General features: G+C 53.3%; 5 protein-coding genes and 1 long non-coding RNA gene across 14 annotated transcripts; 3 read left to right on the forward strand and 3 right to left on the reverse strand.

The window, feature by feature from the left end:
• Nucleotides 1–3545: 3545 nt before the first annotated feature.
• GFRA2 (GDNF family receptor alpha 2) lies at nucleotides 3546–31372 on the reverse strand. The gene is given in 10 exon segments (XM_055696398.1): nucleotides 3546–4613; nucleotides 4815–4868; nucleotides 5456–5631; nucleotides 5714–5854; nucleotides 5939–6048; nucleotides 16524–16872; nucleotides 21333–21416; nucleotides 24991–25174; nucleotides 25177–25307; nucleotides 31063–31372. Coding segments are annotated over 10 exon segments (1398 nt in total). The 5' UTR covers nucleotides 31103–31372; the 3' UTR covers nucleotides 3546–4484.
• Nucleotides 31373–58500: 27128 nt separating this feature from the next.
• On the reverse strand, nucleotides 58501–63665 carry DOK2 (docking protein 2). Of its 2 annotated transcripts, none has more exons than XM_055696355.1 (5): nucleotides 63444–63665; nucleotides 61930–62226; nucleotides 61688–61796; nucleotides 61093–61274; nucleotides 58501–61003 (listed from the first exon to the last, which is right to left on the reverse strand). In XM_055696355.1, exons 1-5 carry the CDS (start codon nucleotides 63504–63506, stop codon nucleotides 60119–60121), a joined length of 1536 nt encoding a protein of 511 aa, XP_055552330.1. In that variant the 5' UTR covers nucleotides 63507–63665; the 3' UTR covers nucleotides 58501–60118. The 2 variants fall into 2 exon arrangements, with proteins under 2 accessions (XP_055552330.1, XP_014134557.1); XM_014279082.3 differs by having other exon boundaries at nucleotides 58501–61021; nucleotides 63444–63663.
• A 1643-nt stretch (nucleotides 63666–65308) lies between these two features.
• XPO7 (exportin 7) lies at nucleotides 65309–113708 on the forward strand. Of its 4 annotated transcripts, none has more exons than XM_055696237.1 (28): nucleotides 65309–65411; nucleotides 82331–82477; nucleotides 84142–84235; nucleotides 85057–85223; nucleotides 87303–87395; nucleotides 90632–90736; nucleotides 93182–93347; nucleotides 93904–93977; nucleotides 95355–95474; nucleotides 95711–95857; nucleotides 96649–96821; nucleotides 97887–98080; nucleotides 99172–99277; nucleotides 100606–100741; nucleotides 101676–101749; nucleotides 102838–102918; nucleotides 103421–103484; nucleotides 104688–104796; nucleotides 105273–105379; nucleotides 105853–105941; nucleotides 106659–106766; nucleotides 107890–107972; nucleotides 108542–108756; nucleotides 109935–110073; nucleotides 110399–110559; nucleotides 112210–112308; nucleotides 112627–112754; nucleotides 112908–113708. In XM_055696237.1, exons 1-28 carry the CDS (start codon nucleotides 65394–65396, stop codon nucleotides 112999–113001), a joined length of 3291 nt encoding a protein of 1096 aa, XP_055552212.1. In that variant the 5' UTR covers nucleotides 65309–65393; the 3' UTR covers nucleotides 113002–113708. The 4 variants fall into 4 exon arrangements, with proteins under 4 accessions (XP_055552212.1, XP_055552213.1, XP_055552210.1 ...); XM_055696238.1 differs by having other exon boundaries at nucleotides 87303–87368; XM_055696235.1 differs by lacking the exon at nucleotides 65309–65411 and adding an exon at nucleotides 78899–79073.
• Nucleotides 79094–80005, forward strand: LOC129734172 (uncharacterized). Its single transcript, XR_008729820.1, has 2 exons — nucleotides 79094–79565; nucleotides 79860–80005. It is a non-coding gene; the product is annotated as an uncharacterized LOC129734172 (long non-coding RNA).
• Nucleotides 113709–115384: 1676 nt separating the features above from the next.
• Nucleotides 115385–117828, reverse strand: PBDC1 (polysaccharide biosynthesis domain containing 1). 2 transcript variants are annotated; one of them, XM_055696263.1, is made up of 7 exons: nucleotides 117769–117828; nucleotides 117620–117685; nucleotides 116316–116375; nucleotides 116083–116223; nucleotides 115860–115971; nucleotides 115568–115697; nucleotides 115385–115537 (listed from the first exon to the last, which is right to left on the reverse strand). In XM_055696263.1, the coding sequence occupies exons 1-6, from the start codon at nucleotides 117784–117786 to the stop codon at nucleotides 115585–115587; spliced, it is 510 nt and encodes a 169-aa protein (XP_055552238.1). In that variant the 5' UTR covers nucleotides 117787–117828; the 3' UTR covers nucleotides 115385–115537; nucleotides 115568–115584. The 2 variants fall into 2 exon arrangements, with proteins under 2 accessions (XP_055552238.1, XP_055552237.1); XM_055696262.1 differs by having other exon boundaries at nucleotides 115385–115697.
• A 548-nt stretch (nucleotides 117829–118376) lies between these two features.
• NPM2 (nucleophosmin/nucleoplasmin 2) lies at nucleotides 118377–121650 on the forward strand. Of its 4 annotated transcripts, none has more exons than XM_055696261.1 (10): nucleotides 118377–118946; nucleotides 119853–119935; nucleotides 120030–120115; nucleotides 120224–120343; nucleotides 120429–120522; nucleotides 120593–120720; nucleotides 120993–121018; nucleotides 121132–121168; nucleotides 121377–121447; nucleotides 121585–121650. In XM_055696261.1, exons 2-9 carry the CDS (start codon nucleotides 119872–119874, stop codon nucleotides 121419–121421), a joined length of 600 nt encoding a protein of 199 aa, XP_055552236.1. In that variant the 5' UTR covers nucleotides 118377–118946; nucleotides 119853–119871; the 3' UTR covers nucleotides 121422–121447; nucleotides 121585–121650. The 4 variants fall into 4 exon arrangements, with proteins under 4 accessions (XP_055552236.1, XP_055552233.1, XP_055552234.1 ...); XM_055696258.1 differs by having other exon boundaries at nucleotides 118378–118946; nucleotides 120990–121018; XM_055696259.1 differs by having other exon boundaries at nucleotides 118378–118751; nucleotides 120990–121018.
• Nucleotides 121651–121896: the final 246 nt, after the last annotated feature.

Here is a 121896-nt window from a genome sequence, read left to right on the forward strand (position 1 = left end):
CTGGCATCCCACTCCCTCTAATCCTTTATATCTCTGAGGTCCCAGGAACGGTGAGAGTCTCCAGAGCTTCACTTAGAATAGTGAAGACCAGAAAATAAATCAATTCTGGTTTCCTCTCCTTGCCAGACAGCTCACCAAGCCTCCTGCCAGCTTCCTCCTCTGGTGAGATTACCCCAGGTAATGATGGGGGATTTGAGGACCTCACTGGAATTGTTCCTATTTAACAAAAGGAACCAGGTTCCTACATTTTCCTCTTTCTTTCCCTGCTGAAACAGCATCAAGAGAACTTCTGGGCTTGAGGATCAAGAGGTTTCTAAACTGGAGCATCCCAGCTCCGTGCAAAACCCCATCCCTGACCCGCAGCTCCGCTCATCACCATGTGGCCAGCAAGAAGTTATTTTTATGCCTTTAAAATTAAACACAGCACAATGGGGGGGGGGGGGGAAGTATTTCTTGTGAAGTGAAGCAGCTCGGGAAAGTTAATAAGGTAAAAGTTTCTGGCCATGGGAAATGTGGAGGTGTCAGGAGTGCCCCAAAATGATAACTTATTTAGTGGAGGGTTAAGTAAGAGGGAGGAGGAAGACACTTGCCCAACCATGCTGGCCCAGGGGCTTATTAAAGCCTAAAGGAGAACATCAAATTAATTACAGAGGGCAAAGGCACCATCACATCCTTTTTAAATCACCTCTCATGTTGGAAAAGTCTTTCCACGCCACTGCAGCAGCACTTGTTGTGAGAGACGAGCCAAAATCCAAGTGGGTTGTACCGCAAGTGACCAAACTCCAAACCGGCACACCAGAAAACTTGCTTTTACAGAAATGAGCTGCCTTTAATCCCTTTTTTTTTTTTTTCCCTTTTTTTTGCTTCTGTAAGCAAGTCAGAGTGAAGGGAAAACCATGGAGGACGGGCACGGGTGATGGGTCCTGCAGAATCAGGCAGGGAAGGGGTCAGTGCTCACTGGGTTGTGCACCTGATGCGTGGCTTAGGGTAGTTCCCAGGATTCGGGAAGCCGTGGCAGACACCTCCTTGCAACATCTTGCTTGTTTATCTGGGCTAGCAGAGGAAAAAGAGAAGGAAAATCTTGTTTGCAGGCAGTCCAGGTCCCACACGCTTTACAGCCCTCAGGTAGGTGCAAGTCCCAGAGCTGCTGGACCTCACGCTCGGCTGGGACATCTGGAAGGCGCCAGGTCCATAGAGCTTCTCAGGGCTGTGCCCACGGGTGAATTTTGCATGCTGGTTTCCGTTCCTCTGCTCACGCTGAAGCTGCAGCGAGCCAAAAACCACCAGAGCATCTCTGCTGCCCACACGCCTGTGGCCGGCACACGGGATCCACAGTTTGCATGGATGAGGGTCGCAGGGTCGCACCGGTTGGGAACGGAGCTGCCCACGTGGCCCTGGGAGAATCTGCGCAAGGTCTCCAAACATCCCTGCGGCACATGGGGTCTCTCCAAATCCAGATGAGATGAAGCTTGGCTCCGGCTGAGAGGGGCCAGAGACCCCCAGACCCACAGGGCTCCATTTGCGCTGCTCCCTCAAAAAGGAGCATTCCCAAAACAACGCCATGCAAATGAAATCCTCGTCTACATCACGTAGCTTCTGCCAGCAGGAAGGCAGCAATTTAGCACGCTGCATTAGCTCTGCCGCATCCTCCAGAACAATTTCCCACAGCCTCCTTCCGCCGCTTCACAAGCAGATAGCGTCTCGTCCCCTTGCCCTCCTTCCAGGAAAGGCTTTGTGTTTGGAGAGAAAGACTTAGCAAGGCTTTGGGAGGATAACTCACCAGGATTTTGCATCTCAGACTCGGCATCCCCAGCCCCAGGATCAGCACTTCCACTTTGAAGAGCTTTGCTTTCAGCAGCTCGAGGTACAAGGCACCTGGATGAAGGCGGCATGCTTATCAGCACAGCTAATGCCTTCATCCCGAACATATGAATATTCAGCAGCTCCAGCACAATCTCTGTGCCTAAGGACCCAGCCGGGGTGGGTACAGCTGGGATTCGGGGGCTCCAGGCACGGCAGCTCCCCATCCCCACTGCAGCCAGCAGCTCCAGGTGCTGCCCAGCCTGTCCCCCCACGGGTGCTCGGCGAGGGCACAGTACTGCCAAAACAGCCACGAGGCGAGGGGGCAGCTCTTTAACTCGGGCTCATCCAAAAGCTCCTTGCTCTCTGCTGATGCCTCCTTAGCTGGAAACATGAGGAGCTCCAGGGAGCAGGATGGACACCTCCTGCAGATGGGGTGCGGGTACCCAGTGAGCAGCAGATGTGGCATCAGCTGCTGGATGGAGACGTTTCTCCCTCACCTTTCCTAGCAAAGGAGCTCATACTCCTCTAAGAAAAGCCTCAAGTGTTTCGAACCTTCTCAGGGAAGAAGGAAATCGAACCACCACTGAGAAGGACAAACCTGCACTGTATTTTACAGCCTCTTTCCCAAAGAAGCACAGTCCCAGTGCTCAGGGGGTCCGTGCACCTCTGCTGACATTTCAAGCCCATGGCTGAAGCAGAAGGATGGCTGGGAGCACCCAGGGCAGGGCAGCTGGGATTTTGGCTCACCCCACGCACAAAGGACCCCAAAGCTGGCTGGAGAGCCCCTTGAACGCCACCCTCCATGCCTAGATGCTTTTTTCAGTGCCAAACTGCTCAGCACATCTGGCTCTCTATTTCAGAGCTGTCATTTTCCTGGCTGTTAGAGGAGAGAATATGGTAAAGAGCAGCCTGGGTTTGCAACGCGACTCCTGCGAGAGACGTGACATGTTTATTTTCCCCGCGCCAACTTCCACATCAACTGTGTTTTCTTTTTTCCACGCTGCAAAAGGGAATATTCATCCATTCCTCCCCGATCTACCAGCACCCGCCTGCCTGCGAGCAGCCCAGCCAATCCTTCAGCTCAGCCTTCAGCATCTCCAGGTCCCCGAGATGCCCCTGAGGTCCCCGAGATGCCCCCGACATCCCCTTTTTCATGGGCAGAGCTGGGTGGGTGTCAGCATTTCCACCCCCTGGCACAAGCAGTAAAGCGGAAAAAGGAAAAAAAAATAATAATTTGAGAAACTTGATGCTTTGTGTGACCCAAATTTCAGTGTTTCTGTTTGGTTTTAAGCACTGGCAGGTTGCTGGGGGGATGGGGAAAGTCATTAGGAAGGGGATGGTATTTTCTAAAACAAAGTGATTGCATATTAGAAAAAAACCAAACCTGCCACACGGGAACGTGTCAGCTCCTTTGAAATGTTTGCTTGTTTGCCTGTCTCCCGGAGCAAAACAGCCAGGGAATTGTTCTCAGCATTGCAGAATATTTAGGCTGACCCAAATCCCTGTGTTTTTGCAGCTGAAGGGCCCCTGCCCCACCCCCCAGGCTCAGGATGCTTGGCCAGACACGCACCCAGGCACAGGTGGATGCTCGGCGGAGCTTGGCTTTCGGTGCTGCTTCGTTCCTTGGTTGGTTGTTCTTGATTTATTTTTTTTTCCATTATAGACATTATTAAAAAAAATAAACTTTACAATAATACATTTTTAATTTGTTGCTGCCATTTCAGCAAATTTTTTTAAAAATAAAGGAAAAAAAGGAAATTAAAAAAGCCACACTGTAGATGTATATGGTTATGTATATACATACATATATGTAGGTATAGGTGAACAGTATATACATACACTATATATGTATATATAAAAGAAAGAAAACTGAGAGGAACATATAGAGGGTTCTGACCACTGACGGGCCAGATCCCATCCCAATCCAAATTCAACTGGACAAGGATTTTTAAAAAATCAACCAAAAAAAAAAGAAAAACCTCCCTCTCAAAGTGACAGATTGAAAACATCAGGACAACCTCACAACGTTTGAACAGTAGTTTCTTTTCTCTTCCATTTTAAAACTCTCGCTGACCACGGGAAAGAAAAAAAACCCCAAACCCCCAATAACAACATCAAGAGCTCCAGTGAGTTCCCTTGGAGGATGCAGAAGAGCCTCCCGACGGTGCTCCATCCCCTAGGATGCTCCGATGCGGAAACCTCACCGTCCCCACGGCCACCCCAGCGCACCCGGGCCGATGGGTGCTGCAAAGAACCTTCGCCAAAGCTCTGCTCGACATTTATTTTCCCTCCCCGGTGCCACTCTGGATCGCCTCTTGCAGGGCACATGGGGAGGTTTTGCCATGGGCCATGGGCTCCTGCTTTAGAAAAGAAACCCAACACACCGTAAAAGACAAAAAAAAAAAAAAAAAAAAAAAAGGAAAAAAAAAAATGAAAATAGGAAGAAAACCACCAAAGTTTCCCAGCATGATGAGGGTCCTCCTGCCGCCCGGTGTGCTGAGGCTCAGCATCCCCAGAGGTTGTGAGCATTTCAGTCTCCAACACGAGGCAATCCTTCCCTTCCCCGTTGCTGCCGCAGGAACCAAAGCGAGAGCGAGCATGCCAGTGGGCGCTCCCCGTGCACACTTGTGCACGCTTGTGCAAGCGTCCTCATCCCGCCAGCCGCTGCCTTTCTCGCCCCTCTATAACGCCAGCATCAGCAGGAGGATGGGCACAATGGGCAGGGTCCGGCCCGCCCAGTGTTGGCTGCCGCCTGCCTTCTGGTCCACAAACGTCTTCTGGTCTGGCATGATGTCTGTGGTCAGCTGGGTCTGCGGGCAAGGGGACAGTGGGGTTTCACCAGGGCTTTTTTTTGGGAAAAGCATCCAACCTTGGAAAATGCCTGTCATCACCCTTCAGGCAGTGAAGCCAGCGGTTCCCAGTCTGGCACATCCTTCCCGAGCCGTTTGCAGTGGGAAACAGCTCTGGCACCAGGACCCCCCTCCCCGTGCTCCCCCCTGCCCCAGACGTACCTCTGAGTAGCACAGGCTCTGCTCTTTGGACTTGTTTAGCTTCAGTCCATGCTCCTGGAGAGGAGAAAAGGGAAAGGCTTAGGGCAGGGATGTGCACCCGGGGCTGCTCCTGCCTGGAGTCGCACCCCAAGGTTTGGGGTCCCCAAGTTCCCCTGGGGGCTGCAGAGCTGCCCTGCGAGGGCGCGGGGCGATGCCTGCCTTACCACCCGAGGAGCAAAGAGTGAGCCCACAAGCCCAGCACAATGCAAGAAAATATGTGGGGTTTAGGTTTCCCAAAACATCATAGAATTCAATCTGTTTTCACCCCAAGTGAGCCAGAGGCAGGAGAAGCTGGGCTTGGGGCAGCTACACCGGCTCACCTTGCCCTGGGCACAGTGCTGTGCCAGGCAGGGGACGATGCCCCAAGCGAGGGAAGGGCACAGATCCCTCCCCACGCCAGACCCCTGGGCAGTGCCCAGACCCCCAGTTACCAGGGAAGGCCAGATCCTGCCGGGCACCTGGGTACCCGCACTGCATCCTGACCAAGTTGCACACACTGAGCAGGACTTTTTGCTACCCATGGGCTGCAACCGACCAACAGACCCATTGAGGGTCCAGGCCAGTGCCCCCAGTTTGCAGCAGTGCCCCGGTGTGGGTCCTACCTGGACGGAGGTGCAGGTGGTGATGACACTCGTGTCATACATGGTGTTGCTGTCGTTGATGTCATCCGGCAAGGCAGGGCTCTTCTCTGTCTTCGGTGGCAGGGTGATGGGTGGCGAGGGGTTCTTGGGGGATAGGTTCACATCGGTGCCGTTGCCGAAGGCTTGGATGGCATTTCCTGGGAGCAGGAGATGTTTATGGGGGGTTGCACCCCAGCGGTGATGGGGCAGGGTGAGGAGGGGGACGGGGATGCGCCTTACGGAGACAAGGGTTTTCCGTGAAGTCTCGGAGGAACTTCTCACACTCCTCCTCCATGTTGCCGCTGCCTTTACAGGAGCACCAGGGTGAGATGGTGATGCTGGTGGTGCTGGCGTCAACGTAGTTGGGCGTCATGTCGAAGCCTGCTCTCGGGCAAGGAGAAGGAAGAGGGATGAGGGGCCGGGATGGGGGAGACCCTTCAGCATCCCGACCCCCCCGGCACTCACCAATGAGCCCTGCATAGGAGCCCAGGCATGCCTGGTAGTTGTCCCCGGGGCAGCTGGTCAGGGACTGGAAGGAAGCTTGGCAGTTGGTGTGGAAATCAGCCAGCCGGGACCTGGGAGCAAACAGCAAGAGGGAGAGGGACAGGTTTTCACCTCTGCTCCCGGCACGGAGCAACTCAGCGGCAAGGAGCAACGTTTGAAAAAAATAAAGGCGAGAAAAGAAGATAAACAGGGTAGAGAGCAGAGATCTAAATGAAATCTAGACTCAGGAGGTGCAACTTCTTGCCTTGCCTCCCCAGCCCGCCGGAGGGTCACGGGTGCCATCCCACTGGGATGAGTCCCCAAGCCTGGGACCCTTGTTCCTCCATCGTTCACTGCTCCCCACCCCCCCAGCCCTCCCCAAGTGCTGCTCGCCTGGCGGAGCACACCGTAAACTTCACAACCTCATTTGGCCGCCCTGCTCCCAGCGTCATTACATGACTGTAAAATTTCACTGCTTGTTTTTATCTCCCCCCTGAAATGTTAAAGCTTAGAGCGCAATTAAAATGCCTGAGGTTGGGGTTTACATTTTTCCTTTCTTCCTTTGAAGCTGAGAAGGGAAGAAAAAAAACCAAAAGGAAGGCTCGCCGAGACCCCGGGGGCTGAGATTCTCGTGCCCTGCCTGCCAGACTCAGTTCTGGGGGCAGAGCAAAGGCAGAAAGAGCAGAGATGGAGAGAACCAGAAGGACCAGGAGGAATAAAGAAGGGACAAGAGGAGCAGAGGAGCTGATTTCCACTCCTAACACGATTACTGGCTTGGTTACCCCTTCTCATCTTCTCTTCACTGCTCAGCGTAATGCACAGAAGCAGCGCAGGGAGCGATGGAAGCACCGTTATTTCCAGGTGTATCAGTAATCTGGCTCCACAGAGACAAACCCACGCTTTCCCTGTGATGCTCTGGGGATTTTTCTTGGGATGAATTGAATCACCAAGGTGGAAGGATAAAGAAATGGGAAGGATGTAGAAGGGGATGGGCAGATGGACCAGGTGGACAGATGGATGGGCTGCAGTTTTCCAAATTGACTCAGTCATTAGATGAGTAGACACGAGGCTGAATTGTGGCCCACACTGGATCTCAATCACAGGGAGGAAACGCCGCAAAGCAGCCAAGTTGCTGACACTGTAGATGAGACCTTGCACTTCACAACAGAAAATCTCCTCAGCTCTTTTTTTCCACACTTCATATAGAAAGAAGAATGCATACATTATTTTCTGTAGCTTCCTTTTCCTTCCTTCTTAATTAAATGTCATCTTTGTCCAACCAGTGATTGAATCATCCAACAGTACCTGCCTAAAGCCATAAAAACTGATGAAAATAAAGGATAGAAATTGTCTTTTTTTTTTTTTTTAAATAGGAATGATTTGTTTTCAGAAGGTTTTGATCAAATTAGACAGAGGAACAAATGAAGCAGCGATTGAATGAAGTAGAAGGGATCTGCGGCCATACCTTACATCCACCCAGCACTTTTCATCACACCAGACCTCGAGTGCACGAAGGGAGTGGGGTGCAGGTACCACCACAACGCAGCCAGCACCGGGGAGGAGCAGTGATGCTGCTGCTGAGCCCACGGCGGTTTTGTAGGCTACGTACTGGGGAAAGGACGTAAGAGGGAATAAAGCACAGCTGCTCAGGACTGGACCCAAGCACTGGATGCTCCATGCGGGAATGCAGTGGTTTCCTGGAGATTTTCACTGTTTCCAGCCATCTGCGACTGGGGCTTTTTCCAGGTCATGGGGTTTCACAGCCACCGATGCAGTCACCTTCTGCGGAGCGGCTGAGCCTCCTCTGGGGACCCCTCGGTCCTCTGGGGACCCCAGCATCACCCCACAGCGAGCATCCCAGCCGAGCTAGGGGTTGGCAAGAGCCACCCATGCCCTTAGTACCTTCTTTCTGCTGTTTCCTGCAGTTGGGTGTGCAGGTCGCACTCTGGTTTCGCCTGCTGATGGGCTGCCAGTGGCATGAACTGGATTATTTTCCCACTTATACCAGCTGCCTGACCCACTTACAGCCTCCCAAGAGGCTGCACATTTCCAGGGCAAGGTCAGCCTCTTCATCTGGGTTATTCAAGCACTCCTGATGAGAAGACAGGACTCCTGGGCACCGCTGTGTTCTTCTACACATTGGATGCTAATAAATAGCAATAACGCAACTGGCATCGCCTCAGGGAGAGATGTAGCTGAGGGGTGTGTGGGGCGGCTGCTCCGTGACACGGGCAGGGAGGATGGGCTTGGGCTAAAGTGCTGATTTCAGGGACAAAAGGGGATTCTGCAGCTCTTCCTGCGGCATGTGTGAGACAAGGAGCAAACTTGCTCTGTCTCCTTCCTGAAAAAACCCTCACCCATCCCAGGAGCATGTTATTTTCACCAGCCCCACGTTTCTTTCCCTCCCTAGTGATTTAGTACATGAGGAAGGACACACACACCCTCAGTGCCCACAGCACAGAGAGGGAGGCCAGGGGCTCCAATCCTGCACTCACTCCCAGGATCGATGCTCAGCTTGCAGCACACTGTCTCCCTCGCTGGAGCTGTGCACGAAGCCCAGCGCGTGCACAAAAGCTTTGCCAGGGGACATCTGCAGTGCTCAGCAGCCAAAGCAGCTCAAGGTCAGGGGTGCTGCTCCCCATTCGCAAGGTGGGAGCAGAAGGGAGAGCCTGGGGGGGAGGGGGTATGGCAGAGCAGCAGAGCTCCAGCTCCACTCCCTTCACACATTCCCCATCGCAGGAAGGTATTTGGACTCCCTCCTCCTCCCCTCCACGGGAGATAAATAAAGTTTGCGACAGCATTTCCCCTCTCCCCAAATCAGAGGTGAAGGCACGTCAATTGTCTTAAAGAACTGTGGCAAGTTCATCACCGAGCGCCACGAAAATTTGTCACGCTGCTCCCCGGAGCTCTGCTCCTGGCTTGTAGCATCCTCTAAGGCAAATGTTATTCTTTTCATAATACATGACAAGCCAGCTGGTAATCTTTCCAGAATATCCAAGCCAGATGTCACTCTTTCCGTTGTATACAATGAGTTTGCAGTCGCTGGATGAAACTAACTGCCAGGAATAAACCTTACTGGAGCTGGCCCATAGCTTCTCAGATTTCTGCTTTTAAGTGCCCCGGCAAAAAAAAAAAAGAGAGGGTGCCAAGTCCATCTTAGCAGAAACAGGAGGAATTGGTGCCAAACGGCTGGCTGGCAGCTCGAGGCAGCAGGTGGGTCTGGCTGGTCTCTGCCTGCAAAGGCCAGACCCAGACTGGGAAGAGCTGGGCTGGCAGCTGGGTCAGGGATGGAGGGATGGGGAAGGAGGACGGCAGCACGGGGAGCTGCAGAGTGCAGCCTTGGCCAGCACATTATTTTCCTGAAAGGCCTCCAAGGGGGGAAAAAAGGAAAAAGAAAAAAAAAGGGTGAAAGAGGGATTAACAAAAATTAATTCTATATATACACGTATATATCATATCCCAAACCTGCTCCAAGTGCTGCTTTTCAAAGTTAGGCATTTCCAAGCTGTTTCTCTTTGATGCATCTAGAAAAGGAGTTTGATTTTTGCTGAAAATGGGTTTGATTTGGGGTGAACAAGACCAAGGGGAGGCAGCCCCAGGGTACTGGGGGTTTTAGTATTTCTCTTTCTCCCTGCCCAACTCCAGGCACCTCCCAGGGTACCTGCAGTGCACCCATATGTACATCCCCGGTGCATATACCTCGTGTTTAGGGGACGTCGTGCATCGCTGGAGGGAGCATCCCACCAGCTCCCAGCTGATACCTCATCTCCCAGCCTTGTTATCGCACAGGAATTCAGAATCACCTTGCCAGCACCAGCGAGACCCCCTCACTCTGACATTAAAGTTACCTGCACAGCAAAGGCTTTTTGTTTTGTGGGTTTTTTTGCCCCCCCCGCTTGTTGGTGCGTTGCAATTTATAAGCAGAAAAATCCCCAGAACAGATGCAAGGTGCCTAATTGGGTGCTAATTGTTCCCATCACCACACGCCTATGAGAAGTCCAAGCCCGGCGCTGGTAATAACTCACTACCCATCAAAGCGAACTGTATCAGGCTCCTGAATATTTCATGCAGAAAATGTCCAAGATGCGGAGATTACTCAAGACATGTTTTTCACAGGCAATTTACAGGGACCAAGGAAAAATGGTTTTAATAGACACGAGCATTGAGAAGCGGCTCAGAAACGCGCCTCTCCCCCCCTGCAGAGCAGTGGATGTTCAAGAAGCTGTGACAACATGCAAAAACTCAGCAAGACATAAAAAACCCACGGGCCCGCTGGGCATCCTCCTCCCTACACTCGCTCTGCCAGCTCGTCCTGCTGGAGATGAATGCTTTCGAAGTCAGGAGATGCAGAGATAAAAAAATTAGCCTCAAACACCAAGAACAGTGGCCAGGTAATTCAAAGAGCCCTGGGGATGGGGATCAGCTAAAAAAAAAGCAGAGAGAAGCTGAGGCAGAGCTCCACTTTTCTGGATGACCCTCTACCAAAGCTAGTAAACAATTCACAGAGGGGAAAAAAAAGATCAATGGAAATACCTGTTTGATCCAGGAAAAGTTATCTGCCTCCTCTGCAGACCAAGTGACCTATTCTGGTATAAGCCAGGAGGGTTTTATTCCTGCTTTTAGTGAAAACTGTATCCCTGCTGTAGCACAGCATCTCTCTGTGGGATGGGCACCGGTCCCCATCCCAAAGCTGCCCCCCACCCCGGGAGGCGGGGGCAGCAGGAAAGAGGAAAAAACAGAATGAGCCAGAGAGAAGCAGAAGAAAAATCCCCAAATTAGAGTAAGCAGAGCTAAGCCAGCAAGAGGAAAAAAACCATGAGGACAAACAGACAACGGACCAACTGGTAAGTTAGTAAGTTGATTAAGAACTTTAGTTATCCATATGTATTTTTAGGACATCACATTTTGATCCATCACAGATAAAAGCAGTTAAAAGACTTTTTTTTTTTTTTTTTTTCTATCCTCTTGCCTATGCTCAAACCCTATCATTACCCGGTAAGAGAAGGGAAGAATTAAACGCACGCATCATTTGATTTTAATTGAAGGACTGTTCTATTTCATTGAACTGCTAACTAAGCTGAACAGGAGATTGTGTTTACATAAGCAAACCCCGAGTCAGTATAGACTTGCTGTCACATTAAGTCAATACTTATGAAGGCTCTCTATTTAATTATTCAGTGTGAATTGACTTATTACTGTGTTAAGAGTGCGGCTAGCCCTGAGCAAGGTGGCCACAGAGCTCAGCGGTCCCTTCCAGCTGCCTTTGCATATGGGTGCCCACAGGGTCCTGGGGGACAGGTACTCGGGGGGTGCTGCCCCACTGGCCCTCTCCCTCTGTGCCCCCGTAACGGGAAGCCAAAGCCACCATCCTTTGCAGATTTGCTAACTTCAGGTCGGATTTGGAGGCTTCCCTCAGCACGTTATTGCAGCCCCAGTCGCCCAGCCTTGGTGCAGCCACCCACCCTGGGCACCTATCAGGTGCCCTGTCCCCCTCCAGCCTCAAGCACTGCTCCTCTCTACCAGCACCCACAGCGTCTGTTAAATCCACGAGCATTTTTTCCTCCTCCTTCTTCTTCCCAGACAGCTATCTGGACAGCCGAGCAGCACTTCAGAGCCTCTCTCATTACACGATGTAATGAGAAAGTTGAGCTGCTGCTCCGCTGTTTATCAAGGAAACATCCATTATAGATGGCATTTTTGTCTGTGCTAAACAAAAGGCGTGAAGACGAGGACGTGGGTTAAAAAAAAGTTTTGTTCCTGTGTTTGGTGTTTGATCAGTAATCCAGCTTGGATCCGTTCCTTCCCTTGCACGCACCCCGAGCCAAGCCTCACTGGTGGGTCCCTGAGTAATGAAGCAAGCCTTCCCCTCCCCCAGGTATCGCTCCTGAATTAGCATCCCAACCCCAGCCGAAGAGAGCTGGTTTCTGCTGTGCAGAACGGCATCTCACCAATGCACGCAGGCACAGGGGTCCTGCGAGGGGCTGGGCAGTGTCCGTCCCCCTCCCAGCCGTAAACGTGCTGAAAACGGGGAGAACAGTCAGGCAAATGAAACATCACCCTGCTTTTGGATGCTGAGGAGCTACAGCCAGTGGAGGCTGGGAAATTCTTCAGCACCAGCATCACTGAAGCATATAAGACCAGATTATTTGTGTTCCTGACTTGCTGATGCAAGATGAAAAATACAGCAAACTGCAGCTGCTGAAATCAGCTCTTTTCTCCCCTTTCCTTCCCTTTCCCCTTAGCTGAGGTTAGTGTTTTGCAAAAGGTTTTTATATTCTTGGAGCTAAAACCTGTCCATTGCAATCAGACACAAAGCTCGGGGAGTTTGTCAGGCTCCTCTGTTGTGCCGGGAAAAGCTTCCTGGCACGAAAATCTTCACAAATTGCAGCGATCTGAGCCCGATTGCTCCTGCTCTCACAGCCGGGAGCTGGAGAAGGGGCTTGGAGCTGGAGCATCACACCAGGGATTTTTAGCAGCCTCACAGGTCAAGACCATTTGAACTGCTTCGTCTAGAGCAAAATGCAGGATTTTAGCCCAGAATAACCCAGATTCTGCACCCCACTCCCGGCAAGGGAAAGGCACAGGCTGAGCGCTTGCCCCCACCAGGAGGTGAGCCCACGCAGGGATGCACAGGAGCTCGGGGGCCACATGGGCTGTGGGGACCCCCAGGTGATCCAGCCCCTGCTCTATGCCAGGATGGTGCCCACTGGTTAAAACACCCCAGCCCAAAGCATTCAGGAACCAGCCACCTGCAGAGCGCTCTTGGCCACAACAGAAGAGCTGGTGGCTTTTATCTCCCCACCTTTGTGACCACTGAGGGGACAGGGGCTGGTGTTCAACGTCCATTTAACCATCAGCCCTATGCAGCTGGAAAGCAGCTGCAGAAAGCTGTGAAAGCTTCCAGAATTTTCATCAGTTTGCCATGCTGGACCATTAATTTGCCCTCTCCTCCAACTCTTCTGCTTTTGGGAAGGAAGCCATGCGACCTCAGGGTGGGCCGCATCCTGCAGGAGCAGCAGCCCCTATGAGGGGCAGCCCCCTGCACCCAGCTCAGCACCGACCACAGCGAGATGGCAGCAAATATCTCCCAGCAAAGTCCTATCTGGGTAGAGAGGGCTTTGCCGTTCATTAAGCGTTCAGCCAGGAGGCTTAATTACGCTCGCAGCCCGTGCGGGAGCATTATCTCATCTCCTGTCACCGCTGGGTTTCGGAGCAGCTTGCCGATCTGCTTCGGAGTTCAATGCCCTTGCCAGTCCCGCGTGCAGATAAGGAGGACGAGCATCCATCTGCGATGCCGGTGCGATAAGCATAAGCACCGGCACGGACGGGAAATCCCACGGCAGACCCCAGCCTTGCCTTGCCTGCAGGCAGGGGCTGGGGATGACAGGACCAGGACGTGGAGGGGTTTGATGCTCAGTTGCACCTGGGGGGAGGCTGGTGGGTGCAGATGCCACGGGAAGGAGGACAAAGCCTGCACTCTCTATTTATACCCATTCCCGGCACCTGGTGATGATCTTGGCAGAGGCTGCCTGTCAATGCTTTGTTATTTATAAACACAGAGGGCCTTGGAGAGGCTGGAGAGAGAGGAGATGCCCCTCCCCTCCCCCAGCACCAGGCAGCCCTGCAGATCACCCCGTACCTGCAAAACAAGGCCAGAACCGCTCAGCAACGGGGATGTCAGACCACCAAGCCCACCCTGCCCGCACATGGATGCCAACCTCAGCAGGCTTTACAGGAGAGTGGCACGAGCTGCTCCCCCCGAGCTGGGCCAGCAGCATCCCAAGGGGTCCTGGAGTGATGTACTAGAGTCTGATGATGCTCCACACCCTACCTGCTCTAGGGGAACCTGCTTTAGCAGGGGGTTGGACTAGATGCTCTCCAGAGAGCCCTTCCAACCCCGAGCGTCCTGTGGCTCTGTGGGTGCAGCGCTGTCTGCACAGTGGCTCCAAGCACCGAGGCCGCAGCAGGGGCCTCTGCATCACCACTGAATGAGACCCCCTTTCACCAAGCCAAATCCACTCTAAATACCTCTGGCACCTCTGCATTGGTCAAAAGCCTCTGATGAAGAACAAACAGCAGCTGCTGGTGGAGTCTGCATCACCCACGGGGTGGTTAGCCTAGATTTCATCCAGCTCCCGAGCCTGTGCTTTCCAGGCTCACTAGGAGTTCTCAGCCTGGAGCAGCTGGGAAATGCCAAGAAGGTGCATGGAAGAGGAGATGAGGCTGTGGGAGAAGGGTTCAGCTGGCAGGTAAGTCCATGCCCACCTCTAAGCTGGGAAACTGGACCCGAAGCAGTGGGAGCTACAACTCCCTGCCCGTGCCTGGGGCCACTGGGCAGCCAGGCAGCTGATGTCGAGTAGACAGGACAGCCAGCACTCAGCCAAGACTCTTGACAACGACGGTTTTCCTTGACCAGCTCTCCTCCGCATCCTTCCCCCATGGGCCAGGGGACATGACGCCCATGTGTGCATCAGGCACAGGGTGAAGGGCCATTCCTTCATCCCCAGGGAAGAGGTACCAGCAGGAGATCTCCAGATGGAGATGGGGATGGGGGGAACAGCAGCAAGGAGCATAAACTGCAGCCAGCATGTGTGTCCAGGGACAGCACAGTGCACACACCGCCCCTGCTAGAAGGCTCTGCCAGAGCCCTCTCCATCCCAAAAGCCAGGGAGAAAAAAGCCAGACCCTCTCTCACTTGCAAGGCAACATCAATAGAGAAAAAAAATCTTATTTTTTCCCCCCTCAGCTCAGGTGCCGGGCACGGCTTACCCCAGGTAGGTCACCACTTCGAGACACTTTTGCAGCTGCAAACACAAGGAGATCAAGTGAGCTGCTGGAGCACAGCAGCATCTCGGAGTATCCCCGGGTGCGGGCTCCCCACCGCAGGCTTGTACCCCAGTGCCACAGCCTGGTTAATGTGACTGGTTTTAACAGGGGGTTTGGAGCAAACCTGCCTGCCCGAGCCTTGGGGAACGCTGCTAGAGCTCCCCAGGGCAGAGCTGTAGGAAGCAGATGGGATGGGACCTTTTGCAAGCCCAGATCCAAGGAGTGCATCCATGCACAGCCCTGCAACGCTGCACCACGGGGAGGAAACAGCCGAGGTTAAGGCAAAACTCTGCAAGCCAATGCCCACAGCTGGATGCTTCAAAAAATGCTGGATTTGGGCACTTTGCAGAGCCCCCAGCTGGGGCTGCCTCTCCCCAGCCAGTCAGCATCCACGCTGCTGCCAGAAAAACACATTTCCAACTTGGAGCAAACACCCAAAGCAGCTGCCACATGCTTCCCCCTTTGCTGCTTCACCTCTTTCTGGCAGAATTTCATTTCATGCAGGAATAGGCTTATAATTAATTCTCGGCAGCTCCGTGGCCTCTCTGGCCCTTCCCAACATGCTGCTAATGCAGGTTATTCCCCTCCACGAGCGGATGCATCCGCAGCATCTAATGTCTGAGCAAGCATCAGGCCTGCCGACGGAGAGGTGCTACCATTAATTTGGCCGCGACTCGGCGCAGCTCTGGTATCTTTTATTCATAGACATTGGCTTATTGTATTACTTTTTGATAAAAAGCCACATTCCTACGTTTCAAACACATTTGCTTGCAGCCAGAGGAAGACCTGAAGCGGTGTTATTTATTTATTTCGCCACCAGGCTCTGGGAAACTCCATCACCTTGATGGCAAAAGGACCCTCCTTCTCGTGGGAAACATATTCTTTATGAGGCTGATCCAGCCCCTGGAGGGTGACAGGAGTTTTTTTGCCGTATGAATAATGAGTTTCATAACGGAACAAAAGCCTGCTCTCCCGACTTTGCTTCGCAACGGGGAAAAGAGTGGGTTTCACCAGCCATGGAGTTTCGCTGGGGATGGTGAAGGCATGCTGAGGGATTTTGCTGTTTGCAGGGCACGGGTGCCCCCACCGCCGCAGCACCTTTTGCACATTCACCCCACACACACAGCTTGGGGAGACGGAGCAGTCCTGGGTGGGCAACAGAGCCAGCATGGTCCCCAGGGACTCAGCTCCACTGTTCACAGCAGAGAGGCAGCTCCGTCCCCACTGCTCTGATTCTGCCCCACGTCTCTATCCCACACCGAGCACTGCTGGAAGGTATCACCCCACCGCAGCCTCCCTGGCCAAGCACGGGGAAAGGCAGAGCGCTGGTTTTGCACTGGGGGTTTCAGAGCAGATCAGACCTCAGGATGGGGTGGGGGTCTTGGCTGGCAGCCCCAGTGCTTGCAAACCACACGCAGCCCTGCACAAAGCCACAGGTTCACTCCAGAGCAAGGGAGACTGACCTCGAGGCCACGTCCTACCCCACAAACCTCTCCAAGAGTAGCCAAAACCCGCTCACTCGGCCCCATTCCACGCACAGAATACAGCTGTTACTGGAGAAGACCAGCCGGTGGGTGCCATGCGGCACTGGGAAGATGCAACCACTAAACTTGGAATAGGGTCATGCAACAAAAGCACGCTACAATCCCGGCCATGGCCCCACACAAATCCCCGTCTACAGTCTGCAGGTCATCCCCACGGCACTGGGAAGCGCTGGGAGAAGCCCACACAGAGCCCTTACCGGCAGAGGTGATCCGTCCGGCACGTGTTGCGCAGATCCAGGCAGTTGGGCTTCTCCTTGTCCTCGTAGGAGCAGGAGGGGACGATGGTTTGCCGCCGGCGCTCGGCACAAGCCTGGTCCTTGCAGGAGCAGAAGAGGAGACGGTAGGTGTATTCACTGGGGACACGGTCGAAGAACTGGCGCAGAGCCTTGTGGCATTTCCTCCGGCTGCAGTGCTCGGTGGCCGAGATCTCCTTGCTGCAAGTGGAGATGTAGCCTGAGCGCAGGCGCTTGCAGTTGTCATTCAGGTTACAGGCTTTGGCCGCGTCGAGGCAGTGGTTGCTTTTGGAGTTGGTGGCAGGGTCCATTCCTGCCCGGAACGCAAGAGGGAGAAGGGGTGAGCGTGGCATTGAGGGATGGGGAGATGCCCTCAACCTAGGGAGGTGCTGTGGGGAAGGGGGTTGGCATCGGCATCACCTCCTGGCATCTCCAGCACAACCTGTCCCTGCTGGCAGTGGGGAGGGGGCTGGATGCACCTGTGCAGTTGCCTCCCACTTCATCCCCATCCCCTTGCACAATTTGGAGGTTCTCCAGCACAGAAAGAGTTAATGCACACCGATTGCAGCCATGGGGGGAAGGGACAGGACACGGTCAAACAGTCTTCAGTGCATAATTTATGCCATGAATTTGCAATATTTTTTTTTCCTTGTCAATTATTCAAAGAATAATTGTTAATTATTCAGCCTGCTCCAAAGCAGAATAATCTGCTGAGCTGCACAGGGCACCGTGGCCCCCACATCCAAAACTGGGGCTCCCCAAAACTGGATCACCCCCCCAGCTATCCTCCCCAGGGCTGAGCACTATCCAGGCAGGGACAAGGCTGCCACCGGAGCCAGGTGTGGGTGGGATCCCACCCCCGCCCTGGGAATCCCAGCTGCCAGCAAACAAACAGGAAGAGGATGGACAAAGCCAAACCAACACACAGGACCAGATGCTGAATTTTGTTGCTTTTCTGTTTTGGGTTTGGGTTTTTTGGTTGTTTTTTTTTTTGTCAAAATGATGGATCACCCTCCACAGCCCAGGTGCTATTTTAGAAGCCACCTGACTGGACCAGCCACCTAATCCCTAAATTCCTCCCCAGCCTGTGGATTCCTCCATTGTGTCCCAGCTTCCACCAGCAAAGATGAACAGCAGCATCAAGGAGGGCTTCCTAACAGGGGTATTTGTAGGGCCCTGCTAATTAGCAAATGGCAAGCAGCTGCCTGGGTGAGCATCCTCCTCCGCCTCCCCCTGCCTCCCCAGCTGCCCAGGGGCTGAGCAGTGTTTTGGGGTGCTGTTCGCAGCACAGGACCTGACTTTGTCTCGTTTTCCCACAATCTTAAACAACTCAGCGTGAGCCTCGGAGCTGGGAGCTGCCAGCACAGCTCTGCCTATGTTCAGGGATCCTGCTTAAAAAGTAAAGCTGGAAGCCCATGTCCCACTGCCCTTGGGGGGTGTTTGGAGCTACTGGGGGCTGGCTGCCCCCAGTCCTGACATGTGCTGTGATGACCGTGGGGTCCCTGCAGCTCCCTTCGCCCAGGGCCAGGACCCCCAGCTGGGCTGTGGTGCCATAAGACCCCAGAGCCAGGGGGGTAAAACTGTTTGGAGAGAGCCCTTGAAATGCCAAATGTGTCATCCCAGTGATGAACGCCCACCGTGGAGATCTACCAGGGAGAGGGAAGTTTAGTAAGACATATGTAAAGTGAGTAGTTCTTATGATATATGATATATAAGTAGATCTGCCTTGAAAAATAGCACGAGAGGCCAGAAGGTCGCCTGAGCTAACGTTGGAGCCGGCGGATGGTCGGAGTGTGACCTGGTGCTGTGCTGGGGGGGAATCCTCCTCCCTGCTCCTCCTGCGAACGGGCTGTGAGCCCTGTTAGGAACAAAGCCATGAGAGGAGGGAAAAGAGGTGAAGACAAATCCTTTGAAACTTCACACCCTCCTTGTGCAGCCAAGCCCCAAAGACAGGATGGGGCAGGGATTGTCATTTTGCTGCCCAGGTCCCTCCAGCTGAGGGCTGAGGATGGAGACAGCTCATGACACTGATGTCCAAGGAGCAGGAGGGGAAAAAGATGCTCGGAGGAGTTGGGGGACACATGGCTCTCTTTCCTCCTTGCCCAGGCCAGCTCCCAGTTTTGGGGGGATGCACCAAGCACTCTTTGCACCCAAGTGTGCTGGTGGCTGCCCCAGCTCCGAGCCCTGCAGGCAGTTAACAGCCAGCGCAGCAGCTCTCCAGCACCAGCTGGGATCTGCACAAAGTGTCGGCTTATTTTCTAATCCCCCTGAGCATCGCTCCTGCCCTGCCCGAGACCTGCAGGGACCTGGATGCATTTTAATAGAGCCGATGCTTGGAAGTGCAGGGTTTCTGGGGAGCTCATTAATAAAGCACAAGCATGAAAATTTCATGAGGCGAGAAGGAAATGGGGGCCAAGGAGCTGGGGAGGGGACAAAGCCAGGAGACTTGGTGCCACCAGCCGTCCCCTCAACAGGCACTGCATGGCTTTTCAGTGCAGGAAGGGGTCAGGGGCAGAGGAGGAGGAGGGTGATGAGGAAGGCAGTGCTGCTGCAAGCCGATGCTGTGTTGTGCAGCGTGGGCTGAGGCTGGGGGTCTGCCACCCACCCACCTCTTGGATGCTGCTGGCTCACGTTGGTGCCCACATGGGCAGAAACACAACATGGGGCTGCTTTCCCAACCGGAGCCTCTTCCTTCTTCCCTGCAGGCTGTGGTTTCCACAGGGCAGGCGCCAGCTCCTCTTGGCACCACAGAGCATCCTCACTGTGGGCCGGGGATGCTCTGCTCCATGAGGGGGGTGGGGGGGGACACCGGGAGCGCAAAGCCCCCTGTGTGGGGAGGGCTGCGGTGGTGCTCGTTTGCGATACTCGCTCATGGTGCCTGCAGCTCTCCCCCGGTCCCGGCAGGCTGCCCATCGAGGGTGCAAGGAATCAGAGCACGGTGGCATGCATCTGGCATGCATCGCTGCCCTCCTCGCTTGCACAGCCCCTTCTTTCTAGAAAGGTAAGGTAATCCCGCCGCTAGCCCCACAGGCAATTAGCCCGGCTCTGCCTCAGCCTTGTTATCAAGAAACAACACTAACAGCTCATTTGCTTCAATTGCTTTGGCTCCAGGTCGGGGCTGGGGGTCCTGGGGGGCAGCTGCTCACTGCTCACACTGCTCCAGCCCCGTGTGTGGGGACGGAGAAGGGGTGGAAGAAGCATCAAGGCCACCCTGCTGGCCACAGCACATCTCCGGAGCATAGCAACAGCCAGTTCCCCCCTTCCCCCAGCCCCAAAATTGCCAGACAGGCTTCCTTCTCCTCTCATTTTGCTTTTATGAATAAATCAACCCATGAGCGTTTAATCCCCCACTCCAGACACTTTGCTTTTCATACTTTCCAGCAGCTAAAATATTTCCTTGACGCTAATGTAATCCAAAAAGGCGTGCGGGAGACGGGAGGGGGTGGCATCGTCATCCTGAACCGGTGCTAAGCTCCCCGGAGGGAGCCTGGCAAATTCACTTTGGGAGCTAAAACCCAGAAGGTGACGGCAGCGAGGGGATGGGACGTCACAGCCCTTCTCCGAGGTGTCCCCAGGTGAGCCAGGGCGGCTGCAGACAGGGCTGCACGGGGTGGGGTGGGGGGGGGGGCACAGCATCACTGTGGGGTCCCCAGGGTGCTGCCACCCTCTGCCCATGTGCACCCCATAAGGTCTGGGGACACAGAGGCCCCCAAAACCCTGGTGGGTGGCTTTTGGGGAGAGGGTTAAGGGGAGAAAGAGCAAGGAGAAGCCAAGGCATTGCTGACCTAATTTGAAAAGGGGGGGTGGGGGGGTGGGGGGCGGGTCGCAGCACGGAGGGGTTGTCATGGAAATAGACGTCTATGGAAATAGACGGCAAAAAAAAGTTCCTGAGGATGGTGGTGGAGTTTGGGCTCCCGAGAGGAGGATGTGGAGGCAGAGATGCTCCGAAGGGCGCGGCATCCTTCTCCCAGCAGTATCCCATCGCTCAGCGCAAGGCCAGCTGCCCCAGGGAGAGACAGCAGATAGGGCCCCCCCTTGGCTTCCCCACATATGGGGTGTCCTGCCAGTCCCAAATCTTCCAGAAGACAGAACACGTTACATGGAGCGATGGATGGGCAGCGGGAGGGTCTGGTCCCCCTCAGAGCCTGGGCTGTGCCTGTGCCTCCCCCTCCTCCCCTGCCTAATGCTGCGACACTCAGCTGCACGAAGGGAGGCATCAGCAAGAGAAATGAGGGAATTACAGGCTCTCCAGCCCACCTCGGCTATTTTATATAAGCCCACGGCTGGAGGCAGCTGGGTCTAGAAAGTAAAAACCTAAATCACAGCCCGGGGCGGGGAATAGGAAGCCCGAGGAGAAGGATGCTGCCCATGGCTCTGCCATCACTGCCGGGCAGGGGCTCAAACCAGGGCGAGCTCACCTTCTCCCAGCAACGTCTGATCCTGCTAGGGAGGTCTGGACAGACAGGATCTGTCCCAAAGTGCATCAGACCCTGGCAGCACTCAGGAACCAGCCCCTACATCGCACCCCTCCACCAGGTTCCAGCATCCCAGCCGGCTGTGGGGGCCACATGTCATCCCTGAGTGATGCTCAGGGCATCAAGTCTGGGGCGGTGGGGGAAAAGACGGGCAGGAGCGTGGCCATAGGAGCTGGAGGAGCAAAGAACTAAACCACAGGGAAGGAGCTGCAGGTTTTCCTTGCCAGGGAGCTCAGTAGCAGGTCTATGTTCATGGGCAAGAGAAGATAAAACAGCAGAAGCATGTTGCTTTTATTACCTGAGAAAATTGAAGCAAGTCTGAATATATCAGAGAGACGAGAGGTGACCGGCTCGTAGGGGGAAGCTTCATAAAATTCTTCTCCTAGAGTGGGAGGGAAGAAACACAAGGGGGAGAAAAAGCAAATTAAAACCCACAACGAATAACCCCAGCTGCCACTGAGGCTATGGCGGGGTGCTGGCACCCCCCACCCCCACCCCTGCCCAGCGTGGCAATCTGCAATTTGGGAAGGGAAAAGCAAAAAGCCTTTAAAGCACCGCCCTGCAACGAAAGGAAAAGCTTGTTTTGGACCAGCTCAGCTTAATTCTTGCTGGCTGGGAGGTTGTGGCCGGGCAGGCAGGTCTGCACTGCTGCCTGCAGCTGCCTGACGGCTGGGTCCTGCCACAACCTCGGCTCCTTATGCAAGGCAGGTCTGGCAGAGGCCGCATTCAAACTGACCTCAGGAGTCGAGGGAATTTGGATTTGAAAGGTCAATGTTTCCCGACTGTGGCTGCAGAGTCTGGGCCAGCTGCAAGCTGAAAGTTTTAGGGTCTATACTCAACGCTGGGTTGTTTTCTTGTTGTTGCAAAAAAAAAAAAAAAAAAAAAAAAGCGTTTGCCTAAATAAATACTGGAAAGAACGTTTTCCACTCTGCCTCTGGTACACTTTGGGAAAATGGAAATATTTTGGTGGGGTGATACAGACCCAACCGGAGAGCCTCGTCATTTGAACACCAGAGCATCCCCACCACCGATCCACCCACGCTGCACTCCAGGGGCTCATCCACTGCAATCCACACTTTCCGGAGGGAACCTGAGCGCGGTCCAGCTGTTCCCAGGCTAGGAGCAAACCCGCTCTCTCCCATCTTTGATTTCAGTGCAAATTTTGCTGCCTGCCTTTTGTGTAACTCCAGAAAAGGCTGATTTCAGGAGAGCCAGCCACGGCTCTCAGGAGAGGAAACGCTTTCTTCAAACCCCAGCAGCCACAGGGAAAAAAAAAATATATATATTTTTATGCATATATATATTAAAAAAAAAAAAATATCAATGGCTGGACTTTGAAAGCTCCAGCCAGAGGCTGACCAGCAGCCCAAAGCATCGATCCCTGCCCGCAGTGGGTGCCCTCGCTGCCGGTGAGCCGGGTCTGCCCCCGGGATGGACCCCGGCAGCCCCGACCACGCCAGCCTACGCGTGCTCTGCCGAGTTATTATTAGCCCAAGGCAGCGGCACTTATCCTGTGTAATTAAGGAGCCACTTGAAACCCTGTGCTGGAAAACAAGCTCATTAAGAGGCGGGGAGCAATGCGGGAGGGCTTGCTCCAAGCCCAGCGCTGTTCCTTGGGAATCTGGGAGGGCAGAGCTGGGTGGCTGGCCAGTGAGATCCTGCTGGGATGCCACCTTGGGCTTTTCTCAACAGCTCTGGGGTTTCAGCCCATCACCCTGACCCTGGCCTTGCCACCACCCTCAGGGTGATGCTGGGTGATGCTACATGGGTGCAACAGCCCCTGCCAGGGCCAAGGGCAGCTCCTGCTGCTGCTGCTCGTCATGAGGAAGGAGACAAGCACCAAGCAGTTTGCTTCAGGCCAGCCCCCTTCGCCTTGCTGGGTTTCCTAATGCTCCGATGACAAATAGCACCTTTATTAAAGTGCATTTAGGAAACACTGTAACCTCCCGGTATATTGCTTTGCCAATGCAATAAATAATTAAATACTAAGCGAATCCTGCTGCTTGCTAGGAAAATTACTGAGCATTAAAAGGGCAGTGGACTTTTCTTGAGCTCACTGAGATGCAATTAACCTCCAGGAATGAGGCTGGAGTGAGAGCAGTCCTCCTTAATGGTAGGGACCGGTTAGCTCCCACAGCCGAGAGGCTGGACTGGAGGCCACCAGGCACAGCAGCTTTGCTAAACGGCAGAAGATCAGGGTCTACCTTGGGCTCCTCATTGCTTTTACATTCACTGGTTTATCCATGTTAAAGCTATGAGCTGCTGGATCTCCCCAAAGCTTCAGCCTCTCCTGAAGACTCAGTATAATCACTTTTCTTCCTACCTCCTCCTCCTCCCCCTCCCCTTACAGGTCTTGGAGTAGCCATCAAGCAGTAAAGCATCCTTCATTCATGTTTGCAAAGCCCTCTGAAACTGCTGAATGAGGGTTGCTAATGAGGGGTAGAAAACAATTAAGCAATAATTCCTGCTCTGGCTGGTTTTGGGGCTCCTAGTCCCTGTGCTGACCCAGATTTGAAGGCAATTTCAGCCAGGGGAAAGCTGCATACTCGGATACAGCTCCCCACATCCTCCCCACTGCCACCAAAGACCTCCCAGCACCATCATCACCTCCTCTGGCTTCAGTCCCAGCTCGGGAGGGAGGTCAGAGAGCTGTGCCCACTGCAGGAACGTGCCTGCCGAGGACCGAGGCTCCTTCAAATGAACCCCTTCAGCTCAAGCCACTACAGGAGGTGGCTTTCAGCCAAGGTGATGCAACGGCAGAGGAACAGGCATTTTTACAGGCTCAAATCATTGGTGGAAGCGGGGCCGAGCTCCCAGCCCCCTCGGGTGGCCGAGGGTCCTTCTGCTCGCAAGCTGCCACGGGCCAGGCGGACACATGCCCTTGCAAGGACAGTGCCACAACTTGGGGGCTCTGGCACTGGTAGTTTTGCACAAGTTGAAGCTGGATTTAAGAGCTTCCATGTGCAGAGCCAGTGTTAAACCCATTAAAGAGATCTAGATTGTTAAACCGATGCTAGCTCTGCTCCTCCCCAGTCTGGGTGCTGGGAGAGCCACACAGGGGTGGCAGGAGTGGGTAGAGCCCACAGGACAGAAAAGCAAACCCCACCAGCACGAGCAGCAGCCCCAGCTGAGCCCCTCAAGGCCAGTTCCTTCCTCTGAGCCCAGTAAACTGCCCCTCTGCATCCCTGGACCAGCAGCATGAACCCCCAGGGCAGCCCCAGCCCCGGTGATGCCTCTGCAGAGGGGCGAGGGGCAGCGGGTGAAGCCCACTGCCTTCCCCTGCCTTCAGGCAGCAGATAATCCTGACTTCAATGCATAAACCAACCCCCGGCTAGCAAAATCCAATTTCAATTACCTGCACTGCTCCAGCCTCTGATTTACTCCTTCACCAGGCTGCAATTACAGCAGGCTCTGGTGCATCACCTCTCTGCAAGGCACGACCCCAGCCAGCCCTCCCTGCTGCTCCCCAGCCCCCCAAACCCCACCAGAGCAAGGGCTAATGGGGGGCTGGGGGAGCCAAGGAGGCAGCAACAGCTTCTGCACCCCAAGAGATCCCCACAGCATGTATCGAGGTGCAAAGCCATGCCCCAGCCTTGCTTCCCTCTGCACCCCATGGGCATATACCAGCTTGCAGGTGCCCAGATGCCCAGGCACAACAGCTCTGCCACGATAGCCATCAGCTTCTGCTGCAAATGTAGCCCTCAGCCTGCTTCTCCCTTGCCCCATGGCCACGTTGGGCAGGCCAGCTCTTGGCACAGCCCCCATCAGCCCCTCCTGAGAAAGGGGGGACCATCTGCCTTGCCTGGGGTGCCCATGCAGCCCAGGGCGCTGCTCAGCCCCATTTTTCTAGAGCAGCAAGGTGCTCTCAGAGCTTCCCAACCTTGAGGTGGGTCAGGACCACCTCTCCTCCAGCACCCTCCACCCCAACGCAACCCCCACAGAGCCCTGCCCCGTACCTTCGGTCAGCCCCAGGTGTATACTCCAGTAGATCTGAAGGCACTGAAGCTCCTTCTTCATCCCTCGCTTGCAGCGGCAGTCGTAGAGGGGGCTCTCCTGCAGCACCTCCAGGGCCGCCTGGCATTCCTTGTTGGCCAACATGGTGTTCCTGTCGCGGCCGGCCAGGCACTGCCGCAGCGTTCGGCTACCCGGGAGCTGCAGCTGGGCTCCGCCGCGCACAGCTCGTTGGCTCGCACGCAGTCCACGGGCACCCGCCAGCCATGGGGGTCCTGCCCCGGGGGGGACGGGGGGCCAGCCAGCGAGCGGAGGATCTCGTCTGGGCGAGGGGCAGGGGAAGGAGACACGAGGGCAGAGAGAGGTGAGGGAGGGTGGCCCAGTGGGGCAAACCCCTTGTGACCCCTCCCCAGGACCCCCACACAGCCCCCGCCCCAGCCACAGTCCCCCAACCGGTCCCCTGGCGTTAGATCCACCTTCAGGCTGCTCCAGAGGGGGAGAGCATCCTTCCATCATGCCTAAACCGGGCCTGGATGTGTCCCCAGCCATAACCCCACCGGGGGCTGTCACACATGGCAAAATTCAGCCGGTGGCCTGAAAAACCGAGCAGGATGTCACTGGGCACCCCTGGCAGCGGTGACGTGCCCCGAGGCGTGGGATGGGGACGGTGGAGGGTTAACCCAACGCCTTGGGCAGCCACATGATGCCACAGGACTCTGTTTCGTATTAAAACCAAACAGGCAAATAAACAAACACAGCATGTTTCCAGCCCCGGTGCTTGGGGACACGAACCTCCACGCATGACCTCTCAAGAGCCCAGGGAAGCAGAAAGCCCGTCCAAACTCTCTGCGCACGTTGCTGTTTGGTTTGGATTTTGCAGCTCATCGTTTTCAGGCCCGTCACAGGATTTTTAGGGCATCTGACTCATGGGTTTTTGAGCGCTCGGGGTTGGCAGGGCTGCAGATTGGCCGTAGCAGCTCGGTACAAACTCTTCCCCTCGGGGATGGCCTCCTGCGTGCCTCTGTGCTAGCCACCCCTCGGGGTGGCAACCACCCAGCCCGCCCGGCTCCTGCCCCTGCACAGCCACTGCTGCCCCTTGGACCCTGCCTCAGCAGGCGGCTCTGTACATGCCTCTTCCCACCCGGCACTCCCTCAGCCCTCGCACTATTTCTATGATTTTCTCATTTTCTTTTGCTTTTTGAAACAGATTCTTGCCAAGTCAAGCCCAGGCAAGGCCACTGGCCCATCCCATCACGGGTGCATGGGGGAGGGGGACAGGCCGCACTGGCATGGCTGGTCCCCCCATGCCTGCACCAGCCAGGGGATGAGGATGGGGTGGGCAGGACCCCCTGCCACTCCTGACCCCCTGCATCCACCGGCTTACATCTGCAGCCAGAGAAAGCCCTGGAGCAGGCAAAGATGGACACGACAGGACCCAGAAGGCATCCTCGGCTGTCCTGGAGGGTGACACAGAGGGAGACCCCACCTCGTGCAACACCTACACCCATGGGGAGTAGCTTCCCCTTCCCCTTGCTGCCACACGCAAGGCACCACGTGGGCGCAGCAAACCTCAGCCTCCAGCTGCCATCCCCTTTCCAACCTGTGGCCACTCAGCTGGGTATGGCAGGGGGACAGTGACACCTACAGGCATGTGACAAGGGCCACCCCTGTCCCCCCGTCCCCGTCCCCCGCCCAGGACAGACAAGCTCTCAGGCTTGGCAGGCGCTCAGCCCCAGCAGCAGCTACTCCACGCAGGCAGGGCTTGTCCCCTGCCACCACCCTGGGGTGGCCACCTGTCCCCTGCCTCCTGTGGTGCCACGGGAGCATGCAGCCATGCATGCCTCTGCCCACCTCGCCGAGTCGGGACACGCTCCTCGGGCCGTGGGGATGCTCGAGGGGGGGAGTCTGCGGGAGGGATGGGGCGATGTCTGGGGTGAACGAGCAGGACGGGCAGCAGCCCTGGGTCTGGAAACCCTTCCACTGTCGGTGGGTCAAGCCAAGGAACAGATCCCGTCCTCCTGGTCTTCAGCCGATGCCCCCAAACAAACATCGTTGGGTTCAGAGAGGTCTGAAGGGTGTTCGGGTACCAGGAGCAGGTGTAGAGCCCCTGCACCCATGTTAGAACCAATTCTAGGTGGCAGATACCCCTCAGGAAGGCCCTTCTTGGCCTTTCAGGATTATATTCCACATGGGAGGCAGGCAGGATCCATGAGCGGTGGAGGCACACTCCTGACACACAGCCCGGACTGGTGGAGGAGAAACTGGCATCTCCCAAACACTCCTCAGGGCAGAGATGCCAGGTCTTCACCATGAGATGGAGGATGTTTTGGTAGACGCTTTGAGTAGAAACGGGCCAGCTCTGCACCTTTACACAGCAGGAAAACACAGCCCGAGGCACCCTGCACAGCAGCCGGGACAACCTGCTCCTGCTGCAGCCGTCGGGATTGCTCCAGGCATGGAGAGCCATCCCGCAGCGTGGAGAGCCATCCCACAGCGTGGAGAGCCATCCCACAGCGTGGAGAGCCATCCCGCAGCATGGAGAGCCATCCCGCAGCATGGAGAGCCATCCCGCAGCGTGGAGAGCCATCCCGCAGCGTGGAGAGCCATCCCACAGCATGGAGAGCCATCCCACAGCGTGGAGAGCCATCCCACAGCGTGGAGAGCCATCCCGCAGCGTGGAGAGCCATCCCACAGCATGGAGAGCCATCCCACAGCATGGAGAGCCATCCCGCAGCGTGGAGAGCCATCCCACAGCATGGAGAGCCATCCCGCAGCGTGGAGAGCCATCCCACAGCATGGAGAGCCATCCCACAGCGTGGAGAGCCATCCCGCAGCGTGGAGAGCCATCCCACAGCATGGAGAGCCATCCCGCAGCGTGGAGAGCCATCCCGCAGCGTGGAGAGCCATCCCGCAGCGTGGAGAGCCATCCCGCAGCTCCACCATGTTCCACCACCGTTGCCCTTGCCCAGCTCAGCTGCAGATCTAGTGCTCGCTCTGAGCCCTCTGCCCGGAGCAACCCAGCTCTCAGCTCCAATTTGGTCTTCTCCAGCTGATGCCATGAAGCTTCTTCCCAAAACACCATCCGAAGCCTCTCCTCTGGCTGCACTGCTGTCTCCCCGCTGGCTCCATGGGCCTCCCAGGCAGGGACAGCAGGGCTGGCAGGCAGGCAAGGAAGGGACATAGCCCTGCCCCGGTGTAAAAGGCGCTGGACCACATGGAGCATCCTTGCAAGGGGCTCCGGCACCCTCAGCAGCACGCTCGGATGGGCACTGGCTCTTGCCAGGATGGGATGCCCAACAGTAAATCCACCTGCTGGGGAGCTGGCAGGGATGCGTGGCGGTGAGTTGGCCTCAGCCTCCTGGCTTTTGCCACCTTGCTTCCACGACCTCACAGGGAGCAGGGCAGCCCCGATAAGGTGCCTGCAGCATCCCGCACCGCGTCCAAGCCGGGAGTGCCAGCAGACCCCAAAGCACAGCACAAAGCCATCCCGCTGGAGGAGGAAGGGCAGAAGCAGCCCTTCCCCATGGTTCGCAGCCTGCACAGGACAGCTTGGTCCCCCTAAATCCAGCAGCATGCTCAGCCCTGGCTGCCAGGTTGGTGGTTTTTCCTGGGGCCCTCCTCTCCTCCCGGTCCACAGCACTGCCAAGCCAGGTAAAGCTCTGCAGACCCCCGCAGAGGCGCAAGGTGGGGAGTCTGGATGGAGGGGCAGGCCGGGGGGTGGTGGTGAATGTCTCTCCAAAAGAAATCGTTTCACAGATACACACCCGCTAAACTCGTATCAATAAAACATCTGCAGAGAATTTAAACCTAATCCTCAGCAGTCTCTGGGGTGTCAGAGCACAGCAAGGATTTGCAGGCAGATGCACAAGCCTCCGCCAGCCAGCCAGCCAGCAAACAACGCGATGGCCCGCTTTCCTCTCGCTCCCACGGCTTCCCCCAGCAGCAGCAGGCTGTGTTGCCTCTTTTCTAGCTGTAACACACGTTTCCTTTTACTGGTCCTGCCAGAGACCTTTGGACACAGGCAGCTTTAGAGGTAAATATTTGCCCTCATAACTGGACTCAAAAAAAAAAAAAAAAAAAAAAATTGCTCAGGAACGTGCGCCCTGGCAGACTGGGTGCTGTGGCAGAGGTGGCTTTCTCCCAGTCAAAGGGGTTTTTTGGCTCATCAGGAAGAAAAGCCCAGATGTGAAGAGCTGTGCTCCCCCGTGCCAGGCCCTGCTCTCCTGGGGTGCTCACCGTGAGGTCATGCTATGGGGGGCTGCTTTGGAAAGCAGCAGGATGGGGACCCCCTGGTCACCCCATCCCTCACGCTCAGTCGGGAGGCACATTTTCCCTGCAATCACCACTCGGAGTGTTGCAGGTCCTCTGGTGGGCGGGGGGGCAGCCTCCCCACCCCAGCACTCATGTAACCTTTGGGGAAGCCCGGAAGGGGGGCAGAGGGTCTCGCTTTCATGCAACCTCCCCTGCGAGGGCAAACGGAGCACGCTTTGGCTGCCTTAGGTGGGGCATGCTGGAGGTCCTTGTCCTCCAGAATCTCGCTCATGAGATGTCCAGCGGCGAATTGGACATGCGTACAAATGGCCAGTGGCCAGCTGCCCCCCCAGCCAGCGCTGGAGAGCCCTTCCTCTCCCCATTTGTGCCCCCCACCTCGCCCCCAGAGCATCCCTCCTTGCTTTCTCTGGCTCAGAAGGCAGGGATCGTGCTCTCTCTGCCCCAACACTCCCCGGGCACACTGTCCCACTGACAGATCATGGGGAAGGGCACCCCCAAATGGGGGCTCAGCCCCCAAATGCTCAGGCCTGTTTCCCATCCCACACAAAGGCACATGAGGCACCAGCTTCCCGCCCCCCCCCCCCACTCCCAGCACATCACCCATTCCCCTCGCCAGCCAGAGATCATGCTGGGGAGCAGGGGAGAGCAAAAGCCTGTCACCCCCATTTCACCCAGGATGCAGAGAGCTCCCCAGCGATGCCGAGCACCCCATGCATGGTGGTCCCTCTGCCTGCACCCCCAGCCCCGCACCATGGGACGCTCTGGAAGGTTTGCTCTGCCAACCTTCAAGTCTCCCTCAGCAGCTGCCCATCACCCTGTCCTCGCCGGCAGGGTGATGCTCCTCCAGCCCAGGCGAGCTCAGCAGAGTTTTTGTGGGCGCTCGCTGCTGCAGTGTGCTGGGGATCACACACGCAGGCACCCGCCGAGAGGCAGCGGGATGCGGGTGCTGCCGGCACGGCACAGGGAGCACGACCAAGTCACGGTCCTGCGTGGCGCCCAGCCTCGCAGAAGGCAAAACAAATGGACCTTTCTCATTTGCTTCCTTTTCACCCAGACCCACCACAGCCTCTGCCTTCCCCCCTTTTTTAGCTGCACCTTCCCTGTCTCCGTGGGAGGCTGCCCTAGAAATGCAAAGCTTTCTTCCTGGCGGAGACAAAGCTCCGAAATAACTCACACATGATCTAAAGCAACACGCACGAATTGCAACGGAGGGGACAGCAATTCCCCACGCACACACACATGCAATTAGCTCAACTTTCCGAACCGATTCTCCACGCCGAGTTCCCAGGCACAGGCAGGGACGGGGCGGGGGGGGGGGGGGGGGGGGGGGGGGGGGCAAGGCGGCAGCGGCTGGAGGGCACTGGGAGAGGGGCTGGGGAGGGGGTAGATACCCTCCGAAATGCAAATCCATAAATGCAAATCCACGTAGGCTGCAAGGAGAGAGTGGATCAAAACCGAGGAGGGCTTTGCTGCGATCGCTGCCCGCTCCCTCGGATCGCGATCGGTGCCAGAGGCGGCGGCTGCCCCGATGGGGCGGCTGGAGGGAGGTGTGTGGGGGGGTGCGTGTCCTCGGGTTTATTTTTAAGGAAAATAAAGTTGCTCCTACTTATAATCTTTGTGTCGCCTTGTCCCTCTCCTGCTGCAGACCTGGAGCCGGGCAGTGCCCGTCTCGCAGGGGCGCGGGTCCCTCTCCAGCCCCCGCAGACCCTCACCCGGGGGAAGGACACGCCACCTCTGCCATCCTACCCGGCCAGGCGACAGCAGCCCCCCCCCGGCCCGCGGGCACCCCCGCCGGGGCCACTCACCTACGAAGAGGACGATGCAGAAGGCGTTTGCCAAGATCATGTTAGTAAATCCACGCGTTCCTCCACGTGTGCAAAAAAATGTAAGGGGAAAAAAAAAAAGAAAAAAAAAAAGGAAGGGAAGCAAAAAAAAAAAAAAAAAAAGATAATTCCCAAGGTAGATCCCAAATCCGGGAGAGGAATGTGGGGTGCAGGGGAGAGGGGGTGCGCTCCGCCCGGCGCGGAGCCGGGGCCCTCAGCCGCTGCGCCGGGCAGCGCCCCTCGCCGCCTCCCGCATCCCCGCCCGGCTCCGCGCTCCGGGGCTCCGCGCTCCGCGGGCTCCCGCGGCTTGTGCCGAGCTCTGGCTGCCGGGGCGGGGAGCGGGGGCGCGGCGAGGGGCGGCTGCGCTCCCCGAGCCCCGGCGGCGGAGAGGGGGCAGAGCCGGCGGTACCGCCCGGCCCCTCCCCGCCCCTGCCCTCCCCGCCCCTCCGCCGGGCCCCGGAGCCGCGCACCGCGGAGGGCAGCGCAGCCGCGGGCGCCCTTCCACCGCCCTTCCGCAGGGGCAGGGGACCGGGACGGGGGGCTGTTTGTGGACCCCCGGGTCCCCAGCGCGCCCTCCCTCCATCCATCCATCCATCTCTCCCTCCCTCCATCCCTCCTTCCATCCCTCCATTCTTCCGTCCCTCCATCCATCCCTCCATCCTTCCCTCCCTCCATTCATCCCACCGTGGGGATGCACCTGCCCAGGGGGGTCTTTGTGCAGACCTCCAGCTTCTCATCCCTTCCTCCATCCCTCCTTCCTCCATCCCTCCATCCCTCTTTCCATCCCTCCATCCATCCCTCCAGCCTTCCCTCCCTCCCTCCATGGGGATGCACCTGCCTGGGGGGGTCTTTGTGCAGACCCCCAGCTCCTCATCCCTTCCTCCATCCCTCTTTCCATCCCTCCCTCTGCCAGGATGCACCTGCCTGCATGCAACAGGGGACCCCCAGGATGCCCCACTGCTGCAGAGCCAAAGGCGAGACGCCCATGCGTGCCCCCCACCCCACCTAGGACCAGCCCCAGGCCCCCACTCTGCTCCAACCGTGAGGATTAGAGACCTGCCGTGGCACAGGGACGTGGGTGCCTCGTCCCTGTATCAGGGAAATGCCACCAGCTGCAGGGGGGGGGGGGGGGGAGGGGAGAGGAGGGGGCAGGGGACCCCACCCAAATGGGGACCTACCGCTGCTCTGCGCTCCCCACTGCCGGGGTGTGTGGGAGGAATTGCACACGCACATGTGCACACACACATCCAGACGTGGGAATTACTCATTCACGTCTGAGGCTCTGCAGGCAGCCTGGCTTCCCAGGCAGCAGCACCTTGCTCAGCCCTTCCTGGCACCCAGCCCCTCTGCCCCTCACCCCCAGCAGGGCTGGGAATGGGGGTCATCACCTCCCCAACCCCTCTGCCGCTCCCTGGCCCTTGGAAGCATCCTCACTGCAGAGGCATGGTGCAGCTCTCCCGGCCGCAGCCTCCTCCTCCTCCTCCTCCTCCCAGCCCTGCGTGAGGTGGTGGAGACCCTTGCGCCTCTCTCTGTCCCTGACTTGGAGTCAGGACCCTACAAGTGCCAGCGATAGGGGGTCCTGACCTGGGACCCACAAAGGTCCTGAGTGGCAACGGGGAGGATGCTCTGCTTTGTTCACCTCTGAAATAACAGGCCTCAGGAGCACAGGGGGAGCCGGGGGGAGCACCCTGCTTTGTAAGCCCCGTAGGCAGCATGTGTTCTGCACCACGGGGTCGGGGGGGACACACCACTGAGCCTCCCCCTATTCACAGAGCCTTCACTCTGGAGCAAGGGGCTCTGAGAAATCAGCTGGCACATTGCCTTGGCAAATAGCACACAGGATCACGCTGCTCTTTGAGTCAAGATTCAGCCAGAAAGAAAGGGGGGGGGGACAACAAACAACAGATCAGAGCAATACGCATTAGTGAGACTTCCCATTTAACAACATCCTTTCCTGTCCTATTCTTTTCCTGCTCTTTGCTCTCCTTGGCTTGCCTTCTCTTTTATATGTATGAAAAAAACCAACACAGAGACTCTGACTTAGCAGGATGCCACTGTGCTTTCACAGAGCCTAAATGGAGACAGCAGTGAAAAGGAGCGTCCTTAGCTGCCCAGCACCACTTTCATTTTGTCAGGTCGCGGAGTGGCTCGTTCCACCGGGTGTTACACTTGTCTTTCTGCAGTAAGATTACCCGAAAGTCCCAGTGCCATTGCAAAGAAGCCACTGTTCCTCTCTCCCCTTTGTGCCTCTGCTTATCCCCTGCGTTCGCCGGAGATGGGATCCCAGCAGCAGGAACAACAATAGCGGCTTCAACCCATCACCGGGCACCTCTGCCTCTTCCTCGGGAAGGCAAATACCTGCTTTAATACCTGCTTTAATGCCATCTCAGAGCTGAGCAGAGGGAAAGCGTTTTCTTGGCCAGGAGAGGGATCTGCTCTCCTCTCTTCTCTCCACTCTTCGGCCTCACCGCTGTCTCCCTCTCCTGCCTTCCCAAGCTCAAGGCTGGGCTGTGTCGGAGGAGAAGGATCGCTCAGCCTTCACAGAGGTGACATCTGAGGACTTTTGTCCCCACAGCTGCTCCCAGGAGGAGAGGCACAGCTCAAACCTGGCATTTCCCTGCATTTTGTTTCCTTACAAAGGGACAGAGACCCTCAGTCCCCCACCCCAGAGGCTGCTGCTGGTTTTAGCAGAGGTGGCTTTGGGTTTCCCAGCCCATTTTGGCTCTGGGTGGTGCAGGAGCCCTACAGGATGGGTATCCCCACTTGCTCTGATGGGTGACATCCAGCCAACCCCATCCCAAACCTTCCAGGAGTCTGCATGTCCTGTTCCTGTCCCCAAGCAGGGTGGAGGGGCTCTGGAAGCGTGTTAACACACCCAGCCATGGCTCATCCTCCATGTGAGCACCCAGCCAGTGCTGGGGACCATGGGATCTGACCGGAAAACACCCGCCTCTAATTGCCTGAGCATATTCATTAGCTTGGCCACAGCAGCCCACCTGACAAGGGTCTGGGCAGGGGCTGTGAGCATCGCATCCCGCAGGGTTAATCCCAGCAGCATTCCTGCTGAAGGCATTGATTGCAGTGCATCCCTGCTCCAGCGTTATCAGGAGCAACCAGGTACCAAGCCTCTCATTTAGAATTTATTCCAGGGGAATTTATACCCCGCGTCACTGGGAGGCAGGGGAAGCATCACGCCGACCAGCTTCCCGCCTCAGCCAGTGTTTTGGGGGCAGGGCAGGTTGTGGTCTCCTTTAGGAGAAGGGGGGTTGTGCGGGATGGCGGAGGCAGCTTTTCCAGCTTTGTGGGGGCACACACGGGGCTTTCCCTTCCGCCGCCCTGGCAGCACAAAGGGGGCTCTGTCCAGGGTGAAGCTGTGTGGCCATTGACAAGGTCTTGGTCGGAGGGAGAAGGGGAGCACAGAGGGAGGAGGATGGGAGGCAAAGGTCTTAGGGGCCAAGGGAGACCTGCAAGGAACCATCGTGCCAGGGAGGAGGGGTGAGCACCAATACAACCCTGCAAGTATTTCTGTTGGGGGTGGGAAAAAAAAGAAGAAAAAAAAAAAAAAACCCACCACATAACGAAACGAACAACTTTATTATGCCACAGCACTGGGCAAATTCAGACCCTTTGTGAAATGACAACGCTAATCGCCAAAGCCGATTACAGAAACACAGCGGCTGGGCTGGCGCCGGCTGCCTGTGCTGCTGCCAGTCGCCCTGGTGCTTTCTGCTGCCTTCAGAGGGGCTGGACAAATTTGGGGTGAGGGGCAGTGGATGGCAGTCACGGGGTGCTGCTCCCCTCCCCAAATTGTCTTCTGCTTCCAGAGGATCCCACCCAAGCATCCCCTTGGCAGCGGTGGGGACGAGATCCCTGCGTGGGGCTGGGACAGCCCTTCTCCAGCTGGGCTTTGTTTCTGCATAGAAATTGATAAATGTGACCGGAGGATTTCTCCCCTCCTTCCGTTTAAGTCCCATTAATATGAGTTGGATTTGCTTACCCTCCTGACTTTAGGCTTTAATTCTGCAAAGCGTTATCACATTAATGGGAGTCAAGGTTGTTAAAGTGATGGATTATGCATTAACAGTGTAATCCATGGGGGGCAGAACCAGCCTTGGAGCTCTCCCCTACACTCCTTGTCTTCTTCTAGTCCTGGCAGCTATGAGAAGAGCATGAGCACCTCCCCAGGCAGCCAGAGGGTGACCCAGGGTCCTCAGGTTTCTGCCCTCAGGTGGTGCACGGGCAGGGCAGGAGTCAAGCAGGGGGTGCCTGGCTGGAGGGGATGAGGGCACAATCCTGCCTGGATGTCTGTGGCTCACAGGGATGCTCTTTTCCCCGCCTCTGGTACCCTGGCTCTGCTTTCCAAGCGATGCTGTATATCAGGCACCTGTAGCAAACTGAGTCCCACACAGGATTTTTCGCACCACTGGGGGTTTGCAGAGTCCCAAGTGGCTCCCAGGGACGGCTGGGAACCAGCTCCCAGGACTCTGCTCCCAGTCCTGGGGGGGGTCCTGAGCCCAGGTACAGAGCAGGACCAGCACATCACCTCCCCGAGCTGCAGCTCAGTTTGCAGAGCCCAGATGAGGCTGCGAGTTCCCAGGTGAGGGCTTTGCCTTCCCGGGCTGCGCAGCACACTGCATTCCCAGCAGCACAGCACCAGCTGCCCGCACCACCCGCGACCCCCAGCCCACACTCAGCAGCCCCCGCAGCACTGGCTGGAGGGTTTCCACAGGGGCTGTGAGTGATGGGAGCCAGGCCCTGTGCCGAAGTGCCCCATAACTCAGCCACGCTGCAAGCAGCACTAAGTTACGGCAGGGCGGCCGCACAGGTGCCGCCAGCCCATAACTTCCCAGACACCGCAGGCATGCTCCATTTGTTTAGTGTCTTTTAGCTCCAAAGCCCCAGGATTTTGCCCATTTGTTTCCCCCCTCCTTGCAGATGAGACTCTCTTTCATATTATTTTTTTAAAAAGAAACTCGTGCGAAGGGCTGCCTGAGTCCTGGCTGTGGAGAGGACATGGCTGGGTCACTGTGGGCACATTTGCTGTGCGCGGCGACAATTTGCTCGTGCAAAACCATGCCCGTAGCACTGGGCATCCATGGGGAAAGGCTGCATTGCTCCTCACCATGCAGAACGCCCACCTGCAGCTGGCTGCATGCCTGCTGCTGCTGGGGAAGCCCTGCATCTCCCTGCTCCTTCAACCGCTGCATCTTAGCAGGGTTTTCCACTCAGGGGTGCCCTCAAAAAGCCAGTCCCCAGGGGCCGAATCTGCTGATGCCGTCAGGGCTCACCCTGGCACAGACAGTCACACTTTTGCTCCCTCCGGGTGTCTCCTTGGGCATCATGTTTACAGGACTACTGCCAGCAGCCAGCTCATAGCCACTGGCTACGGGAGTCCTTACAACACCCCGACACTGATGGACCCCGACAGCTACACGCAAAGCAGAGGCTATTTTTTCCCTTGCTGCTGTTTTCTGAACTGATTCTCCCTCTTTAACCTCTGCTGAAGAAAGCAGCTCCTTCCACTGCCTGCTTCCCCATCGCCTGATGTCTCGGGGGTCATGGGGAAAGAAGTGGCACCTGCAGAGGCATTGAAGAAAAGGAGCCCAGCCGATACCAAATCACAATTTGACCCTGCCAAATAAAACACAGGGCTGGTTGCCAGGTCCCAAACCTGCCAGAGTGGAGAGTGTCACTGGCCAGGTCAGCCAGCAGCTCCTCCTCTATCCCATCCTCGACTCGTTTTGCGGCTCTCGCTAATGAGAGCGCCTCGGTGACAGCCATCAGCCCTATCGATCCCGTTCCCTGCTCTGTCCTGCCGGAGAGAAAGCGATAGTTCAGGGAGGACATGATTCTCCCTGCTAATTGAATGCTCCAGCACGGGGCTCCATCTGGCACGTTGACAGCACCGATCGATGCTGGGAGCTGCCGTGCAGGCAGTGGATCTGCCTACGTGCCCCGCGCCCAGCACACGGGCAGGGGGAAGCAGCGGGTCCCACCCCGCCAAGGATTTCCAAGCCGGAGCCAGGTTATCCCTAAAATACAGCCTCTCCATTGAGGGGACTGGGTTGGCAGCATGTTTGGGGACAGGGGACAAGTCCCACAGGTCCTGAGGTATCCAAGTTTTGGGAAGCCAAACTGGGGAAGGCGCCCTCAGGGATGCTGGATTGTCACAGCTCACGGTCTGCTCAGGGGATGCTGCAGCCGTTCCTCTCCTCTCGGTGAGTTTGTCGGAGTTTGCAGTGACCTGCACATGGCAGAGCAGTTCAGCTGGTGGCACTCGGAGGGACGGAGCAGCCCAGCCAGCTCCATTCGGGATGCGTGGAGCTGAGCTGTCAGGTCTTATGCTCACACACTCGTCAGCCTCCGCAGCCCCAAATTACAGCTGACATTTAAATAAAACCCCACGGCACCTGAGCGAGACGCCGAGCTGAAAGGGAAGCAGTTGGGGATTTTCTTGCAAAGGAACATATTTGCTTTACTCCTCTCTCTCCTTAGTGTCTGAGCACAGGCTCCCAGCCCCAGAGCCCCACTGTGTAGCTTTGCTGGGCACATCAGCCCAGGGACACCCCGGATTTTAGGTCAGGACCCTGCTGGGACAGAGTGACGGACCCTTCCACGTGCAAGCAGTTCCATCAGATGAAGGGCATGGGGCTGGAGGCAAAGGCAGAGAGGAGAAAAGGGGCTTTTCAGATGCTTTGGTAATGATGTGGGAAAAAGCAGGCTAATGAGGGCTGGTTCCAGTGTTCACGCACTCAGCCCTAATCAGGCAATGAAGCAAATTAAGTTTTACTAAAAGCTCAGGAGCCTGGGCTGGGCAGCCCTCTCCCACCCCCATGCTGCCTGGGCCTGGCGAATGAGATTTCCATCCACTCCCTGGATGTTAAATGAGTCATTGCCGTGGTCTGCGCTGGGGCAGGGAGTGCTGGTGTGGGTACGGCATCCTCGGCTGATGCTTCCCATGCCTTTGCTGCTCAAGTGGATTAACAGGACTGGGGCCCACATCATTAAACAACATTAAATTCCTATATATCAGCGTGCTGGCAGTGCAGGCAGTGGAGATGTGCTCTGGAAGGGGTCCCGGCCGCAAGCTGGGCAGGGGTCCCTGCAGCACGTGCCTATGCATCGTTGGAGGATGCGGGGAGCTGCTGCCGGGCTGGGCTCAGCCTCAGGCGCAGTGTGGGTCCCCTTCCCTCCTCTGCCTGGCACCGCGCTGGCGGCCGGCATGCTGGCAGCCAGCCCTCTTGGCCACCTGGCAGGCGAGCAGGTGGTCCCACATCAGCCCCAGCATGAAGGGCGAGCTAAGCATGTGGTGCCATCCTCCTGTGCTGCAAGCAGGGTCCCAGGAGGTGTCACATCCCCCCCAGAGCCCCCTTTCCTGGAGTGGGGATGCTCTCCATGCATCCCCCTCCAAAGGTGCCAAGGCTTGAAGGCAGGATGGGTAGTGAAGGGGTGGGAAGGGGGCATGGGGAGCATGGCTGGTTTCTGCCAGAGAAGGGGCCAGCATGCAGCGGAGCTGGGGATGGAGCCTGGAGCCCAGGGCTGGCCACCCAACACCCCGGTGAAGCTGCTGATAACCACAACCCAGCAGCGCTGAGGGCAGAGGAGCAAGGTGGCTGGGTCCGGGGGCTCTGTGCTGTGAGCCATTGGAAATTTTGGGAATGGCAGCTCTTCCCTGTCCCCTCCTGTGATTTCTGGGGACAGAGTGGCTTTGCTGAAGAGCAAATGGTGCTCAGTGCATCTCTGCAGGCATGAGCCCAGAATGTGGTGTCATTTAAAAGGGTATTGCATCCTCATCCCCAAACAGACCCTTCTCTAAAGCAGCACTGCCTGCTCCTCCTTCCACCCAAGACGAACCTCTGCGAGGTTCAGCTGGGCACTGGAAGCTTGAAGGAGCGGCTGGGTGGCTTTATGAACTGTTAGGATAATTTGAATTTTGGGAAAGAAGCAGAAATGGGGACAAAAGCAACCGAAGGGATGGCAAGGAGGAAACCAGAGACACGGCGCACGGGATGCCTCCCTCCCTCTGCGGTGCGAGGGAGGGCAGGGGAGCAGAAATGGTCTGACTGGGGTGGGGGGAGGGGCAACTGGGAGGAAAATCAAAGCAACGGGTGGGAAGGGCAACGAAATCCCAGCAAGCCCGCTGCCACCACCAGATCTTTGTAACTGCCGGCACAGTGCAACTCTGCCGAAATTCCTGCAGCAGGAAAGGAGAAACTGCTCTGTGAGGAAAGCTGGGGAAGGCAGGGGGTGTCGGGGGGACGCTGCCTTCTTCAGAGGTGCAGAGGCTGTGGGATGCTCCCCTTGTCACAGCGATGCAATTCGGGTGGGATGCACAGTCCTTTGCTGCCAGTGCGGGGTGACGGGGAAGGATGGGAGAGGACAGGCTTTGCTGCAGATGTGTGCCAGAAGTTTCTGCATCCTCTGGAGAGCGGTTGCTGGGTGCCAGGTGAGGTTCCCCCATCCCGTGCAGGCATGGATGCCTGCCCCCCACCAGTGCCTGGCAGCCCTCCCACCTCCCCGGCAGCTGGCACTGACCCTTGCCTGGGCTGTCGGGCTGGGAAGATGGTGAAGAAACCCCAGGGTTTGTAAAACGGGCCGGGGAATGGACAGGAGAGCTGGGATTGGCATCCCTGCCGTGGGCAAGGCTGCGGCAGAATGTGCAACCCGGGTGTCAGACATTGGAGCGTGCACCGGGGACAGACCCCCGGGAAAACATGGCAGGAGATGTCCAAAGCCATTCCCTGCTCCGCTGTCATGACTTGCCCCTCAGTCCCTGGCAATATCCCCAAGTCCCTTGATTATTTTTATTGTGTCTCTCTTCCACTCCGAGCCCTGCCTGCTGTGTCAGCAGGCGTATTTATAGCATCGCTCTCCTCCCAGACTGATGTCAGGAGCATCTTTTCCCAGGCTGATCACTACCTGTCACTCCAGGCTTTTTGACACTGGCCGAGGCACTTGCTGTCACTTTTTCTCTGCAGCTGACTTTTGCTCCGCAGGAGCACGATGTTTCATATGCAAACACCTTCCATCTGTCTGCAGGCAGCTCTGGGTGATGGGGAGCCCCAGGGGACATCCCCAAGGGGCTGTCCATCCCCTGGGGGGGCCATGCCATGGGTAGGGGTGAGTGGCAGCAACCCTGAGCACGGCTCCAGCCAGCCACCTCCCCCTCCTCCTGCCTGGGATTTGCTGCTTTCGTTTGCCTTGGCACTGGAAGGTGAGCTTAATTATGGATGCTTTTATCCGCATTAATAACATTTGCACTGCTGCAAGCCAGGACAGCAGGGCGAGGGAAGTGAGGACCCCTGCTCTGGGTGGGAGCTGGGGGGCTGTGGGGGCAAGGCAGCCCCCCCAGCCCCATGCAGCGTGCTCTTTCATTGAAATACTCTTAGTGCTGGATGCTGCCCGGGCCAGCACCGGTTGGGTTATGGCTCTCCAGGTCCTGGAGGGGTGAGCAGTGTTTATTGAAGGCGATCTTTTCCTAAACGGAGGCAGGAGAGATGTGTGCTGGCCCAGGGACCACCAGGGGCTATTGCTGGTCTCAGCTGTCCCTTTCCTCCATGGGACAGATCCCTGGTGTTGCCACTTGGCTGCTGCGAGCTGCTTCTCCTGCTCCTTGGGGTTGCTCTCGAGGGTGGTTGCAGGGGAAAATAATCCCCACGCAATCCCTGGGGAGAGCCAGCACAGCAAGGGAGAGCTCGGCCGAGCACCGAGGAGCTCCAGCTCCAGGCTCCCACCCTGGGGAAGAGCCGGAGGCACCCATCCCCATCTCCAGCTGAGTGGGGCACCCTGGCCCAGCATCACCAAGAGGCACTGGGCTGGGGATCCATTTTAGAGAAAACCCTGGAGAAATGCTTCCCTTTTAGTGGAGCAATGCCTCTGTGCCCCGGAGCTCATGTGCGTGGGCACAGACGCGCACCGCATTTGCAAACCAGACTGAGTACATGTTTCACTGTCATTTACTCCTCGGTTCCTCTGAGGAACGTCAAGGAGGATAAGAGGGTGCAAAGAACAATGATAATACTCCAAATAATCAAAACCCTCTCTGAAAAGCAGATCCTGCCAGCTGGAAGGAAGCCTCCCTTGGGAAAACTGTTTCAAGCATCATCCAAAAAAAAAAATAAATAAAAAAAAAATCCTCTTCCAGGAACCTCTCTACCTCTCTGCAAAGGAGAGCATGCATTTTTTATTTATAAGCCAAATAATAATAACAAAATACTAATAAGCTGTGAAGGTAGGGAAATGCAGCCGCCTCCGGCGGAGTGTCGCTGCCTGCCCTGGCAGACGCAAAGGAAAGCCCTCATGCTCAGCACGGGGAGAGCTGGGGGGGGTGGGGGGGGGCTGGGCAGGCAGATGCAAACTTCTTGTTGAAACCAAAGCGTATAAACCTGGGGGATTTAGCGTACCTCTCTGGAGCAGGTAGGATTAGCTTGTGGTTTTTATTTGGGTTGCTACAGGGGCAGCGTTCCAGCCTGCTGGATAACCAGGGCATGGCAGCACACCTGGCTCTGCGGGGGAATCATCCTGCACCCATGGTGGCCGGGAGAAATCCCCAGGGATGCTGCAAGCCCCCGCTGAATGGGGATGCAGGGGTGAGGGGAGGTGGCTGCCCACCACCCGGCAGGTAAGCCCACCCCGGGAGGGTTATAAGGCTTTGGTGGGGCAGATCAGCTTAGCAGTGCCCAGCACCTCGCTGGGCTGGTCCCCCGGCAGGGACCCGTGTTTCTGAGCAGAGCAAATCCCCCCTGAACCTGGCACAGAGCAGCAGAGCCTCCTCCATCACCCATCACCCCTGCGTGGCAGGTAGAGCTGGCACCTCCCTGCCACCACAGCAGGATGGTCAGTTACCGAGATGGATGGAGGTTCTCAAACGGCCGCGAAGCTGACGATGCTGCCGGGTCAGGGTCTATTAACCAGCACCGTGCATCTGCTGCTCCCCATTAAGCTCATGGTGGGGAGGCAGGCAAGTGCTGCACGGCCGGGCGGCACACACGTGGCCCCCCGAAATGCCTTTCTCTCCATGAACAGAGCGCTTTGGTCCCGGTGGCAGCTCCTTGGAGGTGCTGGATTCCAGGCTGAGCCTCTGCTGTTTCCTTGGGGCTTGCAGACCCCGCAGTGTGGGCACGGGAGCTGGCTGAGCATCCCCAGGCTCGGCTCTGCATCCCAGCCTCTCCATGGAGGGCTGCAGAAGCGTGTCCCTGCACATGTGCTGGAGGAAAAGGTTTGGGCTCAGGCACCTCGGAGGGGCTCCTGCGTCCTTTTCTGCCTTGGGAAGGGGCGGGGGTGACTTGCAGGGGGGCTGAAAGCAGGGAGAGGGGCTGAGGGTCCCTGGAGCCACAGAGCTGGGTATTTCAGGAGCCAGGCAAGTTCTTACATGGGGTCTGCTGGGGTCAAACCAGCTCAGCGAAGCATCAATCTGCCCTGGCTCCCTGGGGAGGTGCAGGGCGCGCTCCCACGATGGCATCTCCATCCTGCTGCCAGAGCCAGCGCCCAGGCATGGCCCCGCTGCCTGCGCTGCCTGCGCTGCCTGCACCACCCTCGCCAGCCCCGTGGGGAGGCAGAGGTGGGTTTGATTAGAAAAGCCAGAGACGGCTTAATTGAGCTTCCCAAGGCTGCTGCAGGCACAAATTGAATGTGCCCAGCTCCAAAAACAGGCCATTCCCCAGCTCCTTCTGCGCATACTGAATCTTCATTTAGGCAACCGCTCCTGCCAATTAACTCAGGGCCTCTCGTTAGTGGCCTGGCATTGATTGGCCTGCCAGGGCTCCCCCCGGAGTTGCTGTGGCTGAAACAAGCCTGGAAGTGGATTCGGCTCCTCCAGCTCCAAGCCCTGTGAGGGGGCTTTGGCTGGGGAGAGCCAGCAGCTCCCCTCTCCCATCCAAGGAAACGGCCTCCAGTTGCACCAGGGAGGTTTATATTAGATACTAAGAAGAATTTCTTCACTGGAAGGGTGGTCAAGCACTGGAACCGGCTGCCCAGGGAGGTGGTGGAATCACCATCCCTGGAAGTATTTTAAAAATGCATAGATGTGGTGCTTAAGGACATGGTTTAGTGGTGGACTTGGACTTACTGGGTGAACGGCTGGACTCAATGATCTTAAACTTGATGATCCAACCTAAATGGTTTTATGATTCTGTCCCCTCCATGCTTCAGCCTCTTCCCTCTCCCCTTGGCTTGCCCTTGGTCCTCCTTCCATGGGCATCCAACCCTTCCACCTGCCCCAAGAACTGTTGCAACGGGCCAGATGGGAGCAACTGTGCAGCAGCCTCCCTGCAGCCCAGCTCCCACTCAGCTCCAGGACTTTGGTGCCCAAACCCTCCAGTTTGGCATGAAATTGAGGCATCAGCATCCTCCAGAGCAAGCTCTGGGTGCCTTCACCTCAGGCATGGGCTAGCACCTCGCTGGAGGGTGGCTCTGGCAAGTGGGGAACTGAACATTTAGTGAAACACCTTCAGAAGACGATTATAAGTAGGGCCATGACAAAGATTATCAGATCCATTAGAGGGAGGTGTGAAACATGCCTTAGAAACAACTCAAATACTACTACTAAGTTGATCAGTGGTGTGACTAAGGTAGGAAACTCTCCTGGAGATTATTGGCAAACAGATTTGGCTGAATTACCCAGAAAAGAAGGATATCGATACATTTTGGGTTGGGTCGATGCCTTCACTGGTACCTTCCACCTGGCTCGGGGCCAGCGGGTGCCTGGGCAAAACCTGCTGCAAATGGGTCATTACACAAACGACCTGTGAGCTTAGCGGGTAGGGAATGCACGCTGGGCAAGGCTGGTGGGCTGGGGGCAGCGGGGCTCTCCTCTCAGCCTGCTGCTTTGTTTCTGGACAGGTGCAAGGGCAGAGGTGAGGACCTGCGTAGCCACGGGGAGCCAACAAGTTCTTTTTCCCCTGTGCGAACCCAGGGCCAGGCTGGTCCTGCCCTACCAACATACAGCAGATGCCAACGCAGCGGCTGCTTCATCCAGCCCAACGTCCCGAGCAGCAGGAGGGGACAAGCCCTGGGGGACACCTTGCAGCATGCCAGGAGCGGCTGGCTTTGGTGAAGGCAGAGGGCTGTGGCGGGACAGACAGCCAGGGGACAGGCAGGGGCTCATGTCTAGCCACAGAGAGTCCTTGCCCTTGGCACTGAGCAGAGCAGCGATGGGCACTGGGGCTGTCCCCAATGTCCCCAAGCAAGGGCAGGCGGAGAGCCCCACGGGGAGAGAAGCAGCTGGAAACGTGGATCCAGTTGACTTGCTCTGGGTAATATCTCCTGATTATTTCACTGCAGCATGCTGAGGCTGCAGAGTAATCGAATTAGGCAAATATTATGGGGAAGAAAATGGGCAGATAAGTAGCTTAAAGTGATCGAAATGACCTGAAGGTGGCCATGCAAATGGTCTGTATAATATCCTGTAATAACCCTGTCCAGGCAGCTCCGAGGAGGCTGAATTCCAGTAACAGGGTGTCCGACCAGGCTCAGTCACAGTGGCAGGTGAGGGCTGGGTGCTGTGGGGGGCAGAAGCTCACCAGTCCTGGTCTCCTGGGACGGGGCTCAGCCCTGGACCCCACTCCTCCCCAGAACCTGGGCAAGGGGAACCTCCGGCCAGCTCTGGGAGATGCCTTGGGGTGCGGGTGTTTTGCTGCTGGGCAAGGGTATGTCCCCCCATAGCACGGAAGCCACTCTTGCTCCACACAGCATCCCCAGGGATGCTAAAGAGGGTCAGGCTCAGCAAGAGACACCATATTCCCATCTCCAAACCAGCTTGATAAATCACCGGGACAGAGGGACTCAGACAGGGACAGGAGGGATCGATACGGGATGGCGCGCGCTGAGAGCTGCAGAGCCCCGAGACATTCCCAGGCAGAACGGCCGCAGTCCCTGGGGTGCAAGCACCAGGCATGCAGCCGGGACAGGGGAAAAACAGGGGAAAAGGATTCAAAGCACATCCAAGGATCAAGATAAAAGCTCTGTTTAAAACCCCTCCAGTCCCTTCACACAGGTAAGGAAGCTGGGAACAGTGAAAGGAGATGATAAAAATAGTTCTTCTCCCGGCATCGAGCAATGAAAGGAGACGGAGCCGTCAATCCAGCTGCCTCTCCCCAGGGAGGCTGACACCACCGGTGCTGGCTGGGGAGCAGAGCCGACCCCCCTGGGATGCAGGACTGGCAGGCAGGCACAAAGGAGACTTTTTTCCCCCATGCTTTGCTGGATGCATTGAAGGAGATTAAGAGAAAATGCCCCTGCATCACTGGAATTGAGAGGGGAGCAAAAATAGTCGTGGTTGGAGACATGCACGCAACAAAGTCTCCTGTCACCCATCCGCTGTGTGCACGGCGGGTAATGAGACTCTGCCGTCAGTGCCAGCCCTTGCTGTGATCAATTAAACTGGCAGCATCCACTGGTCCGTACTTCTTTGTATCGCTGGAGCATCCAGAAGGCGAGGGAGAGGCTGGCACGTCCCCCAGGTGGGAGCTTGTAGCTTTGCCTGCATCCCAAGCCAGCAACGCCAAAATCCCTCTGGAGCAAGGTGGGGTGCAGACACAGTGGGGGCACCAGCACCCTTCCATACCCCTACCTTCAGGATGTCCCATTCCCAGCACAGCCCAGAGCATCCCAGTCTGCATCCCCTCCCTTGCCAGCTAGCTGGCTCCCCAGTTACCCAGGAAAGCCCCCCGTCTCTGTGCTGCTTGGGTCTGCACCCCACCCCCCTCTCCCGGGTACGAGGAAGCCCTGGTCTTTGCTCCAGGTTTCTGTGCATAGCAATAATGTTAATTAATCAGAAATCGCTTTCCTGAAATGGGATCAGTTTGTGCCACTGGGTTTCTTTCCTGTTAGGAGAAACAAACCAAGATGTAAACCAAAACAACCCACCCAAAACTGGGTGCCCCAGTAGAAAAGGCATCAATGATACATAATTCGATGTGCTTGGGGAAGCAGCTCTTGAAAGAGATTGACTTTGACAGCCTAATAAATGTTGGCTTCTGATGGACCCCAGCTCCAAGATGAATCCCCCAAACTTTAATTGGAGACATGATGCTCCCATTACCCGGAACAGAAAATCCCACCTCCTCGCCTCGGATTTCTCCATTGATAATTTTTTTTTTTTTTATGCCTCTAATTGATTGCAATGTTGCTCTTCCCCTGGAGAATTTGCTCGTGCAGCCTGGCAGGGCTGGAAAGGAGCCTCGGAGATGGTTGGAAGGGTCTCTGCACCATGTGGAGAGGGGATGGGGGGCACAGGGAGACCCCCAAGACCCATAGCATCCTTGGCGAGCCCATCTGCTTCCTCAGAGGAGGAGGAGACAGTGACTGCCAGGGAGGGATGGAAAGTGAACTGAGGGAGGGAAAAAGGGAAGGGCATCACAAAAATTAGCTGATAGGCATCTCCCTACCTGATTTTAATTATCCTGTCGGATTTAGCAGGCAGATTTCAGCACCGCTCGCCGGCAGCTGACAGAGCCTCACCGGCGCTGACAAGCAAAGATTAGCGGGGCTAAGCCGTGGACGAGGCTCCCACCTCGGCTCCATCTGCCCGCCAGCAGGTCCAGGGAGCAAGGAAAAGGGTTTTTTTCTTCTGAAATGGAGCGGGAAGAGGGGTCCTTGCCACCCTGAGGGACACAAGGCGCCCATGGCCACCTCCACCCCCCCTCAGGGGCACAGTGGGCACTGGGGCATGGCGGCGTAATGCAGCCCCTCTTCTCTGCTATCTCCTTCCCAAGCAATGCAAGGGAACCCCCCATCAGCCACCAACTAGCTACACCAGCCATTAGGAGGGGAAAAACGGCCGCTATTACTACAGGCTAATGGTCCATATTTTGTTTACACTTTCCACTTTCCCATCTAATAGCTGCTCCCGGGCTCACTGTCATTTTTCTCTCCTTGCTGCTACTGCCAGCAATTACTCCCCAGCATTTGCATTTAATGATAAGGCCAGGGTCAGGTGTTTTGAATAGATGTCACACGATCAGTGCTTTAACAGTGACACTGCTCCCTGCCTTGGGGCTGGCAGAGAGGGAGGGGAAAGAGGGGCAGAGAGGAAGGGGGAGCAGGAATCTGAGGTGGCAGGACCAGCATGCACGGGACCTTTGCAGGCAGCTAAACCAGTGCCACATCCTTCCCCAGTGCTACCGGCACAGAGCAGGGCAAGGGCAGCATTTGGAGGAGCCAACCTGGAGCTTAGCCCTCCCCTTGCCAGCAAGGCAGGGCTCATCATTAATGGTTTATTCTTAATTAGGCTGTTCTGGCCATTGCAACCATGCTCTGGCATCTTCGGCACCGAGGTGTCTGGGAATAATACACATATTGGCAAGAGAATGAATTCCCTGCCTATCGCTTAGGTAGTGTGGAAATAATTACATAGCAACTAGGTGAGCTCAGATTTCATGAAGCTTTTGTTCACCGGGTGCCTGATCCCAAATGTTGCCGGTAACGGATATGGCAAACACACGGCCACGCGCGCACGGCTACACGGAGAGGGATTAAGGGGGAACAACGAGACACAAGCCCCAGCGAAGGCTTCTGCCCCGAGCAGCTCCTCTGCGGGAACCGTACAGGTTTGGCATCACCCGAGATGGAGCATGTGGGCTGGGATCTCGCGGGGGAAGGTTTAAACTCAGGACACTTGAAAACGGGGGGCAAAAAAACCAACCCCGGCTGCGAGAGAAATCCAAGGCACCTCATTTTAATTGTCTGCCGCTCTCAGCTCACCAGCTAGTGCCTGGCAAGAGGCATTTGCCAGCTGATGAGCAGCGGTTGTCTTCATTTACAAATAGCTCCTCTGATTAATTGCAGGGAGGCGACACTTTCTGCTGGCATGGCTGATGAGCCCTTGGGGGACTAGGGTCACATTGCCAGCTCTGCTCCTGCCCCAGGAAGGGCTGAAGCCAGGCAGGGGGGTTCTGCAGCCATGAGGCAGGAGTGGGACCCCTGGAACTGCGTGATGTGACACCAGGTCACTCAGCACAGCCATCATCCTCCCAGGACCCCCACACCAACATGATGGGGTGCACGGGGATGTGGAAGCGGCTTTTGACTTTGCAGAAGGAGATGCGGGGAGGGCATGCCAGCAGCTTCGCAGGGACAGATTGTCACCCTGCTGCTTTTACACGGCAGAATGGCCCTGCGACCGGGTGTACATTACTGCATCCAGCTTAAATCCCATGGGCAAGCCACCAGGGCTGGGGGACAGGTCCTGCTCCATGTGAGACCCAGCAACACTCAATCGCGCTCTCAAAGGCTCTGTGCCTGCGCCGCAGCCCCCAGGATGCTGCATCTGCAAAGCAAGGATGAGCAGGAATGAAGAGAGCTGGGAAAACCCTCCTTGTGCCCTCCCTTTACAGCAGCAGGGTGGGGAGGGAGCTTTGCATCCACAGCGCGGGGTGCAAGGCCAGCAGTGCCACCGGTGCCACCGGTGCCCACGCAGGGCAAGCCAAGCCGAAGCGGTGCGGCAGAGCTCGGGAGCCACCGTGCTGCTGGAGGCAGCAGCTCTGCCATGAGCCAGGCACAAAACACCCACCCGGCCACCAGCAAACAGAGAGCTCCTGCCTGTTTGGGGCCATTAATGAACCCACAGCTCTTTCTGAAAGAGTCCCCGTGCTCACCGCAAAGCTCTGGCCCGGCTCCAGCCACGGTAATTACATTCTGCCTCCTAAGATATCCCTTGCCTGTGCAATTAGAACGGGCGAGAGCATTAGCGTGTGGCTCAGCACGCCCTGTCCCCAGCCCCGCTGGGGCTCTTGTTGGAGCGGGTTGTGTTTCACTACAGAAGCCCCTCCATCCATGGCTCTCCAGCAAACCTGGGATGCTGGGGAGCTCTGGGGATCCTTTCACCCCTCCCACACCTGTGCCATGCCCCTGAAAGATGCTCCCCAGCGTAACCAGTCTGCCAGCCCAGAGCACCCAGTGCACGGTGCAGGAACAGGCTGCTTCAGAGGAAGAAAAACCTTGGAAGGACCTGAGCCGGGAGGGATGCTCAGCGGTGCGGGGATGCAGGGGCCCGGCAGCATCCGTCCCCCCTCGGCCACCCCTCATCAGCATGCACCGGGGCTGAGCGGCGGAGCAGCTCCTGCTGGTGACAGGTTTATGCAAGATGAGTTATATAAGCCGTGCAGAACCGGAGTCAGCGGTAATGAGACGCTTGTGAAATCTTGCACCGATCTGTGTCAGTGCCCTAATCGCAGGCGACAGCTGGGCTCTGCGGCTGGTTGGAGATGATAATATTAATGTCAGGAAGCATCAAGCGGAGGATGCGCCTTTCAAAGGGGGGATTACACTCCTTGCGGAAGAAAAGGAAACAGCCCTAATCTTTGCTGTTGGATCCCGGGTGTTGGCAGGGGCCTGGGGAAGCATCTCTGAGTGACCTGGGCTGGGTTGGCTCTGTGCGTGCCGTGGAGGCAGGCGGCAACGTATGTGCCACCTATGGGCACAAGGTATAGCCAGGCCGTTTGTGGCGTGAACACCGTTATAACAATCCAAGTCCCGTCACTCTGATTCTCTTTCATCCCGCTCCCTCCATCCCACCTCCTGCCTTCCCTGCCCATCCCCTGCCTCTGCCCTAGCCACAGTGGCCCCAGGGCACAGCATCACTGCCCCAAGAGAAGAAACTTGGGCTGAGAGGCAAATCCAGGTGTAGGAGCAAAGCTCTCTTTGTAATGCAAGCAGCTTTTCCCTGTCTCTGGATGCGGCTGCCAATCCAGAATTTATTAGCATGCAATCTGCTCTCACCTGGGATGCTGGTGGAAGGGGAGCTGACAGGCAAGCACAAACAAACAAACAAACTACAAAAGCAAAGGGCCGGGGATGCTGCGGATCCTGACGGATGCAAGGCACCTGGGTACCACGGCTGGGTGGAGATGGGTACCACAAAGGCTCCGGCAGGAAAAAGCCCTTAAGGATCATATCTTTCCTAGTTATCACCATGAGTAGTCTTCACTTTGAGCTCTCAAGCTTCAAAAAGGCTGGCGATGCCTTTTTGGTCAGCAGAGTTTTTCTCCTGTCCTAGAACTCCTTGCACTTATGAAAGGATGACTACAAAATCCTGGAGTCATTAATATGTATCTCTGCTGTAGGTACATCAGCTCAGAGCTGCTTTTGGTCTGGGTGTGCTCAGTAAGAGCAGCCAAATCCCAGCTCTGGGAAAACAGCTGCCCCCCAGCTGGGACCGATGGGGAGGCAATAAAAGCCCGGTGGGTGGAAGGGGGTGGCTTTCAGCTTTGCTAGGGCATGGCAAGGTGGGTTGTGGGGGTTTGGGTTGGGGTTTTTTTCCTCTTTTTGCAAGGGAAAAAGCACTTCTTGCTTTTCTCTCAGGACTGGGCTGAAGCAGAAGCTCCAAGTGCTGCACCGTACAGGTAAAATGCTGCTTGCTCCCTGCCTAGAAGTGCTTGTTTTTAAGCTGTCCCTCCTCGGCAGCTTTGTGCTTTGCTCTTTGCTGTTCAGTTTGCTCTCAAAAGCCTGGTGTTCCCAGGCCTGGCCCCTGGTGTGATGCATGCTCCTGCCTTTGGTGCAGTGGAGACGGGAGCAGCGTGGGATTGCTGGGGCACGGGGGGCTGCAAAGAAGCTGTAACAGCAGCTGGGGGGTGTGTGTGTGTGTGTGGAAAAACCCTGAAGTAATAGGAAAACAGGTCCCTCATGGTGGGGAATAAGGGATCAATAACCCAGGAGGCAGAGAGTGCAGCAGCCCTGAGATTCCCTGATGAGAGTGAGCCAGGGGAGCAGCGAGCCCAAGGAAGCAAAGGTCATAAAGCGGAGGGGCCTGGAGCTGGTGGCTAACGGGGCTTTGGGGGACAGTAAAGAGATGATGGCTGCGATAATGCGCTCGAGGTTACAGCATGTGCAGGAGGGGCTGCAGGGGGAGCTGGGGGGAACACTGTACTTACCGGGGCGGAAAGGCAATCAGGTCCTCGGTAACGGGTCTGCAAGGGGAAAAGCTGATGGCCTTGGGGTGCTGTGCATTGTTTCAGTGCCGGGATGCCAGATGTCTGCTCCCTGACACTGTGGAGCCTGAGGGTGAAGGTGTCGGGGCAGGAGGCAGCAGCTCCACTGCCTCCGTGCCTGTGCAGAAGCATCCCAGTGTAAATGGGAACCGGCATTGCACGGCCAGGTCACTCTGCTCCCTTTCCTGGGCACTCCTTGTCCCCACGGAGCAAGAAGGGCTCTGCCCATGGGTTATTCGTGCCTTGGTCATGGTATTTCACATTTCCCCTTAGTTGCAATGCTGCTGGGGGAGGGAAGCCAAGGGGCAGCAGCTCTGGGTGCTGGTGGCAGCTGGAGCAGGGCAGGATCAGGTCCTATGCATCAGCTGGGGTCTGCAGCCAGGTGTGTGTTTAGGGGATGGGATGAAGATGTGGTCTCACTGAGCAGCTGAGAAAACAGATGATATTAGCAGCAGGGCTGGAAAAGCCGGGTAATCCGAAGCAAAAGTAAGGCTGGAGCGTTCACGAGAGCCCAACTTGTGGAAAAGTGGATCTGCAGCTTAGTGATTAGTGATCGATTGACTTTTTAACTCATTTATGCTCGAGGCTGTTGCACAGACTCACCTTAACACCACCCCAGCTCTCTCCTGAGCAGATCGCTGCTGTTCAGCAAAGATGGATCTGGTGCTGCTCTGCCGGGCTCCTCCATCTCCCCGTGGCGCTGGGGATGGGGATGTGCCCTGGGTGGCACCTTCCCGGCACAGCCGTGTGCCAGGGCTGGGGAGAGGTTGGTGCTGAGCCCTGCGGGATGTGGGGGAGAGCCCACAAGGTCAGGCGAGCCGGCTGCACTCCATAAATCTTGCCAAGCGCTGGCGGAGAGGACGGCTTTGCTTCGTCTCCGTTATTACTTCCTTATGCATAAATACACAGTATCGATGGGGCCATGAATCACACTCCCCCAGCTGGGTCAGCAGGAACAGGAGCTGCCATCAGCTCTGCCTGCACCACGGCTGATCCTGCCTCATGCCCTCAGTCCCCCAGGGCTGGGAATGGGCTCTGGGGTCTTGGGGCACTGGAAATCTGCTACAATGAATGTCCTCCAGTGCTTAGCCCAGCTCTGCAACAGGGTGAGGAGCAGAGCCCCAGACCCCTCAGCCTTTGCCCGCTCTGAGCATCCCTGCTGCCTCCCGGGATCCCTCTCCAGAGGGCAGGGAAGGGGAGGAGGTGGGGACCCCGCTGCTGGGGAAAGGGCTCTGCCGCTGCCATCTCTTAACCAGCTGCAGCAGCAGCTTCTGCTGTCTTTTAATGCACCAATATTTCTTCGAGACTGTGCTCAGTTGCTTCTCGCTCCATTATCACTCAAATGTGTATTTTATGTGACTGCAACAAAGGCAGGTCATGCCTGTTACATGCCGAGGTGGGGGGGCTTTGCTGGCACGATGCCAGGGTGAGGGGCAGGAGGCAGCTGGGGCTGCCCCATAGATCTTCCCCTCTTGCCTGTCCTTTCCATAGGCACCAGCCCCACACGCTGCCTCTTCGCAAGCTCTCTTCTCCCTCCTGGTGCTTTATTCCTGTTCTTGCTCCTTCCTCCTCTCACCATCCTTCACCCTCCTCGTTGGAGCAGCCCCGAGGGGAAACCCCCAGGTCTTGGCACTCCCCAGGCTGCAGCAGGCAGCCTGTCTGGGGGGCTGACCAGGGGGGTACAGGGGGCACGAGAGCTGGCTTTTGTCAAGGGAAGATCCTCCCTAGCAGAGCCCTTGCCCACCATTGCCAATGCAGAAAGCTCAGGCAGCTGTGGCCACAGGTTTTAATTAAAATTAACTGTTGCCCGCAGCTCCTGGACACAATTACTCAGTCACCAGGTATCAAGTCCACTGACAGGGAATGTAATTAAGATGTGAAGGTTTCTCCTTCCCCAGCCACCACCTCCGCCCTGGCACGAAGCAGCCGTCCTCCCTGCGATGCTCCTGCCCTCCCAGGCATCACCGCATCCCCCAGGACCTGCAGCAATGGCACGTCTTCCTTCCCAGGGCTCCTTCGCTCCCGTTGGGCTTTGGGCCATGGTACGAATCTCTCCTGACCCCCTGCTGGGAAGCATCCTGTGATCACAGCGCTGGTGTCAGCCCAACCCCTCATTAAGTGCTATGCCCCCAGTCGAGTAATTACTCCTATTTATAACCGAGCGTTCGCAACCTGCCCTCAATAAAACCCCCGGCTGCTCCACCTCCCATGCTCCTGTCGCTGACACAGAGCAGCATCTATTTTTACCCCTCTCCCCTGGAGATGCTTTGCTCCCGATTCCGGTTGTGGGATTTAAAGAAACTCTGCCGCTCCTGCCACCTGCTTCCGGGGGTCCCTGGGGGCTGAGGCAGTGATGCTGCAGCCTCCCACCAGGGCAAAGGCTCCACGGATCCCCCCAGGTATGGGACCAAGAGCCTCTGGGAGTGATCTCTTGTTATCCTTCTTCAGGCATCAGGAGGTGCTCCATGCTGGTGGATGTGGGATAGTGTTAATCCAGCGGGATCTCTGGAGCCCTCCAAGGACCTTGATCTATTGGTCTTACCAAAGGGTGGAGAAAAGCATGATGTGGAGGGACCCGTGGGAGCAGTTTTGCAAACCAGCTCTTCCCAAGGACCAGGGTCTCACTGGAAGCTGAGGCCAGACAGACCCAAAGGAGAAACCCCTTTGGGGAGGTTCCATGTCCAAGTGAGTCCCTGTTGCTGTGAACAGACCTTTTCCCCTTGAATATCTGCTCCTGCCCATGCTCTCCAGGGGCAGAGCGCCGGGCTGAGCCCACCGGGGTCAACAGCATCAAGCAGCAGCTCTGTGCAAAGGCAACCCGTGGCACCGGCTCCCACTGCCCGGTAAAAATAGAAGCTGTTCTTTGTTTTCACACCAGCTTTTTCAGATGCAATCGCTGTGTTTTGAAGAGGAAACGCTGCTCTGAACTCTGCATTAACACCTATCAGTGTAATTTCCCACGGCAAGTTAAGAAAGCAAAGCAGCACTTAATGTGCTCCAGCGCTCTGGGGTGCTGGGAGCCAAAGCGCTCGCAGATGGCCCAGGCCTTCGCAAACCCTTGAGCCGAGCTGGAAAATGCCTTCCCGTCTGTGCGCAGGCCAGCCTAGGGAGAGAAAGGAAAATGATTCATCTTCTACTCCAGTGTAAATCCAGCGTGGGTGTCTGCTCGTGGGCAGCTGGGTCTGGGCAGGGAGAGCAGCAGCCTTCAGCATCCCACGGAGCCGAGCAGCAGGAGCTGCTTCACCTCTGTCTGTTGGGACAGCAAGTCTCTTGCCAGCCTGGGAGCCGAAACTTCCTTAATACACTCCTATTAGTATACTTAGAGTTCCTTAATATATGTATATCATGCCTGGGGGAGCTTGCTGCCAGACCTGCGGCTCTCCGGAGCTGCCAGCATCCCTGCTCCCTTGCCCTGCGTGTGTGGACCCCAGGAGGACATTATTTCCAAGGTGCAGGGTTTTGCTTTGATTATAAGCCATGATAGATGCTGCTTGTGACCCCGTGCCGGGCTCCTGCTGCCGGCTCACCCCGTGCCGGGCACGGTGGGCACCGTGGCACAGCCGCTGCCCTCCGTCCCCACGTCCCTCCCGGCGAGGCGGCGGAGCTGTGCATTAATCATTCCCACTGCACGTTGAGCCATCTGGATGGTATTGGCCCTTCTGCCACACCACGGAGGATTGTTAACACAAAGCATATGCTTTGTTTGAAATTAATAATAATTTTAGGCTCTCACCAGCTGCTGGTAATTGGCTCCCCTTTCGCAGAGATAACTGAGAGCAGCAGGGTGGAAATTCAGCAGCTTCCTTGCTCCTTTTCTAATGAGATGAGTCCCTGGGAAAGGTAGCCGTTCTGCAGGGGACAGCGTGACACTGGCCGGGTAATGGCTTTTAATAACCGGCTACACGTGCCCCATGCCACGGTGATGGTAACGCACAAGCCCCAGGGCTGCGCGGGGACCCTGGTGTCCCCTCGGCAAAGCCACGCAGCAGCCACAGAGAGCTTGCACCTTTCCTGGGCACTGACCCAGTGGGGAAGGGCAGGTTTTAGCAGCCTCCTTTGCTGCTTAATTGTTGCCAGAAGCAGCAAATTAGCGCAGAGGGTATATTTTTACATTTTCTTGCTTAAGCATCAGTCTGGGCAGATGGGTGTTCAGAGGCTGGTAGGGATATTTATATTGCAGTCCTGACAAAAATCTGCGTGCGGAGGAGCTCTGTAAAATATACAGAGCATTATTTTTGTTCAAACAGCGCGTATTAAGGCAAAGGGAACGTGCTAAACGCATCCACTGCTGCAGAGACATATAGGAGCTGAGGGCTTTTAAAAATCTCCAGATTCAATCTAGGCTTTTAAATGCAACCTGCCCTGTGATGGCTCTTGCTGCTGCAGCAGGGTGAGCAGGCAGGGTCACGGCAGCAGCCGGCAGAACTCTGAAATTAGGGCTCTGGCTGCATCCCCCGCTTCACTCTCATTAGGGTCCAGCCGATAACTTTTAATGGGATTCCTGTAATGAAAGTGTAGGAGTAGCATGCAATATCCAAAGAGCTAAAATGTTCTCCCGGGCGCCATGCAGCGCTGCTGTAATACAGCTTATTGGTATTTTAGCCTTTGTCAAATATTCAGCGCTGGAAAAGGACATGGAGGGATTTCTGGCGGGGTGTAGGAACCCTTCCCCTTGCTCCCATCACCCTCCGCAGCCCAGCGAGACCACCGGCACTGCGGAGATCACTGTCCCGTAAAAGCAGCGATGCCCTGGACCAAACCCAGCAGCAAATTGTCTTTCCAGAAGGCATTTGCCTTCCCACACCCTTGGCCACCAGCCCTCCTCATCTCCTCTGGGCCCAAGCAGCAAATTCAGCTGCTCCTTTGGTCCAGGCTTTGCACGCTCACTCCCACTGGAGCATCAACCCCTCCAGTCTCATGGGGCATCACATTGGCTGCAGCATATCCCGACGGGAGAGTCCAGCCAAGTCCTCCTGCATCCCTCCATCCCACAGTAGGTTGCTCCCCAAGCCCCACCTCCAGCCAGGCATCCCTCGGTGCCCTACGCCGGGGGCGTTTGGGTGCTGGGAGGATTGCTGATGCTGTGATGTGCCCCTTGCAGCTGCAGAGGTTTGGGGTTGTTGGTTTGTTTGGGTTTTTTTTTTTTCCCACAGCAGTCATCATTATAAATATTGCCAGATGGGTGGGAAGGAGAGGGAGGACAAGTGACTCTGCTACGGGCTGGCACCAGCCCAGGAGTTTGCACCCAGCGATGCTCCTGGCTGTAGGGAGGCGCGGGCTGGCCGAGGTCCCCGGGATCGATGCAGGTGGGTCTGTGGGGGCTGAGCACGTTGCCCCACAGCTCGGCTGTGGCCAGCAGAGGCCACGGGATCAATGAGGAGTGAAGGAAATACAGCTGCGGACATGCGGCTTTTACAGCTTCCTTCCCCAAGAAGGGCTGGTTTTTACGGACTTTGGGTAATTGCCAATTAATTTTACTGAAGCCGAGGAAAGCAGACCAGCTCCTGAAGGGCACCCCTGCAGTGGGGAACAACCCCCTTTTTCCCGTCTCTTTTCCCACACAATCTGGCCTGATGCAGCCCCTTGGCAATGACCAGTCCCGCACTTCTCAAGCCACCAAAAGGGAACTAAAATGTGGGATGCACGGAGTTAGGAGCTGGCCGTACCTCTGCCGTACCATCTCCCTGCTCCTCGTCTTGCACCTTGTCATCAGCTCCGCTTATCTTCCATCCAGAGAAGGCAGCCGGGAGCTCCAGAGTTCCAGAAACAAGACAGGCGGAGAGAATCCAGACCCTCCCAATTAAGCAATTTTTCTGAATGAAGGGCTCTGCGCTGCCCTGTGCAGGGAAGGTGATTGACATAAATCCCGGGGCTGATTAGGGGTTTGTCATTTAGCACCTATAATGCCTCCCTCCTAATAGTATTAGGGCCTCCTCGGCGAGACGCTAATGCAGTTTGCAGCTGCACTGTGGCGCCTGGGATTCGGCCGCCGAGCAGCGAACACGCTGCAAAATGAGCACATCTCTAATCCGAGGAGACAGTAATGAAAAAAGGAGCTGCTTTGACAAGGTGCGTGGAGCAGGGGGGAGAAATGCTGCCGGTATGCCCGGCCCCGGGAGCATCGTCTCCTGGCCACAGGCATCCCGGTTGCTCGGTGAGCAGCTCGCTCCTTATTTCCCATCCTGGAGATGCCCAAAGCCCTCTTTCCTCGCTCTGCCCTTCCAAGCCCAACCCAGCCTTCCCCCGGGATCCTCCCTGCTCTCTCCACAGGGGCTGCATCCCTGGTCCATGCCCCTCGGCTGGGGATGCAGCTCTGCCTCCACTCCTGGGGAGAAGGGCAGGAGTGTTTGTTGGCTGTAGTGACCCTTAAAGCTCTGAAGAAATCTCTGTTTTGATTAGTTGTGCTCCTAAATTATTTATAATCACCGTAATACAATAACGACAGTAACTCCCTAACCAGATTAAAGCGCTCTCCATTTGTCCGGGGCTTTGCACTGTAACATCTTCCTCCTCTCTCTGCCACGGATTTTGTTTCCTCAGCCCAGCCCCACACTGAGCCCTGGCCAAGGGTTTTTCCAGCCTTTGCATTACGTGGATTTGATATTCCAGGGCAGGTCCCCTTTTCCACCCTAAAACCCCATCCATGCATTCAGGCAAGGGATGCCGTGAGCAATTTATTCTGGCAGCAAAACCCCCCAGCGCTTCGCCCAGCCCGTGCTGCTGCCTCTGTGAAATGTGATTAGTGCTGTTCGCAGGGACTCCCTCGTTAGCCTGCCTGGCCCGGTGCAAATCTCGTTAGACCCGTAGGATCTTTAAGTGAAGTCCAGAAGGTGTTTCCATTTCTTTGGTTAATGAAGAAAAATAGTAGTGGAGGCAGCTGGAAGGAGCGGGGATTGCAGCGGGGAGCTGGGCTGGAGGACAGTGAGAAGAGAGGACTGTGTTAACACTGATTAATAATAAATAACCACTATAATGAGCACTAATTAATAATAGCACATGTTTAAGCAATTGATTCCCAGTGAATGGCATCACGCTGTCAGGAATCCCCATCGCTCCAGCTAACCGAGCCGGCAGCACTGCCGGATGCCCCAGGCCATGCCCAGGTTTCCAGGATCTGGAGATGGGAACCAGCCTGGTTGTGGACAGGGATCATTCCTCGCCACTGTAGGAACAGACCTGGGAAAGGATGGGGAGCCACGGGCTACGGAGCATCTCCTGTCCCTCAATGCACCCTGCTGCCTCCTAAACCACTGCCTGCTGGGTCCCAGGGCACAGCAAGATCTGCCTTGCCCCGTGCTCTCCCTTGGTCTGATGTTCATCACTGGAAAAATCTCCCAGAAACTTGATTTTTTTTTTTTTCTGACCAATTTTAGGTGTTTCTGATCAGGGTCCATCCCTGCACCCTGCATGATGCCAGCTGGGGCAGGCGGCGGAGCCCACGGCTGCCGGGGACCTGTTTGTTTCCTGGTCCCTTCAATTCAGCGCATGAGAGAGAGACTGATACAGAGCTTTAATCAGCGTAATATATAAAGCACTTAATTTGCCTTATTAAAAGTCTGCACTTTGGATTTTCAGGATCCGGGAAATTAACTCAAGCACCTAAGCATTTATTTGATTGAAAGAGATTATAAATAATTCATGCCTTTTCTTTGCCTTCGGTAGAACCTGCCAGGTAGGGGGGGACCAGCATCGGCTCCCGAGGTCCCTCCGTCATGGTGATGGAGCCGGAGATGGCTCGTGATGGCACTGGTGGAGCACAGGGAACCCCTGGGAGATGGTTCTGTGCCAGGGGACCAGCAGGTGACAGGGAATTGGGGCCGGTGCTGCTCACCGTGCCCAGCTGAGGGGCTGGGTGTCCTCGAGCAAGGGCTGTGCAGGGCTGGAGGTGGCGAGGAGGAGGAGGAGGAGGAAGAACAGGCTGACCTGGAGCAAGTCAGGCTGCGTACTGGTCTCACTGTACTGGGAGGAGAGGAGCCAGCCACTAAAATCACCATGACAATAAAGCTGAATATTTCATCTATAATTCAGAGGAGCTGGAAAGTGGTTTTATGAAAAAAAATATTAAAACTAGAAACGTGGCTGAGACAGTAGAAATTTATGCCACTGTTCCTGCAGAGCGAGGATGTGGCGTGACCTTCGGACAGGCACAGTGCCCAGCCCTGGCCACGATGCTGGGTGCTGGTGGGGGCTGAGAGCAGGCATGTCCTGGGGGGGCTAAGGACTACCTGTGGCCACTGTGCCCCCTCGGCAAGGGCTGAATGGGCAAAGATCAGGGTGGGCAAAAAGCAGCCTGCAGGCGAGGTGTGTTTGCTGCGTGAGCTGGGCATCCTCTGGTTATCTTCGAGGTATGGGATGTGCATGCCTGGGGGTGTGCATCACCAGCCGGCCCTTGTAGCATGGGCTGAGCATCACGGGGCTGTGCATCATCCAGCTGCATCTTGCAGCTTGCATTGTGCATCCCTGAGGGTGTGCATCACCAGCCAGCACAAGCTGAGCATCCCAGGGCCGTGCATGGTCCAGCTGCATCATGCGTTGTGCATCCCCAGGAGTGTGCATCACCAGCCAGCACGGGCTGAGCATCATGGGGCTGTGCATGGTCCAGTTGCACCTTGCAGCGTGCATTGTGCATCCCTGAGGGTGTGCATCACCAGCCAGCACGGGCTGAGCATCCCGGGGCCAAGCACCATCCAGCTGCTCCCACTGCGTGTGTTGTGCATCCCCGGGGGTGTGTGCATGGGGGGCTCTGCAGCATGCAAAGCTGGTTCCGGAGGCTTGGCTGAGCGAGGAGCGGGGGTTTCGGGGTGCGGGGCGCTGGCCCCAAGGCTGCGGGGTGCCGGCGGAGGGGCTGCAGGGGGGGCCTTGCCCGGCCCCTGCCTGCCCGGGCCGTTCGGCGTGCGCACAGCGCCCTCCAGCGGCCGCCGGGCCCGCAGCTGGCCAGATGTGCCCGCCGCTCCGCAGGGATGCCCGGGCGCTGCGCCACGTCCCCTCCAGCCCTGGGTGCGCTGAGCTGGGGGGGTCTCAGCTCTGCGGCGGGGAGGGGGGGTGGGGGTGAGAGCTGCCAGCCGCGGGGGGGAAGGGGCGGGGGGGGGCTCTCCTCTCCCTCCCCACCCCGCTCACTGCAGGTTCCTCTTCTTTGCAAACTTGAGGGCCACGTTGTCGTACTCGGTGGTCCCCAGCCACTCCTTGCCCTGCAGCAGGAAGGGCTGCCGGAGAGGGACGGGTCTCTTGGGCACCGCGTAGTCATCCCGCTGCGGGTTGTAGGGGTACTCGTGCCCGGTGGGCTCCTCCGGGGCCGCCTGCAGCCTCCACGCCTCCCCTTTCACCTCCTGTGGCTCATCGTAGACGGTGTGGGTGGACAGACCCTCGGGCTCATCATAGATGTGGTCGGGCTTGGCGGCGGTGGGGCGCAACGGGGGCTGCTTGCCCGCTTGCCCCCTTGCCTCCCTGACGCTGTCGTAGAAGGGGTCAGGGACCTCCTCGGGGCAATGGACCAGGCTGCTGAACTTCTGAGCCATGAAGGTCTTGGCGATGGTGTCGAAGGGGATGGCGTACTCGGGTTCCGTGGCTGCCTTGGTGGGAGCATCCTGCCTCCAGCCCTTCTCCGGCACCGGGGGGGTTCCCCAGTGGGGGGAGTTGCAGGATTTGGTGTAAGGGCATTCGGCACTGCGGGAGGGCAGGATGGCACCCGACGGCTCCCCGGCCCCGGAGCAGCTGCTGGGGGGCATCACCAGCTTGGCTTTTGGCACCTTCCCCTCCCAGGTGGGCTCCAACGAGGAGCACTTGGTGCCACCAGGCTCCTCGTGCCCCTGCACCCAGCTGGGCATCTTGGCGTGGCCACGCGGCCGGGTGGCATCGTCCCCAGGGCCACCCTGCCACGGCTCCTCGGTCCCCCGGCCCTGATGCATGTTGATGGCCGACTCGATCGCCTTGAAGATCTCGTTGCCTTGCCTGGTCTCAAACTCAAAGTTGCCTTCTCCGGATGCGCAGCGCCGGCCAGCCTCAAAGGAGAAGGTCACCTAGAGAGGGATGGGCTCAGGTCCCCCCGCCACAGCCCACTGCCACCTCACCCTTCCCGCATCCCACCTACCTTATCCCTCCCGAAGCGCCGCAGGAAGCGGTAGGGCCAACTGTAGAGGACCTCCAAGGTCTGGAAATTCTGCAGCTCCAACGCATCCTCACCGGCTCGCAGGATGTACCGGCCCCAGAGCCGGCAGCGCTCGGAGGACTCAGTGGCCCTCACCATCACGTCGAACGCCTGCTCCAAGGCGGCTGGGGATGGAGGAGGTGGCATTTAACAAGTGCAAGGAGCAGAGGTCCTTGCTGCTACAGCAAAGCTGCATCTCCCACCCCAGATAGATGCTGTGGGGCTTGGGGCTCCCTTCAGCCGGGGCAGCGGGGAAGTGGTGTCCGGCCGATAAGGGCTCAAGGGCTCCAGCCGTGCGGGAGCAGCCCGCTAGCGCAGTGAAACCCAGCCCTGCCAAACCGCAGAGCAGGAAGAGGCTATTTTAGGAGGAGACATTTTGCTGCACCGCCTGCACACAGCCATGGTGGGGGCTGCTCCCCCGTGCAACACCGGCCGAGGTGCCTTGGCAAGGGGGATGATGAGATGCTGCAGGACATGTGCTGCCGTCTGTGCAAGCAAACCCAGCTCCACTGTGCCTTGCCCACCTCCTGGTACCTACCTTTGTCCCGGGAGCTGTAGAGGGAGTTTTCCTCCATGGAGAACTCTCTGTTGGTGCCCAGTAAGCTCTGCTGGCCATCCTTGCCTGCTGCCGGCTCCTCTCTGCTCCTCTGCCCAGGAAAGAGCAGCGGGTGAGCAAGGGCAGAGCACGGCATCCCCCAGCCTGCTCCATCACACCAAAACCCCGGGATTCACCTGCACAGATCCCGCTGTCTCCCCAGTTTATCCCTGCCTGGTACATACCGGGAAGGCCAGCTCACATAGCTTCTGGATCCAGTCAGCCACCTCGGGGCCATCGGTGGCCAGGAGGTACCGCTTCTCAGTAGTCTCCAGCAGGAAGGGGATGGTCTCCTTGGGGCAGCCGGTATCGCCGCTCGCCTCCACCACGTGCACGCAGTCGCTCAGCTTCACCAGCCGCTTGCTGCCCTCACCTTTCCGCAGCTTCTCGGCAGCCAGCGGCACCGAGCCCTCGAAGAGCTCCAGGCGGGCAGTGGAGCAGGAGCTTTCCCGGTACAAGACGCCCCAGAACTTCCTCCATTTCTACCGTAGGGAGAAGTAGCGAGAGTGAAAGCCCACCCTTGGCCAGCTCTCCTTTCACTCTTCCAGGAGTTCTCATCCCCTTGGGATCACACATGAGCCTGGGGCAGGACATGGGTACAAACCCCTCCAGGGTCTGGGCAAGGTCTTGCACCATCTCCCAGGTGGGCTGGCCAAAGCGGGGGGTAAGATAAACTGGGCAGCATGGGGAAAAGCATCCCCACCACACAGCCGGCAGCCTGCGGCACGGCTTTCCCAGCCAGGAAAGGCACCGGCAGCATCCCAGCCTCACCCAGCACCAGGAACCATCCCACAGCTGCCCCCACCCTGCAGCACCCAAAGCCCCCTGCTGCTGAAGGACTTTCAGTTCCCCGTTTGCTCCATCTTCCCTGAAAACACCAACTTTTAAAGGATTCCTGACTCGCCCTGGGAGGAGGCAGCGACTCGGCACACCGTGCGTGGGAGGCAGTGGCGGCGGCAGAGGGGAAGTGGCGGGAGAGCAAAGTCTGGCACCAAAAGCAGCATCCCCCGCGGCGGCTGCCTGCACCAGGGACCTGCTGGACCTGGCAAGCTTTGCCAAAACATGGCACCCTTTTGCCAGGGTGTTTCTGGGACCCACCACGCCGTTGGCCTCTGCCCCATCCTCCGCCACTGCAGGCATCGTGCGTGGTAGCAGCTGCCTTGCTGCGGGAAGGCGATGCCCTGCCTGCCCTTCCTGCCCTGCCTGCACCGCCTGCCCTTCCTGCCCTGCCTGCAGCATTTCAAGCCCCTGCGGAGGGTGGGTATGGGGGGCAAACCTCGGTGGTGCCTCCTGCCCCGCCGCAGAGCCAGAGGCACCCAGGCAGCTTCTTCCCCTTCTTGCACAAGAGCGGTGCGGCACTGCCATTGCTAAACCCCGGCCGTTATCAGCCGCTGAAGCACCCAGGCTCTGGGGTTTGCATCAGCGCATGGCACAGCTCTGCAGAGCCTCTGCCGGGGGGGGTCCAGCTGGGGGGGTGTCTCTTTGCTCCATGACCCCAGCGTCTTCCACCCCCTGCCCATCCTCATCTCCCAGTATGCTGGCGGAGAGCCGATGGGTGGCTGGGGATCCAATGGGTGGGAGCATCCCAGTCCCTTTGGATGTAGCCCTCTCACACCTCCATGCCCAGCCCAGCCAAGCCCCCTCCTCCCGTGGGTCCTCCCCAGGGACCAAGCAGCCACCCCCCCTGCCCCCTCCTCACCTTCCCAAAAGTCTGCTGCAGCTGGAGGTAGAGCACACCCTGCTTCACCACAGCCTCCTCCATCCTCCAGCCACCAGCATCCTCCCGCGCTGCCTCTCCGCCGCCGTTGCCCCCTGCCCCACAGTTCGGGGGGGGCCCGGCTTGGTCGCACCCCCCTGCCCCGCTGCAGCGCTGCCGTCACACTAGGTCTCGCCGTCTCAGCATGTGACGTGCGGTTGGGTTTTCTGTTTCCTACGCTCGGCGCGAGGCTCCAGCTTCCTGCGCCTCTGAGCTTACCATAAAGGGCAAAAGGGCAGCCAGCGGCACGGCACGGCATTACATGGCATGGCATGGCATGGCATGGCATAGCATGGCATGGCATTGCACGGCACGGCATGGCACTGCATGGCATAGCACGGCATGGCATGGCACGGCACGGCATGGCATAGCATGGCATGGCATGGCACGGCATGGCACGGCACGGCACGGCATGGCATGGCACGGCATGGCACGGCATGGCATAGCATGGCATGGCATGGCACAACATGGCATGGCACTGCACGGCACGGCATGGCATAGCATGGCATGGCATGACACAGCACGGCACGGCATGGCACTGCATGGCACGGCATGGCACAGCACTGCACGGCATGGCATAGCATGGCACGGCATGGCACAGCACTGCACGGCATGGCATAGCATGGCACGGCATGGCACAGCACGACATGGCATGGCATAGCATGGCATGGCATGGCATGACACAGCACAGCACGGCACAGCATGGCACGGCACGGCACAGCATGGCATGGCATGACACGGCACGGCACGGCATGGCATGGCATAGCATGGCACAGCACGACATGGCATGGCATAGCATGGCACAGCACGACATGGCACGGCATAGCATGGCACGGCACGGCACAGCACAGCACGGCACAGCATGGCACGGCACGGCACGGCATGGCACAGCATGGCACGGCATGGCACAGCACGACATGGCATGGCATAGCATGGCACAGCACGACATGGCACGGCATAGCATGGCACGGCATGACACAGCACAGCACAGCACAGCATGGCACGGCACGGCACAGCACGACATGGCATGGCACGGCACGGCACCCTGTGAAATAGGTCTAAAGGCGGTTCCAAGGGCAGCGCCGTAGGGGTCACCAGCCTCGGCTCTGCTCATCTGCCCACCCCCAGGCATCGCAGCCCGGCCCAGTGCTCCCAGTAAGGCTGGCACAGCACCCAGCACCCAGACTGGCCGCAATGCAGCTGGTGAAGGGTGAGCTGGGGAAGGTGACAGCTCGGTGAGGGGGAGGGAGGAAGAGGTCGGAGGCTGCCAGCACTGGTGTGGGGGGGGCAGACACGTGGGGTGGGAACAGGGACAGCAGGAGCACTGGGTACTGGGAGCACTGGTGCTGGAGAGCAAGGCTTCCCCCTGGCCAGGGTAACTGGGAGCACCTAAGCTGGGTACTGGGAACACTGGTGCAGGGGCTGCTGGGGCACGAGGCTTGCCCCTGACCTGAGTAACTCCGAGCACTGGTGCTGGAGCTGCTGAGGTACAAGGCTTGCCCCTGGCCGGGGTAACTGGGAGCACTGGTGCAGGGGATGCTGAGGCACGAGGCTTGCCTTTGGCTCGGGGTAACTGGGAGCACTGGTGCAGGCCACCGGGGACCCTGGTAAGCGATGGCGGCTTGGGGAGGCGCGGCCCCTTTAAGCGCCATGTCAACAAAGCCCGCCCCTCCCCCCGCTGCGTGGCCGCCGTCGTGACGTCACCCGCGGCGCAGCGGGGCGGGGCGGGGCCGCGCGGAGGGGCGGGGTCGGGCGGGGCGGGGCGGAGCCGGGCGGGCGGCGCAGGCGCGGGGGGCGACGGGGGCCGCGGCGCGTGCGCGCGGGCGGCGAGGGGGGGGCGGGCGCGTGCCGGGCCCGGCGGAGGCGGAGGGAGCGGAGCATGAATGGAGCAAAATGGCGGATCATGTGCAGGTGAGGGGGGGGGGGGCCCGCGCCGCGGGGCCGGCTCCGTGGGGCCGGGCGGGACGCGCCTCCCTTCCGTGCCCGGGCGGCCTGCGGCGGGGCCGAGCCACGGCGGGGCGGCGGGTAGGCCCGGCGCGGCGAGGCCCGGCGCGGCGCGGCCCGGCGGGGGTGGCAGCGGGCCCGCAGGCCCCGCGGCGCGGTGGAGCTGCCGCTGCGGCTCCCCCGGCCCCCGCCGCGGCCCCGGCCCTCCGCCGCCTGCGGGGCGGGCGGGCGCGGGGGCGAGCGGCCTGGCCGTGCCGGCGGCGCAGCCCCCCTCAGAGCCCGGGCGCTGCTGGCCGGCGGGGCTCGGGCTGCGGCCCGCCTCGCCGCCAGGCCAGGCCCGGCCCGGCCTCCGCGGGGCAGAGCGGCTGCACCGCCGGCGCTGCCCGGCCGGGCGGCCTTGGTCTCCTCCCCCGCCGTGGAGTTTTCTAGCAAGCCCTGGGGGAAGGGCCGCTGGAGTCCCCCCGGTTCCCGACCCCCTCCGTGCCGGCCCACCCCGGTGCGTGTGCGGCAGCCCGGCCCCGCCGTGGCCCTCCCTGCGTTTTCCCAGCCCTCTGCGTTTTATTTCCCAGCTGCCAGGTAGGCCTGTAGGTAAAACTGTTTTGTTTGGCCTTAAAACCAACCCCCTGCGTGGATAACTGTCACGGAGAGGAGTCGGGAGGCAGATCAGAGGTGACAGTGGCTTGCGGCGGGTCAGGCTGGCGTGCTGGGATGCAAAACCCTCCGAAGAGTCGCTGCTGTCACCGACAGAGAAAGTAAAAATAGCTACAGCTGGGGAAAACTCTGAGGGTGGCTTGGTTTTTTTGCATAATATTTTTTTTTTTAGTTGAACTTACGCAGGATTTGCATGGTCTCCAAAAGACAGGCTGAACTGTAATGACACTGGTAGTTACATATTATCTATGCAACTTTTAAATAAATATATTCTTCACATGATACCCTTGCGAACCACAAGGGTGAGCAGTTTATTAACTCAGAATAGAGCCGTGCAGCTCTCAGGTTGTCTGGCAAGGTTGCTGGCAAATGTCTCTTGGGTAATCTCAGGGGAGGAGAGGAATTACTGCATTATTAAACAATTCACAGGCTCTAATTTTTCTGAAGAAACTCTGAATTCGTTTGCCGTGTCTCCAGTCCTACCTTTAAAACTTAGCGGGCAAGCCAGCGGTTTGACACTGTAGGTGGTTGAAGCAGCTGCTCCTGTTGCTTTAAAACTGCACTTCATACCCTGCTTTTCTTTGTTAAATATTGAATTGAGCAAATGGAAGTTTGAGCCGTAAGAACGGGGTTGTGGTTGCTGTGTTCGACTTGGTTAGTTAAAGTTTAACATCAGAGGCTTGGAAGATGTTCCACTCGGAGAAAAACTGATTTGCAAATACAGTTAAGGCACCTGCAGCTTGGTGTAGTTCCTGTACAAGACAAATATAGCTAACAAAATTGTTATGTACTGTAACTGGATGGGCTTTGCCTGCTTTTTATTGTCTCTCTTCTTCTCTCTGCTCCAGGCAAAAGCTGTAGCACTGAGAAGCTTTCCTTCAGAAAGCAGAGTGTGAGGTTCCCTTCAAAACCGATGGTGGATTTTTGTGGCTGGAGGAAGCAGTGGGGTTTATTAATAGATGAAATTTTTGCTGAGAGGTCTTTCCATAGCCTGAAACTCCAGTATTTTGGATGTGATTTGAGCCGAATTGCACAGAATCCCCTATCAAGCATCATGTTCATTTAACAGAACGGTTATTGAGTTATCCAGCATTGTGGGGAGATGCTGACTATCAGTGTGAATAATTGAGTTGTTTTTATGGCGTATGCTTTGGGAGTTGGTCCTGTTTTAATGGGAACAGGGATTTGCAAACAAATACTGGCTGTCGAAAGCTGTGCGGGGTTTAGCAGGTTAGTAAAGTCTTGCCGCTGCTTCATGAGAGCTTTGGTTTGGGTGTTACATGCTCACAGTGGAACTTCCTCGAGTTGTACCTGGTGTGTTAATACATGATGAAGCACAAAACCATATTTTTTTTTCTTCATAGACTGCATCTGTGCTGAAGTTTTCTTTACGATGTAGAGTTAAGGATAAAGACAAACTTTTAAGGCCATAATGAAAGAGAATATCGTGTTCTGGTCTTCAAAAAATAGACGTTATGCAACTTCTGAGCGAGCCCACCAGTTTTATTGGTGGGAATTGTGTAGTCGAAGCTGGCTGTGGTGCTTTCCTGTTGAGCAGCTCTTCAAGGAGGGACTGTTCAGTGTCTGGAAACAAAGGATGCAGTGATACTGATACAGGAGCAGAGAGAATCAGATGATTTTCTGTGCCTGAAAAGAAGTCCTGTGGTCTTAAAGCAAATTGTTGTACACCAGCTTTTCCACTTCTCAAAAAGCTTGTAGGACCTTGTTTTGAATTAATATTTCTGTCTGTTACTGGTCTTGTAAGCATCACTTAATCTTGCTGACAATAGATGTTATATCTTTGTGGGCAAATATGAATCCCCTTCCCACATTTCCCCCCCCCCCCCTTCTTGGAAACAGATTTGTCATCTTTGTTTTGCTTCCACTTTCCTGGCCCCTTAGATGTTTTCTGTGCTGCTGCCCTAAAATGGGATGCCCTTACTGAATGTGCATATTCCTGTGGGAGGTTTGTTGTAGGATGATGATGATGAATTCTGTGACTTCCATGTATTGAATGTTTCGTTTGTCTTGAATTTAAAAAATCATTGCTCTGATTAAAAATTGTTGTCCCTTCTACATTTATTATTGCCTGTTCTTGGTAGCTTGACTCCAAGTTGAAATAAAAGAAATTTGGGTCAGCGAGAGGTAATAAGACAGGTGCTGAGGTGGCTGCTTGTAATAGAAGAATAAGAAAATTGGCATCTAAAAAGGAAATCGCATCCCCCCCTTTTTTTTTTTTTTTTTTGCTTTCACACTATCTGATTTTGGGTTCAGGGCTGGGCGTTTCAAACCCCAGAGACTGGCACTGAGTTTTCCATCTTTTTGACTATTTAATGAGCTGGCAGCACTTTGTTCCAAGCTGGAAAACTTCCGTGTTTGGAGCAGTTGTGTGTTTGTGCAGGTTCAGATCTGCTGGGGCCTCCAGATGCACCAGCACAGAAACAGGTCGCACCGTGTGAGTGTCAGGAAGGACACGGGGATTTTCTCACCAGCGTTGGAGGCTCCTTTGTGCTGTACTTGTGTGTGGAGGCGGGCGCGACTTGTTTTTTTGAGACTGTTTCCTAGGGCAAATCCTTCTTCATCCCTAATAGGACTGAAATATTTTTTTTCTTGTGTGTTTCTGTGTTCTAAAGGACGTTGTTTTGGCTCAAACACAAAATCTAATTTGGCTCTAGAAATCTATAACATTCAGCTTGCTCCAGAGGAAACCCTGGAGACTAAGATGTGTGTTTCCCATTAGATATCTCGGTAACCTTGCGCTTGCTTGGTAAAAGAGTCACGATGTAGCCTGCCGCCCAACTACAAATGGCATAGAATACTTTTTCGTTTGTTTTAGTTCAAGCTTTTACCTTCCATGTGTCATTGGACTCACTGAAAGCTCTTATTAAGAATTTGGGTTTATCTCAGAATAGCCCAAGGGAACACTCTGGACCTGGGGAGGTGGAAACGCTGGTTTGACTAAAAATAGAGCTGGCAGCATTTCTTTTGCAAATTAGGTGCGTTTTTTTTTTTTGAAGTTATGCGCTTTTTTAAACTGGGCTGTTCGGATGCTGAGTGCCAAAGCTGCAGAATACCCGTGGTAGGTGTTGAGAGTTGGATTTCAGCTGAAAGGTGGAGGTGTACAGTTGCAGTTCAGTATCTGAAGATCTCGGCAGCTAAACTTTGATGTAATAAAAGTGGATGCTTCTTTTTAGCTCTGGAGACTCTAGGGCCAGCAGATTGATCCTGCCCCTGCTGCCGATATTGGGTGCGTCCTTTGAGGTCCCCTAGGTAGCAGGTAAGGATGTCCTATGCAAAGCTCCTGGCAGAAGCCGCAGCCTGCTGTGTCTGTCCTCCAGATGCTGATGTTTTGAAGCAGCCCAGATGGGAGAGGAGAACGTGGTGGCTTCCTTGTGGCTTTTCACGCTCAGCAGCAGCCAGACGGGAGATGGGCTTGGGGTGGAATCCTGTCCTTGTTGAAGCCTGTGGGAGATGTCACTGAATTCAGGGAGCTGGAGCTGCTCTGTGTTTAGGTTGCTGTCCAGTCTGTAATAGTTCACCTGAGATCTCAAAAACCTCTGTTTCTCCAAGGGGAAAGCCAGAGCTCAGTTTGGCATGAGCTGGGCACTTGCTGCGACAGTAAAAGACTGGGAGAGCGCGGAGTGGAGTGGCCAGGTCGGGACTGTGAGCGTGCTGTCAGATGGCTGGTCTCCTCTCCCTGCTTTAGCGACCGAGCTGTGTTCCCTCGTTAACCAACGCTAATACAATTAAGGAGGATTTGTTCGTTTTAATCATTTTAAGAGAACACTGAATGCTCTGTAGCTCAAGAACTTTTATTACTGTTAATAATGTCTTGTTGCCCTTGGTGTTGAGCAGTGCAGTGGTGGTTTATGAGTCTTTAGGGCTTGGGCCTGTTAAAGCAAAGTTCAGGAAGTTACGTTTTTACTAAAAACTGCCAGCAAAGATGCAAGTTTTGTCTTCCTGCTTCTAAGCTGTGCTTTGAAGAAGGCCTTTGTGACTAGTTTACGATGCTGTTCCTGTGATACACTTGTGTGGCTTAGTTGCAAGAATCTAGTTTTCTTTTGTAAGAGTAAGCAGTGTTACCTGTGTGTGAGGTTACTCTTGGTTTTCCCAGTGTAGTGACGCTGGTGCATCCTTGGCCTTCGGTGCAGCAGCTGCACTGGTACAAGCTGACCCCCGTGACACACTCTGTGCATCTTCAGCTTTGATTTGCAAGAAGAATTTCTTTTATTTCTTTGCTCGTCTAACTTTGGCACAGCTGGTTTTTTCTCCACAGTGGATTTGTGGTCTAGGAAAAGACCACCTGAATTTCTATATATATATTATTTTTTTTTTTTAAGTTTTCCAGTCAAGCCTGGTTGGAGTAACCTCTGGAAACACAGGAGTCAAACACACCAAGGTGTTAACATGATAAGGTGTTGCTTGCAGCCACCTTATCTCCGGTAGCCTTAAGTCATGTCACACTGATTGGGCAATTAGCCATGGTAGGTCTTTCTGGCTTGTTGTGGGTTCTCCCTGTTCTCGTAGGACTTAGACCTTCTTAGAAGAATTTTAACTAAAGGCTTCCTACACCTTCAAAGTCAGACCAGACCATAAGGATCCGTCACTCGCTGCATGGATAGTCGGTGGCGCCTTGTACATGCGGTTGTCAATGGTGGTGCTGTTGGTTATTTTTAGTATGTGATAATTCTGACAAACTAATGAAAGGTACTGTTGGAGGATAGTTGCTAAACCACCCAGAAAATATCTCAGCAGAAGCTTGACATTTTTGCTTTTGTTTTTCATTGAGGACAAAATGTGAAGTTTATTCACGGTTCCTGCTAACTCTGGTAATGGTTTGCCAGTGGGAAGCTCGTTGCCCTGGTGTGGTCAGGAGAAAACATCAGCTTTACGCTCCGGTGCTTGACATCTTACTGGTAGCATACTTTGAATATTGCGTGATGTAATATCTCCGTTATAAATGTGCTTTGATAGTCTGATCCTTCTCTTCCTTCTCCCCTTGCCTGTTGTCCTGCTCTGGAAAAATCAGTCGCTCTCCAGGCTGAAATATGTGCTGCACTTTAGAAAAATAACATGCCACAGTTGAGTGCTGCGAACAAGAAGTATTTCTTAGCAGCTCTTTGACAATTTCAACTATTTTTGGGTGCAGTCAGCCAGTGATTGCACTGTGTGATGTGTTTGCTTGTTTGTAGCTGCTCTGGGCTGTGTCTTCAGCAGTTTTGCCGGTGCTGCAGGTAGGCAGAGGAGAGCACCGTGCCAGGGCCTATGTCCCTGCGTGTCATGTATCATGCAGGCTAAATATTATGCTGTGTGCTCGTGGGGCTGTCTGGCTTACCTGGTACAAGTCTTGCATGTAAATCAACAGCCAGCTCGGGAGTAAAAAGTTATGGCTTAGCAGTTGAAGAGAAAAATACGTTTCATCTTTTAACAGACTGCCTTCTCCCCTTTTCCCTTGCTTGAGATCATTCAAACTGCGTAGGTAGTACAAGAGCGTTTCTTTCTGCTTGCAGCATTTTGGTAGTTTTAAAGTGTAATTGTGAGTTCCTAGCTGAACTCAGGTTTACAATTCTCCTTTTAACATACTGTTCAGTATTCTTGTATTATTTATTAATAGCGCAAGAACAAGAAAATCAAACAAGAATGTATTTACAGGAATCAGACAGACAAATTGTGTTCTTACCTGCCTGTTGAAGCTGGGTACTAGCTTGAGCAGTATCTTAATTTGATTTCTTGTAATGGGGAACTTCTGGTTACTGGATGAATGCTGTAAAAAAGAGATATTTTTGTTTGTTTGTTTGTTTGTTTTTCCAAATGGGAACGGGTGTGCTTTGAAGATTTCTCTCCCACTTTGGCAGGTCAGAAATACACATTATAGATTTTCTGTACCTGTATAGCCAGGCAGCAGGATATGAAGGTAGGGTCTGTAGCAACCACTTTCTTTTCTGTGTTTTGTTTAATTTCTATAGTTTTTATTCCATGCCTGGTTGGCGCAGCACCCACACTTGCCTTGGGTTGTGTTGACCGATGGCACCATCGCTGTTGCTGCTGTCCTTATGCTTGGGGCACGTAAGTGCGAGGTGACTTGGTGTTTTGACACCCTTACGGCCACTGGGCAGCCGTAGAGAAATCTGAAGGGCCTGGACTGTCTGGCACTAATAGCTGCCTTTTTCTTTCTGACAGTAGGATTTAAAAGGACATTGGGTTAGGTGTATTAAAATTATGTGTAAGGCACAGAGGCTGTGAAGCATTTCATGGATGTTTCTGTGCTGCTTATTAACTTCATACCTCTGTTCATAGCTGAAATGGGCTCTGGCCTTGTAACTCAGCCGTGGAGAACAGGCTTCAACCTGTGCTCATCCGGGTTTGTTTGTAGCTCCAGAGGTCCCGACTCTTGTGATGGGAGGTCTTATTGGGAGGGAGAGAGTGTTCCTCAGCTATTTAACTTGAACTCAGTCTGATGGGGCTGAGGAGGCAGATCCACAAAAGCAGCTGATCTAGAAAACTGAACATTTTCACACCTCTTGGCCTTTGTGGTCTCAGCAGTGAAGACTCATGCTATTTCCCAGAAAGGGTCAGAATTCTTGTCCTGGCTGACGTACTGTTTTCTGCAGCTCGTGCAAGCCTTCTTGCTCTCGTCTGTCTACCTAGCATTGAACAAATCTGATCACCGGTTAGATAAGATCATCAGAAATGTTTTTCTTAGTTGAGAAATGCATCGTTTGGTCACTTTATCTTGTAGCAGGATAGCCAGCAGACTTTCTCATGTTGTTAAGATCAGTTTATAAAAGAAATAGCCTCCATTTTTCTGCTAAATATCTCCACTTCAGTATAACTCCTTTCCATCCTTTTAATCATTTTGCCAGTAAAATGAGTTGTGCATCTGTATACCCTGTGGACTCACAACTCTAGATCCACAAAGGATTTGTCTGTCCTGCAGCGGGACTTTCGGTAACGTATGGTTTTTTGAACGCACCTTTTACGTGGCTTGTTCCACAGCCCATCATTCTGACTTAATTGCTTTCAGTTTACTGTATTCCCATTGAACAGGGGTGTTATTGCTGTATCATCTAAGTGTTTTGGTTAAATTCCCGTTTGAAAAGTCAGTGCCCTTGTTTCACCAGTTCAGAGAGTTTGTGCACATAGCGATTACAGGAGCTATAGTCCAAGGACACTGTACTGGGAGATACTAATTCCGTTACTTCACTTCTAGCAGTTGATAATGTCTATAGCCAACACTAGTTTAACCAGTAAGTTGAAGGTGACTCGCAGTGCTTGGATTATTTTGCTGATTCTAGATGGTGAGTTTGAGCAGTCCTGTAGCAGCTTTAGTATTTCATACAGTCGGAGGCGCCTCCAGATTTTTTGGGGTATCTGGAAGGCTCCTGTTTTCTCCTGAACCATCATCTCAGAGCACAGTTTCATGTCTCAAACTGTACACCTTGTTCAGACCCATCAGTGTGTGGGGCTTGGTTTTGAGTTGTTGGGGTTTTTGGGGTAGTTGATTCCCATTTGGGTAAAATGCGTGCTGCTTGCTGTGCCTTGATGTGTGGTATTGAGTGTTGCACCTAAAGGTGGCTCGTTCTGCAAAGCTAGTGTCCTGAAAGTGTTCTGTTACCTGTGTTAGAAAAGATGAGAGACAGAAATCTAAAAGCTGGCTTGCTTCACTGTGGCTAGCTTGCCCAGTAGTGCAGTTTCCTTAGCTTTTCTCCCTAGGCTCTGGTATCTGCCATGAGACTCCGTGTCTTCTGTTCCATGTCTTGAACGTGGTGAGGTAAGGCAAGCCTGAAGCCTTTTTTTTTTTTGTTCTTTTTTCCTCCTCTGTAACCAAATGCAAAGCAAGCAGAGGGGTCTGTTATCTCAGAAGCAGTTTTCAGCTCGTTCAGATCATTTGGCGAATGAGCTGTTCTTCCTAGAGTTCAAAGAAAAAATATTATTTGGTTAAAACTATCAGAAGTATAGAAGGTGTGTTACTGGTTTTGTGTGGCGCACCAAAGCGGTACCCCACAGGTGTTACCCTGCTACCTAAACAAATCAAAAATAATCCCCCACAATGCTTACAGTACCACTTAAAGGACATTGTTCCATAGCTCCAGCTCGCATCATGTGGTGGCAGTGCTTTGGATCTGGCCGTACCTTACAGACCCGTGCAGCCAAAGAACCGTGGTGCCTGTTGCCTGATGTCTAGATTTGAGACACAAAACATAGGCTGTCTCTTTCCAAAATAACCTTCTAAGGTGTCAGAGGTCTTTCGGACTAAATACCCAAAGTCCGATTCTGTTTATTGTATTCACACCTAGAGGTATCTGGGTTGTAATGTTAATCCTAATAATAGGAAAAATATTTCTGTGTGCTGCAGGGAATGCAACCACCTTGGTGCCTACCCAGACTGCGTACCCAGACTGAAATGGGGGGTGCTAATTGGTGTGGCAGGACTCCTTTCTCCTTATAGTATGTTCTGTGGTTGTTATCAACAGGTAGAAGAAATTTTGAGGGGTTTAGCTCATCTAAATGGTTGCAGCTTTCCCATCTCTGTGTGTCCAGCACCGTGTTGGTCCCAGGTGTGCATTTTGCTTGCTGTTTCCTAATTTCCTGGTTGCTGCTCATTAGGAGATGGCCAGCCTTTGGCAAATGAAAAGCCCTCAGATGCACAAGGAATGTTCAGCTCTGAAAAAAGCGAGGTTAGAGGTATGTAATTGCTGAAGCAGTATTATTAGCTGTAGCGTAGAAACAAAAAGGTAAAGAAAAACAGTTGTCACTCTCCCGTTGTTGAAGCAAAGGTGTTAGTGCTGCTCCAGCCTCTCCTTTTTTTTATCCTCAGAAGTAGAGGAGCACCTGCTTGTGGCAGTTACCAGGCTGATTGTGCTGCAGTCCTTGCTCAGGGCCCTGCTGAGTCCTCCCACCGGGAGAGAGGCCTTTCTTGGGACAGAATTCAGTAATTCATCCATTTCTAGGTATTACATCACCAGGGATCTCTCATTACTACTTCAACAGCATCAGTGGGGATTGAGCTCAGGAACAATTGTCTTAAGTTTAGCAGAAATCTGTCGGGGTATAGAGGCAATTTCTTCAAAATGGGATGTGATTTATTGTTGCAGAAATTAGCTAACTTTTAAAGATACTTATTTTTTTAAAATAAGACAAGTGGATTTTTTTCAGGTTCACCTTTCCTCACATATAGCTGGCAGATTTCCCATACAAGAAAGAGTTGCCAGAGTTTACAGCCATGTACATCTTCCCACTTTTTCCTCCGCTGATGGTCTGATCCCTGTTGACTCCAGAAGCCGGGTGCCTTGGACCATCGTACCTCTGTTGTTGTTTTACTTTTCTTGTTTGTTCTGAAACAAACCTCTTCTAACTGAATTATGCATTCAGGTGAGTAATGCTGCACAATTACATGTAGTGTTCAGAGAAGATAATAGATATGCGACCATTTTTCCATAGGAGTCAGATCTTCCAATTAGCAGTTGGAGTTGTATGTTATGTCAGACTTGGTGCTGCATGAAAGAAGTGCAAACCCAGAACACGGTCAGGGTGAAATAAACACTTCCAACTGGCCAGCATGGAAAGCAGGGATAATTCCCAGGTTCACTGCACCTGTTTTGTTGCTTAAAAAAAAAAATCTGACGTATTATCAAACCTTTTTAAGTTTTCGTGGTTTGGTATATGCATTTGGATTCTGCTAGCATCTGGAAGTCCTGATGCCGCAGAAATGTAGAGGTTTCTTTTGGAAATTTTAGTCCTTGATCTGTTCTCGGTGCCATTGGCCTCCAAGGTATAATTAGCTTCAGGACCACTCACTTAAGACATGCCCTGTGTTAGAAAGCCAAATATTACCTTGTCTTTTCTCTCATTTCTTCGCAGATAGTTAAACAAGTGGCTGTCCTTATAAAGCTAAGCCTTGATAATTATGCGCTCGCGTTTATTTGCACCCAGCTAGAATATTGAAGAGTGTCTTAGCGGTTTCACCACCCACTAAGGGTATCATGTTTTCCTCTTTTAGGCTCTTGGAAGCTGCCCTGTGTAACATATAACCTCCTATCTTGTCAGTACTGAGTTATGGGAAGTGTTAGTGTTAATTCTGTGGGGCGTAGAGTGGCTCTGAAGCGTTGCGCAGTGAAATGGCAGGGCTGAATCCTGAAGGAAGCCCTGTTCCATCTGGGCTTGAAGATCATGCATCTCGGAGAAAGAAATGAGAGCTCTTTATTGATTCCCCAAGAGATGCAGGTAGATGCCTGAGAATACTGCTGCAATAAATAATTTTGAGATGTGCTGGAAGGGTGTAGGTAGGTTTGCATTCTCTGTTATTAGTAGGGTAAATGGAAATGGGCAATTTGTTGTTCAGGCTCTCTTAACAAATGAGGGTGATGAGCCATGAGACCTTGATTTTTACAGCTGTGAGTACTTACAAAGTGCATCAGCCTAGTCCTTGGCAGTTAATAGTTGCATCGCTCAGCTTAAAAGCTTTTTTTATTTTTGGTTGAAATACCTGACATTCATCAAGTGACCTGAGGCATTCTGTAAGCCTTAGTCACTTAAAACACCAGGGCCCTTTGACTGCTGCGACGGCATCTTCATTGCACGGTTGCATTTGTTAAAGCACAGTGTTCCCATGCCCTGACTGCATGCTGCATCCTGCTTCTCCTTGTTTTGCTGTAAAGTCAGCAAGCAACTGAGGAAAGCTCGGTAACGTCTACAGCTTTGAAGAGCAGAAGCTGACACACGCTGCGCAGCGGTGGAGTGCGGTGCCAGCAAAGGACCACACGTGAGGCTTGAGGTGCTGTCAGAGAAACGTGCACCGCATCCCGTGGTACGCGCCCTAACACCCTGTGTGCTAGGCGTGTGCGTGTTCACTGGCAAATACAGACATTGGGTACTCCTTAGACATAAAATGTTGGAGGGAAAGGAAAAATGGATGATTCTTCTCACCGCTGTGATGCCGTATCCTGGAGGTACACGGGTGGCTCCTCCTGGGGCCTGTTGCATGCTCGTAATAAGCAGGGACATACTCATCTCATTGCCTGCCCTGCAGTTGCCCAGCGCTTGCAAAGTCTGACTTTGATTATAACATATTGGGGAATCAGTTGGGGGATATTAAAATGGATGAATGTGCTTGGGACAAAAATAACTGTATTAAACAAGTTGCAGGATCTCTGGCTCAGGGAGTCGGCAACCATAAGGCAGGAGGAAGGAATGTCTTGGAAACAGTGTATGCCTGGGGGGTGTACAGTAGTGCACATCCTTCAGGATAAGAACCACCAGGCAACAGAAAAGTTTGGATTGATCTTGTTAAGCCAAATACCCCATTTTAAATGTCTGAATCCATGGGGTTATTGCTTGCCTGCTCCCCCCCTGAGTGATCAGGGCTGGCTGTGTGCGCTTCTGCTCACTTTCTGGCTCTGCCATCTTGAGTACACCGAGCACAGCATGCGTTTCCTCAATTTTCTGAAATGGGAACTGTCAGCGTGGCAAAGTCAAACTCTATTGAACTAAACCTGCCTAGAGCTTATTGCAGCCCTTGGATGTAAAGAACGTTGCTTAAGCAACCGTGTAATATAGGATCAATTCCACAGCCGTCCCCCGGGGACTCCTTTTAGGTAGCTGTTACTTTCCTTGTAGTATTTATCATTTTAAAGATGATCACACATTGTTTATCTTCACCATGGGGAAAACACTTGAACAGTGACGAGTTTTATTTGTAGCTTGTAGTATAAATGAGATTGATAGGTTGAGGGTGTTTTTTTCTACGTTTTGAGCTTCACAGCAGCTCTCAGTGGACAAATATCTGAGGCCAGGATCATACAACGAGGGTGCCACATACGAAGGATAACTCATTTCTTCTCGGTGTTTGATATTATTAAAGAAATAAGCAGTAACACGATGCAAAGTTTGCATGAGGCTGATGGGTTGGCAATTCCTGCCCAGGACGGTGCAGCCCGCAGCTCTTGGTGTGCAGCAAAGCTTCCCTCGGAGCTTGTTGCTGCTGGAGGGAAAGGGGAGTGGAAGTTTTGCTAATCATTTGTCAAGTTTGCTGGTTTCTGATAAATATACTTCCCCTTGTTGAAAAACACTTCTACCGCATACAAAACAATGGTGTTGGACTCAACCGCAGGGTATGTTGCATTACGCTCCGGTGCTTTGCAGTGTAGGGCTGAACTTCAGTTTGGGGAGCTGGATCAAAAATATGATGCCATTTTTGGAGGGTTTTTTTCCTAGGGACACAAACTTCCTCAACTTCTGTTTGCAAAAGAAAAAATTGTCTAAGGCTTGTAGACAACGTCAACAGTGAGATGTCACTCCTGGAAGCTGGATTTAGAGGAACACTGAGATAAAATGCAGATTTCCATTAATAGGCGTTCATTGCTACGTTTTAGTGGAGGAAAAAGCCACAGACATTGTTTGTGTCTTGGCTTCAGAGGGGGAAAAAATGTGTGTGTGCACACAGAAGGAAAAGTGATCGTCATTTCCGCCGAGCTTGGAGTCCGGAGGTGGTTATGTGAAAAATTCAGTGGCAGTTTAGGCTTTTTGGCTTGCGTTTAAGACACACTCCTCGCTGGTGTTTCACGTTGTCATTTAGCCTTTATAGTGCGATGTATTGAGAGAAATTGGGGCAGGGGGGGTGTTTGTCGCTGCCTAAAGCACTTCGGGTGTACTGATATATGTTGATCGAATATGGTACGCGCAGCTGTAGAAAAATCCTGGGATTTCAGTGTTGTCATGCAAGGAGCAGATAAGAGCGATTCGGAAGGCTGGGAGCTGGTGAGGGAGGAGGTTTCTGATGCTTGGGGCTGTGTCCCGTGACTCAGCAGATCTCCAAAAATGCCACCCCAATTGCTGCCCCACGCCTGCAGGGTCCCCGGCGGCTCCCCTGCTACCCTGAGCCCTCAGCAGCACATCCTCGCCTTCCCTAGGTGCAAAGGACCGGTTTCTTCTTTTTGCAAAGAGTTTTTGGAGCTGTTGGTTCTGCGAGGAGCAATGAAGGCAAGTTTTGGTTAGTTCTGAATCGTCTTCAGTGCAGTTTTTCTTCTCGGCTCCCCAGCTGCGTGCCTTTCCGTCCTGTAACTCAGCCCACGGGTGCAGCACCAGCGGGATGCCACAGCGTCTCCCTCTTCCACATGCTCTGCTGTCTCATGTTTTAGCCCTTATCTAGAATACACAGAGCTCTTGCCCTGCATAATCGTTATACTAAATACTGGTGTGTGTGTTTTTTTTTTTATCTCTGTTGAAAAAGTAGGTATTGCCCTGTATCTGTAGGGAAATACTCCCCACGTGCTTGCTACCCCTAACACCCAAACATCTCTGACTTTGAAAGCTGGGTGCTGGCATAAAGTGAGCCCGATTTCTACCCCATCGGTAGAGAGCAGGGGAGCTGTGCTGCCTTCATCGTGGCGGTATTAAAATGTGCTGAAAACTGAACGTTGCAAACCTGATGTGCAGCATCAAGGCAGCTCAACTGCTCTGCCTGTCTGTGTGGTAGATGATCGAGTTAGGGCACAAGAGGAGGGAAGAAGTTTGTTGGTGAGGCAATCCTAAAAGTTATGCATGAATGTTTTCCGTCAGAGAAATTTACTTGGTCGGGTTACAGCTTATAATGCATGTGGGGGGTTTTTGGCTATTTGAGCACATTACATTAAAAAATAAACTTGCCACTCACAAACTTGACATAATGTGCGAAAGCTCCCACGTTTGGACCTCAAATTTCCCTCTGAGTTGCCCTCATAGGCTTTGGTCCTTCTCCTTGTGCAATAAATATTCTCCATCCCACAGCCCCCTCTGCAGCTACAGATCAGAGGATACCATGAGGAAGAAGTATCAAGTGAACTTTAACTTGAGGGTTGCCTGGACAGGGACGCCTGGGACAACTGATGCTGTGCGATAAGAGACATGATATTAAAAATATGTTTAAAACATGATGTGGATGGTTGGCTTAATCTTATGTGAGGAGAATGCACTGTTATTTCCCATTGAGTTCCTGGATTCACACTCCTGGATAATCTGGAATAGCTTTTCTATGCATGTGATTTTCTCCCCACCCCGGAAAACTGCTTTAATGACTGCAGTGTCATTAATCAGGCATTTTATGGTGCCCTTGTGTGCTGTATCTCTTCGGTTGGCGTGGTTGGCTTTTTGGTGGTGTTTTGTTCGAGCCCCAGAGGTCCTGTGTTTCCTCTGGCTCCGAGGGAGTTAAATAACTGTCATCTGCCAGAAGGCTGGCACGGATCACGCACTGTGCTCAAACAAGGGTGTTTTGTCATGGCGAGCGTCACACACAAGGAGCCATGGTTATTGCCACCGAGTCACAAAAAGTCACAGAGAATTAGCATTTCTCAGAGGTGTGAAGAAGCCTGACTATAGGGAAACCCCATTCCTGAGCTTCTCAAAGAATTAATGATGTAAAACTTTAAAGAAAAAAAAAAAAAAGTACTTTTTTCCCAAAATTTTAAACTACACTGTCTGGGTCATCGTTCATCAGTTCAGTGTGGGACCATGGACCACAGTCAGGGATGTGGTTTAGTGATGGACTTGACAGTGCTGGGTTAATGGTTGGAATTGATGATCTTAAAGGTTTTTCCTACCTAAATGATTCTCTGATTCTATGAATTCATTGTCCTGCTGGGGTGGTGGAGCTGGGCTGAGCTGCTTCCGAAGGATTCACTCCGTTGTATGTACGCACATGGACTGAACAGTTGTAGCTTTTCAAATGGATAAATGGTCGCAGGGATTTTAAGAGGTTTGGAGAAAGTTATATTTTGTCCTTAAGCTGGTCATGGTGCCCATAAACAGGCACCCTCCTGCATGTAGGCTTTGCCCACTGATTTAAAAAACCTGAAAGTGGATTTGTAATGAGAAACGATAGGAGCTGCAAAATGCTTAACCGGAGTAATATAATAGTTTATGGTTAATACTCGTTCAGAGCCATCTTAGATTTTTGGTGCAGAGCTTAAGCCTTGGGTTTTGCTTTTCTCAAAAACAAAACTGTATGTTGAAATGCTCTCTGGCACTTGGCAAAGTTCTCCTGTTTCTCAAAAGTACTGAAGCTGTCAGGACAACATTTTCCATGAGGTCATGGTTTACAAAACCAAATAAAACCAGAGCTCTGGCACATGGTACAAGGTAAGAGGGTTTTTGCAGGGGGTCCCTCTTGGTGTTTCTTTTAACACTGTCTTATCTGATGATCATCTTGACAGCAGAGCATCGAAAACTTCTGTGTGCTTTTGGTGTGGAATTGCTGCACTTGTGTGTAAGGGAGCGTTCAGCTGTGTGCCGATGTGGGGCGTGAATCTGTCAGTAACTTGGCTTTTGCAAAACAATCTCTCCTCCAAAAACAAATTAGGCAACTGATGCTGTCCTTTTTACAACTGCACAAAAGTTATGGTATGCTTGTAATGATTTACCCCTGCAAACTTAGATTGTAGCCCTAAAGCAGTTGAAAATACCTGCTTATTAATCTAGCAGTAAGAACCTGAGGGAATATTTCTATCCATCTGTGAAGCCACGTTTTAACTAGGACACCTCGGATTTCACTGGGGGAAACCATCTGCCTGGATCACAGTTTATGGCAAGTGTTTTCCAGTTGTTTGAGCACAAAGAATCTGTCTGGTAGTTCTGTTTCCCTTCGAACGCGTTCACAGAGACGCCGCTCAAAGGCATCCATCCCGTTTCTTCATTTGCTGTGTTCTGCTTTAGGTATTTTTGGCATGTGTAGTGTAGATTTAATGTGCGATCCTTCCAGCATCCTGGGATGCTGTAGTCTGTTATGATGCCCTGCAAAGGGAATATAAACTAAATTTTTGAGGGATTTGACACTGTATGTCATAAAAGCTAGACGCGAGGATGGGGGTTTTGCTATTTGAAACGGGTGAGTTAGGATTATTGCTGTTAGAGTGCGAGATGTAAGAGGTTTCCCAGCCGTCCTCAGCCACGCGGTGTGTTCAGGCTGGGTGAGCACTGACCCTGGGATCGGGTGTCGTGAGTTCAGGTAAAAAAGGTGAAAGCAGGGAGGCAGCATGGTACTTTGTCAGGTGTAGGAGGTAGCTGTGAAATTTCCGTACGGGTAATTTAGTAGGTTTAAATGCGTTTAGTTGATGGAAGAATAAACCGCGAGTTGAGCGTTTTCCTTCCTTTGCGCAAACATAAAGCTATAGGTGTGTATATGTACATATAATCCGGGTTCAACTGCTGCATAACTAAACATTAAAACCTCTTGTTTCTAATTGATTTGTTTTCCTGTGTTCCAGAGCCTAGCCCAGCTAGAGAACCTGTGCAAGCAGCTGTATGAGACCACAGACACTGCGACACGGCTCCAGGCAGAGAAAGCCTTGGTTGAGTTCACCAACAGTCCAGACTGCCTGAGCAAGTGCCAGCTTCTTCTAGAAAGAGGGAGTGTATGTAAAACAACATAATTGTCCAAAATATATCTTGGTGTTTTGGGCATTGATAAGGGAAATAGCCCCGAGGTCTGGTATGCGGTGTTTATATTCCATACCCAGTGTGCTGTCATGTATCTCGATTTGTGGGCAGCCGGTGCCAAAAAAAGCATTGGCTCTGATGGCTAATTATGCTGCTGCAGTGGTTACTGCAAATGGTTGTCAATCCTAATGTCTTGTGGGCCTTGCTGCATTCTTCACAGGCTACCACCCAGACATGTCGAGCTTTAAGTTGAAAACATTGTTGTGGCAGTGGTACTTCATGGACTGTGGGAACCCCCTGCCTTCTCTATAGGCGTTGGGGAGAAAACTGTGTGTGCACAGAGGTTCGTAGGGGATAAAACCAGCGGTGTTTCTTTGGAAAATTGCCCCTGCTATAGTGTTCTCTTAATAATCCAGCCGTTTAAAACAGGGAAAATTAGATCATGTGCTTTAGAACTAGTGTTACGGAAGGGATATAAAATACACCGGCAGTAAATCCTGCTTGACTTTTTTAGCTTGCTTAAGTGGCCATTTGGTTTTTACTTTGTATCAGCACAAATAATGTTCGAAATGGCTTGCTTGATTTTGCAAGATTTGACTTTTGGCAGAATGTGCATCCCGCTTGCGTATCTATCGGATTGGAGCCTTGTTCACAAAAATAGGAGACATTAAACAGCCTGTTGTCAAGAGTAAGTCCTCCAGGAGGAGGTGGTGAAGGGAGGGGGAGAAGAGTGACACTTAACAGGCTTAGCAAACTTACACAAAGCAAATTATTTAACTTTTTGTTAAACTTGAAGCCTAGTGAATTCAAGACAAACTGATTTGAAGCTCTTCTCATGGGAACTAGTGGCGGGTTTACCTGAGGACAAATACATTTTTCTAAGGAAAGTTCCTAAAGCCTAGCTCTGTTCTCTGCGTGTGACCCGTTGCCTCTCCCACCCTTGCCAGAGGGTTGTGGGGTGTTTTGTTCAGCCTGAGATCTGACTCATTTTTATACCTGACTGTCCTTGGGAAGGTTGGAATTAATAGTATCCAAGATGCAGGAAACCTAAGCTTTCTACAGTACTATATATTACAGAAATTAGCATGCAAAATGCTTGTCATTTCCCTGGCTGTAATTTATGGAATCGGGTGCAGCCAAGGGTTTTAGGTGGTTGAATGCCATCATTTGTGTCCCTGAATTAGATTACAGTTCAGTGGTCTGTGTGCAGTTCCGTAAGAAATAAATTTTAACCTGTATTTAGTAATCAAGTGGAAGCTGTAAGTGCTTCTTAACATACAGTAACAGGCTCAGGGGGCTAATTGTCTTTTTCAGACACGGCGTTTAAGGTAACTTCATGCAGTTTGACTATGTTTGCAGTTTTACTCCTGCCTTCAGCAGTGGTGCCGTTGTCACCTGCTCTTTAAAGGCTTTTCCTTTCTTTCTTAAACACCTTAAACACTGATTTGGTTTACTTTAGTGTCTATAAAAACATAGAATAAATGCTATGCAGAGTACTTAGACTTACCAATTAAATTAATGCTTTAAATTCAGATTTTCAGGGAGCAATTAGCTTAAAATCCAGCACTGCTGCTTGGTCTTCTGAAGTGTGCGTAAACTTCTGTTTGTGTTTTGGATTTGTTTTTTTTTTTCTTTACAGTCATCCTACTCCCAGTTATTGGCAGCTACATGCCTTACAAAACTCGTGTCACGCACAAACAACCCTTTACCATTGGAACAGCGAATAGATATTCGTAAGTGCAAGACTTTTTAATTTTTCTAACCTAACTAATATGAATGTATGTTGTTCCAACTTTCATCCGCGGTGGGAGGTTTTCTGCAAGCTACTGTGCTTTACAGTTTGGGTGTCCTAAGGTTACCAGGATGCCCAGAAGGCAAAGAAACATTTCTCTTAGATGGGATCTTCACCTAATCATTAGCCTTGAACTCTGTTAGCTAATATACAGATTATTTTTTTTTTTCCCAGATGGAAAGGAACGACAACTCTGTGGTCTTGTGAATAAACCAGTTGCATTTGAGAAATTTATTTTGGAGTATAAAATATGCATGGTGCTTGCCTCTTCTGAGGACGTGCTTTCAAAATTTAAAATCCTTTATGGGTGTCTGAAGTATCATTTAGAGTATTTTCTAAGGGAGCACTCAGTCTGTCGCAGTGCTCTTTTCTGGAGAATGGCTGATAACTTCCTTTCCTCCGAGGAAGGGAGTCTGAATGCCATTTGGTCTGCTTTCCATTTCACAAACAACGTGGTAGATGATCATCCCTGAGGAAAGGTCTTGAAATATTTTCAGCTTTTCTTGCTATTTACATGTCCTTCCAGAGGATTGGACTTAATCTGATAACGGAAAACAAGTTAGGCTTGTGGAGAGGAACTCTCACCTGCCTCTAACCGCTTCCCAAATCTGTTCCACAGCTTTAAAGGCACAAGTAAAAGGTCAACTTTTGTATCAAAGTCACTGCTGTGCAGATTTTTAGGTTTTTTTTAAACAGCTTTCAAAAAGATGCTTTTTCCTCTCAGTGTTACCATCTTGGTACCACCTCTTCTCTGTGTTTCAGGGAACTATGTGCTCAACTACCTTGCCACTAGGCCAAAGTTGGCAACGTTTGTCACACAAGCACTAATCCAGTTGTATGCCAGGATCACAAAGTTGGGCTGGTTTGACTGTCAGAAGGATGAATATGTCTTCAGGAACGTGATCACAGATGTCACAAGGTTTTTACAGGTCAGAATTTTTTCTGTGAGATAAATACACATCTTGTGGGATTGGAAAGTCCGTGTGTTTCTAGTTATTGTTTTGCACCTTAGTATCCTCTGTCCTATCTAACGTCCAAGGCTAAGCAGCTGACAACTGGCAGGACAGGTCAGTTGTTATAATTTAAAGTTTGGTGGGGCAGGGATTTGTTTCTGGATACTGCCACCATTATTATCCAGCGGTAAGACACGTTTTTGAGTGTTCCAGTTGCACGATTCTTCTTTCGAGCTCTGAAGCTTAAATACACCATGCTGATGAGTGCAAAATGGTAGATGTGGGCTTCTTGTCTAAAAGGGAAGTATGTGCCACGCCTGACTTGCTTTCATTCACTGCAAGGGTGCTATATCCATGGAGGTCATGTTTTGATATTTAGCTGAGTTATCATAACAAAATGTAGCTTAAAACCGGCTGTTACGCAAATGTTATTGTTAACAGTTTTCTTTAGAAGTCCTGACTGTTGTTTCATAAACGTACGTGCTGTCACCACAGTATAGGGTTTAATTCCCAACCCGAAAGACTGTATATGCAGCAGGCTGCATTTTTATCCACAGCTGTCTCCAAACTGAAACTTCCATTCCAGAGAGATCAGTAAATCCTGTAACACTATGAATACTGATTTATTTGCTTTGAATGGAGGGAGACAGCGGAAGAGATCAAAATGAGCAGAAATTCTTCCCAGTGTGGAAAAGGAGATGCAAGGTGTACAAGGCTTTAATTCTGGAGTGGTAGAGTATGGGCATTTGGAAAATAGGCTAACTACTATTTTTTTAGGCATTTACAGATGTCTGCAGTGAAGTAGGATCTAGAAGATGTTAAGTAATTTAAAGATCATGCTCCTTTCTGGGCTGGTAACTATGTCCCAAATAGTTTGCAGGTGCTTTTAGCTGAAATTATCAGAGCTAGATTCCTCACTCTCCTGGCTCTTGACATAGGGAATGTGTGCTTTTTAATCAGGAACCTAATTAGATGGTGTGAATATCTACTTGCTGTGTTTAGTTTGAGACTGTCTGTTCCCATTTGCTCAAGTTACCTGTTCTGGCTACTAAAATGTGGAGGAGGCTGCACTTTTTTAAAGACGTGGTTCAGCAAGGTTTTCCAGTGGCTTTTGTCTAGATCCTATCACGTAAATACCGAGACTGTCATCAGGAGATGGCTTCATGTGTAGCTAAAGATGTAGCCGCAGTCTCAAGCCTAAATATGCTTGAATTTCTCTAGTGCAGATGGAGATTTTGGGGCAATTTGTGCAGAAGGTGCAAAGCAAGATGGAACTAGGAAAGGAAACATCATTTATTACTTACAGAAGAGAAACTGGGGCAAAGGAACAATACAGGTTGTTGCTCTTAAATCATTTGATAAATGGATTACCGTTTCTAGTGAAGAGGTATCTGTAACAGACTTACTTCACAATTGGCCCCTTGTTGGCAGTCTCAAGTGCAGCCAGAGGCTGAGCAGGCTGTGAAGAATGGACTCCCTTCACGGGGAGATAGGCTGTCCTTCTTGGCAGGAGGGTCGCGGGGCAGCTCTGTGGAGAAACTTGGTCAGCTGCTACTTATGTTGTTCAAGGTCTGTCGTTTAAAAAGGAAGGGGGGGCTAAAAAAATAAGTTTTATTTCCCAGAGTTTTCATCTGGCAACTTTAATGCTCATCCTAACATCGCAGAAATTTCTGCGTGTTTTACCATAGCCTCTGTTAAAATTAAACTGTTTGGGGGTGAAAAAAAATATAAATCTTTTCAGAGTTAGGGCATGACAGAAAAATGTTGATTAAACTGTTAAATAAAAGGAGCCTATTTTTATTGGCCCAACTTACTGAACTCTTTAGGACCCTTTGCATTGTAAACAGCATCAAGTATTTTAAAAGCATGTTTTAAATTCTCTGTCTGGTATTGCTGATGGGCTTTCTTCTAGTCACAATACTAAAAAGATAAAGCATTTCTAGACAAACATGTCTAGAAGTCTCCCAGGCAGAAAGGTCTTTGAATGATGGTGAAGCTTAATGAAATCATCCTGGCACTGCTGACTGCTTTCCCTGTCCCCCTTTCCTTCCTCAGGATAGTGTAGAGCACTGCATCATAGGAGTGACAATCCTGTCCCAACTAACTAATGAAATTAATCAAGTAAGTGCTACAGCCTTCCTCAGTGAAGTAAGTGTCCAATTTTCTCATTCATATTGTTGTGTCCTGCTGTGTGTCTGTGCATTGTTTGGGGTTTTTTGTTTGGGGCTGTTTTTTTTTGGGGGGGGGAGGGGGCAGGATGTTGTGTGGTGGGTGTTCTTCTTTTTCTTTTTTTTTTTTTGTTATTTTTACACAGTCACTTACTGTTGTGGTAAGATGCTGAAACCTCCTGTGGTGAGGAATTGTTTTGTTTCACTGGCATCTTCCATCTTCTCCCATATTTTGATGTAATCTTCTGTGATGAAAAAGGAAAGAGCAACGCTAAGCAGCTACCCAAGCCTACCTAGTGAGGACAAAGCCCCAAGCCTGAGGACATCCCTAGAACCTTCTGTTGTCGGTCCCTGTGCATCATTTCAGCTTACAGCATGCTTGTGCCAAGAAGTGAATGGAGCATGCCCTCCTCCGTATTGACCAGAGAGATGAAACAAAGAGGATTTGTTAAACTGTGCAGATTTTTAAAGCGCCCTTTTCATTCAGTACTAAATTTCATAGCGTTCCCAGCAGGTAGTTCTCAAATTCTGCCTGTTTATCAGGGCTGAATCCCTTTCGCAGCCCTGGCCCTCAGGGACTGGCAGAAGAAAGACCGGGCATGCCAAGTCCGTGGTGCTCTGGCATAGCACCCAGTCATGCCAGCTGCAGCAGGTCTTTCCAGGTTGGTTAGTTCAGTGGTTTGTAGAGCCCTCTAACGTTATGCCACCTCTCGATACTGATGTTGAAAGCTGGAACAAGTGGCTTTATTTGGAGCTATCTAAGCTTACGTCGTTTTTCTGTTCAGTCAGTCAGACTTTGATGTCGCACCGGTAATGGCCACCACGGTCCTAAGACAGCATGAGGGTTGTCATGTGTGTAAATGCCTCTAATTTTGCTAAGAGGACCAGTGGTAACCAAGTATTTTGATTTTAATGTCTTACCAAGGAAAATAACCTTCAGTTTTTACTGGTATATTGACTAATCCAGGCATTGGAACGGAGACATCCTTGAGTGGGATTTGAAGGATGGTTACAGATTGTTTTCAGAACTGGAAATGGAGAAGGTTTTTCCTGGCCAGAGCAAAGCACTGATTTCTTCTGCTGGACTTGTGGTTCAGCACCTCTGAACTTCCCGAGCTCTGCACTGTAGTATGAATGGCTTCTACATCTGTTTCAGACCCCAAATTCACTTCAATTCTTCAAGCCTGGCTTGATCAGTAAATCCTAACCCATAGATCTCCTCCTGACTCTTAAGCTGTGTCTTGTTACTGTCACCATTTCCTTGCCCAGACTTTTGTACATGTCTGCAGAGCTCTGGTCCTTCACCTCCTTGCATCGAGGGTGAAAGCAAATCTGTTTACCTCTATAAATTACTCTGTGTCTTATCAGTATCTTTGCGGAGGGCTACAGCTTCTGCTTGCAGGAGAACAATCAGCACAGAAACTGTCACCTACCCCAGTCCCATAGTCTCTACAGGTTGTTACTAAAATAAGCAATGGCGTTAGACTGATCCAAAATCTCTTCCTAATATCTTGGGTATTAAATCTGCCATAGTTTACTACTCATGCCTAAATGTGCTTTGTGCCAGCAGTTGCACAGGGCTGGATTCAGTGACTCATCTTGGAAAGCTGAAAACTGCCATTACTTGCAAAATAATAAATCTGTCAACGTGCCCACTCATCAGAGTGGGGTCATGTACATGTACATAGCAAAAAAACCCACCCAAAACCCCCTTCTGGGGCTTCTCTTCAGGCTTTTTTTGATAACTATTTAAACTTCCAGCTACATTGCACGAGAGCTGAATTTTCTAGAGCTCTGTTTACTAAAGCTTTTGTTCCAAAAGCTCACAGTACAAATAAATCGGAGTGCTAGTAACTGTTTTGAAATATCAGTTTTCATCCTGTAAGTACTGCACAGACTTGCCCAGAGGTACTGGGAGTCCACTGTATTGTAGAAGTTCACTGGTTTAAGCCTCATGACTTCATGGTGAAGAAAAAAGGAAATGCTCCTTTACCCCAAACCCAGAAACACATGAGATTTGTAATAACCAGGGAGAGAGTAAAGAATGCTCATTTTCTTAAAGACCCTGAAATCTGATAGCATGAGCTGAGGAATGATAACTCAGTCATTAGAGCACCCGACAAATTCAGGTCCAGTTCTGGTCTGCCACCACCTACTTGGTGATGTGGGGCTTCTCTTTCTCATCTACAAGAGACAAGAGTGTTTGCATCCTCCGTGGGGCGGTTTTTGAAGGCTTAGTACCTGAAAAGTGATGCCCACAGTGGTTAGAGCCGCACTGGTTCCTGCGGTGGATGAGATGTATGCGTATTTAAGGTTAACACGGGTATAGTAATGAAAGCGTAAAAAAATGGAGATGCCAGAAGGCTTCGCCCCAGATGCACTGCCATGACCAACTGCCCGTCAGATACCTCGTCCTGGGCAGGTGGAATTTTGCCAGCCTGTGTTCAAATAAACGGCAAAGCTGGGAGGTATCGCTTCGCTTTTTGCCTCTTCCTAGAAATTAGTCTGTGAAGTGACATAAGTTGTGCTGCTGTTTGCCCGTGCTAGAATGCATGGGTTGAATTGGTTGGAGACTTTGTCAGCCAGTATAACGCACTATGTGTGTATTTGCCTCTTAAATCATACGTCAGCTTTTTATTCTGACACGGTGCGAGATCCACAACCGCAGTTTGTAATAGATACAGCAAAGCCCAAACTGGCTGTCACTGGTTAACTCTCCTTCTAGTTTTCTTCTCATCTGTGCAGGTTCAGGAGGGGAATTATAATTGGTAGTAGTTGACCATGTGTCTGCCCAGCGGCTTACAGGTAGGATTTAATTCTTAGGAGTTTGGAGCACTTTAGAGAAAAGTGTTCAGATTTCTAAAGTGACTTAAGTGCTGTTGAAAATACTGCCATTGATCCTGCTTTGGAAGAGATTTAAATGAACTTGGGAGTAACCCAGCCCTGCTTTCTGGCAGGGGTACGGTGAACGTGCGTTGTAAGTATTGTAGGTGGAAAGGCCTGTCAATGTGATTTTATCTGTGGAAGAGCCACTGCTCTGCAGAAGCAGCACATACCGCAGCGGCAGTGTGTCCCCTTGGTTTAGCCACCTGCTGTGACATCCCTCTGGGGAGGGAAACCTTGATGTCCCAGTGCTTAGCAGGGTTCCTACGGGTTCTGCTGGTCTTGTTCCACCTCTGCCCCTCAGTTCTAAGCGCTGTTTTTCTCTCTGCTCAGGCGGATACTACTCATCCACTGACCAAGCACAGGAAAATAGCCTCTTCCTTCCGAGATTCATCTTTATTTGATATTTTCACACTGTCATGCAATTTACTGAAACAGGTAAGGAAACTGTTGTTAATCATATCTCTTGGGGGCTGTACGTTCAGGCAACAGACTTTGGGCTGATGTTCCCTCTGGTGTAACTCTCCTGGAATGGGTGCTCTTGTAATACAAGCTGTGTTCTGGACTTGTTTTTCAGGAAAGCTTTGACTTAGGTTTGTGTTAAGGAAAAAGAAGAACGTGACACAAATTCAGAAATAAAACTCTTTTTCAACAGGTTTAATTGAACATACATGCCTGGACCTTGAGGCTTGGGTTAAACTTCCCTGTCTGAAAGCATCAGGAAAGAGATGAGATGTTTGTTTTACATCTTAAACATTGATTTACAGTACTGGCAGAGAGTTTTCCTGTAAAACGAGTCCTTATCTCTTTTTTTTTTTTTTTTTTAACCTCAGTTTAAAACCCACATGGTGAGAGAAAAAAATGCTAGTGAAGATATGTTTAATAATTTGAGACTAAAGGTTGTCCTTGAGATTTCAGTACATAATAAATATTAGACTGTCTTTTGATCCCCGGGTTTTTATTTTGTGTCAATTATACATGAGTTAACTTGCTTTAAAAATACTTGTCTTGGGACAAGGCAGCAATGCTCTGCTAGTCAGGTTGGGGTTTACCCCCCAAAAAAAGTGTTTCAGCTGAAGTGGCACATGTATATTTTGTAAGCAAGTAGATTATCTGAAGAAAATTCTCGATTCTGAATCAGGTTTCTTTTCTAAAAAGCTAATGTCGAGTCCTAATGGTGCCTGCAAGAGCAGCCCTTTATGGGAAAATCTCCCCCAATAAACTCAGTAGCAGTTGCACAGATTTGATTAGTTTAACTTTTATCCTTCCAGCTGAGTGAAGTGTCACAGTTGACAAATAGCACAAAGAGTGAAAAGGAAATTTTATTTTAAAGATATTTCAAAATGAGCAGCTCTGGTTCTGTCAGTAATAAAGGTGGGTACGTGGGTGTAATTTGATCTTTTTTTACTCCTCCTGGTTTCTAAAGGAAGCAAGGCTTGTACAGTTGTGCTAGTCATCCTTCCCCATGCACCCATCCTCCTGAACCATAACAGCTCTGGTAACCTCTGAGTTCATTGGCTTATTTCAGGTGCATTTGATGATCAATTGGAAGTCTCAGAAATAAAAAGAGTTCCTCTAATTTTGTGAAAAGAACCACCTCAGAAGTTGCAGGCAGGTCAGGGTCCTTACAACTGTCCAGACTTGGAAAAATTTCAGCCAGTGCTTGTGCTCAGCCAGGAGGCATAAACCAGACCCTGTTAACCTGGGGTCCCCAGAACTGCGCTCTTGCTGTTGTCCTGTACGCGTAGCTCTGGCTGAGCTATTGCACACACTACTGTTGCTGCATGACCATGGGGACTCGGTGACTAGAAAGACATGGCTTGTCTCGGGAGGAAGCCTTTATAGTTTTCCCCCCCAAGTCATCTTGCTTTTGGTTTTTGGGATGCTGTGGTTTAAGACAGGTCAGGATGTTTTCTGTTGTCTCCTGCAGCATCCTTGTTTTCCTGTGATTCAACACCTACTACCCAAGTTACGGGCTTTTTTTTGTCTAATAGTAGGTGTCTCAAGCTTCTGTATATAAAGCAGAAGTTTCTAGGGTGAACCTTCTGAATGGGAATGATCGGGCTGCAAGAAACCAATGATTGCATCTGTATCCATGTCCGTAAAACAGGGTGCGTCTAGGCAGCTCCAGAAGAGTAAGTGTGGTACGGTGGAGGGAGTGAGGAAGACATTCCAGTGACCACTGGCACTGGCCTTGCCAGCATCAGCACAGTGCAGTGTGTGATTTGCAATAGGCTTAAGCTGTGAGAAGTTTGGTTTAAGTTCAGAATGATAATACAGGGGATAGATGGGCTGGCCTGCCCCTGGAGTAGAGACCCGAGTGCTGCATTTAAACTGCAGTGAACTGACTTACCATTTCGTGTCCCTTGAGTCCTTTGTGTTACTTGAGAGTATCCCTGTTTCCCTGCCCAGAGCAGAGCGTTGTAACTGGAGTTGTAACTGGAGCAGGGCTCGTGCAGATGTCTCCGCAACAAAAGGGAATGCATTCATTTCCATGTGAGGGTTAGGTGGAGCAACAGGACTCCCTGCTGCTAAGTGCTTGTCAGGCAGAAAATAGATTCTTGTGTTTAACCTTAATAAGAACTTTCTTATCTCCTATATCTCATGGTATAATTGCAAGCTGGCAAGCCTGGCTGCTTTTCTCCTGTGCAGTAGAAGCCAAGTGAAAAAGAAAGTGCTGTCTGTTTATCCATCTTGTGTAAAGACTAAGCATGTAAATGCACATGCTGTCTGTAAAAGCACGTGATAGCTGGGGTTGGTGCTTGTGGCACATGATCCTTAAGATTGCCACATCCATTTAAAGTTGAATTACTGCCTCAAACTCAGCTGTCACCTTGAGTATTTTTTTTCTTTTTACTTTTTTTAATCCAATGTATTTTATAGGCTTCTGGGAAGAACCTGAATCTAAATGATGAAAGCCAGCATGGTCTGCTCATGCAGCTTCTTAAGCTCACACATAATTGCCTGAACTTTGATTTCATTGGCACATCAACAGACGAGTCCTCAGATGATCTTTGCACTGTGCAGATCCCAACCAGTTGGAGATCAGGTAATCTTGCTGGAGGAAGAGGGCTAATCACAGCATAGCAGCTGAAAACATGGGTGACTTGCTAAAGCCCTCTCTGTACTTAACAAATAAATTTTTGCATACAATACCAGATGTAAAATCCAGCCCTTCCTTAGTGTGATTGCAAATGCAGTTCAGTTTGGGTTGCCAGTCTTGAGCTACAAAAACACTCCTCTACCCTTTCAGTCTTAACCTGCCAATTCAAGAAGTAGTAAACTCTTTGGGTTTTTTTTTTTAATTTATTTTAAAATGTAAATAACAAATAACTTGGCACCTGTTCTCAACATCCTTGCTTTTCTCACCAGTCATTTTGCAGGCAGTTTCACAGATTGTGTTCTTAAAATATTTGGTCTTGGTACCGAAGTACCAGTGGGTTTACATTGTTTCTAGGAAAGGCAATTTTATAAAAAGGTAAAATCCTTTGGAGATTTTCTTATAGTGTGGTACTTCATGTGAGGAGTACGCATGTCGTTGTTGATTAGCATGTGGAAGGCAGTAAATGGAGGTGTTCTCAGTAAAATGCTCTGGTTTTTTTCAGCATTCTTGGATTCTTCAACCCTTCAGTTGTTTTTTGATCTTTATCATTCCATCCCTCCTTCGTTTTCTCCTCTGGTAAGTTTAGTGTTTATTTTCCTTACGGACTCCACTACCAGGAAGTGTTTGTAGGATTCATCTGGGAGATTTACTGTCAGTTAAAATGCCCGAGGCTGACTTCTGACAGCTCCTTGACTTTGATGGCACTATAGTGACAAAGGGGAGGCTGCTCCCGCACTGCTGCTGGTAGTTTTGATGCCTCTGCAGGGTTTGGATTTGACCTAAGAGCAGCTTGTTTGCTGGAAGTCCAACCTACTTCTTTGTCCTTGCGTAGCTCCGAGTCTGCCTGCTCACTCTTTCAGCAAGCCCTTTTTGAGGGATGCAGCTTCTGTTATTTCCACTGTACTGCGAAGTTGATCCTAAAACCATACTGCGAGTAGGTAGGAAGTCTGGGAGCACAGCTGAGGAGTGTGATTTCTCCTTCCACACTTTAAAACTAGGCCACGTCCCAGCTGGATGAAACGGCCAGTAGCACAATTGAACTAAAACTTGGGTTATTTCTTTCTTGGAAAAAAAATTGCCTGCCAGGCATTTATCTATCTGATAAATATTTTTCGTAATTCTACAATGACAACGTGCCCTTTGGCTAGGGAGGGAAGGGTCCTTCAGAAGTATTTTTTTCATTATGTTGAAGGGTTACTTGCTAATTCTGAATTTAGAGCTGCAAATATTCATGAGAGGGTTTAACAGTGTGAGACTTTTGTTGTTGTTGTTGTTAACTGAATAGAAATCTCAAGCAATTACGCCTTTAATTGTCCTGCCTCTTTGATCAGTAAATGTAAGAGCCAGCAAGAACGAGAGGCTTAGTGGCTGAGCAGGTAGTCCTTACACTGGTCGGAGGGAATGGGGCTTTGCCTCTGGATAAGGATTGCAGGGTGCTATCAAAGCTGACTGCCGCTGCTCTTCCAAGTCCTGCCTGTGTCTCACTACTGCAGCTGCACCTGGGAATTTACTCTGGATTTACATTTCAGAGGTTTGAGTTGAGGACAATTTAATATTTTTTTTTTCTTGCCAGTCTTCTATCTTCTGCAATATTTTTCCAAGTCTGTGTTAATTTTACCAGCTTTCCCTGCCAGTCCTAGTGTATTTTCAGTCTTCTGAGATCTGTGTTCTCCATCTAAAGAAATCCCAGCCTTTTTGGGAGCGGAGTTTGGAACACACTTTTGACTGTCAGGATGGAGATGTTCCCTTGGGCGATGTGGTTTTTATCTCCGCTGTAATTTGTTTCTACACTTTTATACAGACTACACAGAATTGCAAAGATGAAGGAGCTGTCATGTAGCATGCAAAGGAGCAGCAGGCTTAAATGATTTGTTGTGTCATGAAAAGGAAACGTGCTGTTCATTTTATTGTTCTAATCCCTCCCTTTCTGTTTATTCCCTTTGCCCCTTTTAGGTTTTATCCTGCTTAGTGCAGATAGCCTCTGTACGCAGATCCCTCTTCAACAACGCGGAAAGAGCGAAGTTTTTATCTCATCTCGTTGATGGAGTTAAACGAATACTGGAAAACCCACAGGTGAGTATTTCGGGTGCAGTCAGTGGAACTGTGGCTCTGCTTCCCTCTGCCTCACCTTTCCTCACCAAAAATACTTCCTAACGTACGTGTCCGCTTGTGGCACTGGGGAGAAGGGTGCAACATCTTGCTGCTCTCTTCCTGTCGTTCCACCGTAAATCCGCACCTCTTGTAGCTGACTGCCATGTGTTGTCAAGTAGTGCTGTTTCTCAAATCTTCTCCTCTTTTTCTCCTCTCAGAGTTTGTCAGACCCAAACAACTACCATGAGTTCTGCCGATTGCTGGCCCGATTGAAAAGCAATTACCAGCTGGGAGAGCTGGTGAAGGTGGAGAACTACCCTGAGGTCATCCGACTCATTGCCAACTTCACCGTGACCAGCCTGCAGGTACAAAATGGTTTTATTTACCCTTGATGGGTGTTTATGCCCCTTGTCTTCTTTTGAAACAAAATTATTACCCTCTTGTCTGTTCTTTGCCCCTTAATTTGCTGTATGTTATTTTTACCAAAAAACCCTGCAGACTCTGTGACAAATCCTGCAGTGTAGCATTGATTATTTTGTGAATTCCTGCTGAATGGAACAGGAGCAGTATGTGGGGGAAGGCAGAGCTGCTGTGCCTCCAGAGTCTTTCCATGTCCTAGCAGGGGGGAAAAAAAAAACCTGTTAAATAAGGTTTATTTTTAGAATTATGTATCACTTCGCTATTGAAATGCAGTTGCAGGGATTGATAGTAATATGAATATCATTCCATTTTCCCACTTAGTTTTCCACTGGTGTATGCAGCTTGTAACTACACTGCTGCGCAGAATATGGTTTTAAAAATTATATAACTTAACGGCTTTGTTAAATTTTTATATTTATCTGGGAAACAGCTTTAAACTGTACTTTCTGTTTGGGAAGCTGTCTACAGCGCACTACAGTATGAGCTCAGCAGTAGTTTGGAACCAAAGGTTTTGACGCAGCCTAGGAACTCGGGATGATCTTTCAGTGTCTGCTGAGCGCCGCTAGTGCTCACTGAATTCAGGTGTGAACTGAAATTCATTGTGAAAATTGGCGACCAGGTCATTAAAGCTTTTAGGTGTTGCTGTATCTAGTGCTATGCCCGTCCAAATAATCTGGGTAAAGTAACCAAGATCCTAACTCGCTGGTTTTCTTTCCTTTCTCTTGGCTCCTGGTAGCACTGGGAGTTTGCGCCGAACAGCGTTCACTATCTCCTTAGCTTGTGGCAGCGGCTGGCTGCATCAGTGCCCTACGTTAAAGCCACAGAGCCTCACATGCTCGAAACATACACACCAGAAGTCACGAAAGCTTACATCACATCCAGGCTGGAATCTGTGCACATCATATTGAGGTAAAAAAAGCAGAGAGATGGCAGCGTTTCTTCTTGTCAGCACCAGAGTCTGAAGGCTCTAGTGTGTTTGTCTTCTGAGGTTTCTTTTAAAAACGGGTACGGCTGCAGGAAGTTTGGTGAGTCACCAAAGGATTTCTAAGGGAGCCTTACCTAAACGATATTCTGTCTCTTATACAAAAGAGATTGGGGGGTTTTTTCAAGCTTTTTTTTTTTTTTTGAGATCTCCAATGGCTGAGATTGATCCAAGTGCTCACCGACATCTTATGGGTTGAATTCATCCTACCTAACATCATACACCTGCAGCATAGTGCTTCCACTCTGAATTGCCATCATAGCAGAGAGGAATATGTATGCGAAGTGTGATTCATTTAGTTTTTAGATCTCTCCTGTGGGATGGCACAAATCTTACCTAGAAGTATCTTATCTTTTTTTTTTTTTTCCTTCCTTTGAGTGTAGGAGCAGCCTACAAGACTCTTGTTGCAGTGCCTGAATTTGTGGGGGATGAATTCTACCTTGTGTGTGTTTGTATTTGATGAAAACAAATGGTCAAATCTAGAAAAACAATGCCTGTCTTAAGGAAGACTGATCGGCTTATCCCTTTCTAGGTATCTAGTGATGCAAGGGAGGAACAGCAGGTTTAGCTAGCTCTGGAGTTTGCAATAAATTCATTGTTGAGATTATTTAGAGGAAAAGGCAACTAAAACATTGAGAAAGATGGAAAGCTTTTTTATACAACAGCCAGGCAGAGACCTTGTTCTTGGCACTGCACGTTCTGTTCAAAGACCTCAATAAATGTTAAAGACGTAAGAAAAGCTTAGTCATCCCAGGTCCTGATGGCCTTTCCACCTGAACCATTACTCTTCTGCTTTATGGCCACAACAACGATCAGATGCTTAGGTCTGTGTAACTCTCCATCGTGACAAATAGTAGAGGCAGAGACTTCAGTCACTGGAATTGCTGCATGCCTGCGAAAGCATCCTCTACCTGGTAGAAATAAGTTAATGTTATGGGTTAGGCTGTCTCTACATTTGAAGTCCTTTGCTAATCTGCTTTCTCGCTGCATAGGGATGGTTTAGAGGATCCACTGGATGATACTGGCCTTGTGCAACAGCAGCTAGATCAGCTATCCACCATTGGCCGGTGCGAGTATGAGAAGACCTGCGCTCTGCTTGTGCAGCTCTTCGACCAGTCAGCCCAGTCCTACCAGGAGCTGCTGCAGAGTGCCACCGCCAGCCCCATGGACGTTGCTGTACAAGAAGGTGAGCGTCTTTGGAGAATTGTGGCCTGCAAGTTTGCAATAGGTGGCCTGTTCGCAAAAGTACCGTTTCAGAGGCCTGCATTCCTGGTGAAATCCATAGGGTGGGGAGGCAGATCTCACAAACGTTCCCTTGAGGAGGTACCTGTGTGCTGCAGAATATTTTTGGCTGTAGACAAGACACTCCCAAAGCACACAGATTGCTCTCTGAAGATATTGCTGTCCCACAGCTGAGTCCCTTTTTGGGGGAAATATAGCACATCCCCTTGCCCAGTCTTTCAGGGACACGTTATGAGGATGTGACCCATCCACAGGTGGTCAGCACTGCCTGCCTCATCCCTCTTCTGTCTGAGGCAGTGTACAGCGTCGTCATCTCAACCTCCCCGCTGGCTGCGTGGCAGAAACCTCCAGCTGGTTGTTGGTACTGAGTAATTGGGAGTGGGGTGTTCACCTGGTGCCACTGTCCACAGTGGGTGTCTGTCCGCAGTGTTGGGTGGGTTCAGCATGGAGGTTTTGCACTTGCCCAGCTGGTTGGTTTAGGAATTGCTTAACACTGGCCATAAAGGCACAGTTCCTTCCGAGTTATGCCCCCCTCTGATAACATAGCTTGCTTCCCCTTCCGTGGAGGAATTGGATGCAGCAGCACAGGTATGGAAACTGTTCCTCTTCCTTCTGAAACAGTGTTGTCTGATCTAACGTGGTGGGGTTTTTTTGTGTGTGTGGAGGTAAAACTCCCATGCGATGTTGACTTCTCCACCAGCCACATGTACTTTGAAAAAATAAACACTGCCTGCTGACATCTGCCCTTGTTTAAATACGCAGAATACAGTTTTACAAGAAAGTTGCTTTCTGCAGTGGAATAGCTTTAAATAATGAAAATCTTCCAGGCAGACCTGGCGTTGTTGTTTCTTTACTAGTAAAGTCGTGCCTGTTCTCCACCGAGTGGAAGTTTGAGTAATTTTGGTATAAATGGGCACAAAAGCAGAAAGATACTCCTTGTGAATCCTGTCTTTGTCAAAATAAAATGCAGATCTCCTCAGCTTCCTCCGTGTAATGTGTGACGTGCTTGGTTCTGATGTCCTCTGTTGGTTTCAGGGCGCCTGACGTGGCTCGTCTATATTATCGGGGCAGTGATTGGTGGTAGGGTCTCGTTCGCCAGCACGGATGAGCAGGATGCGATGGATGGCGAGTTGGTTTGTCGGTAGGGATGCTGACTGTTTTCTAGCTGCACCACTATTGAAGTCAACAAAAGAATTGCTGTTGTGAAGCTGCCACCATGTTCTTCCCCTCTTTTCGCTGAAAAGAACGGTGTGGAATTGGCCGTCCTGAAAGAAGAGATGGGTGGCACTGGCTAGAGCCAGCCAGCAGAGTTCTGCTGTGGTTTGCCTAAATTGGGAAATCTGGCTTATAAGAAAGAGAATGAGAGGGGAAGAGCATGTAAGAGGGGAATTATACTGCGCTTAAATGCATGCATTGGAGTAGCACTAAATGCATGATGGTTCTTTGCTGGGGTGGTGGGGGGAAATCTTTTTCCTAGTTAATAATCCAAAGTGAGTTTTGTCCGTAAATACGCTGTGAATATTGTAGCTCTTCTCTAGCTGTTAAAACTTTACAATGTTGTCTAACATGTGCTGGGTTTTCAGGATTGTAAATACTCTCCAGTGCAAGCTTTATCTGATGGATGTGAGAACACGTAGCTTAGAATTCATGAACCAACCTTGAGCTGCGCTGAATGCCTTCTGGTCCAGAGCCTAATCGCTCTGCTCGGAAGCTAGGGTAGGAAAAGGAGCTGAACTATGAATGTATGGAAGCTGGCCTGTTGGTGAGCCAGCAGATAACATCAGGTACTGGCTTCCCGCGTAGCTGATGAGTTACTGAAGAGGAAATGGTGAGACCCCATATATATTTCAGCTACCTTTAGTGCCAGCATAGGTGATGGATGTCCATAGAAGCCCATTTACGTTTTATCTTCTTTCCCACTCTGTGCTTTGTGGCACTTGCCAAAAAGAATATCGCTGCTTTTGCCCCGTTCTGTTGGATGTGTGTTACCCTAAAATCCCTCTGCCCCTTCCTTGCCAGCAAGGTCTGCTCGCTGCCTGTGCACAGGTCGCAGCGTTGTTTCTGCAGGGCTCATAACAAAAGCCAAACTGAAGCGGGAGTGTCACTTAGAGCCTTGCTCTTGTGAGGGGAGCAGTAGTTGCTCAGGTGGGTTTGAGAACACGATGGACCAGTCGTTAGGCGAGCGCACTAAAGCACCTGAAACTCACTTCACCAGCAAACTAAAACCTGAGGCCTTGCATCCCTCTCAGAGGGGACACGGAAGCCTTACAGTGGCCTTGCACCGGAGGGGAATGTACCCCAGTCACTGTTTTGTCACCAGTTTTGTCAGTCCTTGACCCAAAACAACAGCGCCCACAGAAAGTGAAAAATACCATTGCACTCAGCCTGGAAACACCACCGTGTGCCAGGAATCCCTCCCTCCTCCCAGGGCCCCATCAGCAAGGTGTGTTTTTTCCCACCTTTCTCCAGGGTGCTGCAGCTGATGAACCTGACGGACTCTCGCTTGGCGCAGGCAGGGAATGAGAAGCTGGAGCTTGCCATGCTGAGCTTCTTTGAGCAGTTCCGCAAGATCTATATTGGAGATCAGGTGCAGAAGTCTTCCAAGGTAATTAGTCTGCTTGGCTATGTCTCTTTGGGGATATGAAGTCCAGTAATAGCTTCCCTTTTTAAATGAAAGCAAGTGGCATTATTTGTTTTCTCTTCTTTATAGCTGAAAATACTTAAGAGACCAGTCTGCGGTGTTTTCTGGATACATGTCGCGTGTTAATTTTGCAAGCCCTGAGCTGTTTTTGAATACTGTGTTCTGTGTATGTCGGAAGGCAGCCAGTGACTGTGACAGTAGCCCTAGAACGTCAGTTTTGGTATCTGCCAGGTTTCTGCTGTGACTTCATATGAGTTCCCTTAAGCCAATATACCTGTGGAAGTGTGTGAGGTCATCACCTCGTACACCCATAAGGAGCCTGACCTTGGCACCTGTGCCTTGCTTCCCCACTCTAAAGTGGAGATCGATATCCATTCTCTTCATTACAAGGCAATTGTAGATTTGAATGCCTTGGTGCCTCTTTAAAAATGCAAAATACCCTTTTTTACACCAAAAAAAACCAGTAAAGAATGGGAATGTCATTACTCCAGAGTTAGGTTCCATTCCTTTCCAGTAACCTATGACCTTCCTTCCCCACCCCAGAGACTTCAGAGCAATGATGTGGCAAAAAACTCAAAGAGTTCCAAACAAATACACTAAGATACTGTGTGAAGCAGCACAGTAGTTATGTCCCCTTTCCCTAGGAAAGGCGGGTTCTCCAGCTTCTGTGTACAGTACCTGAACCTGCTCTGATTAGTGGAAAGAGGTAGCAGTGATTAGGGCAAGTATTGGTCTGGATCAGATCAGTCAAACAACACACGGAGATCTAGGAAAGCCCAGAGCACACACCCTCCTAGGCCCATGTGCCACACGGGGAGAACAAGTCAAAAACAAAGTCTTTGATCATTACTTGTTTTCTTGACAGCTTTTAAATTGGTGTTATTTTTTTCCCCTCCAGCTGTACCGCCGTCTCTCAGAGGTCCTGGGTTTGAATGATGAGACCATGGTCCTGAGCGTCTTCATAGGAAAAATGTAAGTGTTTCTGCTTGCAGGCATCAGAGATTCCAGGGTTTATTTGAAGGTATAACCAGGAAAACTGGAGCATGAGGGAGTGTTGTTCAGTCTAAAACTAGTAACATCTGGCTACTCAAGAGAATTACAGGCTTTTATCAGGGCTTAAGTCACGCGCAATATCCAGGATTGATTTATCCACCGTGGAGACACAAAAATAAGCCGTACACCAAGATAATGGATTCTCTTTCCAGTGCCTGCTTAGTAAAACCAAAGTCAGAGAAGGGGACAGCCTCGAGCACTCATGCCCTATCACTTGACTATTGGCAATCACCAGCCACGAAAGCTCTGTGGGGAGGGGACTCCTTCAAAGGTTTTCTTTGCAAATTGTGCTGTTCAGTACCAGGGTAGCGCAAGTCCTTTTCTTAAAATTCTTCCACTCCGGTAGGCACCCTATTCGGCCTGTTCCTGGGCAGCTCTCCTCTGGACCGAACCTGTCGACTGGCTTTTTGTCATGTCCTTGGCAGCTTCTGTTAGCATTTTGAACCAATTCAGTAGCTCCAGCGCTGACGCCCAGTGCCGTGCGCCTGGTGCTGTGCAGCCGCTAGCTCCCCTTCAAATTCTTTAGCATCGCCCCCATCTTTACGTGCATGGGGCCTTGCCTACCCTCGTGCGCCCCAGCTGCGCATCATCCCCAAGGGGTGAAATGGCTCTCCTGGAAGAAGCAAGGGCTACTAGAATTCTGCAGCTGACAGTGGATGGTGCAGGTGCAGAATTGCATACGTCTGCATGTAGTCACTGCCGCAGAATTCTCTTACCCTTGCTGCAGAAACCAGCCCTGGAGTGCCACAGAATTCCAAGGGCCTGGGTATGGGCCAGTGTAGCTTGGGACCCAAGTAGTGAAGATTATCTGAAGGATAATTTTCTAGTCAACCAAATGTAAGTACAGTAATTTTATACCAATATTTTGTGGCTTGTGATGTCTGTGGTTTCGGTGGAGGGTGGAGCTGATGATGTTTGGGTGACTTTTGAACTGAAAGAATCCGCCGCACAGCAAAGGGGAAGCCGAGCAAACCCCTCTGATCCTTCCTTGTTGTGCTCTTCCCTAGCATCACCAACCTGAAGTACTGGGGTCGATGCGAGCCTATCACCTCCAAGACGCTGCAGCTGCTCAATGACCTCTCCATTGGATATCCTTTTCGGAAGAGCTGTTGGGTGCGCAGGACGCTTAAGCCGATGGGGGAAGAGTGGCCCAGATGCTCGGCTGGAATGGGAGCACTCTGCATGTAACAGATTCCTGAACTGCTTCATCATTTGGGTAGTGAGAAGAAAGAGAGCGCGAGTGCTTGGTCAACGTCTTACCTAGCTGTTGAATTGCAGTGGATGGCTATAATGGTGTTTTATTCTGGCTCATAATCGCTTTGTAGCTTGCTGTCTGCAGTTAATTTGTTTACAGTCTATCTTAGGGCCTTCTACTTGTTCTTCCTGACAGAGTAAATAAAAATGGTCACTGCGGGTCTCTACAGGAGACTTCTATACAACTTGATTGCTCTTGCAACAAGTGGAAGAGAGGCTAGAACATACGGAATAATACAGACCTAAGTCCCCTTCCAGTTTTGCCCTGGAAAATGCTTTGCAAGCACTGTAAGGCGTTTTCTGCTGACTCTGCTGCTTCCTTAACACCCCCTTTACATACAGTAGTGTTAGAAAGCTGGTGAAACTGAGCGCCGTACAGTTCATGCTGAACAATCACACGGTAAGTCCTTTCACCTTCTGCTTCTTGTCTCACAGCAGACTCCTCCATCTGCCTTTGTGCAGTTGAGATAATCCCGATTTTAACACCTGGGCACACTTTTGAAGTTACCTGTCTCCCAGATGCTTCCATTGTACTAGATGAGCTTCTAGAAAACGTGATCTGTGTTCCGTCTCTCTTTATTTGAAGCCTGCCCTTCAGTTTTGAGGGGCTGTAATTACATGGTACCTTTCATCCCCAGAGGGTTAATGCGAGGGTCTCTTTATTCCACTGAAAGACAGCCATCTCCAGAGCAAAATGCAGGAGACCGCTGATACTGCTGCGCGTGCTGGTGGACAGCAGTGAGCGTTGTTTATGCAATATCAAGCAAAATATCACAGCATTTCAGTGCCCCCAGCTTTTGTTCTAAAAAGACTGATTTGGAAGAAGTGCCATCGCTTGCAGTGACCAGGAGAGCAGCCTTCTTCCTTGGTCACTACCACTATGGTCCTCCCTGGGCGGATCTGGGATGCTAACTTGAAATCAAAAATGTTAGAACGAGCAGCTAGAAGCCAGCAGCAAAGTATCAGATTTCTGACTTGCCTCTGGGAGCATGGAGTCATTTGATGCTCCGATGCTGGAGCAATAGGACTCCCAGCAGCACGTCCAGAAGGTTTGCATCGACTGGTTGAACGAGGCGCTGTATTCCTCGAGCTAGGGGATGTTTTGCAGGCAGTCCTATGTCCTGTGTTTGGCCCAGAAGCTGCACCCGAGCTGCGTCGTCTGGGGCTGCTGTTTCCGTGGAAAATGCAGGCAGGGTCACTGGGGATCTGTCTGCAGAGGGCTGGTTTTCAGCAACCTTAGTGGCTGAAGGATCCCCAGGAGTAAGGGTGGCAGATTGCTGCTTTGCTCTGGAGGCAAAGCAAGACTTCCTTGTTCATCTGGTCCTGGGGAATTCCAAGATGAAAGGTATCCTTGCCGGTGGATAGGATGCTGTTCTGGGGCGTGCAGGCGCGGTTCCTGTTGCCCTCTGGTGGCTTGCTCTCGGAGATGGCTGGCAGCTGCAGAGTGGTTAGCAAAACAGCAGAACAGTGGCGCTCGCTGCTTCTCACCCTTGCACAGGCTGAGAATTCGATGGGGGAATGCCAGAGATCCTCAGCCCTCGATACAGCAGCCCGTTCAAGGTGGTCGCTCCCCTTTAACCCATCTTTTCTTTTCCGTTTGCAGAGCGAGCACTTTTCCTTCCTGGGCATTAACAATCAGTCCAACCTGACTGACATGAGATGTCGGACTACGTTCTACACTGCACTTGGACGTCTTCTCATGGTGGATTTAGGTATTAGGGTCTTCTCCTGGGAGAAGGGTCTTAGGTCTAGGGTCTTCTGTGGTTTGGAGGCTAGGATCTGCAGGATGGCAGGCTCAGCTGTTTAGGGAGCTGTAAGCTCCCCCAGGAAAGGATGGTGGAATGGGAAAAGCCAAATGGGATAAGAAAAAGATGGAGAAAGAAGCTCCAGAGTAGTGGGTTTAGTGCTCTGTTGCTGAGTACAAGTAGTTCACAAGTGCATGCCACCAACGCTGGCGCTAAATTTTTCTTTTGTAATATTCCAAAAGTGTTCTTGATGTGGCAGAGTTTGTTCTAAGCCTTACCTGTAAGTTAGGTATCGGCAACGATAGATGACCTGTCTGGAAACCTGTGGTCTCACTGCCTCTGGCTCCATGGGTGAGCCACGTCTGCACGTCTAGCACAGGCAGAACAGCAGGACACAAGGATGTGCCGTCTATTTCCTCCTGATTTCTTCATTTTTCTTTCAGGGGAAGATGAGGATCAGTATGAGCAGTTCATGCTTCCCCTCACAGCTGCCTTTGAGACTGTGGCACAGATGTTCAGCACAAATACTTTCAATGAGCAAGAGGCAAAAGTAAGTTGGGCAGGACCTTCCCTGTTATCCATGCTCTCCTTCCTCTTTCCCTTAGGGGCTTTAGACAGACAGGAGAGAGCAAGTAACTCTTGCAGAGTGAGAGCCGTTCTCCCCTCTGAGTGAGACAACTAGGTGCTGGAGTGATGGGTGCTTTCCTTTCAGTCCACGGGGAAGCCGTGGTGCGCCCTGGACCCCTTGGGGTCTAGGTGTAGCTCATAACTGAAGCAGGAAGGCTCGTGTGCCGGCTTTCCTTCTTGTGGGAATGTAATACCCCAGTACTGCCACTGCGCTGGCTCTAATTCAAGAGGGCTTCTGGCCCTGAAGCTCTCTAACCTGGGACTGGCATCCAGCACAGAAAGGCTGTGTTGCTTTTGGGGTGGGAGGAAAGGAAGTGGCTCTGGGCTGGTGGAGCCGGGGAGGGAGAGATCCATACGTGTGTTATGTTTTAACATCTCTTTTCTTTTGCAATACAGAGAACTTTGGTTGGTTTGGTGAGAGACTTGAGGGGAATAGCCTTTGCCTTCAATGCCAAGACCAGCTTCATGATGCTGTTTGAGTGGATGTATCCTTCTGTTGCCCTAAACTTGACTCATCCTGTCTGTCAGAGGGGAAAACTCTGGCTGACTGCATGCAGGCGTCGTAGTTTCCCTGCTAAATCCTGACTGGGGTTTCTCTTCGCTATTATAGTACTCAGTGTCCTGTCTCTAAGCCCTAAAATAGATTTGACTTGGCCTGTCTGCAACCAGGTCAACCTAGAAATCTGCTCAAGGCTGAACTGTTGGGGTTTTTTCCGAGTGACCTAAAGAGATCTGACCTGTAAAGCACAAAGGCTTTGAATGGGATGCATGCATCTCAGCAGCAACAAAAGCTTTTCCTCTTGCTCACTAAAGCCAGCGGCAGTTGGTATCTTTGTCCTCTTGGTGAGAGCATAGCTGCTTAAAGAGCACAGTATCTGGGCTGCAGATTTCTCTTTGGCCGGTGAAGGTCAGCTGTCTGTCGCACTGACAGATCTTTCTGTCTTCATTCAAAACCTTTTTTGGTTTTGTCCTAGTGTAAGTGTGTATGCAAACTCCTTCAATGGACTGAATATTTATTTTCTAATTTATGCTTTTTTTCCCGTGCTAAAGCAGACCCCAGCAAGCAGCATCTCTGTTTAACCTTGTTAAGTAAGCTGCTTTGCAAGGCTTGGGTGCAGCACACAAAACATGCCTTTTTGGTAGAAGTTGTGACCTTTTTAGTTCATGCAAAGCAACAAAGTTCCTTAGCTTTCACTTTACAGCTACCCATCCTACATGCCAATCCTACAGCGGGCGATTGAACTCTGGTACCATGACCCAGCCTGCACTACACCTGTCCTCAAACTGATGGCTGAGTTGGTACACAATAGGTATGAACCCCCAGCGTCTGAAAGCTGGCAGGGATTTGTGTCTGTCTGCTGCTTCAGTCTTTGTGTGGGTGTTGGTGCCCGGTTCTGTTTTCTCTATTTCAATCTATTTATGCTATAAAGGCTGCCAAGGGGACGGGGGGAAACTGGCATTGTTTCAGTAGGGAAGAAGATCTAACAGTTCAGATACCAGTCGTGTCGTGACTCGGACCAAGAGACACAATCAATAAGCACTGAATTTATTCAGCCTCTGCTTCCAAGGACAACACTATAAGATGGAGGCAGGCAGCTCACGTTAATTTTTAAAATCTGTATTTAAAGTGAGTGTTGTTCTATCTGGCAGCCAGATGACCACATTTGCTTTTAGAGCATCAGCTCTTTTTGCCAGCAGAGAGGTACCTCTGACGCTATTCAGATAATTCAGAAGCTGTCTAATCTGGCAGTGGAAGGTTGCCAAGACGTTGCTCTGGCCCGCAGCCAGCTGAACACAACCCTATAGGAAGGCTCTGTTGTTGCAGCCGAGTGGAAGGGACACAAGGTTCAGGCGCAGTCATTTGTGAGTTCTTGAGAATCCGTACCGTCAGACTGTTCGCCGCGAGCGAGCGGCATCTTTGCAGTAGGACAATCCTTACTGGAATACGTCCACTCATTTATTTCAGAGGTGAACTGGACAACTCGCTGCGCTTCAATTGTAAGATCTGTTCACTGTAGGGGAAAAAATGCCAAGTTCTGAATTCTTGGTCGTGTTATGAATAGGAGCTAGTCAGCCTGCCCTACAATGCCGCTTCCAAGATGTTCGCTGTATTTGTGTACAGTAGCCTAGTGACTATTGCCAAGACAGGATTTCCAGCCTTGCTCTTGTAATATTCCTAACATCTGTGAAATATAGGCCCTTTCTTCTGCCACAGCAGAGCTTCCCTGTCCCGAAGTGGCTGTGCCTTGTCTGGCTTTGATAATGAACAGCAGTATTTCCTACCAGACCGGGGCATTTTGTTGATCTCTGGGGGAGCAGCCCTGGGGGGAGGGTGCCCCAGTAGACAGCAGCACATGGAGGTGCTGGAGCGTTAGCTTTGTTTTAACTCCCAGGTGTGTCTGAGCTCCAGTTTATTCCCTGTCTTTCCATTAGATCCCAACGGCTGCAGTTTGATGTGTCCTCACCGAATGGCATTCTGCTCTTCCGAGAAACAAGTAAAATGATAACTACGTATGGTGAGTATCCCGCAGGTGGGGTCCGGGCAGCCTTGGTCTGCCCTTGACTCCTCCGCTCGCATGGGGAGTGAGGGCTGGGCTACTTGCCAGCTCAGAGAGCGAGCCCGGGCTGGGAGGCAGTGCCAAATTGCTTGCTGAATGCCTGCTTAGATACGGGGAGATGCTTCTGCTTGAAGAGCTGGGTAGGCAGGCAAGCAGAAGGGGCAGGGCGTTTGCCGTGCAGACAAGGAAGGAAATGACAGCAACGATCAGGAGCCCAGCTGAGCCCCTTAGCAAGGTGACATGGGCAAACCTGTGACACAAATGGAGAGCCATCCTGTCCTTCTGCTGTCCAGTTCCCGCAGCGAAATGACAGGCAGTTGTGTTCTCCCGTGGTTCCTAGATGAGCCACACTTCTAAGCATGTAATAAATTCCTTAACCTTTGGCCGGGGAATAAGTTCTTTGGTGCTCGGAGCTGACTTCTCAGCCACTCCTTATGCCTCTACTTTTGTTTTTCCTGCACCCTGGGGGGAAAAAGGGGTTTGAATGTGGTTGCTGAAATCCTGAGTCCGCTTCTGTGCTCGTGCAGGAAATCGTATCCTAACGCTTGGGGAGGTCCCGAAGGATCAAGTCTATGCCTTGAAGCTCAAGGGGATTTCCATCTGCTTCTCTATGCTGAAGGCTGCACTGAGCGGGAGCTACGTCAACTTTGGGGTCTTCCGTCTGTACGGGGATGATGCACTGGACAATGCCTTGCAGACTTTCATCAAGCTTCTGCTTTCCATCCCTCACAGTGACCTTCTGGTAAGCTGACACCTGTGATTAGCAGCGTAAACACATGGCTAGGGAGGACAGGGTTGGAAGATTATACAGTAAAGGAATACTTTAATCACAGAGACGAGTGAACTCGTGCCACTTCCTGGAAGCCCAGCTATAGGCACAGGCCAGCAGGATATTACAGCTCCTGGAATGTGCAGCAGCAGGTCCTGCGTGTGAAGGCTGTAACCCCACCACCCAAGGGCCCCGCTGGCCTACCCGGCTGCTCGGCTTTCCAGTGGGGTACACTCCAAGCCTCAGCAGAGCAATTACCAAAATAATTCCTCCTCTATCTGAAAAACACTTCCTGCAAGTGAAGGATTGTTCTTCCCTGTCTTGCCTGTGGGCAGAGATCTGAATGCATCAGCAATTACAGTGCAACCTGCTTGCTGAAGACATCCACCTACAGAGTCTTGCTCCGATCCAGACCTCGTATACAGGAATCTATTTTGCGGCAGAGCTTTGAGACCCTAGCAGCACAGTCCTGCTTGGCAAAATATCGAGGGAGAGGGCAGCGTACATTCCTCCTAAGTCTTACCTGTCTTATTACCATAGCAGGATCTGAAAGAAGTCGTTGCCCTCTCTGGGACTGCATTCAGCACGTTCTTGATTTACGATACCAGTGGCCAGACAATTGCTTTTGAGACTGGCAGCTCTTGAGATGGGGCCACTTTGCAGGATTCCCACCAGAGTCGTCCCCCCCAAGTCTGGGGGCTGGCGGGGGGGGCTGTGGCACTGCCTGCAGCGCAGGCTGCGGAGCCCAGCATCGCGTGTGCTGATTTTTATGTGATCTGGCACTCTGCACGGACACCTGGAGAGCCAGCCCTATCTCTGCATCTCCAGCGTTGGCATTAGTCAGCTAACACTCCCCATTTAGAACAGGGTGAAGCAGTGGGGAAAGATGTTTTGATGTAACAGTGCTGGGAACCTGCTGGACCATTGTTGCTGGAGCCTGTTCGGAAGGCTTTCGGTGCGGAAGAAGGGTGGAAAATATGTTGGCCCATAAGTTATGCTGTGAGAGAGGTTGGTTTGTTCCCTTTCCAGGAGATTCAGTAAGCAGTTTTCAGGTGATTAATGAATGGGTTGGGTCTAGCAGAAAGCCTTAACCGATGGTTCCAGGCTAGCCATGAGGCCTTAAAAGTCTTTCTCTCTTCCTTTCTCTGCAGGATTATCCCAAACTCAGCCAGTCATACTATTCCTTGCTGGAAGTTCTTACCCAGGACCACATGAATTTTATAGCCAGTCTGGAGCCTCATGTAATCATGTATATTCTCTCTTCCATTTCAGAAGGCCTCACTGCACTAGGTAACTACTTCTGCTCTCTGTTGTGCTCTTAGGGCTTTGATTTGGAAGCAGGGAAGGATTTTGGTTGCTTTGAATGCATTAGTGTTTCAGGCGAACAGGTAAGATGTCCCTTGGGAATGGGTGGAGGAGTTTCACCTCTGTTGAAGTGGAACATTAGAGGCAGTGAATATATCAGCGAGGAAATCGCTGACCTGTTCAGGGTTAGGTGGTTCTTGCTTGCAAAGTCCCTGTGAGGACCCAGATAAATGGGGGTGTTTCCCTGGGAGCCTGAAGCAAGGGAAACGCTGGCGGTACCCCAATATCTCCCCCTTCCCTGTTCTTGCAGACACCATGGTTTGCACAGGCTGCTGCTCCTGTTTGGACCACATTGTCACCTATCTCTTCAAGCAACTGTCTCGCAGCACCAAGAAGAGGACCACACCTCTGACCCAGGAGAGCGACCGGTTCCTGCACATTATGCAGCAGCACCCAGAGATGATTCAGCAGGTAAAGATCAAAGATGTAGGACCTTGTTGTGGCAAACTCCCTGATAAGCCCTGAATTTTCTTACCGTGATGTAATATGGGGGCTGCATGCTCGCTGCTCTAGAGCCTCAGGCTTTTCTGGAGCAAAAAAGATTTTTTTACTAGTGTCGCATTTTTTTCCTACACATTCATCATACGGCAGGTCTGATTCAAAGCTGAGCTTCAGGGCCATCGTTCTCCCTCTGCAAGGAACACTGCTTTTGCATTTCAGATATGAAAGGAAGTAGCCAAAAAAAGAGATTTTTCTGTCTTTTTGGTTTGTTTGTTTTTTTTTAAAGAAAGAAAAAAAGAGAAACGCGGTTAGGGGAAGTGTTGGCAGTTCATAAAATGAAGCCAGGAAACATACCTTCAACCAGAAAGCATGTGTTTTTCTGCTGCCTTAAAAAAAAAAAAAAAACCAAAAAAAAAACCACCAAATAAATCAGGGTTTGTTTAAATCCCTGGAACAGCTTGGTGGCACAAGTGCGCTCGCAGCAGAGCAGGCACCGTGGGGTCCCCACGCTTCACAAGGCTCTGCGCAGAATTCAGCAGCCGGGAACTCTGCTGTGGTGCTGGTGTCGGGACCCACGTGGAAGTCGGGTTTGCAGCCTGCTGGAGCACGTGCCGCCTTGGCACCGGCCGCGCCCGCCTGCGGAACGGCTTCCGCAGCGTGAATTTGATAAGGGAGTTTTACATGCTGGTAGCACATCTGCCATCCGCCTCCGTCTGCAACACCTCCAACAGACACGGAGCTTGCTGGGATTTGTCTTCTCTCTGGGTCAGGAGCGTGTGCGATGGCAGAGGATCAATAGCAAGCCGAGGCATTTTCCTTGCTTAGCTCAGCACATACCTACACGTACCGCGTAGTTCCAGTCCCTCTTGTCACTCAGTGACAGATGATTCTGCTCACGGAGGTGTTGATGCTCCAGAGGGCCCTGTGTTGGGATCTGGGTATCCAAACCTGAGAGCAGAACGTTGCTGTATGCCTCTTGGCTGGCCGCGCTGCTTTGAGCAGCAGTGCTCGGTGCGTTTTTGATGGTGTTAGCCAACTTCACTCGCTGGTACTTGTCAAAGTGTCAGCATGACTCCCACGTGAAAGCAGGGAATATTGTTCCAGCCTTGCTGGTAGCTCAGATGCAAAGCAGGCTTTTTTGGGGGCTGGGAGCTGTGTTTTCTGAGGGTATAAAAAGACAAGCCGCACCTTCCAACCCAGCTGAGTTAGATACTGGCTATAGCCAAAGGAGGCTGTGGAAGGTAGGGCAGACGCCCCTGCTGTGGCCTTGGAGGCAGCTCCCCAGGGCACCAGAGCGTGTGCTCTCTGCATTTAAGCACTCTCTGTTACCTCGTTTAAGTAAGGGTGAGACAATCTTCCCCTGGCTGCCTTGGGGCAGGAAGGAATGTGTCAGGAATAAATACCCAGACAGCTCCCGGCACCTCCTCCATGTGCCAGCAGCTCTCCACCCGTTCAGGAGGGCTCCGGGTCCTCCTCTCGTCCCGTGACAAGCTCTGTAGCACTGAAGGTCCATAACTGGAGCATCAAAGGTGAATCGTTGCTCCTGAGCCTCCACAGTGCCGTGGTGTGGAGAGAGCTGGGGTGGAAGTGCTGGTTTTTAAACCGCTTTCCCTCTTCCAGATGCTGTCAACAGTGTTGAACATCATCATCTTTGAGGACTGCAGGAACCAGTGGTCAATGTCTCGGCCCCTGCTCGGCTTGATACTGCTTAATGAAAAGGTAAATGTCCCACCCTTCCGCCGCAGCTGGAGGAGCTCGAGGGCTTGGGTGATGCAGAAGGGAGTGGAACGGTGTCAGAAAGGGTGGTTGGGAAGTCAGGACTTGGAGAGATTGTGTGTCGAGGGGTGTCCAGCCCTCGCCTGCAGCAGCCGTGGCGCCAAGGGACCCTATTAACTGTCACTCGTAAGGGCACTAGAAGTCACCTGAAGAGCTGTAACGCGTTTCTTTCCTCTTCCCAAGAGCCTGTCATGCGTGCTTCGTCCCAGCGCCAAGGCAGCTGTTCATCTGAAAATTAACCCCTTGTCTTGTCTTCCCCAGTATTTCTCTGACTTGAGGAACAGTATAGTGAACAGCCAGCCTCCGGAGAAACAGCAGGCAATGCACCTCTGCTTCGAGAACCTCATGGAAGGCATCGAGCGCAACCTCCTAACCAAGAACAGGGACAGGTCAGTGTGGGGCTGAGCCTGCCCCGAGGCGTGCTGAGCCCGCAGCTTCACGTGGAGCCACAGCCCAGAGGGTCCACGGTCCTCATGGAGGGCAAAACACTGGAGGAACGGGCAACCTCCGCCTCTTAACACGCTGCTCTGCCTTTTCCTCAGGTTTACACAGAACCTGTCGGCGTTCAGGCGAGAGGTGAACGACTCCATGAAGAACTCCACCTACGGTGTGAACAGCAACGACATGATGAGCTGACGTCTCCCAGCTCCACCTGTACAGAGCAGCATCTCTTTGGCCTGGCCCAGAGGGGTTACCGTTTCCGATGGAAAGAAAAGAGGGCGTTTCTAATCCCTGCTCTTCCCCAGGGCTGGATTGCGGCGCTCGCTTTGGGCCGTACTCCACGTCCCGCGGGAGGAGGGAACAGGAGGGGTTGTTGAGCTCACCGGGGCAGGGTGCTTCTGTTTCCGTGGGAGGGGGTGGAAGGGCATAAGCCAGGTGCAAGAATCCAGCGTCTCCCTACCCGAATGTCTGCGTGGAACGCCAGCGCTCTGCTGCAGCCTGCCTTGTATAAACATGTACATTTTTTCATAACATTTTGAACAAGGTTTATATTGACTCAGTTTAAAAAAAAAAAAAAAAAAAAAATAGTGTGATTGAAATTTTTACAGAGTCCTGGTGCACCGGTGCTGGCGTGAGGGTTGTGTATGCGAGTGAGGAAAGCGTGTCCTGCAGGCCTGAAGCTTTACTGGGCAAGGGGTGGGTGTGTGAAAGTGCAGAGATATATTTAGTGACAAGTGTAGAGAGAAGCAAAAAAAAAAAAAAAAAAAAAAAAAAAATCAACAAAAAAAACAAAACAAAAAAAAACCAAACAAAACAAAAACCCGACAACAACAACAACAAAAAAAAAAAAAAGCATTGTAAAATTCCAAATGTATATTTTTTCTTATTAAGCCCCTGGAAATCACAACTTCCCGTTACCGTCTTGCCCTTGTTATTAGGAACTCTAAGCCATGCCGCGTGATCTTTTCATTCGTGCTTGCTCGTGGGTGTCTCTCCTGTCCCCCGATGTAGCAGTAGGCGCTGTCCCCTCGTCAACCCGCTTCTCGCAGGGCCCTCGCCTCCCTCCCTCGCACCCTGCGCCCAGCGCCGGCCCAGGGGCGCTCTCCTCACTCTGCCTTCTTTCTTTTCTTTTTCTGTTTTCTTTTGTTTGGTTGGGTTTTTTTAATTTTTATTTCCCTCCCCATCTCAGTTGAGCAGGTAGCACGTGTGGGATGCTTGGCTGCAGGTGAGCTTGCCCTGCTCTCCGTGGGATGCTCGGGCTGCGGGTGAGCCCCCCGTGGGATGCTCAAGCTGCGGGTGAGCCCCCCGTGGGATGCTCAAGCTGCGGGTGAGCCCCCCAGGGATGCTCAAGCTGCGGGTGAGGCCCCCGTGGGATGCTCAAGCTGCGGGTGAGGCCCCCGTGGGATGCTCAAGCTGCGGGTGAGCCCCCCAGGGATGCTCGGGCTGCGGGTGAGCCCCCCAGGGATGCTCGGGCTGCGGGTGAGCCCCCCGTGGGATGCTCGGGCTGCGGGTGAGCCCCCCGTGGGATGCTCAAGCTGCGGGTGAGCCCCCCAGGGATGCTCAAGCTGCGGGTGAGCCCCCCAGGGATGCTCGGGCTGCGGGTGAGCCCCCCAGGGATGCTCGGGCTGCGGGTGAGCCCCCCGTGGGATGCTCAAGCTGCGGGTGAGCCCCCCAGGGATGCTCGGGCTGCGGACGAGCCCCCCAGGGATGCTCGGGCTGCGGACGAGCCCCCCAGGGATGCTCGGGCTGCGGACGAGCCCCCCAGGGATGCTCGGGCTGCGGACGAGCCCCCCAGGGATGCTCGGGCTGCGGACGAGCCCCCCAGGGATGCTCGGGCTGCGGACGAGCTTCCCATGCTCCTTCCGTGCTCTCCAGAGCTCGGCCGCAGGGCTGCTGCAGCCAGCTTACCGCCTCACAGCGTTCTTAATAACAAGGTTTGCCTAGCACGAAGTATCTAACACCCCCCTTTAAAATTATTCCATTTTTTAATAAGGCACCATAAGAAATGTTTTGGATATAAAACTGACTGACGGAGGAAAGCTGATGGGGGAGGGAACCTGTTTGCCTTGTACTTTTTCCACTATTGTTGCTGCTAGTCGTGTGCATCCCCTTGCTCAGCTCTACCCACAGACACTCGGTCCTTAGGGCTTCAGTTTCTCTTCCCAGACACCACCTCCTCTTAATTATTTTATTTTTCCCCTTTTTTTTTTGTTTGTTTGTTTGTTTGTTTCGTTTTGTTTTCTTTCCTCTGGCGATTGTGTGTTGGGTCCTTTTTTCGCTGTGAGCAGATTGCTGGTTGACTTGTAAGGGTGTTTGCTGCATACAGTGTAAGCATTGTGACTGCAAATAAAACTTCAATGGTTTCTACTGAGCCGTGTCTGCCTGGGCATCGCCTGCGCCCCGAGCCCACCCCTGCAGGAGCTGCCCCCTGCCCGCTGCGGGGCCAGTTTTCCCTCTGAAGCGGATTTAAAAAAATATGTTAATTGGGGGGGGGGGGGGGGGGGGGCTCGTGGATCTAGCCAAAATCAAAGCGGATTGTTCCAGGGAATGACCCTTTCCACACCTGCAGTGCAAGGAATGAATTTTTAAATTTTTTTGTAATTTTTTTTTTATTTTTTTTTAAAAGCATTTATTTACAGTCTGCAAATGGGAGTCTGAATTGGAGGAGGGGGGAAGGTGGGTATAGCCCTGCCCCCCCACACCCCGAGACCCTGCCAGCAGTGGGGCAGGGGGTTTTCTGCCCCTCCTGGGGCTCGGCACCGGGTGAACATCCCACCATCACCCCGACGCCGCTTCCTTGGCCACCGGCTGCCTGGCACTGCTGTAGACGACGCTGTTCCAGCCCTCTCTGTTCCGGGCGATTTCAATGGCAAAAAACTGGATTCTGGTGGCTAAAAGAAGAGAAAAAAAAACTTCTTTTAAAAAAAAAGAGCAGATCTGTGGTTTGAACCTTCCCATTGCCTTGTGCGCCCTTTTTCTAGCAGGGATGGGGCCGGTGGCAGCCTGAGGGTGGCTCGCCGTGCCGTGCCGTGCCGTGCCAGCGGTGTTCTCACCGAAGATGGTGTTCTCCTCGGTGTAGTCCTTGCGGCAGTCCAGGCGGAGCAGCGTGCCGTAGTTGAAATCCTCCACCACCCCCTCGAAGCGCAGGCAGAACGGCCGCCACTTCTAGGGAGGGAAACGTCGTCAGCATCCCTGGAGCCCAGGGAGGGGGGGGGGGGGCGGGGGGGGGGGAGCAAAATTCACCTGTCCCGTCCCCACCCCCCGCTCCCCACCCACCTCCTTGGCCGGCTCCGACTTCAGCTCTTCGGGGTCGAGCACGTCGATTTTAAGATCCTTGAAGGTTTTCCTGAACTCACCGTAGATCTGGTCATCAACTTTGGTCAGGTTTAGAAACTTGGGGTCGACGGAGGAGATGAGCTATGTGGGAAGATTAAAGATTTAACCAGTTCCACCCCCCCACCCCCCACAACAAGGCCCCCCCCCACTCTGACACCCCCCCTGGGACTTACATTGAAGTAGACCTGGGCGTGCTGGTGGGCTCTCATGGCCCAGGCCAGCTCCACGCGGGGCTGCGAAGGCAGGAGGGGGGGTCAGGCATCGCTCTGCCTTTGAGGGGGGGTCCTCCCCTCCCCTTGGGGGTCATGGGGGAAGCGAGTGGGGGCAAAGGGAGGGGGTGGAGGCAGAGATGGCTTGTGGGTGAGGGTCTGTGGCCAGGCAGACCCCCGGCATGGCTGCGGTGGGGGTTCGTGGGTGAGGCTGTGGACCTGCAGACCCCAAAGCATCCCATCTGCATGGGACCCCCCCCCAGTGGGGACTGGTACCCCCCTCGGTGCTGGGGGCTCCCAGGACTGGGACTCCTGAGGCTGGAAGCCCCCCTGGGCTAGGACCCTCGCCCTGCGTTGGGATCCCCCTGCTGGGACAGGGACCCCCCAGGACAGGGATCCTCCAAGGCTGGAACCCTCTGCCGGGACAGAGACACCCCCTGTGACTGGGACCCCCCCAGGACAGGGACACCACAGGACAGGGACCCCCTTGGACACGGACCACCCCGGGCCATGGAGCACCCTGGGATGGGACTCCATGGGATATGGAAAACCCCAAGACAAGGACCCCCCCCCCCCCAAACAGGGAATCCCCAGGACCGAGAAACCCCAGGCTATGGACTCCCCTGGGACAGGGACCCCCTGGGACCAGGGACCCCCCGGGACAGGGAACCCCTGGGACATGAAGCACCGCGTGGCAGGGACCCCCCACGACTGGGACCCCCAGTGGCAGGGACCCCCAGGACATGGACCCCCAAGGCAGGGACCCCCCGGGGCAGGGACCCCCAGTGGCAGGGACCCCCCGGGGCAGGGACCCCCCAGGACTGGGACCCCCCGGGCAGGGACCCCCAGTGGCAGGGACCCCCCGGGGCAGGGACCCCCCAGGACTGGGACCCCCAGGCCATGGACCCCCCAGGACTGGGACCCCCCGGGCAGGGACCCCCAAGGCAGGGACCCCCAGTGGCAGGGACCCCCCCGGGGCAGGGACCCCCCAGGACTGGGACCCCCAGGCCATGGACCCCCCAGGACTGGGACCCCCCGGGCAGGGATCCCCGGGGCAGGGACCCCCTGTGGCAGGGACCCCCCGGGACAGGGAACCCCTGGGACATGAACCACCCCGTGGCAGGGACCCCCCAGGACTGGGACCCCCTGTGGCAGGGATCCCCGGGGCAGGGACCCCCGGGACATGGACCCCCCAGGACTGGGACCCCCCGGGCAGGGACCGCCGGGCAGGGACCCCCCGGGCAGGGACCCCGCCCCCCCGCACTCACATCGTTCCCGAAGGCCTCGGCCGGCAGCGACAGCGCGTGAGCGGCCGCGGCGGCCTCGCCGGGTCCCTGCGCGGGGAGAAGCTGCTGAGGGAGCGGCGGGGGGGACCCCGGCCCCTGCCCCCCGCTCCCCCCGGCCCCCCCGGCCCCACCAGTCCCGCCGCCGCCATCGCCGGCGACAGCGACAGCCCCGCGACAGCGACAGCCCCGCGCTGCCGGAAGCGCCGCCGCGGCCCCGCCCACGCGCGCCTGCGCCCACGGGGGACCGGGGCACGGGGGGGACCGGGGGGGCACGGGGGGTACGGGGGGTACGGGGGAACAGGGGGACACGGGGACACGCGGGCCGGGGGACACGGGGACAGGGGGACAAGAGAGGGGCACGGGGACGGGGGGCACGGGGACGGGGGGCACGGGGATAGGGGGGCACGGGGATAGGGGGGCACGGGGCGGGGGGCGCGGGGACAGGGGGACACGGGGTGTACGGGGGGGCATGGCGACAGGGGGACCGGGGCACGAGGGGCGGGGGGCACGGGGACAGGGGGACATGGGGTGGTACAGGGACCGGGGGGACACGGGCGTTACAGGGGGGCACAGGGACAGGGGGACACGGGGGACCGGGGCACACGGGGTGGAGGGCACGGGGACTGGGGGGGCACAGGGATACGGGGGGCACAGGGGACCAGGACACGTGGGGCAGAGGGAACTGGGGTATGGGGCGTGCGGGGCAGGGGGACACGAGAGGACAGGGGGACACGGGGGACCAAGACACGCAGGGCAGCAGGGACACGGGAGGCACAAGGACACAGTGGGCGTGGGAACATGGGGACCAGGACACGCAGGGCAGGGGGACAAGAGGGGCACATGGAGCACAGGGACATGCGGGGCCAGCGTAGAGGGTGCCCAGCACAGGTGGCACCTGGCACAGCACGGGCACCCGTGGCACAGGGAAGTGGCACGTGGCAGGACACGATGGTCCGTGGCAGGAGCATCGGTACATGGTGGCCCATGGCACACCCAGGGGCCCGTGGCAGCAGTGGCGGGGCACAGGGACCCACGGGACACTGGGGTGGCACATGGCAGAGGCTGCAGGGCAGGGTGGCACATGGCAGAGCATGGGAACCTGCGGCACTACAAGGTGGCACATGGCACACAGGGGTGGCACACAGCAGGGCAAGGTGACCCATGGCACGCAGAGGTGGCACACAGCAGGGTACGGTGACCCATGGCATGCAGGGGTGGCACACAGCAGGGTATGGTGACCCATGGCATGCAGGGGTGGCACACAGCAGGGCAAGGTGACCCATGGCACGCAGGGGTGGCACACAGCAGGGTACAGTGACCCATGGCACATGGGGTGGCACACAGCAGGGTATGGTGACCCATGGCACGCTGGGGTGGCACACAGCAGGGCAAGGTGACCCATGGCATGCAGAGGTGGCACACAGGAGTGTATGGTGACCCATGGCACGCCGGGGTGGCACACAGCAGGGCAAGGTGACCCATGGCACACAGGGGTGGCACACAGGAGTGTATGGTGACCCATGGCACGCCGGGGTGGCACACAGCAGGGCAAGGTGACCCATGGCACGCCAGGGTGACATGCAGACCCCCGGGGCAGGGCTGTGCCCCCAGCAGCCTGTTCCCTGAGGGCTGGGACATCAGGGGGGGACAGCAGCCCCCCGGGCCCCCTCCCCACTGCAGGCTGGGACTCACAGGGGTCGCTCGGGGTACGAAGCTGATGCTTCTCCTGCCACCGTTGTGGGGTGGCGGGACCCCCTGCCCAGCACCCGCGGCACCTGGGTGCTATGGGACCAGGGGCACGGCAGGGACCCCCACCCTGGGGTGAGACGAAGGGGCTGCTCGGTGGCCAGGGCGGGCAGGGCTCCAGCTCACCCACACCTGGGGGGTCTCATTGCCCTTGAGGGGCTGTTGCCATTTAAGGTGGAAAGGGCCAGGGTGCTAATTGGGTGGGTGGGCAAGTGGGTGGGGGCTCCTCTGCCTCTAAAAGCTGCTCAGGTGGTGGGTGCTGCTGGTGCTTGGTGGCTGCTGGTGCTTGGTTTGGTGTTGTGGGGTGAGCTGGTTTTGGGTTTTTTTTGGTTTGGTGGGGGTTTTTTTTTGGTTTGTTTTTTTTTTAGTGCTGTGTTGCTCTTGTGGACAAAGTGATGGGGGGGGGGGGGGGAGCTGGGGAGACCCCTCCCAGGGGGTCCCTGCAGAGCAGCGCTGTGTGTTTCCCCAGGCTGAGGGATCCCTGAGCCATGTCCCTTACGGACAGCGCTGATGCTGACAGCAGATCTGAGAAACCCGTGTCCCTGATCTGGGGTAAGTGCCCGGTCCCCCCAGCGGGTTCCCTAGGGGGCTGCCCCCCCGCCCCCTCCCCCCGGGGTAGCCCCGCACCGACACCCCCCACCCGCAGGGTGTGAGCTGAGCAGCAAGCAGGACTCCTACACCTTCCAAGGGCCGGAGGAATGGCGGTGCGAGCAGCAACTGGCCCTGCGGACGGTAGGTGGTCCCTGTCCCACCCCCCACCCCCCCCGGCAGTCCTGCCTGAGGGCTGTTTGGGTGCCGTGGGGGTCACGAGGGGGGGGATGTTCTTCTCAATCCCCAAAGATCTGCCTGGGGGAGATGGCAGAGGATGAGTTCCACGTGGTGGAGATCGTGCCAGCAGAGGAGGGGGATGCTCATGCCCCGGTGCCTGTTTGCACGCTGAAGCCATCCGTGCTGCCCATGGTGAGTGCCCAGGGTAGGGGCCCCGCTGCCGGGGTGGGGGTGGGGGGCTGCTGCTGGTGGGTGCTGCCACCCTCCTCTCTTCCAGGCCACAATGGTGGGAGTGGAGCTGACACCTCCGGTCACCTTCCACCTGAGAGCTGGCTCCGGCCCCGTCTACATCAGCGGGCAGCATGTCTCCAGTGAGTACCAGGGTACCACTGCCCTGAGACCCCTCCCCAGGGGCAGGGGCTTAGCCAGGCTCTCCCACAGTGGTGCCCAACCTGACCTGGGATGAGGAGGAAGAAGGGGAAGAGGAGGATTCTGGGGAAGAGGAACCACCAGAGTCCCCCGAGAAGCCCCCCAAGGGCCAAGCTGCCAAGAAGGGCAACGCTGCCAAGGTAAGCACCCGCTCGGCTGGGGATGTGCCATGCAGAGGGGTCCCTGTGCTGTGGTGGGGAGGGGGACAGGGATGCAGGTTCCTCTGCTGGGAGCTTCGCCATGCCCCGGTCCCAGGGACAGGCTGCTCTGTGGCCCAAACCCCTCTCTGTAATGGGGATGAGCTGTGATCTTCATCCCTGGGGAGGAAGAGTCACAGGCTCCGTAGCAAGTCCCCGTCTTGCCCGCACATGCCTGGCCCTGCTGTCTCCATCTTCTTCTCTCTCCCTAGAAGAGGAGGCTGGAGAAGGAGGATGAGCTGTGAGTATGATGGAGGGGAAAGCATGCCCCAGCGCTGCCATGGAGCAAGGGGTCCCCTGTGCTGCTGGGACTCTGCACCCCTAATTTCAGCCCTGCCCTTCTCTCCTGAGCAGGAACAGCATCTCCCCTGAGGATCCCCTTCCCAGCAAGGTAGGAGCCAGCTGGGGTGTCCCTCGGCATCTCCTGCTTGCCCCACTGCAGCCAGGTGTCTGGCTTAACGCTCCTTGACCCAGGGCTGGGAGCTCTTGGGCAGGGAAGGGGGCTGATGTTGGTGCTAATTGGCTGCTCAACTCAAAAAATGGGGGAGAAACACAGGGCTGGGGGCTCCCTGGGCTCAGCCACAGCCCTGTCCCCACAGGGGCGAGGAGCCAGCCGGGGCAGGAAGGCAGCAGCAAAGAAGTAGCAGGAGCTGTGGAGGAACCTGGCCAGGTACAGGGCGGTGGGATGGGGTGGCTGAGGGCAAGGGTCCCTATGGGGCTGGGAGGGGGCCCGTGTGCGCCCTCCTCTCACCAGAGTGGGGTCAGCTGGGGCTACCTGTGCATAAACCCTTTCTCCTTCCCTTCCAGGTGCAGAAGAGCCTGGAAAGCTGCTGCTTTGGTGTTGCCCTTCCCCAATAAAGGCTGTTTTGCACACCTGGCTCTCCATGCTGGGGTTGGATCCTGGCCAGGGGGCTGCTCCTGCCCACCCCACCTCCCCCCAGGGCTGTGCAGAGCTCTGTGCCCACTGCCCGGGCTCCCCTGTGCTGCCTGCCTTGGCAGCATCCTTCCCCTCGGGCTGGGGGGGCTGGCGGCAGCCCCCCTACCCACTGTCCTGCGCAGGGTAACAAGTGTTGCTTGTGAATAGGAGACAAAGGGGGATTACCGAGCAGCAGGGAGATG

Source organism: Falco cherrug, chromosome 18, assembly GCF_023634085.1.
Source record: "Falco cherrug isolate bFalChe1 chromosome 18, bFalChe1.pri, whole genome shotgun sequence".
NCBI lineage: Eukaryota > Metazoa > Chordata > Aves > Falconiformes > Falconidae > Falco > Falco cherrug.

Coding starts and splice junctions, on each gene's coding strand:
- DOK2 (XM_014279082.3), bottom strand. CDS start 63,506: ATGGAGGAGGCTGTGGTGAAGCAGGGTGTGCTCTACCTCCAGCTGCAG. Junction 62,227..63,443: donor TGCAGCAGACTTTTGGGAAG/GTGAGGAGGGGG, acceptor TCCCTACGGTAG/AAATGGAGGAAGTTCTGGGG. Junction 61,275..61,687: donor CTACAGCTCCCGGGACAAAG/GTAGGTACCAGG, acceptor CTCCATCCCCAG/CCGCCTTGGAGCAGGCGTTC.
- XPO7 (XM_055696235.1), top strand. CDS start 78,912: ATGCCACCCCAATTGCTGCCCCACGCCTGCAGGGTCCCCGGCGGCTCC. Junction 84,236..85,056: donor GGAACAGCGAATAGATATTC/GTAAGTGCAAGA, acceptor TCTGTGTTTCAG/GGAACTATGTGCTCAACTAC. Junction 106,767..107,889: donor GCTGAGTTGGTACACAATAG/GTATGAACCCCC, acceptor TCTTTCCATTAG/ATCCCAACGGCTGCAGTTTG.
- PBDC1 (XM_055696263.1), bottom strand. Junction 116,376..117,619: donor CCGAGGCCTTCGGGAACGAT/GTGAGTGCGGGG, acceptor CTGCCTTCGCAG/CCCCGCGTGGAGCTGGCCTG. Junction 116,224..116,315: donor ACGCCCAGGTCTACTTCAAT/GTAAGTCCCAGG, acceptor CTTCCCACATAG/CTCATCTCCTCCGTCGACCC.
- NPM2 (XM_055696258.1), top strand. CDS start 119,872: ATGTCCCTTACGGACAGCGCTGATGCTGACAGCAGATCTGAGAAACCC. Junction 120,344..120,428: donor AGCCATCCGTGCTGCCCATG/GTGAGTGCCCAG, acceptor CCTCTCTTCCAG/GCCACAATGGTGGGAGTGGA. Junction 121,019..121,131: donor CTGGAGAAGGAGGATGAGCT/GTGAGTATGATG, acceptor TCTCCTGAGCAG/GAACAGCATCTCCCCTGAGG.